This window comes from Acinonyx jubatus, chromosome C2, assembly GCF_027475565.1.
Source record: "Acinonyx jubatus isolate Ajub_Pintada_27869175 chromosome C2, VMU_Ajub_asm_v1.0, whole genome shotgun sequence".
NCBI lineage: Eukaryota > Metazoa > Chordata > Mammalia > Carnivora > Felidae > Acinonyx > Acinonyx jubatus.
Window position 1 is genome coordinate 15,821,625 of NC_069384.1, and position 144,179 is coordinate 15,965,803.

The 144,179-nt window shown below is 38.0% G+C and overlaps 2 protein-coding genes and 1 long non-coding RNA gene across 7 annotated transcripts; 2 read left to right on the forward strand and 1 right to left on the reverse strand.

Annotated features, from left to right (window-relative positions):
* Positions 1–6,408: 6,408 nt before the first annotated feature.
* On the forward strand, positions 6,409–80,065 carry LTN1 (listerin E3 ubiquitin protein ligase 1). Of its 2 annotated transcripts, XM_053220648.1 has the most exons (32): positions 6,415–6,668; positions 6,750–6,862; positions 11,703–11,906; positions 12,413–12,511; positions 13,019–13,249; positions 15,626–15,678; positions 16,392–16,572; positions 23,901–24,074; positions 24,644–24,834; positions 25,582–25,717; positions 26,790–27,599; positions 29,590–29,631; positions 32,139–32,328; positions 32,817–33,056; positions 33,866–34,019; positions 34,795–34,939; positions 35,435–35,621; positions 37,110–37,269; positions 38,136–38,240; positions 41,326–41,468; positions 53,522–53,657; positions 53,861–54,005; positions 54,870–55,083; positions 55,944–56,181; positions 56,517–56,591; positions 58,919–59,105; positions 62,280–62,451; positions 63,524–63,744; positions 65,117–65,311; positions 66,006–66,173; positions 66,669–72,549; positions 72,756–80,065. In XM_053220648.1, the coding sequence occupies exons 1-31, from the start codon at positions 6,635–6,637 to the stop codon at positions 66,729–66,731; spliced, it is 5,406 nt and encodes a 1,801-aa protein (XP_053076623.1). In that variant the 5' UTR covers positions 6,415–6,634; the 3' UTR covers positions 66,732–72,549; positions 72,756–80,065. The 2 variants fall into 2 exon arrangements, with proteins under 2 accessions (XP_053076624.1, XP_053076623.1); XM_053220649.1 differs by lacking the exons at positions 63,524–63,744; positions 66,006–66,173; positions 66,669–72,549; positions 72,756–80,065 and having other exon boundaries at positions 6,409–6,668; positions 65,117–65,255.
* A 15,843-nt stretch (positions 80,066–95,908) lies between these two features.
* On the reverse strand, positions 95,909–117,038 carry N6AMT1 (N-6 adenine-specific DNA methyltransferase 1). Of its 4 annotated transcripts, none has more exons than XM_027041760.2 (8): positions 116,867–117,038; positions 114,825–114,911; positions 113,242–113,332; positions 112,788–112,886; positions 109,151–109,234; positions 106,206–106,347; positions 105,035–105,155; positions 95,909–97,636 (listed from the first exon to the last, which is right to left on the reverse strand). In XM_027041760.2, the coding sequence occupies exons 1-7, from the start codon at positions 116,998–117,000 to the stop codon at positions 105,037–105,039; spliced, it is 756 nt and encodes a 251-aa protein (XP_026897561.1). In that variant the 5' UTR covers positions 117,001–117,038; the 3' UTR covers positions 95,909–97,636; positions 105,035–105,036. The 4 variants fall into 4 exon arrangements, with proteins under 4 accessions (XP_026897561.1, XP_053076629.1, XP_026897560.1 ...); XM_053220654.1 differs by lacking the exon at positions 95,909–97,636 and adding an exon at positions 98,029–99,020; XM_027041759.2 differs by lacking the exon at positions 95,909–97,636 and having other exon boundaries at positions 104,412–105,155.
* On the forward strand, positions 98,980–103,471 carry LOC128315126 (uncharacterized). Its single transcript, XR_008297573.1, has 2 exons — positions 98,980–101,990; positions 103,326–103,471. It is a non-coding gene; the product is annotated as an uncharacterized LOC128315126 (long non-coding RNA).
* Positions 117,039–144,179: the final 27,141 nt, after the last annotated feature.

Sequence of the window (144,179 nt, forward strand, 5' to 3'; positions counted from 1 at the left end):
GTCTTAACCTTTTTTGGTTTTTGTTTTATTTTTGTTTTCCAATCAACAAAGCTGTGGGCATCTATTTTCTCTTCGCCTTAGATTTCCAAAAGTGGAAATTCACTCTTAAGCCTTGGATTTGTCTTGTTAAATTGTACTTGTGAAAGATTAACAAATGAAAATTGCAATTGTTCTGAATTTTCCTTTTCTCTAGATTTTTGTCAACACTGATTATTATTATTTTATCAATTTTATAGATGAAAAATCTGCATTTTATGTTATTTTCATTTAACTCAGGGTGGGTCAATTATATATCTTTTGCAGTAAATGCCTGTTTATGTGTTACTTATTTTTACTTAACTGGGAAGCCTTAAAATACTTATTTGTAAGAATTTGTTTAACAGTAAGCATATTAGCCCCCAGTTAGTTTGCAGATTTCCTCATTAGTCTACTTGTTTTTTCTGACATGGGAAAAAAAAAAAACACTTTTTAATTTAATGTATTTAAATCATCAGTAGTTTTCTTTATGGTTTTCTTTCTTTGGGGTATCAACTGAGAAGGCTTTCTGTTGCTTCAAAACCTTGGGAGCTTTCCAGATGTAAACTCCCACTGGGGGGGCAGCGAGGGAAGGAAGAGACAGGTCACTCTAGGGTAGTAGGTGGTACCTGGTTTTTGTTCGTTTTGTTTGTTTTATGGGAGAATCATAGGGCATTTGTCTCACAGTCATCAGATTGAGTCTCCGGTCGGGCTTGGGATTCTCTCTCTCTCTGTCTCTGTCTGTCTGTCTCTCTCTCTCAAAATATATAAATAAACCTATTTTTTTAAAAATGCTTATCTGGCTTTGTGCCTTTCCAAGGACTGTCTCTTTACAGCAATCCTTTTGATAGATATAGTATATAGATGTAGTATTATCTCACTTCACAGGTGATAAAACTGAGGATCAGTGAGGTTAAGTAAGATGTACAAATTTGCACCGTTAGTAGGTAGAAGAGCTGGGCTAGAAAGTCAGCATGAACCCAGAACTTGTCTTTTCCCATTATTTCATTTTTCAGGCCAGAAAGAGATATCTTTCCAATTATATTTTATGCTCCTAAGTTTTCATGGTTTTCCCCCCACATAGGAAATACACATTTTATTATTTTATTCTTGTTTTTTTCTATTATATTTTCCATTATTATTAGTCAAATCAATACCTGTACTAATACTGGATATTTATTTGAGATCTGACTGCATTTGTAAAGTGTTTTTTGAGTACTTCTTTTATTAATAATCTTGTGTTTTTCAAATAGACAGACACAATTTGCCAACAATCCTCCAGTGGCGTATTTTCCAATATTTATACTACTTATTTGTTTTTGATATATTTTTGTGGTAGTTGGAACTACAGAATCAACAATCAAGTAATTGAGTGCTGTTTGTTTCCCCTAAGTTTATGTTAATACTTATTATTTATTCGATAACTGTTTATCCACTCTGGAATGGATAAAAGTGGACCCAGTCCTCATCAAGTTTGTATTCTGGTTTGAGAGTAAGGCATTTGACAACTATTGAGACTACTATTTCTTTCCATTTGATAAGTAGAGCAATCCATGAGAATGCATACAACAGAACCTGACCCGGCTGAACTTGGGAAGAGTGGGGGATTTTGGACAGAGGGAGTGGCAAAGAAACTTTCACCCCAAAAGAGTAGCCTTAGTGAAGACCCTGAAGATGGAAAGTCTGTGACATGCCTAAGAGATGAAGTAGGCTACTGGGGCTTGTGATTGACAAGTACTGAACAGAGTGGCATGACAAGTTGGAGGGGTGGGCTGGGGCCATGTAATGCATGATCTTATAGGCCATTTTTATTTAAAAAAAAAAAAATCCTTCTAGCTGCAGCATGCATCCTAGATTGAAGAGGGAAAATGCACGTTTATAAACCAGTTAGGAGACTATTGCCAAGGAATGATTCTTGGCTTAGACAGTAGAGATGGTGATGGAGTTTGAAATGCAGAAACATTTGGGAGGTATTTAGGAGGTTAAGTTGTTAGGATTCTGAGGGGTTATTGAACAGAGGGAAAAGGGAGAGAGGAATAGGAAGGTTTATTCCAAAAGTGTAGTTTGTGAAAGTGGATTTACTGTGGTGCATGTTACCAAGATAAACAATACAAGACACCCAAGTTTGGGGGTAAAATAATTCCACTTTGGGGAGCTTGAATTTGAGTGTCCAAAAGACTTCAAATTAAGCCCTTTTTTATTTTAATTCCTTAAAAAATTTTTAAACATTTATTTTTGGGGTGGGAGGGGCAGAAAGAGGGAGACAGAGGATCCAAAGCAGGCTCCACCTTGTGAGCACAGAGCCCAGTTTGAGGCTTGAACCCATGAACCATGAGATTATGATCTGAGCTAGAATCAATAGCCACCCAGGCACCCCTTAAAATGTTTTCTACTGTTTATTTTTGAGAGAGAGCACCCATGACCTGAACCGAAGTTGGTTGCTTAACCGACTGAGCCACCCAGGTGCCTAAGCCTTCCAATAGAAATTGCGTCTGTAGGTCTGGACTGGATATAAATTTGGGAGAAAAGTTGTGAATATGGATGAAATTTCTTAAGCAGAGACTATGGATGAAGAGAGCAAATGGCCTGAATGGAATCCTGAGGGACTCCAATATTCAATATTTGGAAGCTCCATAGAGGCAAATGAGTCATCAAAGGAAACCAAGGAAAGGAAGATTACGAGAAAAAGTCTGAAAATATGGTATCAGTAACCTAGAGAGTATTTTATAGATACACTCAAATTTCTCCTCCTACCCCTTACTCCACTGGACTTGTTGAAGCAAATCCCAGACATCATATCTTTTTATCTGTACGTTCCGATGTGTGTCTCTATAAAGATATATTTAAAATGTTTTTTAATGTTTATTTTTGAGAGAGAGAGCATGGCCGGGGGTTGGGGGCCAGAGAAAGAGGGAAACACAGAATCCAAAACAGGCTCCAGGCTCTCAGCTGTCATCTCAGAGTCCAACTGGGGGTTCAAACTCATGAACCGTGAGATCATGACCTAAACCAAAGTCGGATGCTTAACCTACTGAGACACAAAGGCACCCCTCTATTTTTAAGTTTTTGAGGAACCTGCATACTGTTTTCCAGAGGGCTACACCAGTTTATAGTCCCATGAACAGTGCAAAAGCGTTCCCCTTTCTCCACATCCTGGCCAACATCTGTTGTTGCCTGAGTTGTTAATTTTAGCCAATCTGACCAGTGTGAGGGGGTACCTCATTGTGGTTTTGATTTGTATTTCCCTGATGATGAGTGATGTTGAGCATCTTTTTATGTGTCTGTTAGCCAGCTGGATGTCTTCTTTGGGAAAGTGTCTATTCGTGTCCTCAGCCCATTTCTTCACTAGATTATTTGTTTTTTGGGTGTTGAGTTTGATAAGTTCTTTATAGATTTTGGGTACTAACTTTATCTGGTATGTCATTTGCAAATACCTTCTCCCATTCTGTCAGTTGTCTTTTAGTTTTGCTGATTGTTTCCTTCGCTGTGCAGAAGTTTTTTATTTTGATGATGTCTCAATAGTTCATTTTTGCTTTTATTTCCCTTGCCTCTGGAGGGAAATACCTGGTAAGAAGTTGTTGCGGCTGAGGTCAAAGACATTGTTGCCTATTTTCTCCTCTAAGATTTTGATGGCTTCCTGTCTTACGTTTAGGTCTTTCATCCATTTTGAGTTTATTTTTGTGTATGGGGTAAGAAAGTGGTCCAGGTTCATTCTTCTGCATGTCACTGTCCGGTTTTCCCAGCACCACTTGCTGAAAAGACTGTCTTTATTCCATTGGATATTCTGTCCTGCTTTGTCAAAGATTAGTTGGCCATATGCTTGTGAGTCCATTTCTGGGTTCTCTGTTCTGTACCATCAACCTATGTGTCTGTTCCTGTGCCAGTACCATACTGTCTTGATGATTACAGCTCTGTAATAGAGCTTGAAGTCTGGAATTGTGAGGCCTCCAGCTTCGGTTTTCTTTTTCGGGATTGCTTTGGCTATTTGTGGTCTTTTCTGGCTCCATATAAATGTTAGGAGTGTTCGTTCCTGCTCTGTGAAGAATGCTGATGTTATTTTGTTGGGATTGCTTTGAATATGTAGATTGCTTTGGGTAGTATTGACATTTTAGCAATATTTGTTCTTCCAATCCATGAGCATGGAATGTTTTTCCATTTTTTCATGACTTCTTCAATTTCTTTCATAAGCTTTCTATAGCTTTCAATGTATAGATTCTTCATCTCTTTCGTTAGTTTTATTCCTAGGTATTTTATGGCTTTTGATGCAATTGTAAATGGGATCGATTCCTTCATTTCTCTTCCTGCTACTTCGTTATTGGTGTATAGAAATGCAACCTATTTCTGTACATTGATTTTATATCCTGTGACTTTGTTGAATTCATGGATCAGTTCTAGAAGTTTTTTGGTGGAGTCTTTGGGTTTTCCACATAGAGTATCATGTCATCTACAAAGAGTGAAAGTTTGACTTCCTCTTTTCCAATTTGGATGCCTTTTATTTCTTTGTGCTGTCTGATTGCTTAGGCTAGAACTTCCAACACTAGGTTGAATAACAGTGGTGAGAGTGGAACATACTTGTTGTTTTCCTCACCTTAGGGAGAAAAACTCTCAGTTTTTCTCCATGGAGGATGATGTTGGCAGTGGGTCTTTTGTATATGGTATAAATTTTATTTCAAGCCTTGTTTTTCCATTTTTTAAATTTATTTTTTAAGTAACCTTTACACCCAACACAGGGCTTGAGCTCACAATTCCAAGATCAAGAGTTGCATGCTTGGGGTGCCTGGGTGGCTCAGTTGGCTGAGCTTCCTGTCTCTTGATTTTGGCTCAGGTCATGTGGGATTGAGCCCCATGTCAGGCTGAGTGCTAGACCTGGAGCCAGCTTAAGATTCTCTCTTTCCCTCTGCCCCTCTCCTCCTCCTCTCACACTCTGTCTAAGAAAAAGAAAAAGAAAAAAGAGTTGCCTGCTCTACTGACTGAGCAAGCCAGGCACCCCTATCTTAAGCCTTTTCATTTTATATTTGTATTTTTTTCTTAGTTCCCAATGGCATTAACATAATTACATATTTGCTTTTTTAAATCAGATAGGAATTTAGATGAAAACTCATCCTTTTCAAGTAGAATTCTATGAGTTTTGACAAATGCACATAGTTGTAACCATTACCTCAATCAAGATACAGAATATTTTCATCACTTTCCAGAATTCCGTGTATCTTTGTAATAATTGCTTATTTGATTTGATTTCACAATAATAGTACTGATACTATTATGCTATTATAATTACTGAAAATAGTTTAAGAATTTTTTAAGTGTTTTTGTCAGGTATATTCCATATAGATATATAGTCAAATAAATGTGCTCTAGAGTCCACTGAAATAATTCCTCTTTGTGTTACAAAGCCATCAACTTTGATATACAGGTGTATTTGTTTCACTTTGCTTTTTTTAGGGACAGTTTCTAAATTTTTTTACTTTTGTGCTAAAATCCTGTGAAATATTTACTTGATTCTGAATTCCAGTCTACAGAACAAGCTATATTTAGAGAAGTCTGGAGCTCAGAGGAAGTGTCCCACGGAACTAGGAATCAGACGTCTCAGGGGAAGGTTCCTGCCTGGCTGCCACTGCTGGTACTCCTGAGGTGCACAATAAGGGTGATAGATTCTTGGAAAAAAGAAGAAGATGCAGAGTGAAACCAACTGCCCCTAAATGAATTGATGCTGGTGGAGCAAAGCAGTGCTGCTGGCTTGTTGCTAACAGAACGGAGCAAGTCGCTTCTCCTCCTATCAGTATCATTCTAGTCCCCACTGTTGATGGAGTCTAACAGGAAGCCAGTTGAATAAAGGAGAAATAGTTTGTATAAAGGGGTGAATGTGTGGACATGAGATACAATAACTAGCAACATTGAAAAAGGAAAATCACTTCGTACAAGATCTGTACATTTCAAATTTTTATAGACTTCCAAAAACTGCACTTAACATTTTTGATATGAAAGGGGGGGATTTAGAGAATATTACCTGGAGCATAACTTCTCAAGTTTTGTTTTTTTTTTAACTTCTCAAACTTTAACAAGACCTGGGAATCAATCTGGGGGTGCCTGGGTGGCTGAGTCGGTTCAGCTCATGATCTCACGGTTTGCGGGTTCAAGCCTCGCTTGGGGCTCAGTGCTGACTGAGCTAGCTCCAAGCCTAGAGCCTGCTTCCATTCTGTGTCTCCCTCTCTCTCTCTGTCTCCCCTCCCCCCACTTGTGTTCTGTCTGTCTCTCTCTCTCCCCCAAAAATAAATAAACATTAAAAAATGCGAAATCTGATTCAATAGTCCTGAGGTGGATCTGACAGTTTGCATTTCTAATAAATGCCCAGGTGATGCTAATGACTGCATTTTAGGAGGTTTAACATTTTGCTATCTTTCCACAGCCACGACCATGCCATTCTTCTGCTACCATAGGAGAAAAATGCCCCGTTCGTGACTCACACCAGTTTCCTACCCACTAAATAAGGGACAAACCTAGCCCCCGGACAGCGCGAAAGACAGGATTTGGAGCATCGGTGCTCGGCTTGGCCTCTTATTGGGCATGGATGACGTCACTCGGCCAGGCGTGGCTCTAGTTGTGACGTTTCCCAAGGCGGATGGTCAAGGACGCGGCGGAAGGCGGGAGCGGAAGTGAGGAGGCTGGAGGGCGGGGTGGGTGGCGGAAGGGGAGGGCCGGGGAAGTCGCTCCAGTGGGTCCTTTTCCGGCGCTAGGGGCCGGAAGTTGTGGCCCGGCGGTGTCAACCTGGGAGCTGCAGGCTGGGAGTGTGGCTGAGACAGCGACCATGGGCGGGAAGAACAAGCAGCGGACCAAGGGGAACCTGAGGGTGAGTGCGAAGTGGCTCGGCCGACCGGGAGGAGTTCTTCTCTCGAAGCGGCTGGCTCCACCACGCGCGCGGCCGGAGGGCTTGTGGAGCGCGGTTGTGGGGAGGCGTGTGTTTGCGTGTCGAGTGTGACCTCCCGGTTGTGTGTGCGCCCCCACGAGCGGGATGGGTTGCCTACGAGGAGATTGGGGATTTGCGAGAGAAAAGATGGTCCATGCTAGAGCTGTCTCCACCTGAGCACAGACCCCAACAGTTTCCATTAAGAAATGGTTCAGTGTCTGTCTCAACTGGAAGGTTACCTGGCCGGGGTAGCAGGGGTTCGGGTGGGGGGAGTGGCGTTAGGAACAAGGGAGTTGGGTAGGAAGCATTTAAAGTGAGCCTGGTGTGCGGGGCATCTCGACTCATGTCGCCCATTTGCTCAAAAACCTGGGGCTCCCCACATTCCTCGGGGGTAAAGGCCGAATCCCCGACGATGGTATGTGGCCTGCCTTTGGCCCCTTCCTGTCTCTGGCACCATCTTCAACGTCCTCCTCCTCGCTCGCTCCCTCCATCCAGCCACACTGACCTCGTCACCGAGCCTTGACCTTGCCTGGCAGGCTCCCCAACGCTCTTTTGTTAGGTGGCTGCAAATATTGCCGGAGACACCCCATTGAGCTCTCTCATGATCGCCTGTTTTTAAAGTGTAGCCCTCCTCCCACTCCCTGTGCTCCTTTCCTGCTTATCTTACTCCTTTGCACTTAGGACTTCTCATATACCGTGTAATTTACTGTCTCCCTTTATGTACTGTCTTGCTTCCCTGGGATGTAAGTATTATGAAGTCAGGTGTTTTCATGAAGGCTGTTGTTATTCTAGGAGCGTAGGACAAGGATTGGCATAGAGTAGACGCTAGCTAAATACTGTTTGAAGAATACCCACAAGTGGATTAAACCTACATGATGAGGGATGTCATAATGTATTTTTATGGTACTAGGTTTGTTATGGCACAGTCCAATTTTATGGGAGTGCTTTTCCCCTGTTTCTGATCAAATTCTAGTGATATCAGTACAACATTGTCTTAGATCTGTCATTTAGTCTGTTTTTGGCAGATAGTACCAACAATAATAGTGACTTGCCTTGTGCGGGTACTGCGTTAAACACTTGCATTCTCATTGGATTTTAATTTTTTTATTTAAATAATTTTCTTTTTTTTTTTAAGTATTCCAAATATGAGGGAAAGTTGCAAAAATATTAGAGTGACAAGCCATATGTTCTTTACCTAGAATCACCAGTTGTTAATATTTGGTGACGCTTGTTTTCTCTCTCTAAATATATGTGTTTTGCTGAACCATATGAGAACTAGTTGCATACATCATGACACTTAGCTCCCAAGTACTTCAGCAGGTATATTCTAAACAAATGCCATTCTTCTACATAACCTTGAGCAATTACAACATGCGGAAAATTTAACTTCAGTAAAATACTATTATCTAATAACATAGAACACTATTTAGATTTCTGTAGTCATCTCAATAATGTTCTCTATAACTTGTTATGAGATACAGCATTTAAAAAAAACACTGAAGGTCCAATCAAGGATGGAGTGATTCCATTCAGTTATTTAGTTCTAGGTAGTTTTCCCGTGTTTTGTTTTGTTTTGTTTTCTTCTGCTGCTGCTTCTTTTTTGAGGGTAGTTCTTCTATAACAGGGACAGTCTGGAAAAGTCTAGGCCACTTGTTTTACTTAATTTAGAATTGTCTAATTGTTCCTTTGATTGGATTCAGGTTAAACAGTTTTTGATAGGAATGCTTCATAGGTGCTGTAGCATCATCAGTGGATCGGGTGCACATGATGCTTGCGTGTCTTATTAGTGATGTTATTTAATCACTTGGTTAATGTGATGTCCATTATAAGAGTATCTTTTTCTACTGGCTATTAGCAAATAACACTGGGAGTGGTATTTTGAGACTGAGAATAACCTGTTCTCTCACAAACTTTCACTTAATTGTTTTAGCATCCTTTGTTGATTTCTTGCTGCAATCAATTTAAATGGTTTAAAAACTATATTTAGTTTTGACAGTAACCCAAGTAACAGCTTAGTTGCTATTTTTTTTTTTTTCATTTTAAAGATAATGGTTCGGAGGCTTAGAGGAATTAATTTACCTACGTTCATTAGCCAGGAAGTTGCATAGTTGAGGTTTGAACCTCAGATGGCAGTCTTTCATTCAACAGAAGACTTTGAGTACTGAATGCCATGTGTTCAAAGATGATAGATGTTTCTTATTCTTGAACTGTTAGTCTGATGAGAGACATATAAGTAAGCAAATGATTATAGTATATTAAAGAACTATGATACAGGTGTGAGTAGAAAGAAAACAGTGGAACAGAAAAAGAATGGTACTTGACCTGCGGGAGACAAAGGTTGAAAACAAGAGTGTGTTTTGAAAGATGAGTAAGAGTTTGTCAGGCAATGGAAAGAAAGAAAAGGTTTTCAGGCAAAGAGAAGAGATTGCACAAACATCAGATTGTGAAGGACATAACCTATTCAGAGAACTGTGAATTCACTTTGGGACTGGAACATCAGTGGTGGCAGCAAAATTGGGAGAGGAGGGGAGGACCTGTGACAAGGGAAGGAAGAGTGTTGGGAGATACACCTTGGAGAAGTGGAGGCCAGATGCTGAAATATCTTGTAAATCTTCCAGAGTTTGGCCTTTAAACTGTAGAGTCAGGATTGCCACCTCAGATACCTCTAGAAGACAGGCACAAAGGAGTGAAGTAGGGGCGTGCCTGGGTGGCTTAGTCAGTTAAGTGTCCAGCCCAACTCTTGGTTCTGGCTCAGGTCATGATCTCACAGACGGTTGTGAGATCGAGCCCTGCGTCTGGCTCTCTGCTGACAGCGTGGAGCCTACTTGGAATTTTCTCTCTTCCTCTCTGCCCCTCCCCTGCTCATGTGCGCGCTCTCTCTCTCTCTCTCTCTCTCTCTCTCTCTGTAAAAAAAAAAAAAAGAAAGAAAAATGAAGCGCATGTAGTATAAGGAATAAAATCAAGGTTCTTAATTTTTGAACTGTGGGTATAAGCATTTAATATACAGTAGAGGAAGTAATAAGAAACAGTAACTATTTTAAGCTCAAAGTAAACATTGAATAAAAAGACACAATTAGCCTATTTTAAAAATAATTTGTTACTTTACCATTGGAAATTGGAAATCTCATACCTTTCTTCACTCAATTACCTCTAGCAGCTCTGGTATTTCAGGTCAGTTCAGAATTTAGCCTTGACTCCTTTAGCTTTTAGCATTAACTAGTTTTTTATACTAGTTCATTATTCTGTTTTATAATAAAACTTTACAAATGGTATTATAGATAAAATTCTGATGATGTCCCAGTGTCATCATACTTAGTTTTCAACATTGTATTATAATTCACTAAGTTCCTTTGTAGCTCTTTATTCATGTACCAGTATTGAGAAAGGCGAACTGAATAATGTTAGTTCATTTTAATGAAGTTCCAAAATAGAGAACTTTTTTTGAAATTAGTCTTAAATGCTACTATTTTGGAAAAAAATGTAATTCATGTTATCATTTTCATTTCTGGTCATTCAGTTTAGAAAGTAGCCGAGATTATTCCTTGACAAATGAGTTTCCCAAACACAATTTTGCTAGGTATGAGCAAATTGAATCACCTTTCAGCCATTCTTTTAGAGAGGTCAGGAACAGATGAATACGTGGGTTGTAACGTCGTCATGCTAGACATTGAACTGAGGCATTTTTCTATTAGCTAACAATGGATATGTTTGTTTCTTTAGCAGTTTAAATGTTTTCTTTACCGCAATCAACCTATTAACTTTTTGTACTAGGAAGCTACTATATTGTGTATCGAGTTAACAAACCACAGGCTATGGTTCAAAGGAATGTATCATATATCCTGACCATTGTATTGATTTTATGTCCATAGTAATATAATTTGTGACCATTATAGCTCAAAGAAGTTAGAGTAACTTTGGGTATGTAGAAATGAGTGTGTCTGCCCTCAAGGAACTCCTAGTCCTAGAAATAGCTATCCTTAGATTGGTCCCATGGTGATTGTTTAATAAATGTTTGTTGAATGGATGAAAAGATACAATTCATTTATGAATCAATTTTATATCATTACATAGTACACATTTGTGTGTATATACTCTTTATACAAATTTGGAAATTAATTTTATAAAGTAGTATTTATTCTTACTGTATGTGATGCATTCTGAGTTTTAACATTTTATTCTATTTTTTTGAAATGCTGTCTTGACCCATTAAGTTAATATCATGAGCCACTAATGGATTGTGTCCAGTTTAATAAACATTTTTCTGATGTTTAGCACACCAGAAAATAGTTCCTAGGATAATTATTAATAGATTCTTAGTGATGGGAACATTGCAGTGGATGAAATCTTAGGCTAGGAAATAAAAAGTTCTTGGGGCTCCTGGGTCACTCAGTCAGTTAAGCTTTCGCCTCTTGATTTCAGCTCAGGTCATGATCTCTTGATTCATGAGATCAAGCCCCATATTGGGCTCTGCACTGTCAGTATAGAGCCTGCCTGGGATTCTCTTTTTTCTGTGCCCCTCCCCTAGTCGTGTGTGTATGTGTGTGTGTGTGTGTGTGTGTGTGTGTGTGTGTGTGTGTACACTCATGCTCTCTCTCTCAAAATAAATAAATTTAAAAAAACATTTAAAAAGAGAGGCTTTATTAAAAAAAAAAAAACTAGCAAACAAAACTTCTCAAATAAAAGCTTGTTCCTCTCTGGGAATTGTGAAGGATAAGAACTCAAAATTAAATATTGAACTCTTCCTAGACTCTGAATCTCCCCCTGCCCCCCACTTTCTTATCAGCCTTCAAACAGTGGCCGAGCTGCAGAACTCCTTGCCAAAGAACAGGGAACAGTGCCTGGATTTATTGGTTTTGGAACGTCACAGAATGACCTCGGCTATGTTCCTGCTATTCAGGGAGCTGAAGAAATTGACAGTCTTGTAGATTCTGATTTCCGAATGGTGCTGCGGAAACTTTCTAAGAAAGATGTCACAACAAAGTTAAAAGTAAGTTTTATGTTGTTTTTTATAAAAATGATCAAGAAAATTCTTTAGTTAGAACAACGTGTCAATTGGTATATTTTATGTAAAGCAAAATGAGCAATCATTTATCACTAATAAGTTCTTTTACAATTGTCCTTTTTTCTGACACATAGACTTAAGCTTAGTTTACCATTTATCTTCTAGATTACAAATTTGTTTGTCATTCTGCACTTACTTGAACCATTTTGGAATTCTGGCTGTGCAGTTTTTCCCATTAGAGAATGGGAAATTTGACCTTATAATATTAAATTGAGTTTTTTGTTTGTGTATATTTTATTTTTTAAAAAAATTGAGAAGCTTCTATCATAGTATGCTGTGAAGGAACCCTTCAAATTAGTCCCATATGGCACAAACAGAAGCAGTGCATTCTCCCGTTACATAAAATAGACTGTTTCTAGCACAGAAAAGATCTAATGAGTAGCCAATATTATGGCGGTTGATTCTTAGTAATGTTGCTAATTTACTTTCAGGCTATGCAGGAATTTGGAACCATGTGTACAGAGAGAGACACAGAAGTCGTAAAAGGAGTTCTTCCATACTGGCCAAGAATTTTCTGCAAAATTTCACTTGTAAGTATTAAAAACTTACACTAGTTTATTTCGTTGTACAGTTTTTGATTGAAGTCATGAGAACTATTACACGTACATGATTCATTTTTGGTGAGGAGTATAAAATGTTATGTCAATATTACGCAATTTGGATCATGTTAAGTTGTATAAAGTGTATTTGAAGTCTGGGTTTTCAAAACTGATGTGATTACTAGAGGATTACCTAGATACTTTCTAGTTATAGTAAATTCTGACAGTTTAACTTCTTTGTATATTTGCTGGAAGAGAATGAGAGTGAATTGCTTAATATTGAAGGCCTAACCTTGAATAGTCTATCTTGAATAGTTTTTATCATTGCGAGAAGGGGAAAAGGGAAGATTAATCAGTTTTTTTCACATAATAATTAATTTTAGTTTAGCTCTGCACATAGGTGAATTCTTACTAATGGGTCATCATAGCATATCTGGAAATGTCTGTATATGTTTTTATGGGTTAGAGCTATTTTAAACCATATTATATTTTCAATAGGATCACGATCGCCGGGTTCGAGAAGCCACGCAGCAGGCTTTTGAAAAGCTTATCCTTAAAGTAAAGAAACACTTGGCTCCTTATTTAAAAAGTTTAATGGGCTATTGGTTAATGGCTCAGTGTGATACTTACACGCCAGCTGCATCTGCAGCAAAAGATGCCTTTGAAGCAGCTTTCCCTCCAAGCAAGCAACCTGAAGCCATAGCATTTTGTAAGGATGAAATTACAAGTGTAAGTTCTTGGAGTGATTCTGTATTTTTTTTCTCAAGTATTTAAGGGATATAGGCATATTATAACAACAGCTCTTTCGCCTGGCGTTATAAAGGAATGAGTAAGTGAAATATTTTTAATGGAAGTTTGCCTTTCAAAAATGGTGTTTAACAAAATTGACCATTTTTGATTTTTAACATAATTAGCATTTTGGATTGGATCTTTCTAAGTTATTTAAATTTTTCATCTTTAATTTATATAAATCCTAGTCATACTACCTAAAAATTCAGGTGTATACTTTATGATACATAATCTGAAAAAAGAGTACGTCTAAAAAAAATTTAAATTTAAATCCTAAAAATAAATGTAAATAAAAATAAATCTGTACCCTAAAAAATAAATCTAAATTTATTTTTCCCCATATTTCCATATCAATACAAGTATACAGATCTACTTCATTCTTTCTGTTGGTTTTCTGAAATTCCTTTGTATGGATGTACAACAGTTTATTTAACTCCTTTTATATTATGCATTTGGGTTTTCCCTGGTTTTTATTGTAACAAATACTGCGTCAGAGAACATTTTTGAATAGATTTCTTCATACTCTGTCGGAGTGATAGTAGAATTTCTAGTAATTCTAGAAATTCTAGAAATTGTTGGGTCAAAGGATGAGAACATTTAAAAATATTTTTATACTGATAAATTGTCCTTCAAAAGGCCATATATATTTATATTGTCATTAACAGATAGGAAAGTTTCTCCAACACTTGGCCAGGGTTCTTGCAACACTTTTGCAAGACTGATATCAGCCATAACTTTTGTGGCTTTCGGTTTGTATCTTATACTGTCCTTCATTTCTTCTCCCTTTATCTGCTATTCCTAATATGTGGGTCGGAAAAACCAGACAACTGAGTTCATTAGTATTCTCTCAAGAAATGAAAGTAGACGTACTATGAATGATGGGGAAATTGAGGATTTTAAAAAATTCATGCTGGCATTCATTCCTTTATTGAGTACTTCTGTGTTTCCATAGCACCCTGTGTCTTTGTTAAACACCATCCCTCATTTCAGTTAGTCAGCCTCTCTGTGGCTTCCTATTATACTTACATGTCCAGATTTCTTATCCTGGCCTATAGGGCTCTGCATGGTCTGGTCCCGGCTTACCTATCTGATCTTTTCACCTAACTCTTCCCCTGCACACACACACATGTGCATTCTAGTTCCCCATTTAAGTTCTTGGTTCTTCCACTTTTCATTTTTCAAGTTTACCAAGTTTGTTTTTCTAGGGAGAGGGTTTATAGCTTCAATCATATTCTCAAAGGGAGTTCTCAACCCAAGAATCATTGGTATATTTGAAATATCAAGTGATAAGTGTTGTGAGAGTGAAGTGTCATGAGTTTGGACACTAGGAATTTAAGAAAATGGATTTTGAGACAACCAATTTGGCTATTCATAGTTTTTTGTTTGGTTGGTTTTTTGTTTCTTGGCTTTGTTATGGATGGATAACTGATCATTGAATATGTGGATTAGTTCCTGCATTATTTTTCCATTAGTTGGTTATGTCACAGTTCCTTACAGATATTGGGCTTGAACTTTCCTAAGTTCAAAATCAGTTTTTTAGAGAGGGGTTAGGCCATTGAGACCAAAATGTCAAATTTACAGGCATTATGTCATACTGTCTATAAGAACATGGGCTCTGGGTTTCTGTCACATTCTGTCATTAGTTATGCATGACCTTGGGTAAGTTTCTGTGCCTCTATTTCTTTATCTATTAAAGTAGAAATTAACTTGTACTTCATTGAGCAGTTGTGAGGATTAATTTAGTTAATGGATGAAATGTGCTCAAAGCAATACCTGGCATATGGAAAAGTTAGCTGTTATAGTTGCTGATAAAAGCGATACTAGAATAGTGAGTTCTCTAGTACTGCATGCTGGAAGTAGGCAGACTTACCCACTTTGAATGGAACCTTAGACTTTCCTCCATGATGGAACAGAGCACAATGTGTGTTCTCCCTTATGCGCAGGGAGATGCTCAAAAAGAGAGGAGAGGAAAACAGCCTGAATTTCTCTTTCCAACTTACTAATCGGGAATTCTGCTTCACTGCTGTGTACAGGAGGAATGGAGAGACAAGAGACCAGGAGTATTTAGGGGAAGATTCTTGATGGGTACTGGAAATGTTCAGAAGTACCCTCTCTTTCTTACCCCAGTCAACCTTAGGGATTCATAGGGAAAGAAAAATAGGTAAAATTCAAACCTTTTAGTTTTGCTGCTTAGTTTTGCTAATTTTGCGGGGAAGGGGTAAGAGCGTTTAAGTAAGACGAGGTTTATGCTCTAACTGTTCACCATTGACAGTTCAATAAAATCTCAAGGCTCATGGGATTTTTCCTCCTGTGTAGGTGCTACAGGATCATCTTATAAAAGAAACACCCGATACACTCAGTGATCCACAGTAAGTTGTGTTATATCTATGTAACTCACGTTAAGGATTGGCTTCGCTCATCCGTAACAAGATGGTAATTTCAATGTGACATTTTTAAAAAAGAGATTCTTAAAGTAGAGATGAAAATACTTACTATAATGCTATATGCCAGGTGCTATTTTAAGTGTTTTTACTTGCAGTTATCTTGCTATTTAACTTGAATTATCTGGGCATTACACATTTGGTTGTTTAAAAAGAGATGTTTTTATATTTTTCCCACATTTACCTTTTGATTGTCCTAGCAGGAATCATTTTAAGGTCTGGTTGAACTAGTGGAAGAACTCTGAATAGTTCTGTTGAGAGTGGTAAAATCACCCATTTACTTTTGCGTACTAGTCAAACTATTAGGAGTCCCTAATGGCAAGTAATCCTAGATGCACTGATATCCATTCCCTAGACTCATCCTATTACTTGCTACTGAGAACAGTATATTGCCCACTTTTTTCAAGCCACGGCTTTTCATCTACTTTCCCCTTGTATTAGTTGAAAAATGTGTGATTCAAATTTTGTGTTTGTTTGTATTTTAAGGGAGGAGGGTTGGCACAGGACGAATAGAATGCAGAAATAAAAATAAAGCAACTTTGGTAGATATTTAATGATAAAACATTTAAAATAGAGGTGCCAAGTATGTAGTTTGGCTTATGCTCAATTCTTATATATGTTTATTTTCTTTTCACATCAAGAACGGTTCCAGAGGAAGAAAGAGAAGCTAAATTCTATCGGGTTGTAACTTGTTCCTTATTGGCATTAAAAAAATTGCTTTGCCTCTTACCTGATAATGAGCTTGATTCTCTGGAGGAAAAATTTAAGTCTCTTTTATCACAGAATAAGTTTTGGAAATATGGAAAACACAGTATACCTCAGGTATCTTAATCTTTTATTGTAAACATCTGTGACTCCTTTTTTCCACCCTGATCTTGTTAGTTTATGTTTGTGTTTTATGCTTATTGTTTAGGTTTAAAACTCTGCAAACACATCTTTGTGGTTGGACTGAATTGCCTCTTTTACTGCAATGTTATTGTATTTTCACTTTTTTATTTAGTTATTTAGACTTCAGAGTTGTATTATCACACTGTTCTGTTCATGGTACTTTAAAATTGTTGGTGTGCATGAAGGTCTTCTAATTTCATGCATTTTTTTTTCTCTTATGTCTCTGTCTCCTTCTCCATCCTCTGCTAGCTAACCATTCTAAATGTGCTTAGTGTATGTCCTTTTGTATGTATAGTTGATTCTTCTTATTCATGGTAATTAGCTTATATGAAGAACCCATGAATACTGATTAAGTGAATACTGCAGCATTACTCTTAGGGGAAATATAGGATTGGGTGCCTGTGAGTCTCTGGTCACAACATTTTTGTCCGTTGGTCAATAAGAAACCTTGTTTTATGTGTGTCTCTGTAAAGACATCTTATTAATAGATATTGTTGATTCATTAACATTGACAAAGACAACAGCACTAGAAGTCATGCCTGAATGAAGCTTCTGTAACACTTTCTCTATTGGGTATATCACCGCCTTTTGGAATGTATTTTTTACTTGTGCTTTTTAAGAACTAAGTACTTTTTAACTTTATTTTTTAAGTTGATTTATTTGGGTGGGGTGAGGGAAGAGAGAGAGAGAGAGAATGGGAATCCCTAGTAGGCTCCATGCTGTCAGCACCGAGCCTGATGCAGGACTCCATCTGCTGAACTGTGAGATTATGACCTAAGCCAAAATCAAGAGTTGGATACTTAACTGTCTGAGCCACCCAGGTGCCCCAAGTTCTCAGTACTTTTTTAGAAGTACAAAATACTTTAAATCTATCATGTCCTTATATGAGTATTTGATCAGGCCTTCTAAATACTATGTAGGATTAAGAAATTCGCATCCCTTCTATTTTACCTCTGCATTCCCTCAGTGATAGATGCACTGATTGCCTTCAACTCTCTGCTGTCACAGACAGTGCAGCAGTGAACATCTTCATTCATGTGCCTTCAAATCTGCAAGGATTTCTTTTTCGGAAATTCTCTTAGCTTTTGAATTGCTGAGTCAAAGAGGATATGCATACTTAATTTTCTGAGTGGTGCCAGATTGCTCTCTTGAATGGCTGCATTACTCTACACTCAACCATCATTGCCTGCTGAGCCCTGTGTATCCTTATATCCTAGCCAGGACTAGAATCCTTAGTTCCCTAATTTTTATCAGTCTAATAGGGTTTCAAAAAAATTTTTTTTCATTACTCTGCTAACTAGTGACTTTTAGGATCTTTCTATAAGCTTTTTGAATTTTGGTGTTTCTTCTATAAACTACTTGTTTATGTCTTTCTCCCCTTTCTTTTGAAGTTTTCTTTTTTTATTTTACTAGAGTTCTTTGTGTATCCTAAATACTTGTCCTTTTGTTGTTTTTAGGCATTGCAAATAATCTCCCACTTTGTTACCTTTCCTGTGTCCTCTTTAGAAAGACATTGTAATTTTCATGTAATCAAAATCACTGCTTTTGCCATATGAAGGCCTTTCCCACTTTTAAGCCAGAAAAACATTCTTGTATTTTTAATAGTTATGTCTTTTTTTAATACCTTTACTTTTCATGTGAAGTCTTTGTTTTTTTAATACATTTTTTTTAAGGTTTATTGATTTTGAGAGAGAGAGAGAACGCAAGCAGGGAAGGGGCAGAGAGAGAGGGAGTCACAGGATCTGAAGCAGGCTCCAGGCTCTGAACTGTCAGCACAGAGCCCAACACGGGGCTCAAACCCACAAAACACGAGATCATGACCTGAGCCGAAGTTGGACGCTCAACTGACCGAGCCGCCCAGGCGCCCCTGAAGTCTTTAATCCATCAATAAATCTACCTTTTTTTATACAGCATTAAGTAGATACCTAGTCACCTTTCTCTTCATGTGTAGTAAGTCAGTATTCCTAAAAATCACCTAGTGAACTATTCATTCTTTCCCTATTGATTTGTGGTCCTGCCATATGGTACATTAAATTTCCATATGTTCATAAGTTTGTCTCTAAACTCTGCCTTCTGGTCCATTGGTCTTTGTTTCTTCTTATGCCAGTACCAGAAGTTTGTATCCATTCCATTTTAATATCACATGTTAACGTGACATTATGATGTATCCTGATAACTGCTCAGGTGAATCACTTTTTTTGTCTTCAAGATTGACCAAATTGTTTTAGAACTTCATTCTTCTGGGCATCTGGCTGGCTCAATTCGTAGAATATGTGACTTTATTTTTCCCTATAAATTACAGTAAATTTATTGAATTCCTCAAAAAAGTGAATGATTTGGGGAAGCTTGCTCTCTTTATAAAGTTATTGAGCCTGATGTTATGATGAACCTGTCGTATCCCAGTGTATTCAGGTATATAAAAAATATCCTAGAATAATTTTTAAACCAACTTTATTGAGGTATAATTTACTCACAACAAAATGTAACCATTTTAGGCATAGAGTTTAACAAGTTTTGACCAATGTATTTACCCATCTACATGTACATACCCATGTAACCACTACAATCAAGATACTAAACATTTTTATCACCCAAAAATGGGTTCTTTGAGTCATCCTTCCCCTTACTGTAGGCAACCAGTGACCTGCTTTCTGTTGCTACCAACATACAGGTGTTCATATAAATGGAGCCAAACATTCTGTCTCTGGCTTCTTTTGCTCACTATAATGTTTTTAAGATTTATTCATTGTTGCATGTATCAGCAGTCCATCCCTTTTTATTGTTTAGTCTCTGTTATGGACATGGATTTTCATTTTTCTTGGGCAATTTCAGGGGAGGAAATTGATGGTTCATAGAGTACATATATGTTAAATTTGTAAGAAGGTGTCAAACTATTTACCAAAGTGGTTGTGTACTTTTGTCAGCGGTGTATGAGATTGATTTTGTATCAATTGTTTTCATTTAGGTCATCTTCATGGGTGTGGGATTCAGGGATCAGCAAACAATATATACAGCTTATGGGTCAAAATGTGGCACACCTGTTTTTGTAAATAGTTTTTTGTATTGTCTGTGGCTGCTTTCATGCTAATAAAGCAAAGCTAAGTAGTTGGAAGAGAGACCATATGGCTTACAAAGCCTAAACTATTTTACTGTCTGGCTCTTTAAAGAAAATGTTTACTGACCTCTGGGGTAGAGATTTTTCATTGTGATTTTAATTTGCATTTCCCTGATGGCTGATGATGTTGGACATATTTTAACGTGCTTCTTGGCCATTTGTATATCTTTTTGAGGTGTCCAAGTCTTTTGCTCACTTTTGAATTTAATATGTTTTTTTTATTTCTAAAGGTTCTACTTGGTTTTTTGTATTTTCTATTTCTTTGATGAATTTTCCTGTTATTTTTTTTTTAAAGACTTTTTTAAGAGCAGTTTTAGGTTCATAGCACAATTGAAGATGCAGATTTCCCATATATGCCCTCCCATCCCTTCCCCTCCCAGATGCCTAGCCTCCCCCATTATAAGCATCCCCTACCAGAATGCTACATTTGTAACAATTGATAAACCTACATTTTTTTAAGCAAGCTGTATGCCCAGTGTGGCGCTTGAACTCACAACCCGGACAGAAGTCACATGCTCTACGGACTGAAGCCAACCAGGCACCCCTGAACCTACATTGATAAATGATCAAGTCCAGAGTCCATAGTTTATTTACATTAAGGTTGATTCTTGGTGTTGTACATTCTATTTCTTATTTATTTATTTTTATTCATTGTTCTCTTTTCCTTTACCTCACGGATTGTAGTTTTAATAGCTGCTTTAGAGTTCATGTCTGATACTAACATCTGTTCTTCTTGGGATTGATCTCAGTTACTGTCTTAGGAAATGGGATCACGTTTTCCTGACTCTTCATATTTCAGTAATTTTAGATCGTATCCTGTTCATAGACACTTGGGCTGTACTCTGAAAGTTATGTTTTAGAGACTGAATTGTTTTATATTGCTCCCAAGGGTGTTGATATTTTTGTGTTGGTAGACCGTTAACTTGGATAGACTGTAACTGCAAACTGTCATGCCTGCTGCGGACAGCATCTCAGATCTCAGCTCAGTTCTTTCCGCCTTAGCTTCGAACAGCTTTCACTTTACCCTGTGCATGGTTCAAGAGTCAACTATGGTTGTTTTAGACCATAAACACAGAAATGTGGGGGTTCCCTTCGCTCCCTCCTAGAGTTCCTGCCACTCTCTTGCCGAGTTGGTTACCCTGGGCTCTTCTTTCTGGTTCTTCCAGTTCCTCCAACAAGGCTTTTTATTGGAGTTGTAGCTGTCCCTGTGCCTCTGCGGTGGTGACCGCAACCACCTTCCAGGCACAGCTGCACAGAATGCAAGCTCTGTTTGTGTGGATTGCTTACTCCATATTTTGATTTCCCATATTTTGATTTGTCTTCAGTTGTTTTCTACGTTTTATTCCCAGAATCTATGGTTGTTCTTGGTAAGATCAGTGTATCAGTCTTTTTACTCAATATTCTTTTGCTCACTTACCTATTTATTTATTTATCTCTTTTGCCCATTTTAAAATTGAGTTTTTGGTTTTTATTTTTGAGTTATGAATGTGCTTTACTTATTGTGGATATAAGTATTTTGTCAGATAAAGAATCATGAATGTTTTCTTTTAGTCTGTGGCTTAACTTTTCATTTTGTTAATGGTTTTTAGAGAGTAGGTTTTTAATCTTTATGAAGTCCGGTTTGTCAATTTTTTATGGTTCTTGCTTTTGATTTCTTATCTTTAATCTTTGCTTACCTCAAGTTTGCAAAGATTTTCTCTGTCCTAGAAGTTTTATAGTTTAGGTTCATTTAGAATTAATTTTTGTGTATGATGTAGTGGCAAGAGTCAAATTAATTTTTTTTTCATAGAAGTATCCCATTTGTTGAAAGATTGTCTTTTCCTTACTCTGGCACCTTTGTCAAAATTCAGTTGACCTTATATCTTGGATTTAAATTTTAGACTCTTTATTCTGTTCCATTTATTTATATGTTTATCCTTACACCAATACCATATTCTCTTAGTTATTATTTTTTTATAATAAGTCTAGAAACCATCCAGCATTGTTCTTCTTCCAAAATTTTTAGGCTGTGTTAGGCCCTTTTCATCTCAGAGTACTATTTTTATAATATGTTCCATCCTGAACGTGTTTATGGTTTTGTTGCTAGTGTGACAGTCACTATGTTTTTTAATTACGTTTTTTTGTTTCTACTGGTAGATGTATACTATGCTTTTGTATGTAAATTGTATATTCAGCAACTCTCCCAAACTCTTGTTCTGATAGTGTTTACATCTTTTTGAATATTTTTTATAGCCTGTTATTTTGCTATGATTATGCTACATGTTTGAGTTACTTTCCAATTCTTTTTATTTTTTCCTTATCTGTGTGTGAATTAGGTCCTTCACTACCATGTTGAGGGAGGTGGTGATAGCTGGCATCCTTTTCTTGTTCCTGACTTTAATGGAAATGGTTGTAAACTCTTATGTTTTGATTATGATGCTTGCTGTAGATTTCATAAAGTTTAAGATTGCTTTTCTATTTTTAGTTTGCTGAGTATTTTTGTCATAAAATAATGATGAAATTTTCTTGATTGCCTTTCTCATATGTTTAAATGATCATATTATTTTCCAGCCTAGTCATGCTATGTGTTTATCTTTTTAAATACACTGCTAACATCATTTGGTAATATTTTATATAAAATATGCAGAAATAAAGTACTTTGTGGGGTTAAATATATGTGTATGTGTATTTTTTTTAATCCCAGAAAACATTATTATTGTATTCTCAATCTTCATTTAGATTTATCTTCATATTTGTTGCTTTATTTGCTCATTATTCTTTTTTCCATCTCTTACCTTCCCTCTGGAATCATCTACTTTCAATACAGAAGGCGTCTTTGAATTTCTTTTTGTGTTGGTCTGCTGATGATTGTCTTTTTTTCTCTATCAGAAGATGTTTTTATTTCACTCTTTTTTTTTTTTTTTTAAGATTTTATTTTTTTTTTAAGTAATCTCTACATGCATCGTGGAGCTCAGACTACAACCCCGAGATCAAGGGTCTCATGCTCTGCTGACTTAGGCAGCCAGGCATTCCTTCACTCTCATTCTTGAAATAGATTTTTACTGGGTACAGGACTGAATATTGGCAGTTAATTTATTTTTGAAGATATTCCACTGTATTCTGATTTACATTGTTGTCGTTGAAGTCATCTTTCAGTCTTACTGTCCTTCCTTTGAAGGTAGTTTGTCTTTTTCTTCTGCTACTTTTATGGTTTACTCTTTGTTCTTGTGGGAGTTTTGTTGTTGTTGTGTTGTGTTGTTTTGTTTTGTTTTTTGCAGTTGCACCATTCTGTGTCTTAGTGTGGATTTCTTTTTATGTATCTTGCTTGGGATTTGTTGGAGTTCCTGAATTTGTAGAATGGTGTATTTCACTGGCTCTACAAAATGCTCAGCTATTAACCTTTTCAGATATTTCCTTTGCTTCGTTCTCTCTTCTCTCCCCTTGGGATTCTGTTTAAATATATGTTAAACCTTCTTTATCTTGTCTCTTACACTATCCTTGGTGTTTTTTACCTTTTTTTGTCTTTCTGTGCTTCTTGGTGGATAATTTCTTTTGTACTTTCAATTCACTTTCTCTGCTCTTAAACTAAAATTGAATTTTAATCTATCATCTGTCTTTCTGCCTATTTTTAGGAATAGGAATTGTGCTTCGTACTTTTTCACATCTGTGCTTGTTCTAAGATCCTTTTCCTTTCAGATTTCTATAAACTTGTATTTCTTTAAATATAATAAGAACTGTTGCTAAGGAATTTGTAACTGATAAATCTAAGATTTAAAGTCTCAGATCTCTGTCATCTTTTGTTTCTGCTGATAGTGACTCATGGTTTCTTAGTTTTTCTTTGGCTGTATTTAACTTGGTGTGGCCTAGTATATTAATAGGAATAATATGAGGCCCAGGTGAACGCCTTGGCCATTAGAGAGGATTTGTATTTGGCTTCAGCCAGAGAAATCGAAAGTTGAATTCTTTCTGCCTTCACTTTTATGTGGTAATTCCTAATGTCCTTTCAGCCATTTGATACTCGACGGAAGATTTAAAGATACTTTTTCTAGCCCTTTTAGTTTTACTAATGGGAGGATTAGTATGAATAACCTATCAGCTATTAAATTAAAAATCTTATCATAGCTCTACTAGGCTTTAATTTAATCCAGCTTTTCATTTTTCGTTTTAGATCCGCTCAGCTTATTTTGAGTTAGTTTCTGCTTTGTGCCAGCGTATTCCACAGTTGATGAAAGATGAAGCATCCAAAGTGAGCCCATCTGTTCTACTTAGCATTGATGACAGTGACCCCGTTGTATGCCCCGCTCTCTGGGAAGCTGTACTTTATACACTTACAACTATTGAGGTGTGTAAGAAAGGTAACATTTAGTACATTTGAGATACTTGTCTTAGTTTGTATTTTAGAAGCCTTAGATATGATGTGAGACAGAGCCTATCAGATGATAATACCTAAAACTTACTGGAAAATGCTTTCTTGGAAATAAAATACTTAATCCAAAACTTGGTATAAATCTTAAACTGACCATAAAATTAGCGTAGAGTTTTTGTTTTACTTTCAGTTTAGCCAGCCAGTATCAATTATTCTTTAAACTTTATGTAGTCCAGTGAAGTCAGTTTATCTGAATCTTATATTTAAGATTAGATATTAGTGTCCCTTTTGGAAAGCAGCTTTTATATAAATCTTTTAAGTTAAATAATTATTTCTGATCAATGTTGTCCTCACTATGTGGGGTACATGATTACTGTATGTAATAAGTTTCTTAAAATTTCCGAGTTTAGTTTTCAGTGGTGGTGAGAGATTTTATCCTCTTTAGGTAGAATACTTGATATTTACTTTTGACAGCCTGTGTGTGTCTAAATTGGGAGAAGTATTTTATGATCTCTAATTATTCTTACCATCTTTTCTTTGGTTAGGACTGTTGGCTTCATGTAAATGCAAAAAAAAGTGTGTTTCCAAAGCTGTCAGCTGTGGTTCGTGAAGGCGGTCGGGGTCTGGCTACCATCATATATCCTTATCTTTTGCCATTTATCAGCAAACTCCCTCAGTCCATTACAGATCCAAAGTTGGATTTCTTCAAAAATTTCCTCACCTCTGTAGTTGCAGGGTAAGGAGTTTCAATTCTTGATCTTTAGAGCAGAAGAGATTTTTCTTGGTTTCACAAATGGGTAAAATGACATACTCATTATGATCTTTCTTATTTAAATTTCTCCAAATTGTTTTGTTGTTCATTAAACACTTTTAATTAAACTTTTCATAGAATTTCAACTGAGATTTTTTTTCTTGGGTACTTTCAAGGCTTCAGTGGTCATGCACAACAGAAAGTGCAATGACTATTGTAAGGGCCTTAGATTGAAATAGACTTTTTTATATGAGCATTTTTTGGTATGTTGATAAATACAAATGTCCAAATGGTAAAAATGAACCAGGGAAGAGTTTAAAACTTCCATAAGCTTAAATATGATAGCTATTTAAAGTCACAATTAAAAAAAAAATTATTTCAGTGTATTTGTTGAACTTAATAAAAGACACTCGCTTTTATTAATGCTTACAGAACTGTTTTTTCCTACACTATTAGCTTTATTTGGTTAAGTCGTCTCTTTGAAATTTGCAGATGGACTTGTTCCTGACTGGAAAATAAATATGTATTATCTTTTTTTTGACACCTATTTGAAAATGTGCTTTTTTCCACACCTTTCCAAGTTCCTTTTGTTCTTAGTTTTTAGTTTAAGAATTTTGTTTTAAAAAATCCTCTTCTTTTGGTGTGATGCCTTTTCCATGTGTTTATTTTGGTGTTTCTGAGTTGCTTATTGTTTTGTGAAAGAGTAAGCTGTAGTTGTTTATTATTTCTTAGGCTGTCAACAGAGAGAATCAAAACCAGCTTTTCAGAGTGCTCAGCAGTAATATCAGCTTTTTTTGAATGCTTACGTTTTATAATGCAGCAAAACTTAGGTGAGGAAGAGATTGAAGAGATGCTCATCAGTGATCAGGTATTTATAATGTAGAAATCATCATGCCCTTGCACACTGACTGCAAAGTATCAAGCTCATTGTATCTTGTTGCCGTTTTTAAATTAGGCTTTATAAAAATTTCATTCTTATAATTTACAAATTGAGTAATGTGTACTTCTGACCATACAGATAAAAATTCTGTACTGTTGTTGCTAGAATAATACCATAATGCCTGAGTACTAACTAGTCTCTGGATGTGCAAGCCTTAACTTTTATAGAGTCGCAACACAAAACATAATTTTGAAGATGCTATTTGTGATCTTTTTTTGTTGTTGTCGTCGTTGTTTTTTTTTATTTTATTTATGAGAGAGACACAGCATGAGTGGGGGAGGGGCAGAGAGAGAGGGAAACACAGAATCCAAAGCAGGCTCCAGGCTCTGAGCTGTCAGCACAGAGCCTGACATGGGGCTTGCACCCACAAACCGTGAGGTCATGACCTGAGCCAAAGTCGGATGCTTAACCAACTGAGCCACCCAGGCACCCCATTTGTGATCTTTTATATTAAGTATAAATTACACAATAATCATCTTGTTACTTCTAAAATATTCAACTACATTTATTTTTTGTGTGTGATGAACAATTGTGCTTGGTGTTTAGAACCAGTGATGAGACCAGGTTCTGGAATATGGTTCCTTATGTTAGGAAATTAATGAAATTATATAAGCCTAGATCCTAGTTTATGTCTCAGTTAACTTATCTTTGTAATTTAAGGAAAAGAATTCCGAATTCTGTGGGTTCTTTCACATTGATTTAGAAAAAAGTAAAAAATTGGATTAAGTTCAGAAAATGCAAAGAAAACTGTATTATTTGTTAATGATCAATAATCTTGGTTAACTATATCATAAAAAGTAATTTAGGGGAATGCAGTGAAATCATTAACTTCTTTGTACGATACGAAAATGATCTTCAAGTTAACTCTTCAGAGTTTTGGGAGGGAACATCCATGTTTTTCAGTTATTAAATGTGGAACTTTATAATGTTTTACAAATACTTTGTTTAAATTTTATTTCCCCTGAAAACTGAACTTTTATATTTCTGCCTTCTCTTTTAGTTGATTCCTTTTATTGATGCAGTTCTCAAAGACCCAAGATTGCAAGATGGGCAGCTATTTAACCATTTAGCAGAAACCTTAAGTTCCTGGGAAGCCAAAGCAGATGTGGAAAAAGATGATAAAATAGCTCACAGTTTGGACAAAGTACTACTGAATTTTTGGGAAAGACTGTCAGAGATCTGTGTGGAGAAAATCAATGAGCCAGAAGCTGATGTGAAATCCGTGTCAGGTGTTTCTAACCTGTTACAGGTCCTTCAGAAGCCGAAGAGCTCACTGAAGTCAAATAAAAAAAAAGTTGGTAAGGTTAGATTTGCTGACGAGCTGCCTGAAAGTAATAAAGAGAACGAAAAATGTGTCTCCTCCGAAGGCGAAAACAGTGAAGGCTCTGAATTAATGACTGAACTTTCTCTCTCTCATAATTGTTCAGACCTTGTATCGCCACTAAGGAAGAAACCTTTGGAAGACTTGGTCTGTAAACTAGCAGCGATGAGTATTAATTATGTCAATGAGCAAAAGTCAGAGCAACATCTAAAGTTTCTTTCCACTCTGCTCAGCTCTTTCTCTTCAACCCAAGTATTTAAAATGCTACTAGGTGATGAGAAACAGAGTATTGTCAAAGCCAAACGTCTTGAAATAGCCAGACTTGTAGAAAAAAATCCTGCTGTACAGTTTTTATACCAGAAACTGATAGGTTGGCTAAATGAAGATCAAAGGAAGGATGCTGGTTTCTTGGTGGACATTTTGTACAGTGCCCTCTGTTGCTGTGACAATAATATGGAAAGAAAGTATGTCTTGGATGATCTCATTGAGGTATTATTGTCGTATATCTCTTTAAACTATAGTGGCTTACATCGCTACACTAATTATAAGGGAGTAGAATGAGACCTGCATGTAGGTTATTCTTGAGTCGTTTCTTGACTATTTAAAGAAGAGCAGCATATTCTTTCCAATTTTAGTCTGTGTGCTGACAAAGTAAGCACAGGCAAGCAGTATATTCTTGATTGTGATGGGGAAGTGTGTGAGGCTTCTGGGTATGTGTTGAGTAAGTATGGTGAGGTGACAAATGCTCGGCAATGAAAGGCTAAGTATTTTAGTCCATACTTTTTTTTTTTTTCAATTTACATCCAAGTTAATTAGCATATGGTGCAATAATGATTCAGGAGTAGATTCCAGTGATTCATCCCCTATGTATAATATCCATTGCTCATCCCAACAAGTGTCCTCCTTAATGCCCCTTACCCATTTAGCCCATCTCCCCACCTACCACCCCTCCAGCAACCTTCAGTTTGTTCTCTGTATTTAAGTCTCTTGTGTTTTGTCTCCCTCATTTAAAAAAAAAAAATTTTTTTTTTAGCATTTATTTATTATTGAGAGACAGAGAGACATAGAGCATGAGCACGGGAGGGGTGGAGAGAGGGGGAGACACAGAATCTGAAGTAGGCTCCAGGCTCTGAACGGTCAGCACAGAGCCCGATGCGGGGCTCGAACCCACAAACTGCCGATATCATGACCTGAAGTGAAGTTGGTCGCTTAACCAACTGAGCCACCCAGGCGCCCCTTCTCTCCCTCATTTTTATGTTATTTTTGCTTCCCTTCCCTTATGTTTATCTGTTTTGTATCTTGAATTCCTCATATGAGTGAGGTCACATATTTGTTTTTCTCCGACTGACTCATTTCACTTAGCATAATACCTTCTAGTTCCATCCACGTAGTTGCAAATGGCAACATTTCATTCTTCTTGATTGCCGAGTAATACTCCATTTTATTGTAATGTATATATACCCCCCCCCCCCCCACACACACACACACTGCGTCTTCTTCTTGTATTCATCCATTGATGGACATTTGGGCTCTTTCCATACTTTGGCTATTGTCGATAGTGCTGCTATAAACATTGGGGTGCATGTGTCCCTTCGAAACAGCACACCTGTATCCCGTGGATAAATACCTAGTGCAATTGCTGGATCATAGGGTAGTTCTATTTTTGATTTTTTTGAGGAACCTCCATACTGTTTTCCAGACTGGCTGTACCAGTTTGCACTCCCACCAGCAGTGCAAAAGAGATCCTCTTTCTCCGCATCTTTGCCAACATCTGTTGTTGCCCAACTTGTTAATTTTAGCCATTCTGACTGGTATGAGGTAGTATCTCATTGTGGTTTTAATTTATATTTCCTTGATGATGAGTAATATTGAGTATCTTTTCGTGTGTCTGTTAGTCATCTGGATGTCGTCCTTGAAGAAGTATCTATTCATGTCTTTTGCCCATTTCTTCACTGGATTGTTTTTTGGGTGTTGAGTTTGATAAGTTCTTTATACATTTTGAATAGTAACCCTTTATCAGATATGTCATTTGCAAATATCTTCTCCCATTCTGCCAGTTGCCTTTTAGTTTTGCTGATTGTTTCCTTTGCTGTGCAGAAGCTTTCTATTTTGATAAGGTCCCAATAGTTCATTTTAGTCTATACTTTAAAAAAAAAATTTTTTTTTAACGTTTATTTATTTTTGAGACAGAGACAGAGCATGAATGGGGGAGGGGCAGAGAGAGAGAGGGGAACACAGAATCGGAAGTAGGCTCCAGGCTCTGAGCCATCAGCCCAGAGCCCGACGCGGGGCTCTAACTTACGGACCGTGAGATCATGACCTGAGCTGAAGTCGGACGCTTAACCGACTGAGCCACCCAGGCGCCCTAGTCTATACTTTTAAGAGCTGGAGTAGCTAGAAATGTTTTAGCTTTTTTTATGATTACATAGTGACTTCATTCCTTCTAAAAATTTATTTCTAACTCTTTTTTCTCTTTCAGGGGAATCTGAAATGGAATTCTATTCTTCAGGTCATTGAAAAGGTATCTTAGGGATTTTTTTTTTCTTTTCCTCCTTTTTTTGCATTTATGAGTACAGAGAAGTTAAAACTAGTCATATTCACATGCTGGTATGTGGTCAAGTGTCTGTGTTAGAAAACTTCTTTATTATTGTAGCTTTCTTCCCATAACCTGGGAAGGCTTTAGGTTTAGGTGTTTACCTTTCTGTAGTATTATTTTTCTGGTTAGGAATATCAGCAAAGACTGAAAAGGCTCTGGTAAATCCAGTATCTTCCTGGGAAGATAACAAAGGGAGAACTAAATATTTGGTTATCTTTAAATTAAGACTACAGGTTTCTACTCTTATCCTAGTTATTTTTTCTTCTATAGAAGTAGATTGAGAGGTTTTAGCTTTGGCTCGAACACCTCAGAAATTAAATTTGTCCTGCTTTGGAATACTATACAGGCAAATTAAAATCTTTCAGACTTTGATTGCCACTTGACTAAATAAGAAAATTAGTGATGAAAATAATGAAAAGAAATCAAGGGACATAAGCAATTTAGAAGTTTTAAAGTATTTTTCCCCAATGAAGATGTAAGTGATGTAACACTTTTCAACCATAGAAATCGGGGGATTTTTTTGCACTGTTAAGTTACCTAAAATTCTTTTTTAGCATTTTTTATTATTTTTAAAATTCACGTACACAGATAACTCCTTAATTTACAAGTTTCTTTTTAAATTATGGTAAAAGCCCATAGCAAAATGTACCATCTTAACTCTTTCTGAGTTTATAGTTCAGTAGTGTTAAGTATATGCTCATTGTGAACCAGTCTCCAGAATTTATCTTGCAAAACTGAAACTCTGTGCCCGCTGAACAGTGACTCCCTATTTCCCTCAATAGTTTATTTTTACAAAATAAATACAGGATATTAATTTACTGTTTTTCAATGAGAAATAGAACATATGAAGTACAGCATTTATATTAGTTTACCCAGTACCTTCTCTCTCTATAGGCAGGTTACATGAAAAGCCAAATTATCAGAAATCTACTTGGTAAGTCTAGAATTAGAGCAAAGGGAGTTAGTAATTTGATAAGAGAAGACATACCCATTTGCAACTTAGGAATGTGCCTGCTGGTTAGCTCAAATACTCCTAACCTTTGGGAAGACTGTTTTCTTCCTGGGCAGTATTTAGAAGTTCATGGCCAGTGTTTGCCTCCTGTACTTCCATGACTAACTGATGTCTCCATCCCTTAAAGCTGGTGAGGTTCTTTCTATGGATATGTTAAAATGAGTATTGTACATCATATCTTTCTAATTTGAGAGACATTTTACTCAAAAGTTTATTTCCTAGATTCAATAAAATAAATGGGTTTTATTTAGTAAACTGTGTTAGGAAAACCAATATTATAGCCATCTAAACTCCAGATTTCTTTGTTTTTATGCAACTTTATACTTTATGATCAGAGTCATAAACTCAGCTTCTTTAAAAACAACCTGCATTTTGTAATCAGAAAAGGACGTTAGTGATTTTCTAGGTTAATCTTCATTTTTAAAATAGGAAATAGGCCCAAATTGGTTAAGAGATTTGTCCAGGATCATAAAGCCAGAAGATTGGCAAAGCTTGGGCTAAAATAAAAGCCCAGGTTACCTACAGTTTTTTAATAAAGAACAAACAGTTTTTAGGCACTACCCAATCCGCACTTGGTTTTTTGTTTTTTTTTCCAGATTGCTTTGAAATGAACCAAGTTGCAAATTCCTTTCTTATCAGCCCTTAAAGCAAAAGAAGCTCTGGGAACATGGATCAGCATGCTTTTGGGGGTGGATTTACAGTTTTTTGTGTGTGTGTTTTGTTTTTTTTTTCTTGCTTCCCCACCCCATGAAAATAAACCAGTTGCTGTTAGCTATCTGGCCCCAGTTACTATTGCAGAGAATTTGGGGAAATATGTCCCATTGTTCATATTGAAGTATTTACCACTATTAAGGATTAATTGTTCTTTAATTTTAGTAAAATTAATGAACAAAAATTTAATACATAGAGCATTTTAAAATCTGTCTTCAAAGTTCATCCGTTCGTTATTCATTGAACATATCTGCAGTGTTGATAGCAGGTATCAAAGAAGTTTAAGACAGTCTCTGCTCTCAAGGAACTTACAATCTCATTGGAAACAAGACATACACAGATGAAACATTATAAATAATAATAAAATCCAGTAAGTGCTTTAGAAATTCAGAGAAAAGCAGTTAGGAGTATGGGCTTGAGTGGATGGGGGAGCCTTCATAAAGCAGGTTGGCTTTGTAATGATTCTCAAAGAATGGATGGGATTTTGATAAAGAAGAGAGAGAATATTTATGGTTGGGAAAATAGCCTGAAAATGTATGTAAGCAAGGCTTAGTGGGGAACAGAGACGATATCAGCCGCCTTAGAACTTGAGGAGGAGTGGGGGCTAGTGTTGGGGTCATGATGACGAAGGGAGGTAATATGGTACAAGTAGTATAGGCAGATGTGCTTTTTGATCTTGAAAATTTTTGCTTTAATTTTATGGTTTTAGGCATGTTCTAGTTCAGATAAACATGCTTTAGTAACTCCTTGGCTAAAAGGAGATATCCTTGGAGAGAAATTGGTAACCCTGGCAGATCATCTTTGTCATAAGGACTTGGAATCCACAGTATCTTCTGATTCTTACTTCTCGGAGAGATGGGCTCTTCTAAGCTTGGTATTATCCCAACATGTTAAAAATGGTAAGCAGAAATAGGGCTTTTGTTTTTTAATAGGCAATAAAGTTTTCACTTTTGGAAGGGATTCCATGTTACAAAGTCTGTATGCTATTGGTTGAGAATAACAAGACTTAATTCATGCAGCTATTTTAATTTTGTAAGCACCCTAAATATTTAAGCCTTGTAGCATGACTTGGAAGACATTTTAATATTTTTTAAAAGTTTTACATTTTAAAGCGTTTTGAGTTTAGCAAAGTTATTCACTAATTGTATAGAGCATTGTGCTTTTTTTAATTATTTTTTTAACTTAATGTGAAACTGCTCTTTTACATGAGAGTTTTTATATGTGAGAGATCAGATTGATTTGTTGATACAATTTTCTTTTGTCTAATACATAATTTTTTTTTAAACACATGGAAAGACTTAAGTGGTTGTTAACCCAAAGTAAGATTTTAAAAAACACACTGTTAATATTTTTTAATTTTTTGTTTGTGTGAACTTTTTTTCTCTAGATTACTTGATTGGAGAAGTATATGTTGAAAGAATTATTGTTAAACTTCATGAAACTTTATCCAAAGTAAAGGAATTGTCAGAAGCTGAAAATAATGATTCATCAGTGTCTTTTATCTGTGATGTGGCCTATAACTATTTCAGCTCAGCAAAAGGATGCTTGCTAATGCCATCCTCTGAAGACTTATTATTAACTCTCTTTCAGTTATGTGCTCAGAACAAAGAAAAAACACATTTGCCAGGTAATAGCCTACTGCTCAAATGTTTTGTTGGGAATCTCCGGCTCTGACCTTCATAGTGTAAGTGCCCAGGCTTTATTAATTGAATCATAATGTACTTGAAAGTTGAAAGCATTTTGAGTAGAGGGCTACAAATCTTAAACACTTTCAGCTTTAGAAACCAAGTCAAAGGTATATGTAGACCTTATGTCTAAATTCTTTCTTGATATCAAAGAAACAGTTTTGGAAGGGGCTATGATAGATGAGTTAGAATCTTAGCCCTTTTACTTAGGAGCTGTTGTTTGGCAAGTTGTTTAATTTCTTGATGCTCCAGTTTCCACATTCATAAAGGAGGGTATATTAATATGTCCTTCTCTTATTCACTCTTGGTATATATCAAAATAAAACTGAAATTGCCTTTGTAAGGACTATATTGCCTTATATGTTGAGACTTAATTATGAAAGGCATTTTAAAAAACACTAGTATCGATAGAGAGCCCTCTTCCCCAACCCTTTCTTTCATACTACTCTGTTCGGAAAAGGTGTAATATTTTTCACATCTCCAAAAGGACAATGCTCTTGTAAATAAGAGTAGAAAAGAGCTAACTTTAAAAATCTTAACATGTTTACATTTATATGGCATGAGCTAGTTTGTATTATTGCATATTTATGACATAGTTATTTTGTTTTGGCAATTAAATGGTAATTTTATATTTTCCATTTTTAACGGTACCTTAAAAATCTCAGGTCTGCATTGAGCTATTTCATACATTTTGTACTGGTTATAGTTGCTTCGCAGGGATTACAAATTACTGTTGACATCTTGATTTTAGACTTTCTTGTCTGTAAACTGAAAAATACTTGGCTCTCTGGTGTGAATTTATTGACCCACCAAACTGGCAGTGCATGTAAACAGAGTACCTTCCTATGTTTGTCTGCTCTGTGGCTGAAGAACCAAGTTCAGTCTTCATCTTTGGATATCAAAAGGTAACTTTTTTTGTACTCATTTGCACAGTATCTCTTCAATACCTGATCACTGTCTTTAAATTACAGCCTGTCTATGAAAAATGACTTGTTATGTAAGAAATCTACGGGACTCTTAAGAGAAGACCCAGACAAAAATATTTTTCCAAAAGGAATTTGTTTTAATGATCATCAATTTAAACTCAATTCAAGAATGATTTGTTATATCTGCTGGACTCCTAATTTATGCTGGTGACGTGATCGTAGTGCTATCCTGTGTCTTGTGGGCTGGTATGGATTATAACCATAACCTCCCATGACTACCACACATCGTGGTTATTCTTCATTGTTTAATTTTGGGGCCCTGGTAGCCTCTGTTTTAAGATGTTGAATTGCAAATATATTTCACACCACATACCTAAATCCATTTATAGAAGTGAAAACGAAGAGAAGGCATCCAGAGACTTTTAGGGTTGGGTCATATCTTTTTCTGATCGTCATGGCTTCTCCCCCCATATAATGAGGTAGTTGTGTTTCTGAAATACCTTTTCCAAAATAGGTTAAGTTCCCTTCATTCTGATACAGAAGCAGCACTCAATTTCAAACTATAAATGTTGTATTAAATCCCCAATTTGATGGTGTGTATGTCAGATACAGGGTAAAGGACTTGCTTAGTTTCATTTTTACTGGTCTTTTTGTTCAGGTAAAGTGTTCCCTGCCATAGTATTTAGTGTGTACCAGAGTGCTCAAGTTAGTCATAGCATAACCATGATTGTCACATTGTTTGCATTATTTTCAGTCTTCAAGTCCTCTTGTGTGCTGTTGATGACTTGCTAAATATGCTTCTAGAAAGTGAAGATACTAATCTTCTGGGAGTTTATATTGGAAGTGTAATGCCAAGCAACAGTGAATGGGAAAAGATGAGACAGTCTCTTCCAATGCAGGTATGTTTGAGATTGGACAGTGCTTATCTCGTTCTGAAGTTTGGACTTCATGCAAGCTTAAACATTTTAATTTTATTCTGGAGAAGGGAAAAAATTGAACAAAATGAATATCTTTTGTTTTATCCTTGGGAGAAAAAAAGGTAAATGAAACGAGTATCTTGCTTTGCCTTTACGTCTCTGAATGCTCACATATTGGATGTTTGTTGTTTGTGAGACCCTGGCAGTTGCCACGGTACGAGGTGAATTAGATCTAGTTCTGTCCTGAAGGAGTCTTAAAGAAATACACATGTTGATAATTTCCTGAAGCAAAACCCAAACTTCTAGGCTTCTGTGATTTTATTGATAAACTAGTAATAACTTCATTTTTGAAGTTATTCTAATAACATTGTGAAGATTGATAAGCTCATTTTTGTTCCCTGTCTTACTTGCAGAGATAGTAAATAATTTAGAATATCTAATGATTTTTGTATATAATTGAATGTATTCTTTTTACAGTGGTTGCATAGACCTCTTTTAGAAGGAAGATTGAGTTTGAATTATGAGTGTTTCAAAACAGATTTTAAAGAACAAGATGCAAAGAAACTTCCCAGCCATTTGTGTACTTCAGCATTATTGAGCAAAATGATATTAGTTGCACTGAAAAAGGAAATAGTCCTAGAAAATAATGAGCTTGAGAAAATAAGTAAGTATATATGAGCATTCAGATATAATAGCATTGTTTTGGAATAATTTGTATTAAGTATAATTTTGAAATACTTTTGATTACTCTGCAATTTAAATCTTTAAAAAATCAAGAATCTTCCATTCCTATTAACTATTGTAGTGATGAGAAACTTGAGGTTACTTAAATGACGAATGGTAAATTGCAAATCGGATGAAAACATACTGAAATTTTCTATAATCTTGTTAGCTGTAGAGCAGAATTTGTTGCAAGATCAGTTACTTAAGCTGGCGAGGCATCAGTACTAGGTCCTATGGCGCATAATTCTAAAGAAAATGGTTGAGTTTAGTGTTTCATCATGGATTGTGATTTAAAACACTATACCTTCGTGTTGATAGGGATACATAGGTATGTATGTAGATATATATTTTTTTCCTGGCAAGTGGAGGTCCAAATGTTGAATCCCATGGGGATTTAGGACTTAAAATTCCCCCATTCCAGGAAATGGTGTAGAATTGTAAGTAGCAGTGTGACCTAAACAAAATGGTGTTAAAGGTAGAAGTTTTGCATAATTTCTCTGCCAGTCTTGTTTGTAAAACTTCAGCTGTAGCATAGTTACTAGAGGAAAATATATGCCCTGTGGAAGAAAGCTGGAATACTTCTTGATTTGCCAACTCCACATGCAGTAAAGGGCAAGGAGATTAGCCTGCAGTTGCAATAGTGTGTTTTTGTGGCGTGTGTTACTAATTACAAACTGACAACATTATGTATTTAAGCTTCTTATCAACCCTGTCAGATATTATTATTATGGTTTTTGTTACCTGGTTTTCTTAGCTTGACTTGATTAGAGGTACTTAGCTTGTAAGGGATAGGATTAGATTTTTAAACCAGGTCTCAAGTCTTCTGACTCCAAAGTCCATAAGTGGCTTTATAAAACAGACTTGTGATAATTGTGTGTTAAAACCTATGATGTGCTAGGTTTTGTGAGAGATTCTTGGTCATTTAATTCTCACAGCAGTCCCTGAGCTAGATTTTAGTATTCTAATTGCTAAACTATGCACACAGCTCAATTTGAGTCCAGACCAGTCTTTCACCGAGGTCCATGCCCTGTTTACTATATCATGGTGTTTCCCATTTCTTAACACATTGGCTTGAACTTCTCATCTCAGGTCTTGGGCCCCTTAGTTGTTTGTCCTGTGTGTAACTTGTTACCACCTGTGGCAAAAAGAGTAGGAAAATCTTCCATTATCTCTGGTAACTTAGGCCTGTCACATTGTTCACTGATTAGAAAAGGGACCAAATAAGATTTGGGAGAAGAGTGGCATTTTGTATCAGACAAATGATCTCAGTTTTCGTTATCACTGAACATCTCAAAGCAGATTTAGAAATCAGTTCACAGATATTTTGAGACTGGCAGGCGTAGCAGTATTTGAAAATGGGGCGGTGAAATGAAAATGATCAAAAGTTCCTTCACAGAGTCCACTTGATAATGTGTTGTCCATTCTGTAGTTGCAGAACTGCTCTATTCACTGCAGTGGTATGAAGAATTAGACAATCCCCCTATTTTTCTAACTGGATTTTGTGAAATGCTTCAAAAGATGAATATTACATATGATAACTTATGTGGACTTGGTAATACCTCTGGCCTTTTACAGCTGCTATTTAACAGGTAAGAATCCCTTTCAGCTTCCGTTTTTATATGATTGTTTTACTGGCTTTTGGCTTTGTTTCTATAAAATGTTAAGCTCACTTCATGCTAATCTTTCAGAGGGTTGATTTAAATTAAACCCAGTTCTTAATAATAAGTACTTCGTGGATTCTGAGTACTTGATTTATTCATCTAGGGAGATATTTGAACTTTGCCTGTGTTCTTAAATCCATAAATTACATTGAAGAATGGGGCAGATGACAATGAAAGACATAGAAGCCTTGTAGAAGTTGTTTTGTCATCTGTGGTCCATCCTTCCCGCTACTCTCAAACCTTATACTTTGCATGTTGTTACAGATATGTCTTAAGATTATAAACACAAAACCTTCCCCTTAATTGACGGGAGTTTATTGAAGTTACTGTGTTGAACTGCCTCTCTGTGTTTTTCACTTGCCTGTGATGTTTTGAATATGCTTTGCCTTATCAGAGGTCCCAGGCTGAGCTTTTCTCTGCAGTCTCCATCTACATACTCTAGGACACTCAGAACTTTCCCCCAGTAGATATGAATACCTCCTTGGTTCTTCAACATTAACCAGGCTTGGTGTCCTCTGGGATATGTCCTTTTTCCAGCTACCGTCTCTGATCCTCAAACCTGCTCTCCTCTATTAGGATTTGAAGGGCTTTGGAATGAGAGCTCAGTACCAGTTGTAAAGGAGTGTTGGAAAGCTAGGCTCCCAGTCTTTTCAGTAATGGCAGCTGTTCGGGGGCAAAAGCCCTGAGTGAATTGATACCCTCACAAGGTGATTGATTTAATTCCCTAAAAGGAATCCAGATAAATGGTAAAAATTGTAAACACTTTGAAAATGGATTTTTTTTTCTTTTTTTAGATCCATGGAAAATGGCACCCTTTGGTCTCTTATTATTGCTAAGTTGATCCTTTCCCGAAGTGTTTCATCTGATGAAGTAAAACGGCATTATAGGAGAAAAGAAGGGTATTCTGATTTAAAATGTTTATACTTTGTAATTTGCTGTATTTGGTCACTTTGGCAAGCCCAACTAATGAATAATCTCTATATCAGTCAAGGAAACAAGGTTTAAGAAATGCGGAAATTCAAGGAAATGAGATTAAAGACTTGAAAACAATTTAAATTATTTTAGGTTTGGGACACACCTTCTCATATAAGCATTTTAAACTTTATAATATTGTGTTGTGGAATTTTGTACTTGGTTTAAAAAGTTAGCATTTTGTTAACTTGCTCTCTTTTCCTCAGAAATCTTTTTGGTAGAAATCTTTCTTTTACCTCTCCCTAATATCCTTCTTCTGTTACTTTATTTGCTGTTTGGAAGTGATAGGGAAAGTTACTTATCCTTTGCTTTAGTAAGGATCATCCTATTGAAATATATTCTAGAAATGCAATAAATGTGTTCTTAAGACAAAGAAATAGATTGTGGGGTTGGGCATACTAGAGTTCTAGAGTTGGTCATATTAGAGAGGCTGAACCTCAAACATTTAGTTGAAATTTACCAAGAGGCATTTTGAATTTACTGGTTTACCAAGAAGAATTCTGAAATGATATGTATATGATCTTGTACACTAAAATCATGAAATAAATTTCAATTTTTTTTATTTAAAAATTTTTTAAACTTGTTATTTTAAGGTAGTTATAGATTTACAAGCAATTGTAAGAAATAATATAAAGGGATTCCATATACCCTTCATTGAGTTTCCCTCAGTGGTACTGTTTTGCATAACTTTAATACAGTTTTACAATAAGAAAATGACATCAATACAATCCACTGACCAAGTTTACATGTACTTGTTTGTGTGTGTGTTCTGTGTAGATCCCATGTGTGATGCCACCACAGACCAATAGACAGAACAGTGTTACCACAGGGACCTCTTGTGTTACCCTTTCACAGCCAGGCCACCTTTCTTTTTCCCATTCTCATCTTGGGCAACCAGTAATCTGTTATTTTTACCATTTAGTTAAGTTATATAAATGGAATCATGCAGCATATGATCTTTCGATATTAGCTTTTTTATTCAGCATAATTTAATTTTTCTGATTGTGAAAGTAACGGAATTAACTGGAGACGTATTAGAATTAATTACTAATATGGATATATATACTTGACAGAAAAATCAGAAACTTTCTTATTCAGTAGTAATAATTAAAAATGTCATGGGAAAAAAGATTCTATTCACAATGACAACAAAACTATACCTAGAAATAAATTTAACAACAAAAATGCAATTATGAAATTTTAGTAAAGATTACAAAAAAGGTAGGAAGCTAAATTGTAAAAATGGTTGTATCAATCTGTAATTGGAATGCAATCTCAATAAAAATTCCAGCAATATATTTTGAAAAACTTGACAAACTGCTCTAAACACAGTATGCATTTGAAGGAAAAAATGCTCAAGAATAGGTAGGAAATTTCTGAAAGATAAAAGTGAAAAGGAATTGTCTTACCAATACAATAATTAAGCAGTATTAAATTGGTGAATAGACAAATCAGTGGATCAAGACACAGAATCCAGAAACTGAACCATAGGTGGCCTTTCACATCAGTGAGGTGAGTGGGGTGCCTGAGTGGCTCAGTTGGTTAAGCATCCAACTTTGGCTCAAGTCATGATCTCACTGTTTGTGGCTTCAAGCCCCACGTCGGACTCTGTGCTGATAGCCCAGAGCCTGGAGCCTGCTTCGGATTCTGTGTCTTCTTCTCTCTCTGCCTGTCCCCCACTCGTGCTCTATCTCTGTCTCTCTCTGTCTCAAATAAATAAATAAATAAATCCCACAAATCGGTGAGGTGAGTGAATATTAGATGATGTTAGGAAAATTGGATGTGTTTGAAAAAAATAGTGAGGTGCCTCTCTCTTACATTATACACAAGACTGAAGTCCAAATGAAAGCTAAATGTAAAGAGCAGACCTATAAAAGTATTAAAGGAAATTAAGAAGCTCTGTATAATCTTGATATGGGGAAGATCTTAAGCAAAGCACAAAAACCCAGAATCTATAAAAGAAGTGATTTTGTAAAAGTGAAAACTTCTGGCAACCCATGAGCCCATCGACAGATGAATGGATAAACAAAAATATGGTATATACATACAATGGAATGTTATTTAGCCTTGAAAAGGAAGGAAATTCTGGCACATGATACAACATGGATAAACCATGAGGACATTATGCTAAATAGAATAAGCCAATCATAAATGACAGATATTATATGGTCCACTTCTGGGAGATACCTAAGGTAGTCAGATTCAGAGAGACAGAAAGTAGAATGGTGGTTGCCAGGGCCTGAGGTGAGAGGAAATGAGGAGTTCTTGTTTCATAGGTAGTTTTTTTTGTTTGTTGTTGTTGTTGTTGTTGTTGTTGTTGTTGTTGTTGTTGTTTTAAGATTTTATTTCTAAGCAATCTCAGAACCTGGTGTAGGGCTTGAACTTACAACCCCCAAGATCAAGAGTTGCATTTTGTATAGACTGAGCCAGCCAAGTGCCCCTCATGGGTAGAGTTTCAGTTTAGTGAAAGGAAGAGACTTCTGGAGATTGGTTGCACAGCAGGTGGAATGTACTTACCACTACTGAAGTGTACACTTAGAAATAGTTCATTTGGGGGGTTGCCTGGATGGCTTAGTCAGTTAAACGTCTGACTCTTAGTTTTAGCTCAGGTCATGATCTCACGGTTTGTGAATTGAGCTCTGCGTTGGCCTTTGTGCTGACAGCACAGAGCCTGCTTGGGATTCTCTCTCTCCCTCTTCTCTGCCCCTCCCCTGCTCATTTTCTCTCTCTCTCTCTCTCTCTCTTAAAATAAATGAACAGTAAAAAAAATTTTTTTAATAAATAAAAATTAGAAACATGTAAAAAAGAGAAGCAGTAAAAAATATCCGCAATCTCATCATTAAGAATCAGCAGCTGTCAATCTCTTCTCATAGTTTCTTTTTTTTTTCCTATACAGTTATTTTATATAGTGGAGTTATTAGTCTTCTTGAATATTTTGAAGGGCAGGAATTTTGTGAAATAACTGCATATTTAGGATAAATATAATTCATACTTTTCCTTTCCTTTAAACAGGTTTTTCCCACTAACGGAAGGCAATATGCATACCATTCAAAGTCTCTGTCCGTTTTTGTCAAAAGAAGACAAGAAAGAATTCATTGCTCAATGTATACCTCCCCTTTTGGCCTGGACTAAGGAAGATCTTTGCAGTACTAATGGTTAGTGCCTGATAATAAATATTTCTTTAATTATTGCTTAATATCTAAATCCAGATCTAGCAGAGGTAAATTGAATTATAGCTGATTTATTCCTACTTTATACTTTGCTACATAACACGTTGACAGTCAGTAGTATGGGTGTCTTTGGGGAGTGGCTGTTACCATTTTGCAGTACAGAAATGCTACAGTCTTAGGGAAGACGAAAACCACAGGTATCAACAAAAAAACCACCAATGTCCTCTAATTATTTCCACGTGTAGCATTTTTAGCTATGCTTAATTTCAATTTCTCCCTAGTCAACCACTGATTGAACATATAAAGGTAACAGAGAGAATAGCTTTCGTTGTATTTTAAACCTTTTTGGACACTCTGTACTCTATTAGTTAGTTTGTTTATTAATTTAATAAACATTTACTGAACATGGCTCTGTGGCAGTTCCTTTTGTGGAAAGGACAGACATAAAGTTATATCGTGGTAACCAATGTACCAGAAAAATGGCCTGTGTGTCAAAGCAGCAGAAAACAAGTTTCCCCGCTCTGCTTTGCAGCATCAGTGGCGATTTCACAAAGAGAAAAATTTAAGTGATGAAGGATAGTTTTCCATGTGGATATAATTGGGGATGGGCATTTCAGGTACACAGAAACAAAAAAGTGTTGAGAGTTCAGTTTGGCTGGCATTTCAGGAAGAAGGCTGGGGACAAAGGGTGTTAGGATGCACAAGAAGCTGAATTTTGAGAAAATAGTAAGGAAAAGGCCTAACATTGTAGGTTAAGGAGTTTGGACTTTAAGAGGTAGGCACTAAGGAGCTGTTGGCTCAAATTAGGTAGGAGAGTAGTAAGACTATCTCCTTAGAAAGATTATTGTAAGGGGCGCCTGGGTGGCTCAGTCAGTTAAGCATCTGACTTCAGCTCACGTCATGATCCTGTGGTTCATGGGTTCGAGCCCTGTGTTGGGCTCTGTGCTGACAGCTCAGAGCCTGGAGCCTGCTCCAGATTCTGTGATTCCCTCTCTCTCTGCCCCTCCCCCACTTGCACTCTGTCTCTCTCTCTCTCTCTCTCTCTCAAAAATAAACATTAAAAGAAAAGAAAATTATTTTGAGGGGCACCTGGGTGGCTCAGTTGGTTAAGCATTCAACTCTTGATATCGACTCAGGTGATGATCTCAGGGTCATGAGATTGAGCCCCATGTTGGACCCAGTACTGAGCATGGAGCCTGCTTAGGATTCTCTCTCTCTCTCTCTCTCTCTCTCTCTCTCTCTCTCTCTCATTCAAAAAAAATTATTTTGATAACTGTGAAAGGTGGATATGAGGGAAGTGAGATTTGGGTTATAAGACAGAAACTGTTGGAACAGACTTAATGAGAGATAAACAGTTTAAATCAACGTATAGATGGAAGAGAGGATTTGGAAATGAAAGAGATTAAGGAAATAGAATTGGCATGGCTCTGTGATTCTATATCTTAATTGGATAGAAGGAAATACCATTAGTCCTCACAGAAAACCTTTGTTGTTGTTGTTTTTTAAACCGTGCATGAGAGAACCTTTAAAGGAGACTTGAAGGTTGGGAGGAAGATAGGGCAGGGGTATACAGGGAGCCAGTGTTAAAATTTGAAAACATTAGATTACGGTGACTCTGGAATAATACTCAAATGGAGATTGTCTGTTGACTTGATGGAAATACTCCTTTCAAAGCCCACGTCATATAGGTGGTAGTCTAATTTATAAATAAGAATGAGCTTGTCTGGGGAGAGTGAAGAGTGAGAAGAATATCAAGGGAACACCAGTACGTAAATATAAGGGGTGTATGGGTGGATGGAGACTTAAGAATAAGGGCCACAGATAAAGAGAAGCAGAGAAGTTTTAGGTAGTATTCATCACCCGTGTTAAATGCCACAGAGGTTCAAATAAAATTCAGGACTGAAAAGTGTCCATTAGCTTTGGCATTACGGGAATGAAGAATGGTGAGAAAATAGAGCCAGATAGTTCTAAGTGTTCGGTGAAAAGGGATGTAGAAAGAAGGTGAGAACTGGAGGCGAATTCAAGGTCAGAGGGAAAACAGGTGTAGAGGAGGAGGAATAGAAAATAGAGACAGAGTCATTGATGATAGTTCCCACTGAGGAGATGAGAGGGATGGGATCTAGTTAGAAGATGCTGACCTTGTGTAGGTGGAGTGACTTTCTTCTGAGAGAAGTTAAGGAGAAATGTGGGGGCAGGGGGCAGATGTGAATAAAGAAAACATAGGGAACTTCATGTGTTCCTTACTTAGCTTTATGTCTCTTTGGGCTCAGTCATTTGATGAGTGGAAGCTGGATTGCAGATTTTAAGAAGGTAATGAAAGTTTGAAGTAGTGGATGAAGAATATGCCTATCGACAAACATTTGTCAAAAAGAATTACTTTATGGCACCTAGGGCTAGCTGATGTCAAAAACAAATTTTTAGGGCAGTAAGCTTTATAGTTGCATTCGCTTAAGGCTGGGATTTGCAGTCGTGGAACAGGGGATGCAGTTGGACAGGCTGTGTGGAGAGGAGAAGAATTACCTAATGGGAGTGTGGGTGGTTTCTCCCACACAGGTTATAACTAACTGAAGGATGGCAGAGGAAAAGCAGGGGCAGGAGACAGGGCTGAGTGTCACACAGACCACGAGGTGCCTAGCTGTGTGGAAGCCCTTGAGGAGGAGGAATGTTTTTGAGATTTGACAACTGGGTTTGCTCTTTCAGCCAAAGTAATGAAACAGAATTAGCTAATGTACTTTTCACTATTTAGTTATTAGAAAATCCATTGTTTCTGATTATACTTGAGCTGCCTATTCTCTTTTGCCAGGAAGATTAAAAAAAAAAAAATTCTTCCTCTGCCTTTAAAGGAGGATTAAATACATTATACATTTTTTCCCCCTTTTCTTCCTTGATTCCCTTTTACCTACAGGATAAAAACCTAAGTCCTTAGTTTGGCCTATGGAACATTTTACAGTCTTATGGCAACTGATCTCTCCAGTTTTACCTCTTTTTGCTTTCATCCTGGACCCTCGCCATGCTGAAAACTTGTGGTTTCTTTTAAAAAAAAATTTTTTTAACGTTTATTCATTTTTGAGAGACGGAGAGAGACAGAGCATGAGTGGGGAAGGGGCAGAGAGAGGGAGACACAGAATCTGAAACAGGCTCCAGGCTCTGAGCTGTCAGCACAGAGCCCAACGCGGGGCTCAAACTCACAAACTGCAAGATCATGACCTGAGCTGAAGTCAGACGCTCAACTGACTGAGCCACCCAGGTGTCCCAAAACTTGTGATTTTTTTTTTTTTTAACATTTTATACTTTTTTTTTCAGTTTTATTGAAAAATTATTGATGTACATAATTGTGTAAATTTAAGATGTACAACATGATGGTTTGATTTACATATATTGTGAAATGATTACCTTGGTAGGTTCAGGTCACATCCATCTTCTCAGATATAATAAAAAGAAAAGAAAGGAAAAGAATTTCCTTCTTGTGATGAGAACTCTTAGGATTAACTTTTACCAACTTGAAGTTTTTAACTCTACAACATTTTTCCTCCAAGTCCCCTCTCCTCTGATCTTCCACCTCTGGTAACCACAGTCTGATCTCTTTTTCTATGAGTTTGGGTTTGGTTTGATTCCACTTAGGAGTGAGATTATATAGTATTTGTCTTTGACTTATTTCACTTTAGCATAATGTCTTCAGGGTTCATTCATGTTGTCACAAATGGCAGGATGTCCTCTTTTTTTGTGACCGAATAGTTTTCCATTCTATATATATCTACCACAACTTCTTTTCCATTTCATCCATCGGTGGACACTTGGATTGTTTCCATGTCTTGGCTATTGTAAATAATACTGCTGTGAACATGGGGGTGCAGATATCTTTTGGAGTTAGCATTTTTGTTTCCTTTGGTTATGTGATGACCTTTGAATAATGTGGGTTTGAATTGTGTGGGTCCATTTATATACACGTTTTTTTCAATAAATACAATACTAGAAATGTATTTCCCTTATGCTTTTCTTGACATTTTCTTTTCTCTAGCCTTACCATAAGAATATAGTTAATACAAATAGCATGTAAGATATGTGTTAATTGTCAATGTTATTGGTAAGGCTTCCAGTCAACAGTAGTAAAGTTTTTGGGGAGTCAGCAGTTATATGCAGATTTTCAAGAGCATGGGGTGGGGAGATCAGTGCCCCTAATTCCCACCTTATTTGAGGTTTAACTATATTCCCAGAAATGGAATTACTAGATCATATGGTAGTTCTGTTTTTAATGTTTTGAGGATGCTGCCTATTGTTTTCCATAGTGGCTGTATCATTTTACAGTCCCACCAACAGTGCACAGAGTCCATTTTCTTCACAGCCATGCTAGCATTTGTTACCTATCTTTTTGATGATGGCCCTTCTAGTAAGTGTGAAGTAATATCTCATTGTAGCTTTAATGCATTTCCCTAATGACTAGTGATGTTGAGCATCCTTTCCTATATCTGCTGGCCTGAAATATATTTCTTTGTAGAAATGTCTGTTCAGGTCCTTTGTCCTTTTAAAATGGGCTGTTTTTTTGCTCTCAAGTTGTATGAGTTCTTTATATATTTTGGATATTAATCCCTTATTGGATATATGGCTTGCAAATATTTTTTCCCATTTGGTAGATTGTCTTTTCACTTTGTTGATGATTTCTTTTGCTGTGCAGAAACTTTTTAGTTTGATGTAGTCTTATTTGTCTGTTTTTTTATTTTGTTACTTGTGCTTTAGGAGTCCTATCCAAAAATTAATTACCAAGACCCATGTCAAGGGGCTTTATTCCCCTGTTTTCTTCTAGGAATTTCATAGTTTCAGGTCTTATATTTAAACCTTTAATTGATTTTGAGTTAGTTTTGCAAGTAATGTAAGATATGGGACCAGTTTTATTATTTTACATGTGAATAGCCTATCATCCCAGCACCATTTATTGAAGAGACGATCTTTTCTCCATTGAGTATTCTTGGATCTCTTGTCATTTATTAGTTAGTCATATGTACTTGGGTTAATTTTCACCTCTCAGTTCTGTTTCATTGGTATGTTTGTTTTTATGCCCTATTATACTGTGTTTCAGGAAATGTGATGCTTCCTGCATTGTTCTTTCACAGAATTTCTTTGGCTATTCTGGGTCTTTTGTGGTTTTGTATATATTTTAGGTGTGTTTTTTCACTAGTTATGTAAAAAAATGTCATTGGCGTCTTGAATAGGGATTGCATTGAATCTATAGATGGTTTTTGGTAGTATTGATAGTTTAATAATATTAATTCTTCTAATCCATGAACATGGGATACCTTTCCATTTATTTGTTTCTTTGATTTCTTTCATTAATATCCCATAGTTTTCAAAGTAGGACTTTCATTTTCTTAGTTAAATTTATTCCTAAATATTTGGTTTTTGATGCTGTTGTATATGGGATTGATTTACTTATTTCTTTTGCAGAAAATTTGTTGTTATGATATAGAAATGTTACTGGTTTTTGTATGTTAATTTTGTATCCTGCAACTTTACTGAATTCATTGATCTAACAGGTTTTTGGTTGAGTCTTTAGGATTTTCTATATATTAAATCATGTCATCTGTAGAGAGACAATTTTACTTCTTCCTTTCCAAGTCTGACCTTTTATTTCTCTTTCTTGCCTGGTTGCTTTAGCGAGGACCTCTAGTACTATGTAGAAAAGGAGTGAGAGCAGGCACTGTTGTCTTGTTCCTTATCTTAGAGGAAGAGCTTTCAGCCTTTCACCATTGAATATGATGTTAGCTGAAGCCTTGTCATATATATCCTTTACTATTGTGATATATGTTATTTCTGTGCCTAATTTGTTAAAAGTTTTTATTATGAATGGATGTTGAATTTTGTCAGATGCTTTTTTCTTTGTGTATTGCAATGATCATATGATTCTTTCATTTTATTACTGTGATATATATATTGATTTGCATATGTTGAAACATTTTTGCATTCCAGGGATAAATCCCACTTGGTCATGGTGAATGATCCTTTTAATGTGCTGCTGAATTCAGTTTGCTAGTATTTTACTGGAAATTTTTCATCTGTATTCATTAGGAGCATTTGCCTGTAGTTTTCTTTTCTAGTAGTATCCTTTCCTGATTTGGGTATCAGGATAATGCTGGCCTTATAAAAGGAATTTGGGAGTATTCCCTCCTCTTCCATTTTTTGGAAGAGTTTGAGAAGAATGAGTGTTGATTTTTCTTTAAATAGTTGGCAGAATTCATCAATCAAGCCATCTGGTCCTGGCCTTCTCTTCATTTTTGATTAGTGTTACTCAGATGTTCTGTTTCTTCCTGATTCAGCCTTGTTAAGTTGTATGTTTCTAAGAATTTTTCCATTTCTTCTAGGTTGTCCAATTTGTTGGCATGTATAGTGCATAGTAGCCTGTTATGATCCTTTGAATTACTGTGATATCAGTTGTAAGGTTTCCTTTTTCATTCGCAATTTTGTTGATGTGAGTCCTTTCTCTTTTTTATTCCCTTGGGTAGTCTCTCTAGGGGTTTGTCAGTTTTTTTTCTTTTCAAAAACTAACTCTTTGTTAATCTTTCCTATTATTTTTCTCTTCTCTCTTTTATTTCTGCTCTAATCTTTTTTTTTTTTTCTTCTGCTAACTTTGGGCTCAGTTTGTTCTTTTTCTAGTTCCTTAAGTCATAGAATTAGGTAGTTGATTTGGAGATCTTTTTTGCTTCTTAATGTAAGCATTTATTACTGTGAACTTCCTTGTTAGGACTGCATTTGCTGCATCCCACAAGTTCTGGTATGTTGTGTTTCCATTTTTGTTTATCTCAAAGTTTTAGTTCTGCTTTAATTTCTTCTTTGATCTATTGGTTGCTTAGGAAAGTGTTAATTTCTTTATGAATTTTCAAATTTTCTTCTTGTTACTGATTTCTAGTTTGATGCCATTGTGGTCAGAGAAAGTACTTGGTATGATTTCAGGGTTTTTTTTTAATTTGCTGAGACTTGTTTTGTGGTCCAGCCTATGGTCTGTCCTAGAAGAATGTGTATTCTGCTGTTGTTGGATAGAACAGAAGCATAAATGTTCTAAATAAATACATATATGTTAGGATATAGGAGTCTGTTTTCTTCTTTTTATGTGTGTTAGGTCCATTTGGTGTTGTTTAAGTCCACTGTTTACTTACTGATTCTTTGGATAACCTATCTTCATTGTTGAGAGTGCAGTATTAAAAGTCCCCAACTGTTACTGTATTACTCTATTTTTCCTTTAGCTCTGTTAGTTTTTGCTTTATATATGTAGGTATTCCAATGTTGGGTGCATAAATATTTAGTATTATACTATCTTCTTGAAAAATTGATGCTTTTATCATTATAATGTCTTCATCTCTTTTTATCATTTCCAGTCTGTTTTGTCTGATATAAAGTAAAGGCATACCTTGTTTTGTTGCACTTTGCTTTATTGCACTTGGCAGATACTGGGTTTTGTTTGTTTGTTTGTTTTTTGTTTTTTTGTAAATTGAAAGCTTATAGCAACCCTCATCAAGTCTATCAGTGCCATTTTTCCAACAGTATTTGCTCACTTCATGTTTATATGTTATATTTTGGTAATTCTTGCAGTATTTCAAGTTTTTTCATTATGCTTTTTTCTGGTGATCAGTGATCTTTGATGTTACTATTGTAATTATTTGGAGGTGCCATGTGCTATGCCCATGTAAGACATCTGACTTAATTGATGAGTGTTGTGGTGTGTTCTGACTGTTCCACCAACTGGCTATTCCCTGTCTCCCTCCTCCTCCTTCGGTTTGCCTGTTCCAGGCCAGTTAATAACCCTACAAGGACCTCTGCCTGTTCAAGTGAAAGGAGAGTCACGTGTCTCATTTTGAATCAAAAGCTAGAAATGACTAAAAAACAAAACAAAAAAAGCTAGAAATGATTAAGCTTAGTGAAGAAATCATGTTGAAAGCCAAGATAGCTTGAAAGCTAGGCCTCTTGCACTAAGCAGCTAAGTCGTGAGTGCAAAGGAAAAGTTCTTGAAGGAAATGAAAAGTGCTTCTCCATTGAACACATAAATGATAAGAAAGCAAACAGCCTTACTGCTGATGTGGAGAAGATTTAGTGGTTGGATAGAAGATCAAACCAGCTACAACATTCCCTTTAGGTCCTAACTTTCTGCAATTCTAAGAAGGCTAAATGAGGTCAAGAAGCTGCAGAAGAAAAGTTTGATGCTAGGAGAGGCTGGTTCATGAGATTTAAGAAAGAAGCCATTTTTATAATATAATCGTGCAAGGTGAAGCAGTAAATGTTGATATAGAAACTATAGCAAGTTATCCAGGAGATCTAGCTAAGATAATTAATGACAGTGACTATACTAATAATAGATTTTCAATGTAGACAAAACAGCCTTCTTTTGGAAGATGCCATTTAGGACTTTGATAGCTAGAGAGGAGAAGTCAATGGCTGGCTTCAAAGAACAGGCTGACACTCTTAGGGGCTAATGTAGCTGGTGACTTTAAATTAGAATCATTGCTAATTTACCATTGTTGTTACAGTTTGCAGTTTTTTTTATATTATATAATTGCTAGATTATTGTAGTTATGGTTATTTTTAATATATTTTATTTTATTTATTTTTAATGTTTATTTTTGAGAGAGACTGCACAGGGGAGGAGCAGAGAGAGAGGGAGACAGAGAATCCGATGTAGGGCTTGAACTCACAAACTGTGAGATCATTATCTGAGCAGAAGTAGGGCCTTTAACCAACCCTGAGCCACCCAGCTGCCCCATTTTTACTATATTAAAAAAGAAGAAACCTTTTAACTAGAGTTGTAAGTGAATTATGTACCACTGTTGTCATATTGTAGAATTCAACTCTGTTTATTTACCATTACCAGTGAGATTTATGCTACCTTTTTATGTTTTATGTTGCTAACCAGTGTACTTTTACTTCAACTCAAAGAACTCCTTTTAGCCTTTTTTGTAAGACAGATCTGATGGTATTGAACTCCTTTTGCTTTTGTTTTATCCAGGAAACTTTCTGTCTCTTCTTTATTTCTGAAGGACAGCTTTGCTGGGCATAGAATTCTTGGTTAGCATTCATTTTCTTTCAGTATTTTGAATGTCATCCCATTCTCTCCTGGCCTGAAAAGTTTCTTTTGAGCAAACCATTGATACTCTAATGGGAGTTCTCTTATATGAAATTTATCATTTGTGCTATTCTTAAAATTCTTTTGACTTTTGACAATTTAGTTATGATATGACTGAGGGTAACCCTATTCACATTCAATTTATTACCAAGTAATTATCCTCATGGATCTGGATGTGCATTTCTCTCTGCAGGTTCAGGAAGTTTCAGCCATTATTGCTTTAAATACACTTATTGTCCCTTTCTCTTCTCCTTCTGGAATTACCATGATGTGAATATTGTAGTTGTTTTCTTTTTTCATTGTGTCCCATAATTCCTATAGGCATTTTCTTTCTTCATCTTGCTTTTCTGACTACATAATTTCCCGTGTCCTATTCTCAAGGTGTCTGATCCTTTTGCATAGTTCAGTCAACTTTTGAAACTATTGAATTCATTTCATTTTACTGTACTTTTCAACTCCAGGATTTCTGGGGGGTGTTTTTGTTTGTTTTGTTTTTTATTATTTTTTTTAACATTTATTTATTATTGCGAGACAGAGACACAGAGCATGAGCAGGGGAGGGGTAGAGAGAGGAGGAGACACAGAATCTGAAGTAGGCTCCAGGCTCTGAGCTGTCAGCACAGAGCCCATCGCGGGGCTCGAACTCACGAACTGTGAGATCATGACCTGAGCTGAAGTCAGTTGCCTAACCAACTGAGCCACCCAGGCGCCCCTCTGTTTGTTTGCTTTGATGGTTGCTGTTTCCTTATCAAACTTCACATTTTGTTCATGCATTGTTTTTCTAACTTTGTTTAGTTGTCTTTTCTTGTAATTTGCTAAAAACCTTCTTAAGAGAATTATTCTGAATTCTTGGTCCGCCAGTTTAACTGATTTCCATTTCTTTAGGGTCATTTGCTAGAGCTTTAGTAGTTTCCTTTGATGGTGTCAGATTTATCTGATTATTTGTGATCCTTTTTTTCCTTACGGCGGTATCTGCACATTCAGTTGTGCTCCTCTTCCAAACGTTATGATTTGTAGGTTGGTTGTGGCAGAGATCGTTCTTTATCAGTCAGCTCAGTTTGGGTTTTCAGGTGTGTCTGCTGGCACCGTCCTTTTGTAAGTAGAGCCTGCTGTTAGTCTGCTTTTGGACAAGGCTGTTTGAGCTCTGAGGACAGGCTTGGGGAGAACAGTTGGACAGGACTGTGGCTTGGTTCCGTACCTGAGGCTGTAGGAGGGTGCTGTAGTTGCCTGGATTCTCTGGTCAGACTCACTAGATAGTTAGGACTGGGTACTGTATTCGTAGCAGATTGGGCTGTGAATTAGCTTTCCTGCCCTGGCAGGGCAGCAGGACAAAGTCCAGAGTCTGTGCAGCTCACCGCTGGGGGACCTGAATTGGCGAGAATGTGCACAGAATTCCCTTAGGAGGTGACACCCTGCAGATGGGGGAGGCCGCGGCTTCTGCTTTCTGTCCAGGTGTCACCTTTTGTAGCCCAGTGGACGGGTTATGGAGCTTCCCATGTGCTCTAGTTAGGTTCTCTGGTCATACTGGCCAAAGGCTGTATTTGGCAAAGCGTGGAGCTACATATGAAGATTTTCTGCCTGGGCACAGTGACAGAAGTAGCTCTGAAGCCAGTAAGGCTCTGATTGTCTTAACCCAAACAGAAGTACATCTCAAGTTCCCTGACTGAGCAGGGCCACTGGCTTTGCTCTGTAAACTATCAGCTCTGCTCGCCCGCCTCTCACTTGTAGTGCTGCTGTGCTGTACAGCTTTCGGGAATTTTTGCTAGCCCTCCGGTCAGATGGGGCCTAAAGACTCTCCACGTGTGGGGCTACGTCTCCACTCCCTTGCCTGGCTGGGACGGAGAGAGGCCGCTTTAGGCTACTCTTCAGTTTCCCAAACACGTTCTGTGATTCTGTGATTGGCAGGGGCCAGGGGCTACCCTCAGCCTGTCTGGGAATTAATCACTGTGCTTGTGTGTAGCAGGGGAAGCCTCAGGGCACAGTACTGCCTTTGCTCTGGGGCGATTAGCCCTGCTCAGCCCCCTCTTGGCTTGAGTGCCATTGGGCCACACAGCTTTCAGGAGTTGTCTCCGGCCCTTCTGGTCTGATGGGGCTGGAAGATGCTCCACGGTGGGTGGGGCTGTGACTCAGCTGCTTATTTGGGCGTGGGTAAACTGGGCTCTGGGGTGGGCAAAACTTCCAGGATCAGAATCAGGCAGATCTGTACCCCACTGTGTTCACTGGTCAGAGTGCACCCTTGTCCTGGTTCTACAGATAAAAAAGCCACTGGTGAGGATTACAACTGGGCAATGCAGCTGTGAACTTGGTCTGCCAAGATCTATGTGCTGGTTGTTACAGTCACCTCCCCATTCTTTGTCACAGACTCCCCACAGTCCCAGTGGGGCAAGATCAGAGTAGGGGCTCCCAGAAAGCAACTCAAAATAAATGAGGCGTGCTGGTTTTCCCCACTGGGTTCTCTTTTCCTACCGAAGGAGCCAGAGTCTCAGGGGAGACCGTGCCACACGGTGCTGCACTCTCCTGGGAAAGGGCAACGCAGTCAGGGTAGAGCTGCTTCTCTTCCCTTCCTAATGCATATTGTGTTGGCCTCAGAGGTGTAGGGGCGCTTCAGCCTCAAACCCATAGCAGTCTCTCAGTGATGCCTTGTTCTTGAATAGCTGTTAGCTGTTTTTCTTGTGAGGGGGAGCAAAGTCAGGAACAACCTATGTCACCATCCTCGGTGATGTCTCTCCTGTTCTATACTTTTTTACAACTTGGTGCCTTAGCAGGAGTGTCCTACTTGTTTATCCTTTGATAAGAGAGTGATCATCCCTAGTTTTTTTCAAACACCAGTTTTATCAGAGAAAGCAGTAATTTCTACATCTGTAAGACAAGACTTTTGTTTAAGGCAATATGTATAGATAGATGTGGGTTAATTTTCATTTTGAATTTTACTTTAGGAGGTTTTGGACATCTTGCCATTTTCAACTCTTGTCTGCAAACCAGAAGCATAGATGATGGGGAGCTGTTACATGGTATATTAAAAATTCTGATATCCTGGAAGAAAGATCATGAAGATGTTTTTCTTTTCAGTTGGTAGGTGATATTTTATACTGTGTTCCCCACCCCCTATTACAATGTGTATCTAGAATTGCGTATCTTATAATCACAGTTTTGTACAGTAACAAGATGGTAAACATTTAAACCAGACTTTTGTAAGTAAGGTTTAAGATAAAATAGTTTCTAATTGAATGTGCATATAATTCTTTTGTTTTGTTTTGCTTTTGTCTTTATCACAGTAATCTATCAGAAGTAAGTCCAGAGATACTAGGTGTGAATATAGAAATAATCCGGTTCCTTTCCTTGTTCCTGAAATACTGTTCATCTCCTTTGGCAGAGAGTGAATGGGACTTCATCATGTGCTCCATGTTGGCTTGGTTGGAGGTAAATTAACTCGATGTGTCATCACCTCTGTTGGGTCTTCATGCATATCTGTATACTAGAACCAATTACTAATCTTACTCTTCAAGTAATGATAGTAATTAGCTCTTTTGCAAACATTTAAACACTAAAGATGTATTTGTCACCACGTACCGTTTGATAGAACAGTAAAGTGATAGAGTTTTAATGTCTGCCAGTATCATTGAGTGACCGAATCCCCTGCTATTAAAGTGTTCTCTCCATCAGCTCATTTTAACGTAGTATTTGTAGTGCAGCCCTTGCAGGTTTTATCTTTCGTGACTATTCTTTTGATCTTTTTGACTCTTAAATTATTCATAAAATGTACTGTGTCAGTAATAAGTTAAAGATAAAGCAAATTCAGGGGAATTAGTGTTGTTTTTATGACACAAAGCAAGTGTGATGTTTATGGACACACAAAGCAATTCATCAGGGTTAGACTGTTCTGAATCTCCCCTGCGTTTGCTACTATGTGTGTGGCTTAGGGTGTTCAAATCTGACCTGCTTGAGCCTCAGTTTACTTGTTTTAAAGTAGACTTAATAATGCCCAATTAGTTAGGCTCCTGAGATTATAAATGTTTTTAATATATTTTACTTGGTAAATGTAATTGATATTTTCTTTCATAGTTTTAGAAATAAAAAAAGAGTGTTTCAGAATAAATTGATTCTGATTCTTAGTATTTAATTAAAAAAAACTATTTTGATGTAAAATGTGTGTCTCCAGAGACTCTACACTTCAGCTGCTTTTTATTTTAAAGTTTAGAGAAATGAAAGAGCCTTTTCTTTGTTGCCTTGATGTGTGGTGTTCTGGCAGATGCCTGCTTACCTATTATATTTTTGTTTCTTCAGACAACAAGGGAGAATCACACACTGTATTCTGTTCCACTTGTACAACTGTTTGCCTGTGTCAGCTGTGATTTGGCCTGTGAGCTCAGTGCTTTTTTTGATTCCACAACTCTGGACACCATTGGCAATCTCCCCGTGAATCTAATCAGTGAATGGAAAGAATTTTTTTCCCAAGGCATCCACAATTTGCTTTTACCTCTTTTGGTGACTGTTACAGGCAAGTGGAAGGGGAATCATAGTGAGATTCATTGCAAATGACTGGTTGAAAATTTCAAAACAAATACTTTGGATGTTTAAGTCAAACAGTACAGAATAGTTAAGAAAAGAGCCTGAGAAAAAGCTTGGCATCTAGAAGCATCACATATGCTTCTGCTTTACAGTCAAGAATTGAAAAATAACAAATTATCCAAAGTCTATTGCATTAAAATAATAGTAATTCGGATAACATGAATAGATTATTTATAACTCAAACTTCTCTTTTTTTTAATTGTTTTAAATTTACTTATTTAGCACAAGTGGGCTAGGGGCAGAAAGAGAGGGACAGAGAGAATCCCAAGCAGGCTCTGCACTGTCAGTGCAGAGCCCCATGTCGGGCTTGAACTCACTAACCATGAGATCATAACCTGACCTGAAATCAAGAGTTGGGACATTTAACCGACTGAGCCACTCAGGAGCCCCAAACTTCTCTCTTTTTTAATAGAAGTTATTAAACAGTTATGATCACCTGTTAAAGTGACAGTATCTAGCTAGGACAGTACTAATGTTTGTCAATTTTTAACTTCATTTTCTTAAATGACATTTGGGGGCGCCTGGGTGGCTTAGTCAGTTGAGAGTCTGACTTCAGCTCAGGTTATGAACTCGTGGTTCATGGGTTCAAGCCCTGCACTGGGCTTTGTGTTGTCAGCACAGAGTCCACTTTGGATCCTCTGTCCCCATGTCTCTCTGCCCCTTTCCCACTTACACTCTCCCAAAAATAAACATTTTTTAAATAATGACATCTGACATTCTGTGAATCAGTCAAGCTGTATTACTTACTTTGTGTTGGGATGTGCATATTTCTTTCCTTTTTGTCATCAGGAGAAAGCAAAGATACATCTGAAACATCCTTCCAGAATGCAGTGCTGAAGCCCATGTGTGAAACATTAACATATATCCCAAAGGACCAGCTATTGAGTCAAAAACTCCCTTCAAAATTGGTTGCTGGCCAAAAAACAAACTTACCAGAATATCTTCAGACTTTGCTAAATACTTTGGCCCCATTACTCCTCTACAGAGCTCGGCCTGTGCAAATTGCTGTTTACCATATGCTATACAAGTAAGAATTCTTCCAATTGAATTATTGTGGTGGTGGTATAAAAAATAGAATATATTAGTTCTCTTAGTCATTAAAAAGTCAAAGTAAAAAACCAAAAACAAAACACAAAACTTGATCATGCATTTTAATAACAGGGATGCCAAAGTTTTGATCATGTAGGTCACTATTCTCCATACACAGTTTTCCATTTAGATAGTCCTGGCCATTGTTGGTTATTTCAGAAAACAACCATTTAAAAATATCCTCATTACAAAGTAAGTATGGGTCTTTCTGCTCTTGAGCATGATTTAACAATGAACAATTTAATATAATATGAAATATATTCTGACCCGCAGATTGATGCCTGAATTACCACAATATGATCAGGATAATCTGAAGTCATATGGAGATGAAGAAGAAGAACCAGCCTTGTAAGTTTTTTAAATAATTTTTTTAATTCTTATAATCTACCTTGTAACTTCAGAAGATTGATAAATGCAAAAGCTCGAAATTTAGAGTATATATTCAATATATCTTTTAAAGTTCTCTGTAAGATATAAATGAAATCTAGAATTCAGCCAGAAAGATAGTTTCTCTCCTTAATTGTTCCTAAGTTATATTTTCAATTTGCTACATTTTAGCAAAACTTTCTTTGACCACATGATAGGTGTGGAAACTGTATCAATTCCAATATCTATTGAGCACCCGCTTTATGCAGAGTAGTAATTAAATGCTAACGGGAGACTATGGTGTTGAGTAATCCTTCTTGTCCTTAAGAAGCTTATAATCTGTTATAGACAGTATTCCTCTATGGTAGTAGCCAGTGTGTGGCAGGTGGAATGGAAGAGGATAGGCAGCAGGCTGTCAGAGAGACAGCTGCTGTGCACCAGCAGGGAAGACTTTTTCTGGAGGAGGAGACATTGATGCTGGATCTTTAAAGTTAGGTAGCACTTCAGCAGGGCGGGGAAGGCCATGTAAGTTAAGGGAATACCACGTGCAAAGGCATAAAGGCATGAATATTCAGGATATGCTTGGGGGTGTTGAGTAGTTGCCACTCAACACATTTTTTATTGTCCTCCACTGGTGGAGTAGAAGCTCTGTGAAGTCAGGAATTTTGTCTCTTGTTCCCGACTGTATTCATAGCACCCAGAATGGTTCCTGTCCTAAAGCAGACCCATAAATACCGATCATTTGCTGAATAAAAGGATAAGTGAGTGAATATGTGGAGTAGTCAGGGAAGGTATAGTGGAAAATAAAGCTGGAAGGGTACTTAAGGTAATAAAAGGGCCTTAAAAGTTACATTTTCTGGGGTTGGGGGCATATTTGGTAGAAGATGGGAACAGTACCAGCTGATTCTGGCTATAGTATGAATCAAATTATACAAAGAAGCAAGCAGACGTGGGGACCATCCTAGAAACAGTAACAGTACATGGAGGGCAGTGTGGAAAGTGGAGAGATATCTGAGTTGGTATTTGTCAAATCTAGTCACTGTCGGTGTGGAATAGAGAAGGGTTGGTACATGGGATGGTGGTGTTCAAGGTAAAAACCTAAGGGCAGAAGCTTGAAGAAGACCTGTGTTTATGGGCTGGGAAAAGGAGGCCACAAGGAAAGAAACATTACAGAGGTGAGAGAGAACTGAACTACAGTGTCAGAATTTGACAGGATATACATAAATATTTCACTTTTTGAGAATCTCCTAAGTTTATCCGAAAGTGTTAAAGAGTGCACTAGTTTAGGAAAGAAGAAAATTAACTTACATTGTCATGAGTTAATTTGAATATTGAATTTACTTTCCTGAAAAGACGTACACCGTCTTACGCTTTTATGCCTTTCTAGGGACCTGGTAGGAGTCGGTATCCCTCATCATTCCCCTTCCTATAGCTGACGGACTTAAGACCAATCATTTAGCCTTTGTGGCTGTGTGAATTTTTTTTTCCCCATCCATAAAACAGAAGGTTGAAATATATCTTTTCTAAAAGGGTCTTTCTTTTAAGTGCTAACTTCTAGAGCCTATATTTTATAGTATATTTCATATATTTTTAAAATATACAAATATGAAAAATATTTTACATGTTTATAAATACAAAACTTATGTTTTATGTTTATATTTTATGTATTTGAGGGGTGTCTGGGTGGCTCAGTTGGTTAAGCGTCTGACTCTTGATTTTGGCTCAAGTCATGATCTCTGGAGTCCTGCTTTGGGCTTTTTGCTGACAGCGCAGAACCTGCTTGGGATCCTCTCTCTCCCTCTCTCTCTGCCCCTCCCTTGTTCATGGTCTCTCTCTCTCTCAACAATAATATAGAAACTTTAAAATATATATATACATCCTATGTATGTGTTAAATAAATATGAAAAAGTATATATTTATGTATTTTATATACATTCATACATTTTATGTCTCCCAGATTCTGTAATTGCCATTATGCAAAATTAGAAGTTAAAACTGAATTATAAGGGGGACTTAAAAAAATTTTTTTTAAGTTTGTTTATTTTGAGAGAGAGAGTGTGAGTAAGCATGAGCAAGGGAGGGGCAGAAAGCGAGAGGGAGAGAGAATCCCAAGCAGGCTCCATGCTGTCAGTGCAGAGCCAGATGTGGGGCTTGAACTCATGAACTGTGAGATCATGACCTAAGCCGAAATCAAGAGTTGGAAGCTTAACTGAGTCACCCAGGAACCCAAAAATGGTTTGTGGGAAATCATCAGTTTTTTTAAAGACAAGTTACGGAGGAAATTGTGGTGTTTGACCATTGATTCTTAGGTCACCACCAGCAGCGCTGATGTCTCTTCTTAGCACTCAAGAGGACTTACTAGAAAATGTTTTGGGGTGTATTCCTGTTGGACAGATAGTTACTATTAAGCCACTGAGTGAAGACTTCTGCTATGTTCTGGGATATCTCCTCACTTGGAAATTAATACTTACTTTCTTCAAAGCTGCTTCATCTCAGGTAAATAAAGATACAATAACTTTTGACAGTTCTGTCTTCTATGTGTTTCTTTGTTACTGTCCTAAACCCTTTGTTTCCCCTCCTTTTGAAAAACAGGGGGAAATGCCTCACATTTTAATCTAATCTTATCTGGCTAACTTCAGATATTCCGCTAAATTTATTTCTGTCCCTTACTTCCTGATCTCCCCATCAACTCCCCCCCCCCCCCCCCCCGCCAACACACACAGTTTTTGCAAAAGTAATTAATCTCTGGAATGTGCTTGAATCAGTTTTTTTCTAACTGAATGTAGCCACCAAGTCCTTTTATTGCAGTGAACAAGAGTTATATAATTTAATTTTGTATTGCCATGGTAATAATTTCAAAAGAATTCTATCTTGCTGGTTTTTTTTTTTTGTTTGTTTGTTTTTTTTTTTTTTTTTTTTTGGTTAGCTTCTGACTCCTGTGGAGGTTCTAGTCAAAACATCATTGGGAATACACCTTATTTGAAAATCAGTGTTTAGAGAAAGATCTGTGAAATGTTACCTGTGTAATTCAAACTATTATTTCTCATTGGTGAAAATATCTGAGAACTCTTTTGCCCAAATTCTAGCAGCCACTAGATGTCTCTCTTGTCTCATGTTTAGGAAGTAAGACCTCATTGTCTAGGAGGGAAGCTGGAAAAATCTACTACAGTTTTGTGTGTGTGTGTGTGTGTGTGTGTGTGTGTGTGTGTGTGTGTGTGTGTGTGTGTTTTCCTTTTCACTCTTTAGGCAGTTCCCCATTTTAAAAGTTTTAATCAAATACTGATTGAGTCAGTTTAATAAACTTAGGACTTTTTAAATAGAAACAGTGGCTTTTTGACAGTACGAATAACCGACAGTTTATTACCTCATATTTAAGATGTGACTAAATATGGCATTCTTTTCCAATGTGATTTTTTTCAGATTTCTTAAGGTATAATTTAATTTGTTGCTGATAGCTCAGATCCTGATACAAATACATGAACAAATGCATCTTTTTATTTTTATATCTAAGGGGAAAGTCAAATCAGAGAAGCAACAGTGATCTAGATATTTAAATTGTTTTATTTTTCTGGGGTGCCTGGTGGCTCAGGAGGTTAAGCGTCTGACTCTAGGTTTCAGCTCAGATCATGATCTCGTCGTTCATGGGATCGAGCGCCATGTCTGGCTCTGCACTGACAGTGTGGAGCCTGCTTGGGATTCTCTCTCTCCCCTTCTCTCTGCCCTTCCTGCATGTTCTCTCTCTCTCTCAAAATAAATAAATAAACTTTAAAAAAATAGTTTTATTTTTCTTCAAGCCTGCCACTTAATGTTTGTGACTTGAGATAGTTTTATTTGCTGGTGATATAGTTCAAGAACTCCTTGTTGGGCTTTTACATTTGTTTCTTAAAATACTGTTGATCTCTAAAAAGTTGGAGGAAAGTGAGGCTTCCACGTGTAGGAATTTTGTTCTTATTGTCTTATATTCAGAAATTTAGAAAATGGCCATGCACAGGTGCCTGGGTGACTCAGTTGGTTAAGCATCTAACTCTTGATCTCAGCTCAGGTGATGATCTCACAGTTATGGGATCGAACCCATGGGATTCATTGGGATTCTCTCTTTCTCCCTCTCTGTCTGCCCCTCCTCTACTTGAGCGCTCTCTCTCTCTCTCTCAAAATAAATAGTAAACTTAAAAAAAAAAAAGAAAAGAACTAGGCATCACTTTTTTCATTAAACCATTGACCTACATGTTTAGGGAAAGCTCTACAAAGAATTGTAGAGCAGCACGTACTGAGCCTGGAATTTGAATTGAGCTGTAGATATTAAACCAGAATAACTGATGTTAATAGCACTAATTAGATAAATTCTAAAACAAGCTGAGGATTTTTTTTAAAAAACTTATCAGTCCTAAGTCTGGTTTTTTAAAAATTTTTTCTTACAAACAAAACTCCCAGTGAACCAGATTGAACTGGAACAAAGCTACGTGCATATGTGTGTTTCATGAGAGATGAAACTGAGTTTCATCATGTGTTACTGAGATGTATTTCACATACTATCAAATTTACTTACTTAAAGTGTACAGTTTGGTATTTCTGCTATATTCACAGAATTGTGTAAATATCACCACCATCTAATCTTAGACCATGTCAGCACCTGAATTAAGGAACCTTTACCCATTTGCAAACTGTGCCATTTCCTCTCAAACCCTCCAGCCAGCCCCTGGCAGCCACCAATCTATGTTGGATCTCTGTGGATTTGCCTATTGTGAACATTTCACATATGTGGTCTTTCATTGTGTCTGACTTATTTCACTTAGCATGATGTTTGCAAATTCATGCATGCTATGTATGGCATGTATCAGCACTACATTCCTTTTTTCAGTGTTTATGAGAGAGAGAGAGAGAGAGCGCGCGCGCGCGAGCACCAGTGGGGGAGGGGCAGAGAGAGGGAGATAGAGGATCCAAAGCAGGCTCTGTACTGCCAGCAGAGAGCCTGATAGGGGGCTCAAACTCACGGACGGTGAGATCATGACCTCAGACCAAGACGCTTAACTGACTGAGCCACCCAGGTGCCCCAGTACCACATTCCCTTTTATGACCGAATAGTATTCCATTGTATCAGTATACCACATTTTGTTTATTCATTTATCCACTGATGGACATTTAGATTGTTTCCACTTTTTGGTTATGGTGAATAAAGCTGGCGGAGTGATATGTTTGTTTGATATGTTTGTTTGATATGGTGTGAGGTCAGTCATAAAAATGGGAGTAGTTTTAAGCAGGATTTTGAAAGATAAAGGCCTATGGTGCAGAAGGGGTGTGTGGAAGACTTGGGAGGGAGAGGGAGAAAATCCCCTGGGGAGTGGGGAGTAGATTTTGAGAGACTCCAAGTAGAGGTGAACTTGCTAACAGGGAGATAGTTTGAGAAAGATGTTGGAAGCATATGTCTAATAATGAGGGGATAGTGAAAACTTCTGCTTGTTTGTGAAGAAAGGGAGCAGTGCCATCAAATGACATGTTTGGAAAGTACGAATGTGGCACATACTTTGTAGGACTCCTCCATGTAATTCTGAGTGTTCAAATTAATGCCTTTTTCATTGTGTTGTACAATCTATTCTATTTTGGTTTGTTCTTCTCTACTGCTTCTCTTGGTTTAATTGGGTTTACTAACAAAAATTCTTTACTCCCCACCAGCTTCGGGCACTGTATTCAATGTACCTTCGAAAAACAAAAAGTTTGAATAAATTGCTCTATCACCTGTTCAGACTGATGCCAGAAAATCCGACTTATGCAGAGACAGCTATTGAGCTCTCTAATAAGGAGCCTAAAACATTCTTTACAGAAGAGCTCCAGTTGAGTATTAGAGGTAAGACGTGTGTTTGTGTTTTTTTGTGGAGACTGCGTCCATATTGGGTTGTATTTATTATGCTTTATTCTTGCAAGTTTGGAGAATAACCCCAAATGTGAGTTGTGGCCACAAGAATGTTGAAGGACACAATTTTCCATATTCATTTAAGTAGGACATACACTTAGATCTTGTGGGTAAGGGTAAGAATTTACATTTTGAAGCCTAGTTTGTTGAGAGTGTTATCTTTTATTCTGTAAGCCAATGTTCTGTAAGCAACTATATGATAATGTTTTATAAAATAATAATGTATACTTATAAATGAGTAGTCTTATAGAGTTATAGTCTCAGATAAGTCTTATAGTCTTAAATAAGTCTGTGGTCTTATAAGTCTTTATAAGTAAATAGTCTATATTTATAAGCATAATATATACTTATGTATAAGTAGCCTTCAGTTGGGAAAACAAAGATGAACGAAATTTATTTCTTTCACTCCATGAGCTCAGATTTTAGCTGAGGGGATAGATATACATGCATCTAGTTGTACTATAGTGTTTTAAGTGGTTTCCTTGCAATTGGAATTTTTTAAATGCCTTGGAGATCTGAGGAGGGTACCATGTCTTACAAGTATTGAAGTGGATATGCTAGGATTTTTGTATAACACATCAGTGAGCTCTGGGGAAAGTGTAGGGGCCAAACTCCTTTTCATAATTTATAAGAAAGACAGTCTTTAAACTTTTCCTCCTTTTTATTTAATTTTTTTTCCACCCCGGGGGCAGGGGGTGGGGGTCCTCTTTTTTAAAATATGAATTTTCCTCTTCTTTTGTGATCTGTCATGTGGAATACAGAATGCTATTTCTAGGCAGAGTTTTCGTTGTCAGTTGGAATCTTCCTTCTTTTTGCTTCTTTTTTGCCATTCTAATGGTTCACTTTGAACATATGAGAGAAAGCTAATGCTCCAGAGTTCTGGTTTCTTTGGTATGTTTATTTTATGAGCTCTGGCTCTAGCGTTAAGGAATTAAAAATGATGTTCTAGTCTGTTGTTCTATGTAAGAAATACCTGTTACTAACTAAGACTTTGTTTTTTCCTCAGAAACAGCAACTCTTCCATACCATATCCCACACTTGGCTTGTTCAGTCTATCATATGACATTAAAAGACTTACCTGCCATGGTTAGGCTGTGGTGGAATAGTAGTGAGAAGCGTGTTTTCAATATTGTAGATAGATTTACAAGCAAGTATGTCAGCAGTGTTCTTTCTTTTCAAGAAATTTCTTCTGTACAAACAAGTACACAACTATTTAATGGCATGACGGTTAGTATTGTCTTGAATTTTTTTCCAGGAAAGCTGTTTGAATATTGATTATGTCTGCCATTTGTAGTGTATATCATCACAATATTAACCAGTGGTTCAGAATTATACAAATTGTCTACTTTGTTTTCTGATTCTTAGGTGTCAGATTTCATTGTCATTGTCATTGTCAAAAAGTGTTATGATTTCATATACCCCCATCAAAGTTTTTGAACATTCGTTAGTTCATTCAAAATATATATTGGAAAACCATTCCAGGCACTGTGTGTCAATCACTTGGGAAATGAATGGTTTAGTAGGCCAGATCCTTATTGTGTAATCACATATAATCTGATAAAGGGGAAAGCGTGATCCTGATAATCTTTTTTGCAACTGGAAACTAAAATGTGGCTCATTAAGAGGAAGAGTGCTCTGCGATCAGAGTGGGAAAGGTTCATCTGGCTGAAGAGATTGGATGCAACTTTATGGAGAAAGATTACTTTGAAGTGGGCAAGACAATGAGGGGAAAGGGATTGAATATAGAAGAAGCAGTATTGCAAAAGCAAAAAGTTTGGAGATGAGAATGTAATTTCTGTGACTGTAAGAAATGACGAATAAGCCGCTATTCATACGCAGTAGGATTCCTGAAAGTAAATAGAGAACCAGCTGCTTCCATGATGAATTAGGCCATATTAGGAAAGGCCTCAAATAATAGTCTAAAATAATTTGGTCCTATTTAGCCACTGAAAACTTTCCTTTGAGGCAAGTGACGCTGTCAGAGTTCTAATCTGTGAAATTGCTCTGACTGCAATGTATAGTACTGGCTGTTGGCATGGAGCTTGGGTTCAAATGCATAGCCAGGAGATACCACTGGTGTAGACATTACGAGTAACAAGGAGGACCTGAGTGAGGTAGTATCAATGGGACTGTTCCATAAAAGGAGAGGAATGTTAGAAATTTTGTGGTGATTTTTTGAACTTGTAGCTGGTTAGTAGGTGGAAATAGTCCAACAGTTGATGGTTGGCTTTAAAGCTCAAGAGAATGCGATGGCAGAGAAAGACTTGGGAGACTTCGAAATAGAAGTGATATTTGATACCCTGTGTGGAAGAAAAGGAATAATTAAAAACTCATTGTGTCATTGGTCTGTTCACAAACTTATGTGATAAGCCAAATATTATAAAACATACATTTTTATGAGCAGAATTTCTTTTGAAACTGACTTTGAATTTCATGAAAATCACTTTAAAGTATAAACCTATTTACTAAATACCTCTTGTCTAATAAACCAACGTGCTTACCTGTGTTGTCTTTGAATGAAGACTGACTATCCTATCAAGATGTTTTTTGAACAAAAGAAAGAAATTTGCAAGAAAGTATTACCTTTCCCATGTTGCAGGTTAAAGCTCGGGCTACTACTCGAGAAGTGATGGCTACTTACGCTATTGAGGACATAGTTATTGAGCTTATTATACAGCTGCCTTCAAATTACCCACTGGGCTCAATAACCGTGGAGAGTGGGAAGAGAGTGGGAGTGGCTGTTCAGCAGTGGCGGAACTGGATGCTGCAGTTGAGCACTTACCTCACCCATCAAGTAAGTGTCTGTGTCCACATTGACCTCCCAGATAGAGCACTGCTGACCTGCTTTTTGAAAGGGCAAACTTAAAATACATCCCTTCTGCTTGAGGCTGAAACCGATACACTGTATTTCCTTGGATCAGCACGCATATATGCCTAAATGACTTGAACCTGCCAAGCTGTTTTAATTTTTAAGATTCTACAATCTCTTTCCTGGTGTTTGAGAGGGATTGACTCTACTCCACTGGCATTGTGGATGACCTGGAACAATATGTAGTGTTACGGAAGTTGTTTGAGAGGGAGTCTTCTTGTAAGATACCAGACTGATGAATGTCTTTGGAGCTACTTTTAGTCTAAGATTTCACCTGTCCTTCTGTGATTAGGGAAATCCCACTACTCAAAGATCTTTGACTTTTAAAACAAATTATAGTTGTTTACATATTGATACTATAAAGCTTGATGTATTGGTGCAGAAGCCTTTCTTTCAAGTCTGTCTTTAGTGAAGAGAAATTATATCTGGTTCCTGAAACTTGGGAGGCCATTTTAAAAACCAGCATTCAGAAAACAGGAGGTGTGAAGATAGCCAAGCAGATTCTCTTCTCTCCTTTCCAAATTAAAATTTAATTTTAAAATTTATGAAATTGAATAAAAATAACTTTGGTGCACTTCAGGGCATGTTTACTCTCTTTTTCTTTTCTTGTTGTTAACAGAATGGAAGCATTATGGAAGGCCTAGCATTATGGAAAAATAATGTAGACAAACGTTTTGAGGGTGTTGAAGATTGCATGATCTGTTTCTCAGTCATTCATGGTTTCAACTATTCTCTTCCAAAAAAAGCCTGTAGAACATGCAAGAAGAAGTTCCATTCAGCCTGCTTGGTAAGTCCAGAGAGAAATTAGCTTATTTATATTTTTTGTATATTTTATATGTGTGATATCTAATTTTGGAAAAGAAAACAATGTTAAACTCTTAAATGTAGTTAATATTAAAATGATTTTTCAAAATCTGCAAAAGATAATTAGTAGTTCACTGAGACCAGTAGCGTAAATGAGACTGAAAAAATTGGAAGCAGGGGCCAGCTGGCATCAGAGCTCTTTGCTCTCTTTCTTTAATCATCAGCTGTGTACAGTTGCTTCATAAGGAGGTCTTGTCTTCCTCACATGTCTCCGTGGCTGTGTGTAGGTAGAAAGCATCATACTATATAGCCTTTGGAAGTAATACTGAGTTGTGTTGATCTTGGAGATGAATGGAGGAAGCTAAAATTTTGGTATTCTCCCTTTTCCACTTTATCATTGTTAAGCTTACTTTAGATGTATATGTAATACAACAGCTTTAAAAGGTTCTTTTGACATTCAAAACCTTTTCTTTTTCAGTACAAATGGTTTACGTCTAGCAACAAATCCACTTGTCCACTCTGTCGTGAGACCTTTTTCTGAAAATTTTTTTCCATTGGAAGTGATCCCTGAAGTAAATCAAGCAGAGTGTGGCTTTGGATCCACCTTGAAGTATTGATGTGAGGAGGCCAGTGAGCGTTCCTTTTAAATGAGACCTTCTCTGGAAAATTATTTTGGTTAATGTAATGATCCTAAATCAGGTTTACTTATCTTTAGATTGCTTTGTAAATGTTTGGAAACCTTTTCTTTTACATAAGAATATTACATATTTGAGAGAAAATATTTATATTAATAGTTTAATCTTTTTGTATATTTCAAAATAAATACGGAAAAACCCTAAAATTACAGAATTGGAATTTGTGAAAGCACTGTACAACTATATTATACTAAAAAACACAGTTTGTTCATCTATATTCTGAAAGTCCAACTGATGCAAATGAATGGAGAAGGTTGATTTCTATCTACAGATATTTTAAGACTTATTTATTAGTTATGACAACAAAATTAATTAGTATTCGGATATTTGTAGATTATTTTAATGATAAAATGAGGCTAAGCTATTAATATAGCTTATTATAAGCTATTGGAAGCATGCTTTGAAATCCTATAGCAAAGTGTAAACTGAACTTTAAGGTGTCTCCATTTATCAAGGGTTATGAAATTCAGAAAATTCATGGCACTGACCTTTTGCTGTGGAAGAATTTCCATGTATTAATGAAATTTGAATTGCAGATCTGTCAGTGACTTTATTATTACTCAGTTTGAGTGAGTCTCCAGAGGATATGAATTTGAGAGAAGCAAAAATTAGATTATTTCATTCAGGAAGCAGAGTGGTAGTTATCCCTCTATTGAGAGGGAAGAAATAAGTATTTCTGAAATTTAACATTGGTGGAAAAAAATGTTGCAGGAGGCTTTCAATTTTGTAAGCAAACTTTGCTATTCTTACTGGCCAAGATTACACTAAATTAGAGATTTGGGGGAGCTTATTTTTTCCAGCCTTTAGAAGTACAAGTTAATAATTTTAGTACTAACTAAAATTCAGTATAATGGGCTGAAATGAAGTAGGCGGAAACCTGCCTTTTGCCACAGCACTGTTACCCTTAAAAAATTGTGCCCAAGATATAAACATGTGGAAGTTTGGAACTTGGAATCATTTTATTGCAGTCTTCCATTACACGGAAAAAAATTTGCATATCTAGTAGCAAGTTTACTGGAAAGATCAGCTGATCATCTCTGTTGCAAATGTTTAATTGGCAAAAAGCAAGTCATGTTAAATAAAATCACTGCTTACCATCAACTGGGTAAAATGGTTATTATTGAACTAGAATGAATGTGGTCAGAGTATTGTAGTCGAGAGTGAAGTATTATGCGTGAGTTATAGACCCTCTTGAGTTGAATTTGTAGATGCAGTATCCTACCCAGTTTTATCTGTCTCTTGGATTTTTCTCTGTAGTGTTTATTATCTTATAGCCTTGAGACTCAAGGAGTCAGTAAGTGAAGAACAGGTAGCAAAATTCTACTACCTCTGCTTAACCCCTTTCTTAAAATATTCTTTTACGTCTCTCTCTGACATAGTAATCCCAAAGGATTGTGTTACTCCTCTGTGAAAGTTACACACTTTTCCTTTAAAAATGGTTTTATAATAAGACCTTGTTTATAACTTTTCCAGTATTGGTACTTCTTGGCTTCTGATCCAAACCTCAAGAAGAACACAAAAGGGAATAATGGAGCATTGTTTTCCACATTTGTATTTAGGGCATCAGGCTCTTGGTGAAACACTATAATAAAGTGGAATACCTACTCTTCATACTTAGGACTCTTAGTCTTTGAGAGTTGTAAATATATGTAAAGCTTGTTACTGTTTATATACTACAGAAAAGGCTTTCAAAAATAAGACTGAAATACAAAATATGATTGATTAAAGTTTTGTTTATATAGCTTTAACAACTCTGCAGAGCATCCGTAAAATTCTAGTGTAAGGACGTTAAAAAATTGCATGAGATTCAAAGCCCATTAGCAAAATTATTAATTTAAAACCCTAATGTAAATTGCAAATTTTAGAATTTATTTTTAACTCTTATCACATGCTCTAATGTATGTATATAAGTTTCTGTGGCTTAAATAATTAATGTTATTACTTGATAAGTTTTTGTGGTGTGAATGATTAATGTTATTATTTTATTGTTATACCATATGTGCCCATTAAGATTCTTTTTAATGATAAAATATTTCAAATATACAGAGTAATAATATAAATGCCCTTGTACTCTTCACAAACTATTTTGCCATATTTGCTTCTGATTTTTAAAGAAATAAAATATTCCTCTTTTGTACTCCTCCCCGATGCCATCTCCTCTTTCCCTCCCCAGAGCTAATCTGTTCTGAAGTTGGCGTGACCTTTCCTGTTTTAAGATTTTATACTTTACCATGTGTTTGCATCCATAAGTAATTATATAGCAGTTTTATTAATTTTTTTTTTTGCGAGAGCCTGTTGTACGTAATCTTTTGTAAGCTTTTTCACTCAACTGTTGTTTAGTATATTAGTTTACCTGCCAATTCCCCCAATGATGGTCATTTTAATTACAACTTTTTGCTTTTTAGAACCGTGCTGCATGTGTACATTCTTGATAACATTTGCTCATGCGGATGTGCTAGGTATTCCAGACATACGTCTCTCAAATGTATTTTTAGGTAGTAGATATGTATACTCTTTGACTTTAGATATTCTCAGATTGCTCTCCAAAGCGGTACGCAAGTTTGCACTCCCAGTGACAGTTTAAGAGAATTCTGGTTTTCTTGTCTTATCACCACTACCTAGTCTTACCAGATTTTTAAAATTTTCTAGTCAGAGCTGTGAGATAGTAGCTTTTTGTTTTAATTTCTGTTTCCCTGGCTACCAGGAACCTTAGCTTCATTTTATATATTTACTGGTCATTATTTTGTGAATTTATTATCTATATACCTGTTTTTCTCTATTACATGGCTGCTTTTAGTATGTGGCTTCATTTTAATGTGGTCTGTCGTTAATTATATAGAATTTTGCAGTTAGATTTAGTCAGATTTATCATCCTTTTCCTTTATGATTGAGCCTTTTTTGTGTTAGGTTTTAAACATTTATTCCTCTCGTGAGTTAAAAGAAAATTATATTTTGTTTCAAAAGATATAAATTTCAAAATATGCCTGATTCACCTGAAATTAAATTTTGTGATTGTTATAAGGCACAAATCCTATCCCATATTGATAACCAGTTCTCGTAGCATCCTTTATCAAATAGCATGCCTGTTCCCCATTAACTTTGTAGTGCCTCCTCTCTTATATTACCAAATACTCTTCCATGTGTGAATTGGTTTCTGGGTTCTGTATTCTGTTCCATTGGCCTACTTATCTGTGTTAATTCTACACAGATTCTTTGTTCTTGAAAAAATAGCTTTATAATTAATCTTGAAGAGTAGGTAAGAAGTCCTCTATTCTTGTTCTTTCAAGACTTTCCTTGGAGAGCCGTATTCTCTGCAGTTCAAGTACTCCCTTTCTCTTGCTTATTATTGTGGCTAGTTTGTCCTCACTGTAATAAGTTGATTTATGGAAGAATTTGACAAGTGCCCATCTTAAGTTTTATCTGTGTAACCAGGTGGCCCTTCTGGCCCTTTGCCAGATCTTATCCTTAAGGTCTTCCAACTCAATTATTCTCAGTTTGTTTGTTTCAAAATTTGAAGCAAAAAGTTTGTGTGTTTGTGGCAGAATGCTTGAACCTCTCCATGAATTTGTCTTTTTGTTTTATAAAAGTTCCTTGCAAAAAGACTTTGGGCTCAAAAAGACTTTGGGTGTTTAGCATGGAGGGCTGCTAATTCAATAGCTTTGATAATGTTTGTTGTTGTTGTTGTTGTTGTTTACTGTGGATTTCTTTTTTAAGGATAGCAACTTCTTTGAGGGGCACCGAAGCATCAAATAATGTGTATATTTTGTATCCAGATTTTATTAGGGGTATCCGGGGAAATTAAGAAACCTCTGTATCTGTGGCATTCTAAATTGATATGTTATTTCAAATATATACTGGCTATTGATTTCCTCTTTTATTTTTAACAGTGTGATGTGTCCTATAAAAGACTTACAAAAAGAGACCTTATAAAAGACCACAGGTTTGTTCACTTGAGCCTGTTTGGCTTCTGGTAAGTTACAGTATTCTAAAAGACCTTGGTGTATCGTGTATCCAGGTGGTAGTCTTCCTTTTCATTCTTTAAAACAAAACCCATTAACAAGCAGTATTTGTAAGAATTTACTAGTGCAGTATTCAGAATGTCTTTTCTGGGCATTGACCCTTCTCGAACTGCAGAACCAGGATCATGGGATTCTCTTTTCATTTCTGGGTTTGAGAAAGCTGAACCAGTGGATGGTAAAATGAGAAAGAGAAAGTGATAATATACTTTATGTGGTACCATCAGATTTAATTTGCATATTGATCTTCTACCATCCATCCTTGCTAAACTTATTTTCTCTAATAGGTTTGTGTGTATGTGTATGTGTGAATTTTATATGTAAGATCATGTCACTGGCAAATAGAGATAGTTTTACTTCTTTTCCAATCTGGATGCCTTTTCTTTCTTTTTCTTGCCTAATTGCCTTGGCTAGAACCTTCCAGTGTTGAAGTGTTGAGAGCAGATACCCTTGTCTGATTCTTGATCTTAAGGGGTAGGCTTTCAGCAAATTGTGATATGAGCTATGGTTGATAATCAGACTTAAAGGTGAACTTAGTACAAATGTGAAGATGTCTTCAACAACTTAATCTAGGCTGCAGTTTCTCTGATGTAAGAAAATAAGCTATTGGATCCAAGGATAAGCTACTAAGAGACAATGGTATTTATTTGTTTTTATGTATGCCATGCTGCTGAAGAACAAACAATTAGTTTCTCAACCTCAGTACTTTGGGCATTTTGAGGTGCATAATTCTTTGGGGGACTTCCCTGTGCATTGTAGGATGTTAAGCAGCATTCTTGGCCTCTGTCTACTAGATGCCAGTTCAGCATCTCAGCTGTAGCAACCAGAAATGTCCAGACATTGCCAGATGTGCCCTGGCTGGCAAAATGACCCCTAGTTGATTGCCTTAGAGCATGGACTGATCAAGCACTATCGAATAGAAATATAATGGGAGCCGTATTTGTTATTTTATATATTTTTTATTTAAATGTTTATTTTTGAGAGCGAGAAAGGCATGTGTGCAAGTGTGGGAAGGGCGGCGGTGGGGGGGTGGGGACAGAGGATCCAAAGCGGGCTCGTTGGGACAGCAGAGAGACCAGTGTGGGACTTGAACTCTTGAACTGCGAGATCATGACCTGAGCTGAAGTCGGATGCTTAACTGACTGAGCCACCCAGGCTCCCCTTTATATATGTTATTTTGAAGTTTGCTAGTAGCAGGGTACCTGGGTGGCTCAATCGGTTGAGCATCCAACTTTGGCTCGGGTCATGATCTCGCGTTTCACGAGTTCAAGCCCATGTCTGGCTGTGAACTTGACAGCACAGTGCCTGGAGCCTGCTTTGGATACTGTGTCTCCCTTCCTCTCTCCCCTTCCGCACTTGCGCTCTGTCTCTCTCTCTCAAAAATAAATAAAAATAATTTTAAAAATTAAAGTTAGCTAGTAGCTACATTAAAAAAATGTAAGAAGAAATAGGTGAAATTAATTTTTAATAGCACATTTTAACTCAGCATCCACAATACTATTTCAACATGTAATCCATATAAGAATTAGTTATTAAATTTTTGAGATCCGGTGTGTATTTTAAATTTACAGTACATTTCAATTCAGATGTGAAATTTTCATCAGAAATAATTGATCTGTATTTAGATTTCAGAAAATTTACAGTTAAAGTAAATTCACATACCTTAGTTTTTCCAAACCTACTTAAAAGTTTTCCAGTAACTGGATCACTTTCCATTTTGGAGTTTAAATTAATTGAAATTTAAAATTAAATTTAAATAAATTTTAAATTAGTTCCTCAGTCACACATGATGTATTTCAAGTCTTAGTAACCACGTGTGGCTAGTGGCTGTTGCATAGGACATTTGTAGTGCAGGCCTGGCTTTACATGTACATACAAAAAAGAAAGGTTTATGATAATCTAGGATGAATCAATCTGGACTTCTCCAAATACTTCACCTGTGTCTTTTTTTTTAATGTTTATTTTTGAGAGAGACAGAGTGTGAGTGGGGGAGGGGCAGAGAGAGGGGGAGACACAGAATCAGAAGCAGGCTCCAGTCTCTGAGCTATCAGCACAGAGTCCAACGTGGAGCTCGGACCCATGAACCGTGAGATCATGCCCTGAGCCAAAGTCAGACACTTAACCAACTGAGCCACCCAGGCTCGCCTTCACCTATGTCTTGAAAGTCTTTAGCCTGTAAGAATTCTGGGATCATAGCTTATCATTTGGTTATTTTTTGAATCACACGTACACAGTATGGTTATATGTCCAAATCAGCCATAATTTGATCATATATAAAAAATAATCCTGCTGCAAATTTTACCTGGCAGTTCCATTCATTAAATAGAACCTTTCCTATTACATGGTTGTGGCATGAAGAAAGTACTGTATCCTGATATTGGTCCCAGATTAACCATTATAGATTTAGACATTTCCACACTTTGGGTGGTTGTAGTACTCTTGAGGGATCTGGTGTTCTGTGGAATTATTAGTGGATAAAGTGACCCATATCTGCATTTTGTCGCCCACCTTTATTTGTAGACCTGTCTTCCTAGTTTAGAAGAAGGTCGGGAAAGTTTTAAGTGCTAATGTCTACTGGAGTGACATTACCAGAGAGAGTTTTTGGATAGTTGCCCTGTTTTTAGCTGCCATAGGACATTAATTTTTCCCATGGCCCTTCTGCTTATGGTATCCTTAATCATAGCTTTCTAATTCTTATAGAACACAGAACATCTTGAGGGCCAGAAATTTGTTTTGATTCTAGCTTTTTGAAATGTTAAGTGACATCTTTGAAATTGGCATTTTTAAATGCATTTTTGAAATTAAAAGGACAACCCCATCTGCCTTTACAAATTAGTTCTTGAGGATACCCCAGAATATTGGTTGGAATTTTTCCTGGGTCAGTTTTCGGAATCTGCTATTTAATTCATCTTGTTTGTTTATTTATAATTTTGAATTTTGTCCAATCCATCCATAAAGGAGAGGCTCTTGGGAATGGACTTAGGTAGTACATTTCCTATTTGCTTTCCCTTTCAAGGTCAGACCTTGAATTATGAAGAACTGGGTTATTTAAACCATCTCCTAGTTTTGGTATTTTTGTTGTTGGTTTTGCTGCCTTCTTTTTAATGTTTATTTTTGAGAGCGTGCACGCATACAAGTGGAGGAGGAGGGGGTTGCGGACAGAGGATTGAAGCAGGCTCTATGCTGACAGCAGAGAACCGAGTGCAGGGCTCAGATGCACAAACCGTGAGTCATGACCTGAGCCAAAGTCAGATACTTAACTGATTGAGCCACCCAGGCACCCTGGTTTTGCTGCTTTTAACTATTTTGTTCCCATCCGAGTGTCTAATAATTAAGTGAACTGGTTGGTACAGACTCCAGGACAATCAATATCTATAAAATTTTGAACTCTACAGCAGATTTGTCTTCTTAAGGTTAAGAAAATCCTTTATTTATTATAGCTCTCTACTTGATTCCAGGCTAAGGATCAAATATTAGTTTCTTTAGATCTGCATTCTGTCCCAGTAGTTTTGAAGGGCCATGATATGATGTAATTGATCTTCCCTAAAAAGAACCTTGAGCAAAAGATCACTTCTTTTGGAGGTAAAAAAAGGTGCAGAAGGATAGAAAGTTTGAATGGATGGTAAAGATAAAACTGGGTAGAAAAAAGGTGCCAGGAAGGCGGTCTCAGAACGTTTGAATGGCAGTGAGTCACTGTTTCATTTTGAGGCCTCCACATATCAGTCAAAAGTTGACTGTTGCATATTTTAGGCTTCCCCCCCCCCCCCCGATTTTTGTAGAGCTCCTTTGAATATATTAATTTTGATGAGAAGGTCCTTATAATGGCTATAAGTAATACGAGTCATTTTGTAGCAAACTTTTGCCAAGTTAAGCACAAGAGTTAGAATTGTAGTGTGAAGACTGTCAGGAGGAGGTTGTGTCTTTGCCATAGACAAATCAATGACAAGAAAAAGACAGTGCATTTATCAAAAGTGTGTTTGTTAATGGTAGATGGGGTTGCCCAGCTAAGCGGAGAATAGGGAGGAGCTGGTGATCAGTGACCCCAAACACTGATGATCCTGAGATACAGACTAAACAAAGTGAACTTGTTTTACAGATTGCCCGGCCTTGAGGAATACTCATGAAGATTTCACAGATGACCCAAGGCAAAATTTGACCAATCATTTTAGCAGCCAATTGTCATCAGTCTAATGGACCATTAGTCTTTAGGGTCAATTTATATTGATTTGGAGTCTTAGCCTATGCCTCCATCTGTTCCCTATGAAGCACTTCCTTATACATTCAACACACACAAGACAATAAGGGGCAAAACAACACATAATACAAAATTTTGTATAAATTTGTATGAATAGATGAACAAAAATGATGAAAACAAGCGGTGGGAGCATAGGTAGGTTAATGGCAAAAATCTTTACCAAATGGTTCACTTCTAAATCAGAAGGTCTGATTATCATGTGGACAAAACAAAGTATAATAAGTACCTTATCATATGAAGATCTATTTGTTTAGTAGAAGTCTTAGATGAAATAAATTCAGCAATAAGAACTCAATGAAACTGCCCAAAGTTCAGATTGTTTTTGAGAAACTCATCTGGCAACAGAATTGAGAACTATTGGGAGTGTGGGGCTCAAGAAGCCACTGATCTTTCCTGTTGGTCCAAGAATCCGTTGGAATACTGTCAAGTGAGGTATTGTAAGTAATCTTGTGAGAATTGTCCAAAGAAGAGATCAAGATTACCACCTGATAACTAAAGCAAGAACTGGGAAAGGGAGAATGATGCTGGTTAGACCTTTCATTTTGAGTACCAACTGCTAATTTCATATGAGGCTTTTGAGTCAGGGATTGTTGTGTTGGTTACAGAGGTGGAGAAAATTGATGTCAGCCTCACAAACATAGTTATTCTGACAAGACATGCCGGTCAGGTGGCTTTCAGCAGATTACTGATAAGTTTATTGTTGATTGGTTGACCTTCAAAGTATGAGACTGTCACTGAATGGCTTCTGATACAAGTTGTCAGTGATCAATTAAGATTAAACTGAGGCAAGTTATACATGATCAAACAGGTTTAAAACTGGTTCCGATTTACTTGTTACTGGCTGTAGAACAGTCTTTTATTCACTTTTACTAGGCTCTTTTATTCCTAATAGATTTGTCAGTTCTATAGAAGTTTTTGCTAGCCTTACTTTTTAAAAAATGAAGTGAAATTCACATGCATATAATTAACCATTTTTAAATGGCCGGTTTAGTAACATTTAATACATTAGCAGTTACTCCCCACCCTACCCTAACCACCAATGTACGTTCTGTCTCTACAGATTTACCTATTCCAGATATTTCATATAAATGTAATTGTACAACATGTGACCTTGTGTCTACTTTCTTTCACTTGGTATGTTTTCAAAGCTCATCCACATTGTCGCACAAATCGGTACTTCATTCCTTTTTTATGGCTGAATAGGATTCCATAGCATATGTATACCACAATTTGTTTATCCATTCTTCTCTTTTAAACAAAATATTTTTTTAACCTTTATTTATTATTGACAGACAGAGACAGAGCATGAGCAGGGGAGGGGCAGAGAGAGAGGGAGACACAGAATCCAAAGCAGGCTCCAGGCCCCGAGCTGTCAGCACAGAGCCCGACACGGGGCTTGAACTCACAAACCGCGAGATCACGACGTGAGCTGAAGTTGGACACCCAACCGACTGAGCCACCCAGGGACCCCTCTATTCTTCTCTTAATGGGCAATAAGAGTAGGTTTCTACCTTTTTGCTGATGTGAATAGTTCATCTATGAACATTCATGTACAAGTATTTTTATGAGTACATGTTTTCAATTCTTTGGGGTATATACCTAGGAGTAGAATTGCTGGTAGTCCTATGTTTCACTTTTTGAGGAAACACCAAACTGTTCTCCACATCAGCTGCCACATTTTATATTCTCAGCAGTGTATGAGGGTTCCAAAATCTTCCATCCTCACCAACACGTGCTGGTTTGCTTTTTTCCCCAGTCATAGCCATCCTAGTGGATGTGAAGTTGTGTCTCATTGTGGTTTTGATTTGAATTTCTCTGATGACCATTGGTGTTGAGCATCTTTTTGTATATTCATTGACCATTTGTGTATGTTCTTTGGAGAAATATCTATACAAATCGTTTGCTCGTTTTAAAAATGTTTTGTTGTTGTTGTTGAGTCGTAAGACCTTACATCCACACACAAGACTGGATACTAGAGCAAGATCTCCTTTTTATTTAAAAAAAATTTTTTTTTTTAATGTTTATTTTTGAGAGAGAGAGAGAGAGAGAGAGACGGAGCATGAGCAGGAGAGGGGCAGAGAGAGAGGGAGACACAGAATCCGAAGCAGGCTCCAGGCTCTGAGCTGTCAGCACAGAGCCCGACGCGGGGCTCGAACTCACGAACCGCGAGATCAAGACCTGAGCTGAAGTCAGACGCTTAACCGACTGAGCCACCCAGACACCCCAAGATCTGCTTTTTAGAGGGATATTGATGCTGTTTCATTTGCGGAGAAGTACTTGAGAACTCAATGAGGTTTGTCTCTGAATGACAAAAAATCTGAAGTAAATGTGCTTTAAACAAGAAATTTCTCTCCTTGTAAATGAAGTCCAGAAGTTAGCAGGTCAGGGCTGTTATAAAAAGCTCTATAATCATGCTGGGCCTAGGTTTCTTAGTTGCTGCTTCACCGTTCTCAAATTGTGGTTCCACTCCACGGTCCGGGTTGGCAGTGACACTGTGGCTAGTTTTGAGCACTTTACAGTCAGCGCGAAGGATAGGAGATGAATACGCATGAACTCTCCAATGGCACTTTTGCTCCGTTCTCTGTCTCCTGCCCTACTCAGTGAGGACTTTTCACCATGAAACATGTGTAACATTTGTGTCTTAGATCTTTCCCTGTTTTGTCGTTTTAGTCTTTGTTCTCTTCAAGTTTTTATCAGCTGTGCTCTAGTAGTTAGTTAATAACTTACAAAAAAGTTATTTTTAATACCTTTAGTCTGGTCACAGTTAATTTTTTAAATTTCAATTTACATTCATATGTTGTTACAGTATAGTATTATAGAGGGATAAATAAAAATATTTTAAGCACTGAAGTATACCATAATTCTGTGAGGAAAGTGGAATAAAAATCCTGACCCAATGAACGATGTTAATTAAACTTCTGACTGTTCAAGAGTTTGTTCTCATATTATTTTAGAGATGATAGTGGGAGGCCGGGGTGTGGAATCAGATTGCTATTGTGCTGATCAAATTGTTAGGGCAGCTATCTTATTTAAACTCATGATGGTACATGTTAGTTACAATTTAAGACTATGTGAAGCGGTACATACTTTCCCAAAATTTGTTCAGAGGTCTGCAAGCAATAAAGTTTGACGACACTGTTCTGGCAGGTGACAAGTGTAAGGTGGGCTGGCAGGTTCCCATACCAAACTCGACAGATCTGTGTCGATAGTTTTATAGAGATTGAAAAATATTTTTAACTTGAGATTTGGTGCTAGAGGATCTGTCACGAATAGCATGTCACACTGTCTGTCTTCTAGGTGAGCCAGTCAAGTTAGGGTGCTAGGAAATGTTGAATAAATTGCTTTACTACTTGGGCCAGATCTTCCAGAGGCTCTGTCGCTAGGATTCTAACCATTGCTGGAAAAGAGAGAAATGAAACAGAACTCTTTGTTGTCAGAGCTAAATTCTTCCCTAATGACAGAACTGAAAAGGTTATATTTTCTATCAACAGAAGAATATACATCTTGACATGTCTTACTAGCCGTGGTTTTGTGGTTGTCACAAGATTATAATTAATTAAATTTTTGGAAAGCGCTTTCCTTAATTTAACACCTCCTCACGCCTAATGTGGAGCTTTGTCATAGCCAACTTGCCAGTAGTTCTGAGGGCAGTGCCTCTAGAATTTCACATCTTGTCTCACTGTGCTGGCAGGACCTCTCAGTGAGCAATCTTCCTTGTTTCTTGATTAGCTTTATGACGGAATATTTCAAGTACTAACCACGATATACATGTATAGATTTGGGGTACGTACTGTGTGTTGGAAGGTTTCTTTCTGTTCTTTGCTTAGATTTTAAAGTCCTGAATGGATGATGAGTTTTATCAAATGCTTTTTCTACATCTGTTGAAATGCAAGGTTTTTTGTTTTTTGTTTTTGCCTTCCTCTGTCCTTGAGGTGGATTACATAAATAGATTTTCTAATGTTGAACAATTCTTGTGTTCTTGGGATAAAGCCTACTTGGTCTTGATCAATGTTATTATTACTAATGATATATTTGTGAGTTTTAAAAATATTTTTTCAAATTTTGCATCTTGGTTCACAAATAAAATCAACCCATGATCTTTCTTGTACTGTATTTATATTCATAAGTGAGATTAACCTATAATTTTCTTACATTGTTTCTGTTTGGTTTTGCTATCAATGATACACTAGAATCATAAAAACCCTAAAACATTAGGTTTCTTGAATGTTTGGTAAAACTCACCTATAAAATATCTGGTGCTTTTATGGAGTGAAAGGAGAATGGGCAGGTACTCAACTAGTTCAATGGCTTTAAATGTCAGAGACTCTTTAAGTGTTTGTTCTAGTTTTTCACACGTTTTATTTTTTTAGGAAGTTATCCATCTGTTTTCAAATTTGTTGCTATAAAGTTATTCATGGTATTTTCTTAAGGTTTTTAATATTTATACTCTATTTGCAAATATGATCTTTTCATCCCTAATATTTATTTGTGCCTCATTTCCTTTCTCTTGGTCTACTTTATTAGAGGTCTATCTAGTTAATCTTCCCAGAGAACACGTTTTTGTTTTAACTGCTCAGATTCTCTTATGTTTTATTAATTCTGTTATTTCTTTATACTTTCTGATAGTTTTTCCTTATACTCTTTGTAACCTGTTGAGTTGAATGTTTACTTATTACTTTTCTTTATTTTTCTTTCTAATAGATGCATCTGGGGGATGTGTTTCTATATACTTCTGGAACTATATTCCACAAGTGGTGATATGTGGTGCTTTTTCACCTTACAATTTTCAATATGATTGTTAATTTGGCCCAGTTATCTAAAAGTGAGGATTTTTTATTCTTTGTTTCAAAAATATAGGAAGCATTTTGGCTATTTTATTTTCACTTTTTGAAATAAATTTCTACATGGATTTCATTGTGGTTATGATTTCTACTTCACTGTGGTACTGTTTTTCCTCCGGCATACTGTCCTCCTAAGGCATGAATCACTAAGTCCAGCTCACGCTCAAGGGGGGCAGAAGTAGACTCCACCTTTTGAAGGGAGGAGTGGCAAAGAATTTGTGGACATAACGAAAAGCCCCACGGTGAAGAGAACGCACCTACAGATTTTGATGGAGCAGGGTTATGCCAAAAACAGTGTTCTTTTGAAGAAAGCTATGAAGCAGAAGTGAATTTAAGATTGGTTGAGGTGACTATGTAATTTAGGATTACATCCAGACTGTGCTGTGCCATCAAATAGCCTGTAGTTAATTTATACACACACACACTCTTTATACTAAATGATATAAACGCTCCAGCTGATATTAAACAATGTACTTCAGCAGAGCAGTGCGTTCCTTTTCTCTTTGCTGCTGTCATAAATTAGGCTTTAGATACTTTTGAGACTTTGAGCTGCTGTTGTAATTCACTGTGAATGTCCCCGAAAAGCATCAAACCTTTTCTAACAAGTCCTCTACATTTTGGTTGCATTTTACTTACACTCGGTCAGAAAACTAATGAAAGAAAATGGCATTTACCATACACCATAGGAGCCAGGGAGACAGCAGCACTTAGCAAATCACTAAATAGCACCATCTACTTCAAAACTATGATTATTTTAAGATGACTGCTCAAAGACAATGGTTTTATCGCATGGTACTGCAGAAAATACATTTATACATAACTTCGGGAAGCATGACTTTTCATTTGAGCAATTCAAGTGATTATTCCAAAATAATTTCATTTTCTGTTCTAGTTTTTCTGATTTCACATATGAAAAGCAAAGCTATAATCATGGATGTGTTTCATTCGTCAGCAGATCTTTGGAGTTAAACGGTGCCAGTTTTCTATTAATGTCATCAGATATGTCAAAAGAGATCAGTTAAATGAATGCCAAAATTGGTTCAAAATTTTAAAAATTCAGTTCAAGGAACTAGATAAACTTTCTGGAAATTCATTCTGTTGAAGATTCAACATCTGACAATATTGTGCAAGTTACAAATTAAGTTAAAAAGCTCAACACTGAATAGAAACCTGTTTGTTTTGATGGTTTTATTATCTATTACTATACCCCAAAACATAGCAGTTTTTAAAAATGTTTTATTTATTTCTCTAAAAATATGTTTTTAATGTTTATTTTTGAGAGAGAGAGAAAGCTAGCATGAGGGGGTAGGGGCAGAGAGAGAGGGAGACAGAATGCAAAGCAGGGTACAGGTTCCACACTTTCAGCACAGAGCCTGATGTGGGGCTCAAACTCACGAACTGTGAGTTAATGACCTGAGCTAAAGTCAGATGCTCAACCGACTGAGCCACGCAGGCGCCCCTATTTATTTCTGAGGTGGGGGTCGAGGGGCAGAGAGGGAAATAATTGGAATCAGGCTCCAGGCTCTGAGCTGTCAGCACAGAGCCTGACGAGGGGCTCAAACTCATGAACCACAAGATCATGACCTGATCTGAAGTCAGACGCTTAACTGACTGAGCCACCCAGGCGCCCCCAAACACAGAAGCAGTTAAAAACAACACACATGTGACACCTATGTATTGTCTAACAGTTTCTGTATCAGGAATTTGAGGATGGCTTATCTGGATAGTTCTGAATTGGACTCATGAAACTGAGGTCAGCTTGTGGCTGTACCTGTAGTCATCATGTGAAGGCGTGATTGGGGGTGGAGGGTCCTCTTCCAAATGATTCACTGACATGGCTGTGGGCAGGATGCTGCTCCCTCACCACATGGACATCTCCATGGGCCATTCGAGCGTCCTCACACTCTGGATTACTCTAGAGAAAGTGATCCAAGACAGTAAGGCAGAAGCTGTAATGCCTTTTATGATCAGCTCCCAAAAGTCTACATCCTCACTTTCAGATTCTTTATTACCAGCACTCCTAGCTGTGGCACACTTCACTAATGATTACTTGCACCTTAAATAGAATAGGTCCACCAGGTGCTCAAGGACTGACTTAGCCCATCAACACAGGCTATGCCTCCCTCCCGAGAGTATAGACTGCCACAAACTATCAATTCTGATTCCTATGGCAGTTACTGTGGTGAGATGCTCAGTTACAGAGCAAGGGATTTCATGGCCGTTGGTTCAGGCTCTCTTCTTGGATCCAATATATGTATCCTTGGGGCCAGTTTAGGGCTAGCCTAGTCCTTGACAGTGTAAAGTGTCCCCTTTTATTTTACTCTGAGACAGTGGAGTTGCCCAGACTTCTACAGCCATCGCTGCACCTGTGAAGGATATGGGCATCCCTTCCCAGAGCCTTTAATCCTGTGGTTATCAATCCTGGCTGCCTATTAGAGTCATATGGAGAGTTTTGGAAAGATACTAATTGTCAGTTCCCCAGGATACCGATTCAGTGGTCGTTCACTCCCAGAGCCTTATTATAGCTTGTTTGTGAAAGCACCCCTGTGGTTACCCACAGCAGCTGAGTGCTGTAGGTTTAGAAACAAGCAAGCCTCCCCAGTGACCACGGAGAGGGGTCATCTATGTCTCACTCCTTTCCCACTCTTTACTTGAAGTGTGAGGCTTTCTGGCCAATTCCACTGCCTGCACCAGTGAGCTAGGCCAATCTGGTTGGAGTGTAAAGATGTCTGAGGACAGTGGTAAAACTCAAGTTGTTTCTACTTCGCCATCTCAAGGAAAAATCAAATTCAGGTCATGCTCGGGAAACCATGGCCTGAAGCTAAAGGTATGACTATAATATTCTTTCCTAAGACCTCAGAAAGATCAAAGATGCTGCCTCAGAGCATGTTCAGTCAGAATGAAGGCCCTCTAAAGATTTTACAGATGTGCCTCATAGATGCAGATAATAGGGCCTCTAGGAAGCTTGAGGGCATTAACTTTAAGACATCGCAGCACAAGCCAAGGTTCTTAGTGGAGTTATCTTGAAAAGATTTCTGTGTGTGTTATATTCTAATGGAGCTAACCCCCAAAAGATTGTTGGAAGACCTTAAAATTTTAAAGAGGCCTATATCAGTGGAAATAGTTTGGACTGAAAAGGACGGAAGAACATACCAACAATGAAAAGAGGTTTTGGACCTCTAAACATCCCTAAAGCAGGAACCAGCCTGAGAAAACTACTCAGATGCTGTCACATGGTACCATTAATGACAAAGAAAAGAAATCAGAGGACAAACCAAGTGCTTAGATGGGTGGACCAGGAGCCATGGAGAGTCATATCTGGGCACTGAATCCAAATTGAGGATGTTCAAACATTTGCCCAGCTGAATTTCAGAACTGCTCTGGACCAGTGACACCATTGTGTCTCCCATTTTCTCTCCTTTTGACCAGTAATACTCACAGCACTTACTGTATGCTCGGTCCAGCATTGAATGCTGGGTGTGGGGGAGGCAGACAATTGGTCTCTTTAGTTGTACTGATCTACAGAGGAAGAGTTGTTGCCCTTGGTATAGTTGAGGAACCACACCTGAGGGGTCTCCTCCACTCCTAGTCCTGAGTTTTTAGCCCCACTCTACACTGGCGCTGTATTAAATGTGCCAGTCACCTCATCTTGGGTCCTCTGCTTGAGCATACTTATGATGACTTACACATACCTTAAATAGAATAGGGCCAGGGCACCTGGGTGGCTAGGTTGGTTAAGCGTCTGACTCTTGGTTTCGGCTCAAGTCATGCTCTCATGGCTTCACGGGTTTGAACCCTGCATGGGGCTCTGCACTGGCAGCATGGAGCCTGCTTGGGATTCTCTCTCTCTCCCTCTTCTCTGCCCCTCCCCCAGTCACACTGTCTCTCTCAAAATAAATAAACTTAAAAAAAAATAGAATAGGGCCATTAGGTGCTATAGGTTAGAAACAAGATAATGAGGTTCCAGATGCTGAGCTGATGTTGTAATGGGGTCTTTGGAGGGCTTCACATGATCAACAGAATGCAGCAGAGGTGATGTTATGTTACTTCTGAGATAAAGTTATGGAAGATCTCAGCTTCCATCTTGGTCTCTCACTCTCAGATTCTTTGCTCTGGGAGAATCCATGCTGTGAGCAGCCTTTGGAGAGGTCCAAAGCCAAGGAACTGAATTGTGCTAACAACCATATGAATGATTTCGGAAGTGGATCGTTGATGCCCATTTGAGTCTTCACATAACTGCAGCCTTAGCTGAACACTTTATTATAACCTCAGAGACCCTGAGCCTCAATCACCCAGCTAAATTGCTCTCAAATTTCTGACCCTCCAAAATAAGTATTCGTTGTTTTATGCTGCTATTTGGTGGTGGTCGTGGCACTTTGTTATGCAGGAATAAATAACTATAATGAAAACATGAACATTAATGTAGTCACCAGCCAGCTTAAAAAAAAAAAAATTAACAATGTTTGAAGCCTCATACCTCATGTGCGCATCTAATTCAATCTGCATCTCTCAGGCTGAGGCTGGAGCAAATTCTCTGCTTTCAAAGGCTCATGTGATTAGAGTCTGTCCACCCAGGTGACCTAAGATAGCCTCCCTATGTTAAGGTCCATATCTTTACAACTGTAAAGTCCCCATGTAATGTAATATCCATGGGTTCCAGGGAGTAGGGGGCATGGACACCATTCTGCCTACCATATGTATGTATATATCTCTAAGCAATACATAAATGAATTTTTTTACTATTAAATATCTTTTGATATATATTGCAACCTGAGTTTTCTGTTTAATATTTTGTGCAATTTATTTATGTTGATGAATAATTCACTCATTTTCACTTATATATTCCACTATTAATTTATCCATTTTTTGGACCAGTTAATTTGGTCAAGGTTGCTTCCAGCTTTTCCTATTATGGATAATGTTTTTGTATTTTGTTGTTGCTGTAAAATATTTTTGTATATGCCCACTGGTGTTCTAGTATCAATATCTAGAAGTGGAGTTTCTAGATAATACAGTATTATTATCTTTCACCCTACTTGATAATGCCAAATTGCTTTGCAGAAAATTTGAGCCAGTTTACATTCTAACAGCAGTAAGTGTTTCCTTGTCGCATATCTTCACTGATACTTGGGATTGTCAGACTTCTTAGTTTTCTAAAATGAGATCCCATTTGAGTTGTGATTTGCATTTTCCTAATAATATGGTAATATTATGGTAATTTTTCTCTATTGTCATTTAAGCATTTTTTTAATTAAAATTTTTTTAAGTTTTATTTATTTTTAGAGAGAGATAGAGAGCATGAGCAATGGAGGGGCAGAGAGAGGGAGGGAGAGAATCCCAAGCAGGGTCTGCACTGTCAGTGCAGAGTCCAATGTGGGGCTAGAACACATGAACCACAAGATGCTAACCTGAGCTGAAATCCAAGAGTTAGATACTTAACCACCTGAGCCACCCAGTCATCCCTCAAGTCTTCCTATTCTTGAACATTCTTGAGTAACCCCTCTAAGTCCTTAAAATGTCTTTTAATCAAATTTTTAAAATGTACGCATGCTAGTCTTGTGTGTACATTAGATTCACTTCACAGTGACTATTTTTTCATTGTAAATGGTTTTATTAAAACAAGTTTTCTTCTTTTGGTGAACTAGTGCATAGAAATACAAATAAGTTTTGAGTATTGATCTTATAGGCAACCACTTTCCTGAGCTCTTTACTATTTTTTTTTAATGTTTATTTTTGAGAGAGAGAGAGAAACAGAGCATTAGTGGGAGAGGGACAAAGAGAGAGAGAGACACAGAATCTGAAGCAGGCTCCAGGCCCTGAGCTGTCAGCACAGAGCTCGATGCGAGGCTCAAACTCACAAACTGTGAGATCAAGACCTGAGCCAAAGTTGGATGCTCAACCGAGCCACCCCACTAAGCTCTTTATTATTGCTAAAAGTTTCTCTGTAGCTTTTTGGGGGTTTGCTTGGTAACTGATCATATCACCTGCTAATAATCTCAATTTTGTTTCCTATCCTTTTTCATTTATTTTTCTTATTTTGCTGGCTGGAACTTCCAGTGGCAGTGTTGAATAGGAGTGGTGATAGGTGGCATCTTTGTCTTGTTCTTGATTTTTAAAGGGGATATTTCCAGAGTTTCTCCTCAAGAATATTTGTCGTAATTTTTGGTATAAAGGTCAAATCAGGTTAAGGAAGTTCTTACTTATCCTAGTTTTCTAAGAGTATTAAATTAAAAAAAAACTTTTTTCCACATCTGTTGAGGTGATAATGTGGTGGGGGATTTGGGGTCTTTCATCTATTAGAATGATAAATGGAATTTATAGATTTTTCTATTAAACCATGCCTACACTCCTGGGATAAACTCAACTTGGTCATGGTGTATCATCTGTTTTATATATACTGCTAGACTTAGTTTGTTGAAGTTTTATTTTTTTTTATACGATCCTTATCTGGTTTTATTATTAAGGTTATACTTGCCTCATACAATTAGTTGGGAAAGAATCATCTCTTCTTCTTGGGCATACGCTCTTGGTAACAATCTGACTGAAAACTGGCCAATGGAATGTGAAGTGAGTTAAGCTGTTTCCAGTTCTGGTTCATAAGAATCTCCCATGCATAATCTACCATTCTTTTCTTTCCCTAACCATGTTTACTTAAAAGCTGAATGTGATAGTGGTACAAAATAGAAGAACCCTGAGTGTCTGAGTGGAACAGAGCACTCTCCACCCCCTAGACAAACATGTTACACTATAAAATGAACAAGCAATAAAAAACTTGTATTGTGTGTCACTAATAAAGAACTTGGTACATTGAAGTGGACTGCCATTTTGATAAAATCCTAAGAGATGTCATATTGGGTTAGTCATTTTGGGGTTAGGGAAAGGTGAAGAAACGATAACAGAAACCGAATAGATGGTAACCTATGTTATACTTTGGCAAAATAATGGATAAAACTGTGATTGACAACATTTAAGTACCAGCTGAGCTTTAGGAGAAGAGGTTGGTAAACTGTGACCGTAGTGTATGTTGATCGTTGACTACATTTGGCAGTGTTATAGGAAAAAACACACTGGTTTACAGGAAATAATGGAAGTCTAAAAATGCAAGGTACTGAATGATTGAAAAGCCTCTAGATCTCAAATAGTAAGTAATAACACAGTCTTATTAAGACTGGATCAAGAGTGCTATCTTCCCATCCAGTTTCCACCACTTAATTGAGAGAAAGGCACAGGTGTAAAGTTAAGTTACAAAGCAGGCTTGAGAACTATGCCTAGGAACAAATAAGTTGGATGTGGTGTTTGGCACAAGGGACTGTCAGCAAATGGATCAGAAACCTATTGTTTGAGGAAATCTATTGTCAAAGAAACCCAGTGTCCCCTCCCCCCTCCTCTCCCTCCCTCCACCTCTGCAAAAACAAAACAGAACCCCTGTGACTCTTGAATGTGCCTTAGAACAGCCCTGGGTGGGTAGAGAGCCGATGGCAAAAATTTCTTGGCCCCTAAGATGTTCTAACTATTGGAGTGTGAACAGAAGGGATGTACGCTATACCCATAAAAATCTCCCATGGGTCATCCTCCATTCTCTATTCCTTCTTCATGGTGACTTAGAGGTTATGTGCTGTATGTGACAGTGGCACCAGGTAACACCTATGTCAAATGTGGCCAAGGGGAAGCACAGACAAGGCAGGACTGAGTCACAACAACACAGGAGACTTCTCCCCAGAGACACAGCTGCTAGCTACTGCTCTACCACACCCTTCCATCTCCTCTCCTTCTTGAGATGGCTAAATTAATTTTGCGGACCTTGGCAATTAGGCTGGGGTCATGTTAGTGTTCTGGCCATGTCATTAAGGATGAAGTGAGGGAAGTCACTTAGAAAACCAGCCCATAAAAACCTCCCACAGGTCATCCCCCATCCTTGGAAGTTCACGTTGGAGACGGCGGTGTCACAGGAGGGGCAATTCTGGGCTCCTGCATAATTGCCTGCAGCAGAGCTCTGCTGTCCCCCTCCCCCCAACCTTTCTGGACCGTGACCTGAGCAAGCAATCACTTTTATTTCATTAAGCCATACAGATTTGGAGATTGCTACAGCGTTAGCTTACCCTTGCTACTACAGGCGCTCTTTCTTGATTCTCTAGAAGAAATTGTATAAAACTGAAATAATCTTTTCTTTGGAAATTTTGAAAAACTCACCTGTAAAACCATCTGTGCCTGAACTTTTAAACTTTTTTGAGGGGGTGTTCATAATAAGCATGTAATTATTCAGGCTTCTTAGTTCTCATTAGTTTTCCTCCAAGACCAGTAGCATCAATGTCATTTGGTATGTCATTTCTTGTGGCTGCTGTAACAAATTATGATAAATGTGGTGGCTTCCCCCAATTTATATTCCCTCATAGTTCTGGAGCCCCGGAGTCTGAAATCAGTTTCAAATCTGAGCCAAAATCAAGGTGACAACATGGCCATGCTTTCTCCAGAGGCCTTAGGGGAGGATCTGTTCTCACCTCTTCCAGACAAGGTTGCTGCTGGCATCCCAGGCACTCTGATCTCTGCCTCCATGGTCACAGAACCTTCTCCTCTCTGGTCGTATCTTCCTTTTCCTCTTGTATGGATACTTGGGACTGCATTTAGGGCCCACACGGATAATCCAGGAGTCTCCCCATCTCAAGATCCTTTAAATACATCTTTAGCCTTATAAAGTAACATTCACCCTTCCATCTAGGTACTAATTTACAGGTTCCAGGGATTACAGCCTGATATCTTTGGGGACAATTTAAATCTACCACACCTGGGAACTTGTTAGGATACAACTCTCAAATCGTGGTGAATAAGAAACTCCAACGGTGTTTTAACAGGAATCTTGTGGTTTAACAAGGCTCCCAGGTGATTCCAGGTGAGCGCTGAAGTTTGAGAACCATTGCTCTAGGATGTTGTCCATTTCATCTCCATTTAAAAATTATTGGCATCAGGGCACCTGGGTGGCTCAGTAGGTTGAGCATCCGACTTCGGCTCAAGTCATGATCTCACAGTTCACAAGTTTGAGCCTGGCGTCGGGCCCTGTGCTGACAGCTCAGAGTCTAGAGCCTGCTTCGGATTCTGTGTCTCCCTCTCTCTCTGCCCCTCCCCTGCCTCACACTATGTCTCTCAAAAAACAAATAATGAAAGAAAAACTTACTGGCATCAAAGTGTTCATAATATCATCTTCTCATTTGTGCCTTTTCTTTGTATCAATATAAACAGATTTTCATCTGTTCAAATTTCACCTTTTGACATTTGTTGTCTATTAAAATTGATTTTTGTACTTATCTTTATTATAGTTCCCATTTTCTACCTGAACTTATTCTAAATTATCAAACTGGATACTTAGTATATTAATTCTGAGTGTTTCTTTCTCTTTCTTTCTTTCTTTCTCTCTCGGTCTCTTTTTTCTTTTCCTTTCCTCTCCTCTCCTCTTTTCTTTTTTCTTTTCTCTTTCCTTTCCTTCCCTCCCCTCCCCTCCTTTTTTCTTCCCTTCCCTCCCCTCCCCTCCTCTTTTCTTTTCTTTTAAATAAGCACTTAATGGGGAGCCTTGGTGGCTCAGTTGGTTGAGCATCTGACCTCAGCTCAGGTCATGATCTCACAGTTTGTAGGTTCAAGCCTGCGTCAGGCTCTGTGCTGACAGCGGGGAGTCTGGAGCCTGCCTGGGATTCTGTGTCTGCCACTCTCCCCCTTGCACTCTTTCTCTCAAAAATAAATGAACATTAAAATAAATTTTCTTAATAAGCACTTAAGGCTGTAAATTTCCTTCTCAGTTTTACTTCCACTGCATTCCCTAAATTCTGATACTGAAATTTTCTTATCATTCAGTAATTTAAAAAGTGCCCATTATTATTGTTTGACCTATGAATTTTTCAGAAGCAGATTTTAAATTTTGCAAATGTATGAAGTTTTATATCATTTACTTAAACATTTTAAAATGTCTATTCATTTTTGAGAGAGGGACAGAGTGCAAGAGGGGGAGGGGCAGAGACAGAGGGAGACACAGAATCCGAAGCAGGCTCCAGAGCAGCTGTAACAAAGCACCACAAAGCAGGTGCCCTGGAGCAACAGGAACGTATCCTCTCAGACTCCTGTTGGGCAAGAGATCCAAGTGAAGGTGTCAGCAGGGCCATGCTCTCTGTGAAGCCTCTAGGGAAGAATCCATTCATTTTTATTTTTTTAATGTTTATTTATTGAGAGAGAGAGAGAGAGAGAGAGAGAGAGAGAGACAGAGAGAGAGAAAGAGAGAGAACATGAGTGGGGGAGGGGCAGGGACACAGAGGGAGAGAGAGAATCCCAAGCAGGTTCCACGCTGTCAGCGCAGAGCCCAACTCGGGGCTCAATCTCACCATGAGATCATGACCTGAGCCAAAACAAGAATTGGCCACTCAACCAACTCAGACATCCAGGTGCCCCAGGAAGAATCCTTTCTTGCTTGTAGCTTCTGGTGGTTGCTGGCAATCCTTGGCACTGCTGGGTTTGGGGACTCATCACTCCTAATTTCCACCTCATCTTCACATGGCATTTTCCATAGCTGCGTCTCTACATCCAAATTTCCCTCTTCTTACAAGCACACCAGTCATATTGGACTTAGGGCCCAATCTAACCCAGTATGATGTCCTCTTAACTTTTTTTTAATTAATTAATGAAATTTTTTGTCAAATTGGTTTCCATAATAACACCCAGTGCTCATCCCAACAGATGCCCTCCTCAGTGCCCATCACCCACTTTCCCCTCCCCTCCACCCCCATCAACCCTCAGTTTATTCTCAGTATTTGAGAGTCTCTTATGGTTTGCCTCCTTCCCTCTCTGTAACTTTTTTTTCCCCCTTCTCCTCCCCCTTGGTCTTCTGTTGAGTGTCTCAGGACCCACATATGAGTGAAAACATATGGTATCTGTCTTTCTCTGCCTGATTTATTTCACTTAGCATAACACTCTCCAGTTCCATCCAAGTTGCTACAAATGGCCAGATTTCATTCTTTCTCATTGCCAAGTAGTATTCCATTGTATATATAAACCACATCTTCTTTATCCATTCATCAGTTGATGGACATTTAGGCTCTTTCCATAATTTGGGTATTGTTGAAAGTGCTGCTATAAACATTGGGGTACAAGTGCCCCTATGCATCAGAAATCCTGTATCCCTTGGGTAAATTCCTAGCAGTGCTATTGCTGGGTCATAGTGTAGAACTATTTTTAATTTTTTGAGGAACCTCCACACTGTTTTCCAGAGTGGCTGCACCAGTTTGCATTCCCACCAACAGTGCAAGAGGGTTCCTGTTTCTCCACATCCTCTTCAGCATCTATAGTCTCCTGATTTGTTCATTTTGGCCACTCTGACTGGTGTGAGGTGATATCTGAGTGTGGTTTTGATTTGTATTTCCCTGATGAGGAGCAATGTTGAGCATCTTTTCATGTGCCTGTTGGCCATCTGGATGTCTTCTTTAGAGAAGTGTCTATTCATGTTTTCTGCCCATTTCTTCACTGGATTATTTGTTTTTTCGGGTGTGGAGTTTGGTGAGCTCTTTATAGATTTTGGATACTAGCCCTTTGTCCAATATGTCATTTGCAAATATCTTTTCCCATTCTGTTGGTTGCCTTTTAGTTTTGTTGATTGTTTCCTTTGCAATGCAGAAGCTTTTTATCTTCATGAGGTCCCAATAGTTCATTTTTGCTGTTGTTTCCCTTTCCTCTGGAGACATGTCAAGTAAGAGTTTGCTGTGTCAGAGGTCAAAGAGGTTTTTGCCTGTTTTTCCTCTAGGATTTTGATGGTTTCCTGTCTCACATTCAGGTCTTCATCCATTTTAAGTTTATCTTTGGGAATGGTATCAGAAAGTGGTCTAGTTTCATTCTTCTGCATGTTGCTGTCCAGTTCTTCCAGCACCATTTGTTAAAGAGACTGTCTTTTTTCCATTGGATATTCTTTCCTGCTTTGTCAAAGATTAGTTGGCTATAAATTTGTGGGTCAAATTCTGGACTCTATATTCTATTCCAATGGTCTATGTGTCTGTTTTTGTGCCAGTACCAGACTGTCGTGATGATGACAGCTTTGTGGTAGAGGCTAAAGTCGGGGATTGTGATGCCTCCCGCTTGGGTTTTCTTCTTCAATATTACTTTGGCTATTCGGGATCTTTTGTGGTTCCATACAAATCTTAGGATTGCTTGTTCTAGCTTTGAGAAGAATGCTGGTGCAATTTTGATTGGGATTGCATTGAATGTGTATATTGCTTTGGGTAGTATTGACATTTTAACAATATTTATTCTTCCAATCCATGAGCATGGAATGTTTTTCCATTTCTTTGTATCTTCTTCAATTTCCTTCATAAGCTTTCTATAGTTTTCAGCATAGAGATCTTTTACATCTTTGGTTAGATTTATTCCTAGGTATTTTATTATTCTTGGTGCAATTGTGAATGGGATCAGTTTCTTTATTTGTCTTTCTGTTGCTTCATTATTAGTGTATAAGAATGCAACTGATTTCTGTACATTAATTTTGTATCCTGAGACTTTGCTGAATTCATGCATCAGTTCTAGCAGACTTTTGATGGAGTCAATCGGGTTTTCCATGTCATCTGCAAAAAGTGAAAGCTTGACTTCATCTTCACCAATTTTGATGCCTTTGATTTCCTTTTGTTGTCTGATTGCTCGTGCTAGAACTTCCAACACTATGTTAAACAACAGCAGTGAGAGTGGACATCCCTGTTGTGTTCCTGATTGCAGGGATAAAGCTCTCAGGCTTTCCCTATTAAGGATGATATTAGCTGTGGGCTTTTCATAAATGGCTTTTATGATGTTTAAGTATGTTCCTTCTATCCCGACTTTCTTGAGGGATTTTATTAAGAAAGGATGGTTTATTTTGTCAAATGCTATTTCTGCATCGATTGACAGGATCATATGGTTCTTATCTTTCATTAATGTGATGTATCACACTGATTGATTTGCGAACACTGAACCAGTCCTGCAGCCCAGGAATAAATCCCACTTGATCATGGTGAATAATTCTTTTTATATGCTGTTGAATTCAATTTGGTAGTATCTTGTTGAGAATTTTTGCATCCATATTCATCAGGGATATTGGCCTGTAGTTCTCTTTTTTTTGGGTCTCTGTCTGGTTTGGGAATCAAAGTAATGCTGGCTTCATAGAATGAGTCTGGAAGTTTTCCTTCCCTTTCTATTTTTTTGGAACATCTTGAGAAGGATAGGTATTATCTCTGCTTTAAATGTCTGGTAGAATTCCCCAGGAAAGCCATCTGGTCTTGGACTCTTATTTGTTGGGAGATTTTTGATAACTGATTCAATTTCTTCACTGGTTATGGGTCTGTTCAAATTTTCTATTTCTTCCTGTTGGAGTTTTAGAAGTGAGTGGGTGCTTAGGAATTTGTCCATTTCTTCCAGGTATTCCAGTTTGTGACATATAATTTTTCATAGTATTTCCTGATAATTTCTTGTATTTCTGAGGGATTGGTTGTATTAATTCCATTTTCATTCATGATTTTATCTATTTGGGTCCTCTCCCTTTTCTTTTTGAGAAGCCTGTCTAGAGGTTTATCAATTTTGTTTATTTTTTCAACAAACCAACTCTTGGTTTCATTGATCTGCTCTACAGTTTTTCCAGATTCTATATTGTTTATTCCTGCTCTGATCTTTATTATTTCTCTTCTTCTGCTGGGTTTGGGGTGTCTTTGCTGTTCTGCTTCTATTTCCTTTAGGTGTGCTATTAGATTTTGTATTTGGGATTTTTCATGTTTTTTGAGATAGGCCTGGATTGCAATGTATTTTCCTCTCAGGAATGCCTTCGCTGCATCCCAAAGCGTTTGGATTGTTGTATTTTCATTTTCATTTGTTTGCATATATTTTTAAATTTCTTCTCTAATTGCCTGGTTGACCCATTCATTCGTTAGTAGGATGTTCTTTAATCTCCGTGCTTTTGGAGGTTTTCCAGACTTTTTCCTGTGGTTGATTTCAATTTTCATAGTATTGTGATCTGAAAGTGTGCATGGTATGATCTCAATTCTTTTATACTTATGAAGGGCTGTTTTGTGACCCAGTAAGTGATCTATCTTGGAGAATGTTCCATGTGCACTCAAGAAGAAAGTATATTCCGTTGCTTTGGGATGCAGCATTCTAAATATATCTGTCAAGTCCATCTGATCCAATGTATCATTCAGGGCCCTTGTTTCTTTATTCTCTGTCTAGATGTTCTATCCATTGTTGTAAGTGGAATATTAAAGTCCCCTGCAATTACTACATTCTTATCAATAAGGTTGCTTATGTTTATGATTAATTGTTTTATATATTTGTGTGTTTCTGAATTTGGTGTATAGACATTTTATAATTGTTAGCACTTCCTGATGGATAGACCCTGTAATTATTATATAATGCCCTTCTTCATCTCTTGTTACAGTCTTTAATTTAAAGTCTAGTTTGTCTGATATAAGTATGGCTACTCCAGCTTTCTTTTGACTTTCACTAGCATGATAGATAGTTCTCCATCCCCTCACTTTCAATCTGAAGGTGTCCTCAGGTCTAAAATGAGTCTTTTGTAGACAGCAAATAGATGGGTCTTGGTGTTTTTTTTATCCATTTGGATACCTATGTCTTTTGGTTGGAGCATTTAGTCCATTTACATTCAGTGTTATTATTGAAAGATATGGGTTTAGGGTCATTGTGTTGTCTGTAGGTTTCATCCTTGTAGAGATGTCTCTGGTCCTTTGCGGTCCTTGCAACATTTCACTCACAGAGTCCCCCTTAGGATCTCTTGTAGGGCTGGTTTAGTGGTGATGAATTCCTTCAGTTTTTGTTTGTTTGGGAAAACCTTTATCTCTCCTTCTATCCTGAATGACAGACTTGCTGGGTAAAGGATTCTTGGCTGCATGTTTTTCTCTGTTCATCACATTGAAGATTTCCTGCCTTTCCTTTCTGGCCTGCCAAGTTTCAGTAGATAGGTCTGCTACTACCCTTATGTGTCTACCTTTGTATGTTAAGACCTGTTTATTCCTAGCTGCTTTCAGAATTCTATCTTTATCCTTGTATTTTGCCAGTTTCACTATGATATGTTGTGCAGATCGATTCAAGTGACATCTGAAGGGAGTTCTCTGTGCCTCTTGGATTTCAATGCCTGTTTCCTTCCCCAGATCAGGGAAATTCTCAGCTATGATTTGTTCGAGTACACGTTCAACCCCTTTCTCTCTCTCTTCTTTTTCTTCTGGAATTCCTATGATATGCATATTGTTCCGTTTGATTGCATCACTTAGTTCTCTAATTCTCCTCTCATACTCCTGGATTTTTTTCTCTTTTTCTCAGCTTCCTCTTTTTCCATAATTTTATCTTCTAATTCACCTCTTCTCCCCTCTGCCTCTTCAATCCATGCTGTGGCTGCCTCCATTTTATTTTGTACCTCATTGATAGCATTTTTAATTCACCATGACTATTTTTTAGTCCCTTGATCTCTGTAGCAATAAATTCTCGGCAGTCCTCTATGCTTTTTTCAAGCCCAGCAATTCATTTTGTGACTATTACTCTAAATTCTTGTTCTGTTATATTGCTTAAATCGGTTTTGATCAATTTATTAGCTCTCACTACTTCCTGGAATTTCTTTTGAGGAGAATTCTTCCATTTTGTCATTTTGGCTAGTTTTCTGTCCCTTACACGTTTTAAAAGCTTGTTGTGTGCTCTGCACCTGTGAGCACTGCTATATTAAAGGAAGGTCATACACTGTCCTGGGCCTGGCCCTTCAGGAGGTGTTTTCTCGGGGATTGTTACTTGCTCTCTGTTGTGACTTTGGTTATTTTATTACCCTACTCGTAGTGATATTTTGGGCCCTCCACCGGATGTGCTTTGATTTGTTCCTTGGAGTATCCCTGTAAAGGAAAACAGATAGACAAATAGGAGACAAAAACATGCAAACACACAAACAAATAACACAAACAAACAAATAAACAAAAACAAAAACCTAAAGACTAAAAACAAAAAACCCCCAAACACCGACTACAAGTAAAGAAGAGGGTGGAGGCGGTGCTGATGGAAGAGAACATACAAAGAGAGAAATGACAGGAGCGGGGGACAAAAGAAAAAATAAACATTGACTAGGCAGAGAGACTAAAAGGCTTAATCCAGAGAGAGAGAAAGGAAAATAAAGAAGGAGGCGGGGAAAACGAAACGAAGATACAGTTACCCAGACGGAGAAACTCTACCGCTTGATTATTCCAGAGAGAAAGGCGCGTAAAGAAGGAGGTGTAGAACATGTGTCAAGACAACGGATTAAATATGTCTGTTTAGACAGACCAATAACCAGAGTAACCAGCCTAGGGGAGGGAAGAGGTAAGGAGGAGAAATGGGCGGGTGGGTGGGGGAGAATATATCTGTATATCCAGAAGTGACCTAGAGTTAATCCAGGCAATGCTGCATGGCTGGTCTGGTCGGGAGGAGGTGTCCGCAGTGTCGGTGCCCCTCGGGTGGGTAAGCAGTTACCCAGTGCAAGGCGGCGTGGTTTGGCGTATTCTGAACCCACCGCTACTGTGGGTCCGGGAGTGATCCCTGAGGCCCCGCCTTGGTCGTGGTGGGGGGTGGGGTGGGGGTGGGGTGGGGAATGGAATGGTGATCCCCAGTCTCTTCTCCGTGGAGCCCACCCGGTGGACTCCGTTTGACTCATCCTCACTGTGCGGCGGGCACAGACGGGGAGGTCCTTCTCGCTTGGCCGACTCCCCTGACCCCGCACTTGGCTACGATTCAAAGTCCCGCTCCGTGCGCTCTGACGCTGGGAAAGCGCCTCTCAGTGCAGCGATGTGTGGCCCCGGCTGGCTTTGTCTGTGCCGCCACACTTCTGGGAGGACCGATTTCTCCTACTGCGGACTCAGAGCCGCTGCCCCCGTGAGCCCCCAGGGTGGCAGACGCAGGCAGTTCTGTGCTATCGCGCAGCCCTCCAGGGAGGGAACCGCTTTCTCCAGCTGCGGACTGAGCCCCTGACCTACCACCGCACCCAGGCCCGGCTCCCCTCCTCCCCAGGTGCGTGAACAGGGAGCCGGCCCCAGTCCGAAGAAAGCCCCCCAGTTAGAGATGGGATCCCTCTCAGCCTCAGTCCGAGGTCTCTCTCCTGGCCAGATAGGGTCCTGCACTTTCCCAGCCACTGTTTCTCTTCTTCCCTTTGTCTCTCTGCAAAGGGGGTCCCTCCGCTCCATGCCCACGCAGCCTTTTTTATCTCCCCCGGTTCGCAGTTACCCACCTAAACTTTTTTCCAGCTTCCCCATTTTCTTCCTAGTAGATTCAGTCTCTTTTCCTCCCAGACTCTGGTGTTCAGAGTCCTTTGGCTTCTACACTTCTTTGTTTGAGAACATAGGAAGCATGGATTTCCCCTACTTCTCCACCATGTTGGCCCCTCCTTACCTTAATGTCCTCTTAACTGGATTACATCTGCAGAGTCCCTCTTTCCAAATAAGATCGCACTGATAGGTTCTGGTTGGACATGAATTGGGAGCGGGGCGGGGGTGAGGGGTGGTGAGAACTATCCAACCCAGTACAGTGAACTATTAATGTAGCTATCTCACCTTGTGGGTTTGTCTGATGTATCTTCCTCCATCCCTCTATTTCCAGTCTTAAAATGTACTTACACTTCAAGTCTTTTATCATCACTATAATTGAAATTAAAAAAAAATCAATCATAATATCTATTTATATAGCTTACTTCCATTATTTGGATAATGGAGGTATTCTAAATTATATCACTTTATCTTTTTTTTTTCTTTAAAGATTTTATTTTCAAGTAATCTCTGCACCCAAGATGGGGCTCGAACTCACAACCCTGAGATCAAGAGTTGCATGCTGTACTGCCTGAGCCAGCCAGGCACCCCCTATCACTTTACCTTTGGATTTGCCCCCTTTTCTAATTTGTTTTAATTAGGCTTTTTGCTTTCTAATTTGCTGCTTACCTGTCCTGTTTCTACTATTTTCATAGTTGCCCTTGAACTCTGACCATACTATATTGGTTTCCTAGGGTTACTGGAACAAATTACCACAACTTCAGTGATTTAGAACAACAGATATTTACTCTCTCACATTTCTGGAGGCCAGAAGTCTGAAATGGGTTTCTCTGGTCCAAGACCAAGGTGTCAGCAGGGCCTGACTCCCTTGGGAGGCTCTAGGGGAGAATCATTTCCTTGCCTTTTTTAGCTTCTAGAGCTCATTCCTTGCATTCCTTGGCTTGTGGTCCCTTGCTCCTTCTTCAAAGTCAGCAGCATGATCATAATACCCTCTCCTCTTTTGATTTAAAACCTCCCTCTTCCTGTCTTTTATAAGACACTTGTGATTCTACTCAGGGCCCATCTGGATAATCTAGGGTAATCTCCCCATCTCAAAATCCTTAATCATATCTGTGAAGTTCCTTTTGCCATATAAGGTAACATTCACAGGGCTCTAGGGATTAGAACATGGATATCTTGGGGGCTATTATTCAGCCTACCACACATGCATATCAAAATTAAGTCATATCTTTACCTCCTGAACAATAATACAAAGAGGACTTAGAATACTTTCACCCTTAACAAATGCCCTAGTTAATTTATATGCAACTGTTTTCAGTATTTTAGTTATTATTTTCAAACCACAGAAACCACACTATAATTATTAGTAGTATTTTATATAATGTTTGTTTGCATTTATATACATATTTTCCATTTTATTTGTCATCAGTAATTCTTCCATTTGAGACTTTTGGGATGTTTTTCCTTTCTCCTGATATACGTCTTTTAAAAGTTTCTTTATTGTAGATCTCTTGTTAGTAAACTCTGTCATTTTTATCTGTAAATATTACTTTTAAAAACCATTCATTTGTGGGGCACTTGGGTGGCTCAGTCAGTTAAGTGTCTGACTCTTAGTTCTGGTTCAGGTCATGACCCCAGAGTCGTGGGATCCAGCCCCCCCCCCCCAACCCCCCATTGGGTTTTGTGATGACAGCACCAGCCTGCTTGAGATTCTCTCTCTCCTTCAGTCTCTCTCCCCCGCTTGTGTGTACTCTCTCTAAAAACAAAACAAAAAACAGCAACAACAAAACTAAACCTTCATTTATGCAAGTTTTGTTGGAACAAAATAGATAGACTGTTAGTCCCAACACTTTGAGGATGTTATCCCACTAGCCTCCGGCTTTCATTTGTTGTGAGGATGTTCAAGAGATCTGTTGTTACTTTATAGTTTCTTTGTAGCAGTGTTGGCAAACATATTAAAGGGACACATAGTAAATACTTTGTGGTTTGTGGGCCATATGGTTTCTGGGGTCTAAGCTGTAAATACTCAATTCTGTCACTAGAGGCCAAAGCAGCCCCACCCAACACATAAGTGAACTGGCATGGCTGTGTTCTAACATCTTAGTGATGAAAACGTTTGCCAGCCCCTGCTGGAGAGTGAGTTATACCTTTCCTTTGATTAAAGCCTTTTTTTTTAATGTTAATTTTTTATTTTTGAGAGAGAGAAACAGAGAGAGAGAGAGAGAAACAGCATGCAAGCAGGGGAGGGGCAAGGAGAGACGGAGACACAGAATCTGAAGCAGTCTCCAGGCTCTGAGCTGTCAGCACAGAGCCCAACTCAGGGCTCGAACTCATGAACCACGAGATTATGACCTAAGCCGAAATCGGACACTTTACCAACTGAGCTATCCAGGCATCCATCCCTCCTTGATTGCCTTTTAAGAGCTCTTTGCCTTTGATGTTTTGAAATGTCACTGCTATATGTCTAGCATATTTTCTTTTTGTTTGTGCTTCTAGAATCTATCTTCTTTTTTAAAAGTCAATTCTGGAAAAATATTACCCATGATCTTTCCAAATATTGCCTTTCTTACATACTTTTCAGGACTCTTGTTTTGCCAGACCTTTTCATTCTATCCTTCATAATCATTATTGCTCCTTCATATTTTCCTTTGGTCTCTGTGGGTGGCACTATATGAATTTTTCTCCAGTTCACTAATTCTATTTTTAGCTATTTATCCCTATTTATCCTGTCCATGGTGGGTTTTGATTTTAGGAATTCTGCTTCTCATTTTTAGAAAGTAACTTCTGGAAAAACTGTTCTTATTTAAGATAAGATAAACTTGTTGGTATATATTTATCAGAAAATGCAAACACATGTGTACTGGAAGATACAAATGTGGTCACAACAGAAAAAAAGTAGAAGGAATCCAAATGTTCAACAGTAGAATAAATTTTGATATAGTCATATGATAGAAATAATAAGGATGAATATACAAAAAAATGAAAATGAACAAATCATTGCCATAGACAACTGCATAGAAGAATCTCATAAAAACACTATTGAGTGAAAGAATTCATGACTCATGGACATAGGTTCAAAGGAGGAAGACCTAATCTATAGTATAAGGAACGTAACAGAATTCTAAGATGGCCTGCAAGGTTCACTCCCACTGCTGTACATGCACTGTGTTATCCCCACGCTCTGACTGTGGGTAGGACTTGTGGATACGACTTGATTTCTCCCGTCATTACATTACATTAAATGGCAATGGCAAAAAATTTTTGCAGTTGTAATTAAGGTCCCTCAACAGTGGAGTCTGAATTAATTAATTAAAAGGAACATTGGAGTGCCTGGGTGGCTCAGTCGGTTAAGCATCTGACTTCAGCTCAGGTCATGATCTTGCGGTTCGTGGGTTTAAGCCCCACGTGCGGCTCTGTGCTGACAGCTCAGAGCCTGGAGCCTAATTCAGATTCTCTGTCTCCCTATCTCCCTGCCCTTCCTCCACTCATGCTCTGTCTCTTGCTCTCTTAAAAATAAACATAAAAAAAAATAAAAGGGGGGTGCCTGGGTGGCTCAGTCAGTTGAATGTCCGACTCTGGCTCAGATCGTGATCTCACAGTTCATGAGTTTGAGCTCCGCATCGGGCTCTGTGCTGATAGCTCAGAGCCTGGAGCCTGTTTTGGATTCTGTGCCTCCCTCTCTGCACCCACCCACTGCCCTCCATGCTCTTTCTCAAAATTAAATAAACATAAAAAATTTTTAAAAAAATAAAAGGAAGATTATATTGGGTGAACTTGTCCTATCCAGGTGAGCCCTTTAAAAGGGCCTCTAGGCCCTCATGTAGTTTTGAAGGTAGAGAAATTCTACTGCTGGCCGTAAAGAAGTAGCCATTTTGTGAACTGTGGAGGTGATTATGGTACAAAGATCTGAGAGAAGCCTGTAGGTGAGAATTGTCCCTAGCAGACAGCCAGAAAACAGCAGCTTTAGTCCTATAACCACCTGAAAAAGGACCTTGAGCCCTGGATGAGATCATAGCCAGGACCAACACCTTTACTACAGCCTGGAGAGATTCTAAGCAGTGAATCCGGCTCACTATACCCACAGCCCTGACCCAAAGATACTGGGAGACAACACATTTGTGTTGTTTGACACCAACACCGGTAAAGTTACAGTCGTCAGCTACGCAGAAATAAACTAACACAAGAAGCCAGACGATGGTTTCCCTTGGGGAAATCTCCCATTCATGACTGGGAATGAAATCTGCTGTAGCTTCTGGAATGCTGGTGATGTTCTGTTTCTTGATTTGGGTGTAGTATGAGTGGATGTTGACTCTATAAAAATCCATCGAACTAGACACAACATATACAGTCCATAAGGTGTGGTCCACCTCAATACAAAGTTTACATAAAAAGAAAAATGAAAACAGATGGACATAGACATTGGTATGTTTTGTGTTATTTTATATGTAAAGTAATTTTAGTGCATGTATGAATCAACTACACATAGGATGATTTACATTTATTCATAAGGGTTCCTAACATGGCTGTATTTCTCTTCATCTGTTCCTGAGTCATTTCAGTCCTGTCCTAATTTTTCTCTTTTTTCAGTCCTGTCTCAATTTGTATTTCTTTTTCTCCCCAGAAAAAGGAATGAGGGAAAGTATGAGGGAAAAAGAAAAAAAAAAAGAACTACAACTAAATTTTGGAATGGAATATTAACAGTTTTAAGATACACTGTGTATTTTTGGTGAGTGTAAATTAACGCTAATGCACTTCCATGTCTCTATTTCTCATTTTTGAAAGTTGACTTCAATTTGTTCTTTCCAAACAGTCTCTTCTTGTGAGCTTTTCTTTGATTATGTTAACTCTTTGAACACGTCAAACATTCCACAATCTGAACGTAACAATTCCACTGTTTATATGCCTTAGGTGTCCAATTCTATTAATTTTTCCTTCTGTTCTCATTGATTGTAGCTTCTCCATGATCAACAGTTTAGATCATTTTAGTTTTTTCACGTTAATGTTGCTGCCTCATATATAGATATGAATTAAATCCTACAGCAGAGGGTAGCACAGACCCAGGGTCTGATTTCTCATAGATTATTACTGTTTTTCTTTTCATTCAAGGTACTAAGTTTTTTTTTGTTGCTTCCCTTGGGCCAAATGATGCGGTTTTACAGGTCCTCTTTTTTCCTGTATTTAACAGCTCTTTTTAACACAAAAAGAGCTGGATTTGCAACTCTCCTCCTGAAGGCTCAGGGCCATGGTTCTTACTGACCACCAGGACGTAGCATCCACTTTTCACACTAGTATTGCTTTCTCTTGTTTGTAGAAATGCAGGTATTTCCCTGTCTTTAATTATTGTATTAGTCTCCTAGTCACCATGACCCTAGGAGAAATGTATTTTCTCACAGTTCTGGAGCCTGGAAGTCCCAGAGCAAAGCACCGGCAGGTTGGGTTTCTTCCGCAGTCTTTCTCCTCAGCTTGCAGACAGCTACCTTCTCACTGCATCTTGTAGGGTTTTGTTCTGTGTCCAAGCACCAACCACCGCCCACCCCGGTGTCTCCATGTCCCTACCGGCCCCCACCCCCTGCCCTGGTGTCTCCATGTCCGGATTTCCTCTTCTTGTAGGAACCCCAGCCAGACTGGATCAGGGCCCATCCTAACAGCCTCATTTAACCGTAATCACCTCTTTAAGGCCCCGTCTCCAAACACAGTCACATTCTGAAGTACTGGGGCCTAGAATGTCAACATGTGAATTTTGGGGAGACACAATTTACTCCATAACAACTATACAAGTGAGGTTTTGGAGTTTTTGAAGTTATTTCTGTGTTTCTAATTTAAGCTGACAGAAGTCCTCTATGCTAATTTTAAAGTATTTCAAACATTATCTGAAAATATTCAAGACCCCACTCCCCAAGCTCACAATAAAGTTCTAAGCTTTTCATAACCTTTTTTTTTTCCCCTGGGATACAAGAGATTGGCTGTAAGATTTCAGATGGCACTATTTCTGGGAAGGAGAACAGATTTTCAGATATTAGATTTAAGTAAATACTAATTTTGGCATCTTTGCTGCTTTCAGCACAAGCAAATGGAAAGAAAGCATCTGGGAATCTGACCTGTGTCTAAGTGCTGCCATACTGGCCTGACCCTTCACTACTGAGCTTCTTTGAACAAGTTATTTAATCTTTCTGAACATCAAAGGTAATTTCACTCCTTCTGTGGATTGTCCTAAGGATTAAATAAGAATGCTATTTAAAACAATAGTTCTAAAATTTGGTGGGCTACCTTAAGTAACAGGGGAAAGCACATTTTAAATGGTACAGGTTTTGGGTCTGCTCAGCAGAGGGTTCCACGGGTCTGTGGTGGGGTTTAGGAATTTATAATCTTAAAAAGCTTCTCCAAGTGATGCTAAACGTAGCCGAATTAAAAATTAATTCTAGATTCTGCTCACTCAGATCCTATAGTCCTGTTCTTTGATTTTGATAAATATTATTTTAAATGGTATAGAAGTTATGGAAGAAGAGGTTCCTAAACTTAGTAAAGGTAATTTGACATTTCCTAAAAGATGCATGTCAGTTTTTAAATTTTGTTTTCATGTTTTTATTTATTTTTGAGAGGCAGAGCCTGAGCAGGGGAGGGGCAGACAGAGAAAAAGAGAGAGAGAGAGAGAGAGAGAGAGACAGAATCCGAAGCAGGCTCCAGGCTCTGAGCTGTCAGCAGAGAGCCCGACGTGGGGCTCGGACACAGGGGCCGTGAGATCATGACCTGAGCCGAAGTCGGGCGCTTATCCGGCTGAGCCACCCAGGCACCCCTTTGTCAGCTTTTAAAAGTGTGATTAACCTAAGAGTTGTGAGTTTGTTTATATACAGCTCTCCTTGATCTAAGAAAAAATGTATAGCAGTTTGCAAGATATATGCAAGAAGAAGATAGAAGTATATGACAAAAGCATAAAAGGTAGGAAAAATCTGACCAGTGAGAAACATGGAGGCTGGAGGCATTCTAAATAATAGAAATAGAATGGAGACAATGAGCAAGTGAAAGTAAATTAAAAAAATTTTTAATAATGAAAACCTTCTTAAAATTATACAAGTAACTGGGGCTGTGCAAATAACCCATAAAAGAGTGAAAGTCCCTCTGTTCCTTCCTGCCATTTCCCTTCTGAGACTTCTTTTTTTTTTTTAAAGAGCATGTGAGCAGGGGGGAAGGGTAGAGGGAGGCAAGAGAATCTCAAGCAGGCTCCAGGCTCAGCATAGAACTCAACATGGGGCTCAACCCCACGACGCTGGGATCATGACCTGAGCCAAAATCAAGAACCAGACTCTCAACCAGCTGAGCCACCCAGGCTCCCCGTGAGACTTACTTATATAGACATATAGACATGCCCTCTCTGTTGGTTTTTTAAAATTATACATACAGGATAATCCTGTTTTGTAATTTGCTCTTTTTCACTTGATGGTACATTATGAACCCCTTCACGTTCAGTGCACACAAACCTAACTCATGTTTAGTGGCTGGATAGGTGACTCACATTCAGGTTTTATATGTAAAATACACATAATATATCTTGGATACGCATTTACTTGCACTTATGCAAAAATTTCCATAGACTTGATACCTGGGTAAAAGGGAATGCTATATCCTTCTACCTTCTTCTATATAACCTGACAATTCTATACTTGTTAACCAAGAAATGACTTCAGTTTCACAACATGCTGAATATATTCCGCTTCTCTCTCTCCATATATTCATACATACATTCAACATCATCAATATTATCAATATACGCACATTCAGCACAATACACGGCACTTGGTGAACTTCAGGACTGAGAGGGCTTCTCGGCCTGCTTGCCTGGAAAGTGCCACAGTCCCTTGTAGACCCTTTGTTGTCATTGTTTTCAAAATTTCTTCTAAAATGAAAATTAAAACAAAAGGTAAAATCCAATTAAAACCATCTGGTGAAGACGGTATGATCACTAAACAGTTTAATAAGATGATAAAGACAGACAATGATTTACAAGGTCTACTCATCTGCGAAAACAATGTATTCCAAGTAAATTTCTATTAAAATGGACTTGAGTCAGATGGGAGCACTCTGTATTTTCAAGGTGTCACTGAGAGTCTCAATCAGACTGAAAGGCCCTGCCCTGCCGTGGAAGCTACTCCGAACTCAACAGAAATATGAACTACACTTGTCATTACAGCAAGTGATTTGTTCAGCTGCTTGGCTCCAATCTTGGCCTCACACGCTTCCTCTGGGATGAAAAAAGTCAGTGAAGGTGGGCAAATGTATAGTGACAGTACACAGTGGAAGGAAGTAGCTTATATCTTTTGGGCACATTGAAAAAAGCAACATCTTCCCTTTTGTAAATAAATAATACTAAAGACTGAGTTAAGAAAATGGAGCTACAAACAAACTGAAACAAAACTTAGTCATCATGATGTGATTTAAGGGGCTGAGAACATAAGGTAAAGATAAACTTGTGTACAGAAAGAGAAGAAGGACTCAGGTCAGTTTACTTACACAGTAATCTAACCAAGATCTCAACATCCATACCATGAGATAGCTTTCATGATGGAACTTCACCTGAACTGAACATTATGTAGCTAGCGCAACTTGTCAAGGGCATGAAGATTACAAGGGGGAGACAAAATTCAAAATATTCAGGATGAGGTGTTAAAAGAAGAAATTACAGATTTTGTGTCTGAATATTAATTTATTAATTGGGGGGAAAATGGCGCCCCCCCTTAAAAAAAAACAACAGTACTTTCTAAAACCAAGAAAAACTATGTCTTAAAAATCTCTCTCTTCTTTCAAGAGGAATGTTATGTTTGTATGAGCTGTTGTCAGTGATTATATCGACAATATTTCAGGCTACTTTATAAATTATACTCTTTAACATGATTAAATTACGATTTCAGCAAAGTCAGTGGTTAAAAGATAAATTGGTCTGTATTACCTGGATTGTTTTCTTTAATGGTAACTAAATAGAATAATCCTCTTGGTGACAGAAGATCTGCAGCCAGTGGGAAGAACCTGTCCATGACTTCTCGACCATTTCTGCCACCGGCCCAAGCAGCCTCGACTCCGTGACTTCCCACCTGTGGGCATTTAAAAAAGACTTTTGTATCTATTCATTTAGAATCATTTAGAGTCACAAACAGTTACATTTAGAATCACAAACAGAATCTTTTTGACAAGGAACATTTACCAAACAAGCACTGTATACACTTTGTATTTTACTGCTGTCCAGGAGGCAGTAAAGTTGAATCTGAGCCCCACCATTTCCTAGCCATGTGATCTTATGTGAATCTGTAATTTTTATGAGTTTCCTCCCTTATCTATAAAACCAGGAAAACAATAGTTTCAACAGTAAAATTATAAAAATTATTTTTTTTCCATTTTTAGGAATAACTGAAGAAATATATTTAAAGTTTGAAAACAGGGCCCTGTACATATCAAGTGCTTAGTAATAGCTGTTACTATTTCTGCAATGCTTATGTTGATAGACATAGGTAATTCTTGTACTTAACATAGAACAATCAGGAAGAAACTAAAAGAGAGATCCTATATTATAAAATATCTACTTTGCAGGAAGTTAGTTTCAAAATGCCCCACTGCATCTGGCTCTTTTCTAGATTAAAGTATGAATCGTATAGACCTTTTTTAAGGAATCCATTTGATATATAAAGGCTCACCAAAGCATTTTCTTCCTGTAACAATCTAATTCTACTGTAGAAGCAAAACCCGTGAGAGCTCATACAGTATTAAAAATCTTTAGATTCTTATTGTATATGGTTTCAAAACTAAAGAATTCAAAAAATATTTTAACCCTATTATTTTCTTTCCATATCTATAGTTTAAATTAATTGTATAAATCATGCCTGTTGCTTTTATTCATATAAAATGGCATGTTTCTCCATTAAAATAAATTTCTTTATGCCTGTAACTATATACATATATTATTTTGTAAATAAGGGAAATATGTTCATACACCTGCCTTAGAAAGAACTGCACTTTCCCCTTTTACTGTTTTGCTGGTCTGTTCCTCCCTCATCTTATACACACACATTTTTCCTTTTTGTCCATGTTTTACAAAGACAGGATTATGTTCTACATTCTTGCACCATATCTTGCTTTTGTCAATCATCAACACTTTATGGAGAGCTCTTCATGTGATCAGGTATGGTTCTAATTTACTCTTTTAATGGCTGTCTATGATTTTATAATGGAAAAGTTACCATATCTTAATGTAGCTATTGATGGGCAGCCAAAGTGTTCATTTACTGACTTTTTTTTGTATCTAATTTAAATTATTCCCATATCTACCATACACTTCTCAATACAATTTCCACAAAGTTAATCATATTGGGAAATTTATCAGTTCCTTCCTCCTGGAGATGTCCCCTTCCTGGCATTCCTAGAATCACCTCTTTTTCTGGGGCTCGTGTGTTCCTCTTCCTTGGTTTACCCCCTTATTTTGGTGGAGCCCATTCCCTGGACGTTTTATCAGGTAAAGTGGTCTGTGGACAGAGTGCATGGTGAATGACAGGTTGTGCCAAGCCTGTCTCCTGTCATTCTCTTCCAGAATGGACCAGGATCTCTCTGTGCTAGACCCTGTTCATACGCCTCCCCAGGATGCTCAGCCAGGTGTATCTGCTTGCATTAGAAATGCTCCTACAGGAAGGTCTCCTGGCACCAGGCACATTCTTAAGGCCACAAAGGGAGGGTTTCCACCTTTACAAGGAGGAGTCATGTTTGGTGGTCTGCTGTTTGCCTGCTACATGAGCCTTGCCAGACCTGCTCCTGTTCCTTCAGAGCTCACAGGTACAAGCCAGAGGTTCCTAACCTCGTGTCTCTAGATATACTATTAAGCATAGCCAAAATTTTTTATAGACACAAACTTAACTATTATTTTTATACCTCCTGGATCTAACCTCTAAGTCTCTTATCTTTTACTTTCATGATTTCCTTCTTTTTATCTTCATGCTCTATGTACTTAAATCTTTCATCTGGTTTCCAGAACACTAATTCAGGTCTTCACGGAGACCATATTCTCTTTTAATTCCTTTCCTAAGGTTTTATTTTGTAAAATATGTTTTTAGGCTCCAGGAGATCTTCATTGTGCTGCACTGTGATTCTGCTCCCCAGCTAACAGCTCAGCTCATGGGAATTATGACACTAGCTCTCTCTGTTGGGACTGCAAAATAGCCCAAGGTGCTGTCTACACTCGATTATCTGTATGTCCCAGCAGCTGTAAGGCTCAGGAGAAGCAAGTACGTAGCTCAGTCATGGGAATGTGGAAGAAAGGAAGCCTGTTTGCATCCCCATGTTTCCAGAATCTCCTCTGCATTCACAGTCCTGCCAGAAATTTGTAGACCATGATTTAGTTAAGCTAGCCTTAGTCCAATACTAAACTTTGTCTGCCTTGACCATTCGCTCTTTAAATTGGGAAATGGTTGATTTACCTCTTCATTATTGAAGATTTTCCAAATCATCTGTTCCAAGATGATTTCTTTTCCCTACCTGAAATAAGAATCCTCCCCCACCACCTGTGAAAGGAGGAAAACTGAGACTTTCAGCAATAATTACTATATGAATTTAAGGATGATTAGAAATGCTCTTTTGCAAATTTGCCATTTGTGATAAAAGACACACATGAGCAAATTTAAACACACGGCCTGATTTCAATGGGAATTTTAAGGATGAATATGGGTCACTATATTTCATTAGTTCTAGATTCCTTTCCTACGTCTCCCGACATACTCAATTATTGACAATTGTGAGTAATATCAGAGCAGTCTGTGTTAATCAGCAGTTGACTAATGTCATAATGAAGTTCATTTGATTTTATAAAGAAAATAGCTGAAAACATTAATAATTAAATTTTGTTCCACGTCTTACCTCTTCAGGTGGAGTCACTACATAGGGGGGATTAAACACCAGAAGATCAACTTTTTCCTTCAATCTTGGTAGCAAGCCTTTGACCTAAATGTTCAATAGTCAGAATGTTAAGCTGGACTCGGAATTAAAACAGATAAATAAATGTATCTTTAAAAATACTCTCCTCCCATGTAGAGAAAAATGTGTGAGAGGGCCAAAAATGTAGACAGAGATAGAGATAAATATTTTTACATTTTCATTCAGGCATATAAAGATTATATGCATTTACCTAAAAATATGAAATTAAACTATTTATCAGAATGAACAGAAAATGTTCAAGAAAGCCTGTTTTTCAACAGCTAATGCTTACACACTGGGTTCACTTTTAGAAGATTAAATAAGAAAGCGAGCATTCCTATGTTCTACATAGATATGCACACACTTTAAGGCTATAGCTGTAACTTAAACATTTTCTATCATCGAGGTCTAATGTATTATACATACATATATATGTGTGTGTGTGTATATATATATATATATATATATATATATATATATATATATATTTACTTTCTACTTCTTTAATGACTCATAAATGTATTGGCTGGAACAATTAGAGACCAAAGAAAGGACTGAAAAGAGTGGAAGAGACACTGAAAACATTAATTGTTTGGCATTTTGTAAATCTTTAAACTGGGTTCCAATTTTCTGTGAAACCACAATAAAAATGTCTTTTTTTTTTTTTAAATAAAAATGTCTTTTTAGGGTATTTTTCAGGGTAAGATGTGATTTAAAGTCTTCTTCCTTTGATTCCTCTGATGATTGAATTAAGTAAGTATTTTAAAAAAATCATGTCTGGTCATGTCACCCTGCACCTTCACAGGCACAGTAAAGTGAAAACATGGTATCTGGGTGGGTTCTCACCTCTAAAGCCATTTCCTTCAATTATCACTTTGTACAGACTCTCACCCCTGACTTCTGAGGTTGTTTCTTGAGATGGAATAGCTGAGGTACTTCACAGCAGTGTCCAAAGTGTTAGCTCTCTTATTAACATTCTTGCAATTTCCCCATTTATGCACACGCACTTACCATTTTTTACTATTTTTCTTTAAATGGGCTTTTTTTTGTTGTTAAATAAATTTGCTGTAAAGGGAAATCACTATTACTTTCTGGAAATAGAAATGACTACAAGGATAAATGAGATAAGAATTAAAAAAAAAGTTACAGTTAATCATTACTGTTGCCAGGCTGAGAGTGACCCAAGCCATCTGTCTCTATTAGAGAGACATCTGTAAGTGTTTAAAAGGTGTTAAATAACAACAACAAACTGAGACCTTCTCCTGGATGTAATCACAATGGCTGAAAGAGAATTAAAGAGGAAACAGCTTTGACATTATATGATTCACAGTTATTTAAAACTCAGCCATTCCTTCTAATGTTGGGCACATCACTGGCCTATTATTTACATACATTATGAAACACTGCCTTAGAGCTTCCATTTTACCCTGTTTCTAAAAGAAATACTACTTTTATCATTTTTAAGCCTGTTAACTATGTAGTTCAAAGAGAATACTGGAACACTGTCTTTGAGGAGATGTTGTAAGGTAACTTTTTTTTCTCTATTCTTTTCAAAAGAGAAAAGTGCCATTTTTGAGGAAAGTAATGAAGATGCATCCTTGTCTGCAAGTAGAAGATGACTAAGGTTAATCTGCTGTTCCCTTTAGGAGCAACACTGGAGAGTGAGGAAATACAGCTGAAACAGCCGAGAGCTTTATTTTCAATTCCATAAAGAAATTAAGCTTCTCACATTGTAAAAAGAAGTCCGGAAGGTAATTTTCCAGAAATGTTCAGTAAGGAAACTAGAAAAGAATTTGCTTTGCAATTGTTTACAATGGCCCTGAGGTACTATATACTAATAATCATTGCAGTACTGGATTTTAAATAAAGGAAAAAACTGATGGATTTAAATAAAGGAAACAACATGGAAAATAATGTAGTTTAAAAGAAAATGGATTTAAATGAGAAAATTACTGATGTAAAGTCTAATCACAGGCATCCCTCACGCACTTATATTCAGCTTTTGTGTGGTCTCAGAGCATTAGAACAGATCCAAGAACTGGGAAGTAAGTAAAGAGGCCTCTGACAAGAAGTTTTAAATCCGTATAGCAAAACATGTGGTATTTATTCATGAGAGGTACTTGTTCAGAGCCCCTGAACTCTTAGTTTAAATACAAGTCTAACTAAATCACTTGTTTGGTATTCTAGCACAGAGCACATGAAGAGAGAGAGGAAATGCCACTAACAGGTAGCAGTAAAATAAGACAGCATAAAGCAGGTAAAAGGAGAAGATAAGGAGGAGAGGAAATAAGAACTCAAATCTCTGCAGGCTATAGCCCCTCAGCGTGAAGGCAGAAACACCTGAATAAGCCTCTTTATCACAGCACAGGATGATAAATGATGTGCATATTAACGGCCCTGAGTCAGTAAAAGGTAGTTATGTTTAGTTTGTTTTAGGAATGTAAGGAAAGGCATATGATGTATTTGAAAAAGTCTTTCTTCTAAAACTAAAAAAAGAAACAAAGCAAAAGTACTACTTTGTAAACAGGTAAGCTTAGTTACCCAAAACAATGATTTTATTGTGATAATCTATGCCTAGTGTTCTGAATATAAACAAACGTAGAGTTTTGTATATTGATCATAATACCTATGTTCATGCTCACCTCTTCTTTCTTTGCCACACGTCAGCATGAAGAGCTGACTCCGAAATGGGCTACCACGAGCCATGTCCTGAAAGTTGTGAGACACCTACATTTAGATTCCCAAGATCTGGATTTAAATTCTGGATTTATCGGGGTGCCTGGGTGGCTCAGTCGGTTGAGCATCCAACTTCAGCTCAGGTCATGATCTCGCGGTCTGTGAGTTCGAGCCCGGCATCAGTCTCTGTGCTGACGGCCCAGAGCCTGGAGCCTACTTCGGATTCTGTGTCTCCCTCTCTCTCTGCTCTTCCCCAACTCATGCTCTCTCTCTCTCAAAAATAAATAAAGCTTAAAAAAAAAAACACTTTTGGAGCACCTGGGTGGCTCAGTCGGTTAAGCGTCCGACTTCGGCTCAGGTCATGATCTCACAGTCCGTGAGTTCAAGCCCCGCGTCGGGCTCTGTGCTGACAGCTCAAAGCCTGGAGCCTGCTTCAGATTCTGTGTCTCCCTCTCTCTCTGACCCTCCCCCATTCATGCTCTGTCTCTCTCTGTCTCAAAAATAAATAAAACATTAAAAAAAAAAAATTAAAAAAAACACTTTTTTTAAAAATTCTGGATTTATCACTTTATTAGTTATGTGACTTTAAAAAATGAATCTCACCTCAGTTTCTACCTCTGTTTAAAAAAAAAGATATTCTGAATTTCTTGTATCTCTAAAGTTTTATTATTATATCAAAAACATATTTAATTATGGACACATTAAAGAAACAAGTTAAAATTTTAAAGGGCAAAACCACCTCAGTGATCCCATGCAAATCACTGGGCCTAAACCAGTCGTCTCCACATTTCAATCCTTCTTGGCCATAGTGAGAGATTGAGAGATGGCATATGACCCAAGTTGATCCAAGCAATACTCATTCTGGGGCTTTTGTCAGACTAACTGAATAGAAAGAGCTTCTTACCATGAGGGGGGTTGGGGGTGGGTGGTGGTGAAGAAGCTGTTTGCTGAGGAATAAGATACAGACACACAAGTATCCTGTTACCATGAAATTAAAGACTACCTAGAAATAGAACCAATAGAGAGAGAAGGTCAGAGCTAAGAAAAAGATGCCTGTCTTATCATTTGAGTTCCTGGAGCCAGCTGTGCCTGAAGCCACCCACTCTTTTTACTTAAGTTTGTACTGGATTCTCTGTCACTTCTATCCAAAAGATGACTGATCCATACAAACCAGTAGAAATTCCCTTTGAACTGTGGACAAGATGGACTGCATCAATCAAGAATTTACTTTGAAAATGATGGGGTATACTATTTAGTGGATTAGAAGTTAATTATGACTCAAGCTTCTTTGACCTAAATCATCTTAACATTATTTGAAAAGGAAATGAACTATTATTAGACAAGGATTAACAGCTTACCAAGTCTGTAATCACTGGCTGAATGTGGACTTTGTTACAGTGTGCTGTTTCCAGAGTACAAGCTGCTGCCTCAGGGTTGATATCAGTGCACCTATAAACAGAAAAGAAAGAAAACTGTATCTTACATCCCGGAGGTACATCTATTACTGAAAAATTTAAAAATGTTCCACTGCTTTTACATAAAGCACATTTAGAAAAAAATGAAAATGATTTAATAATGGTGAATGAAAAGAACAAAGCCTTGTCATATTAATGAAAAAGATTGTTATATTGACATAAATGTGCAAGAGTAGAAAAATACACATGCATACACATCTGAAGGATTATTAAGTTATGAATCCAGGAGCGTCTGTGTGGCTCAGTTGGTTAAGTGTCTGATTTTTTTTTTTTTTTTAATGTTTTATTTATTCTTGAGGGAGAGAGAGACAGAGCATGAGCGGGGATGGGGCACAGAGAGAGGGAGACACAGAATCTGAAGCAGGCTCCAGGCTCTGAGCTGTCAGCACAGAGCCCGACGCGGGGCTCGAACCCACGAACCGTGAGATCATGACCTGAGCCGAAGTCGGATGCTCAGCCGACTGAGCCACCCAGGCGCCCCAAGTGTCTGATTCTTGATACTGGTTCAGGTCATGATCTCATAGTTCGTGAGTTCAAGCCCTATGTCAGGCTCTGCACTGGTAGTGTGGATCCTACTTGAGATTCTCTCTCTCTCTCTCTCTCTCTCTTTCTCTCTCGCTCTGCCCCTCCCCTGCTCTTTCTCTCTCTCAAAATAAGTAAATAAACTTTAATAAATAAAACATCGAGATTGACGATGTAAAAATAAATAAATTATGAATCCAATGAATACTATGCAGCCACCAAAAACGAAATATTTCTTAAGATTAAAAAAGTTTATCTATTTATTTTGAGAGAGCGTGAGAGAGAGAGAGAAAGAGAGAGAGAGAGAGAGAGAGAGAGAAGACAGCAGAGGGGCAGAGAGAGAGGGAGAGAGGGGATCCCAAGCAGGCTCCATGCTTAACCTGACTTGGGGCTCGATCCCATGACCGTGAGATCAGGACCTGAGCTGAAATCAAGAGATGGATGTTCAATCAACTGAGTCACCCAGGTACCCCCCACAAAATGAAATTTAAAAGAAATTTTTGAAAAACATTCATGATACAATATTAAATGAAAAACAGAGAAAATGAGGAAAAAAGAAGGAAACACATTTGGACCATGATAAAATTTTGAAGTAATTTTTATTTTCTTCTTTATAGTTTCCATAGTCTCAAATTTTCTTTAAAAATTTAAGTAGCTTTCATTTTTTTCCAGTAATCAGACTGTTTACCTAAAAAAAATTTCAAATTTAGAAATGACCTAAAATTGTTTTGTTGCTTCTACAATTATGTAGCATGATGGAACAGTTTTGAACATGTAGTTATAATTTTTAGGGAAGAAGAATTTACGATGAGTCCTTACTATACTTAAATAGACCCTTTCAGATATATATTATTTATTTACAAAAATGATTCCATTCAAGTAGTCACACCCCTAGTGAATTTCTTAGCGGAGGATGTGGATAAATTTGATATACTTACACTTACATGTACAAGGCCTGAGGACCTATCAGAGAGGCTAGGAATGCAGATACCACTCCAGACCCTGACCCTACTTCAAGGCATATTTCCACTCTAAAAAAAGCAAAATAAAATAAATATTAGTGTAGTAAGATTAAAATACACATTACAGGAAATTACTCTCATCCTACTTTTAATGTGTATTTCTCCAGCATCATCAGTTGTCTGCAAATATATGGAAATATAAAAAAAAAAAGATAAACATGCTAATTTCTGACAACTGCTTTCTGCATGTTTAGTACTATTTAACTCAAAATTGGGGTGTGTAATTTGAGTTCATAATATAGATGGCTTTCAATTAATTTCTACAAAACATTACATAAAAACTGTGCAATAAAACTGAGGATTGAAAATATTAACATGAAAGACATCAGCCCTTCCCACAAGGAGCTTCTGGTTTAGTATTTCCTAAAATGACAGGGTCAGTTTTATTACAATATTTATTTATGAAAGAGGTTTTCTCTATCATTTAAAAGTACCTAACATTCATAAAATGATCAGCATATCCTAGGGAAAAAAAGTTCCCCCTTTCTACTAACAGATTTAGAGCAGCAAAGAAATTCCATATTTGCACAGCTGTATGCTGAACTGGGAAAATACCAGAGTATCTGGTTTTAGAATATTAACAATAATCTTTAAAATGCTTTTGAATAAATTGTTATATTTTATCCTTCAATTGAATTTATTTCCCTATGATCTTATATATGCATCAAAAGCACCAATTATCTCCATCACAGAAATGGGTTTGATTAGACTTAGGGAGCCTTTCTAGCACCTAACTCCTCAAGTATCCAACAAAAAATGCTAGCTGCTTCTAACTTTTGGAACCGTCCACATCATCTGACAAACCTTTATTATTCTGTGGGAAGGTCTGTTGAATCTTACCAGGCGGCTTTTATTTGAAAATAACTATCATGGTTTCATAAACAATTAGAATTCCAAGACCAGAAGTAATCCCACTTTATAACAAAATCAACTTCTTTCACAGCATACTTTGCAATGCAATTTGTGCTTGTAAATCTTTCTGGGATATCTTGAGACTAAAAGACAAGTTATAAAAACAGTACTTTTCCGTTCTATATTCCAGTAAATCCAAAAGTTCCATCGTTTACAATGAAAAGCTAGTTTAATAAGAGTTGGGACATTTTATATCTGACCAGATTTAAGACAGATAAATAAACACAATATAAATCTTTAAAGCCTAACAGCTGTTTCATCTTGATAAAACCAATTTCAAGTCTTGATCTTTACATAAATCTAATTACTCAAATACCTTTCATTTAAAAAATTACAATATAGGTATTCATTTTTTAATGTTACTTAAAATTTACGGGGGCACTGCAACAAGCCAATTTTAATATTTATAAAGTGCTCTAGGAAAAATTCTATAGGCTGCTAGCTATGTAGCTATTTACATTTCCAACAATTAAATGAAAAATTAAGTTCTGCAGTCCCACTCGCCACATTTCAGGTGTTCGGTAGCCACACGTGGCTAAGAGGCAACTGCTACAGAGCATGCTCTTCAATGCGTTTAAAAATACTTCCCCAAGCCAGTATCTCACTTCATTTCATTTTTGTGCTCTTCCATTGCTCGAGGGTGCTTCTGTGTATTGAGTAAATTAAGTGCCGCACGGCTTTTAACATTTACTAAAAAATGTAGTATTAAGCAATGTTGGTTTTTGGACGTGTTATAATATCGCTGCGCTCGGGGGCTTTGTGTTCTGCATAGTAACAGCTGGCAGGAAAAGATCCATCTTAGCGTGGTAGGGAGCTATGGAGCTCCTGAGACCAAAACAAATGGCAAAAGTAGTCAGATCCCTGGCACGCTCATTACATGTATCTACAGGCAAATCCTTAATAACGGCGTTCTGGTCTCAGTGTTCGCCAAGTGGGCTGACACTGTCTCCTCTCCCGGCAGACAGCGTTGGTCCTTTCCTTGGCCCTCCTTCGCTACCGCCTCTCCAGGACGCCCGAGCCCTCTCCCGCTGGGACCCTCGCCCTCCTCGCACCCCATGAGCTCGGCCGCTGCCGCCTCGAGCGCGTCCAGCAGCAGGAACGTATCCTCCGCCGGCTCGTACACATTGCTGAAGGCGCCCCGGCCCACATGTCCGTGCAGCGGCGTCGGGAGACCCGGCGCCGCCATCTCGCTTCTCTCTCCGTCCCACGCGCATGAGCCAAAATTGCGCGTGCGCAAGCTCGGCAGTGGGGGGAGGGGCTTCGGTGGCGGAGAAGCAAATCGGGGCTTCTTTCTAGCAGTCTCTGTAAATGCTTTTGGAATTTGTAAGTGAACAGTTATATAATCTGCAACTGCTGATATTTGCTTTCTTATTTCGAGTATTTAAATTTGTTTCATTTTATGGATTAGCAGTTGATGCAGGGCATCCTCGATTGTTTTTGACTAAGGGGGGTGGTTTTTTTCTTTTTTCTACATTTGAAAGTTTTCTTCTGTTCTTGTTTGCAAAGAATTAAAAAAAGACATAATGGTTACTAAATTTTACCTTTGTTACATCAACTGAACACTTAAGCTTTTTTTCTCATTTAATTTTTTTACTGTTGTATATTATAAAAATGACCTTCCTGATGTTAAATCATACATGCACTCTTTTTATAAACCTCACTGAGGCAAGATGATTTTTCTTTTAATACCCTGCTGAATTTGGAATGCTTATAATCTAGCTCTGTTTTGATTATGCTATCCTCACGGGATGAGTTAGGACATTGTTTCTGGAACATTTGGTAGAACTCATCCATAAAATTGGCTGGGCTTAGTGTTTTTATTAGTGGGTGGTTCTCTGATGTTTTGGATCATCTATAGGTTATTAGACTATTCAGGCATTTACATTCTTTTTGAGTCAATTTTTGAAATTTCCCAATGAAACATTTTTACATCTGGTTTTTAAAATTTGCATAATAAATATACAGAAAAATATAGTTTACATTTTTAAAAACCCTAAGTACCTACCACCTGGAATTTACAATTAATAGTACTTTTTCATGTTTCCTTAAAAGTTTTTATTTTACCTTTTTAAGTACATATTATATCATACTATATGTTATTATTTAATATGTGTGTTAAATATAATATTTATTATAGGGAATTAGCTCACACAGTTATGGAGACTGGAAAATCAAAATCTGCAGAGCCGATTTCCCATCCTTAAAAGAGTTTTTAAGAGTGTTACTGTTTTTGTTTTTGGTTTTTTTTAATGTTTATTTATTTTTGAGAGAGAGAGTGTGATACGGAGATGGGCAGAGAGAAGAAGACAGAATCCCAATTGGGCTCCACGCTGACTAGGGAGCCTGACGTGGGGCTGGAACTCAGGAACTGTGAGCTCATGACCTGAGCCGAAGTCCGACGCTTAACTGACTGAGCCACCTAGGCGCCCCAAAAGAGTTTTTAAATATAAGAACTAAAATATTACAGCTGAAGTGGATGTTCGCCTTCAGTTCCATTTTGTAATCCTTCCTCCAAAGTAACTGCTGTCATGAATTTAGCAAGTATCTCTCTAGTCAATGTTTTTATGCTTTTACATTCAGATAATCATGAGCAGCATATGGTTTGTGTGTTACCAGATTTGTTTCACTGGTAATGGGTTGGACATACGGTTCTTCACATTTTTTTTCACTCAAAATTTTCACTCTATGTTTTCATATATATAAAGTTAGTTTATTCCTTTTAATTGCCAGAGAGATTATTACATGAAAATATAAATATCCTATCTGGAATGGATAAATATCTATTGGTAAACATTTAATCCTTTCCAGATTTTCACTATTATAAACAACACTGTAATTAACTTTCTCAAACATGGTTTTTTTCTGGGCCTGTACGAAAGTTTCCTAGGATTGAAGCCAGAGTGGATCAATCGTGTTGTTATACACATTGTCAATTTTACTAAACATTTTCAAGTTTCCAGATTTCTCTCCAAACTAATTGTGCTTAGTTGGTGGCAGATTTAGTATTTGATTTAATATTATTAGACTTACTTATTTATTTATTTTAAATGGAAATGGTCTAATTGCTAATTAAGTTTAGGCATGTGTTCTATATGTTGTTCATTTGAGTTTCTTTCTGAATTGTCTGTTCATTTTTGCTTATTTTTCCTTCTTAATTTTGTTTTTATTTTCATCAAAGTTGATACATGTGTAATTTAATAGGCCAAATAATTCTACATGATTTCTTACAAAAACCAGTCCACTCTCGTACACCAGTATCCAGTTTCTCACGTGTCTTGCTCCAGTGGTGACCATTTTCAACTTTTAGCTCTTTCTTTGGCTATTTATCCATGTCTCTGCATACCAAGCTTATAATGATATTACTTCATTTCTCAATTTTTGCATTATCTGTTGAGTTCCCATGATAGAAGGTAAAGTTTGCATGATAGAAGGCAAACATTTGATTCTCCTGCCTCCAGTAAACAAATGTAATTGCCAGGTCCCCTCTCCCTATCTGCCCAATAAGTTTATATCATGATTTATTTATTTGTTTGTTTGTTTATTTATTTTTACATTATTCTGTCTGTAGAAATGCTCCCTGGAACAGAAATGCTCTCTGGAACTGATATCTGTATGACACCAGTTACTTTTGTCCTTGCGCAACTTTTTGCTTTCCTTAAGACTAATAATCATCTGGTATATGAATCTCCATGGTCTGCCATAACAAATGACCACAAACTGGATGGCTTAAAACAACAGAAATTTATTCTCTCACTTCTGGAGGACAGAAGTCTGAAATCATGGTGGTGGGAGGGCCATACTCCCTATGAAGGCTCTAGGGAAGAATCCTTCCTTGCCTCTTCTCTCTTCGGGTGGTTGGCTGTAATCCTTGGCATTTCGTGGCTTGAGGCATTTTTGCCCTGGTCTTCAAGTAGACTTTTTTATTGTATGTCTGTCTGTCTCCAAGCCTCTTTCTTTATAAGAGACACCAGTCATTGGATTTAGGACCCACCTCATTTTAACTTGATTACGTCTGCCAAGATGCTACTTGCAAATAAGACACATGTATGTATATAGGGGTAGGGTGGGGGAGAGTTTAGGATTTCATCATATCTTTTTGAGGAATGTGACTTAACCCGCAACACCTAGTAGTAACTATGCTGTCATTTGCGTAGGTTTTTCTAATTGATCACCCCCTGTCTGCCCTCTACCCCATCCCAATACATTTAAAGATGTTGAGGGGAACCTGGGCGCTCAGTCTGTTGAGCGTCCGACTTCAGCTCAGGTCATGATCTCACCGTTCATGGATTTGAGCCCCACATTGGGCTCTGAGCTGACAGCTTGGAGTCTGCTTGGGATTCTCTCTCTCCCTCTCTTTCTGCCCCTGCCCAGTTCGTGAGTGCTCTCTCTCTCTCAAAATAAATAAACACTTTTTTAAAAAAGAAAAGTTTACTGGACTTTGGGAATGACTCAAAATTCTTAAGGACATAACCCTGGGCAAAGTAGCTCTCTTTCCCAAGGGCAATTCCTGGAGAGAGACTTGCCTGTGAGCTGCCAGCAGCCAACAGGTGGCAGCACTGGTGCCTTGGCCCCCAGGGGGAGTCTGGGTAGTGCACCCCAGTACCCATTATACCATTCTGCCATTTTGAGAGAAATTCAGGCTTCCAACTAGCATATCCTCTCTTCAGTTGAATATATTCTGCTTTTTGGCTTATCTATTGAGATTTTTATTTGGTAAGCATTTTTTTTTCTAATATGGGTTTTGTTTTGTTTTGTTTTAAGTAGGCTTCACATCCTGTGCAGAGCCCAACACAGGGCTTGAATTCATGACCCTGAGATCAAGACCTGAGCTAAGATCAAGAATCGGATGCCCAACCGGCTGAGCCACCCAGGCGCCCCTCTAATTTCTTACAATTAATCTTTTGTTTTATGAATGCAGCATCAATTCTCCTCCCTCTGAGGTTTTCAGTTACACCCTTTTCAAAGTTTCCATGTGTTTGCTGTATAAATTCTAATCTGGTGCCCTTTCCTTTGTTCCTTAGCTTGCATGTTACTCTTTCATGGGTATTTGCTTACTTTAGATGTGTACTTTCTGGTTGCGTGCCCATCTTTGTAGTTGAGATTGGGTTAGCCTATGCGTGAAGGTGGTATGTGCACCACAGCCAGCCACAGGGATTGTACAAGAGGGCGCGTTTAGCTGCCACATAGTGCTATACGGTAGCTTCTCTTTGGAAACTGGAGCTCTCCCCTCCTCCGGAGCTTGGCCCAGCCCAACATTCACACCCAGTGCTCCAGTCTCTGCTCTGGTTGTGGGTTGATGAAATCAGCCCCCCTAGTAGTTACTCCAGCATTCCTTCCAATAACTTGCGTCCACAGCCTCTACACGTGGAGCTCTTCTGGAATCCCTCCCAGCTTTCCTTTGACAATCACATGCCTTGTACTCTCTTTGCAAGATAGACGGGACACTGTGTCTCCTCACTGAATATCCTTTCCATCTTTCTTTTAGTATGCCTTCCTGAAATACTGAGGCCGGAACCTTCAGAACTACATTTTTTAGATTTCCTTGAAGCTCTAGTTTTGGATGTGATTTAGGTCCCACTAATCATTTACAACATAGGAGTTTTAGATTTTATTTATTTATTTTGAGAGAGAGAGATTGAGAGAGAGAGAATGCATGCATGCACTAGTGGGTGAGGGGCAGAGAGAGGGGGAGACAGAAGAACTGAAGCAGGCTCTTTGGACATCAGAGTCCAACACGGGGCTCGAACCTATGAACTGTGAGAGCATGACCTGGGCCAAAGTCAAGAGCCGGACACTTAACCAACTGGGTTTTAAGCATTGCGTGAGTTTTAGAAGGCACACAGGCAACACGCTGAGGTAGAGGTTGACTTCTGTTGCCTCTGTTATTTCAACTGGCAAGACAGGTTGTAGAGGAGCTTGATTTTCCTGCAATGACTGTGTCAGGGCTCTCAAAGCTCTAGCTTCATAGGTGAGAGGCAGGGCATAGCTTCTTTATTTTGATGCCGTGGATGGTGTCATGGGTGGCCTGGGTCTGGAGCCAACAGCTGCAGCAGCCAATTGCTTCTGGCAGGGCCACAAGCTCAGTTCTATAACGTGGCTTTAAGAGGTATTCCCTGAAGCTCAGCTGAGAGCTGATCTTCTTCAGACCTCCCAATGACTAGGATACCCATTAGATATCCTGTAATAAATTCCTTTGAGCTTAACCAAACTGGAGTGGATTTTGTATGCAATAAAACCCTCACTGATACATGAGGATTCGTGGCATTTTCTGGTATATTACAGTACTGCTTTCTTATTTCAGAGATGTTTTAGATTTTAGGGGCATTGCTAGTGGTTTTGGCGGTGTGGTATTAGGATCATATGTTTAGGCATTTTGATTTCATCTTCCTAGTGAGGATTCACTTTACTCCGAGACAACAGAGTTTAATAGCATATTGTAACAAGAGATGTTTACTCTTAAAAAGATTTTGGTCCAAGCCTCTTGCAGTATAAAAGGTAATATCTTTCTTCTCCCCCTCCTCCTCCTCCTCCTCCTCCCCCCCTCCTCCTCCTCCTCCTCCTCCTCCTCCTCCTTCTTCTTCTTCTTCTTCTTCTTCTTCTTCTTCTTCTTCTTCCTCTTCTTTCCCTTCCCCTTCCCCTTCTCCCTTTTTTTGGCAAGAGTTATTTAGCAGGTTCTTATCACACCTAAGCCTGGCTTGCATTTTTAAAAATTTTAGAGAGAGTGTGTGAATGGGGGAGAGGGGCAGAGAGAGAGAGAGAGAGAGAGAGAGAGAGAGAGAATCTTAAGCAGGCTCCATGCTCAATGCAGAGACCAATGTGGGGCTTGATCCCACAACCCTGGGATCATGACCTGAGTTGAAATCAAGAGTCAGATACTCAACCGACCGAGCAACCCAAGCATCCCGTGGCTTGTGTTTTAGTAGAAACCACAAGTTGCAGCTGGAACTCTCCATGAATCCAAGAGTGGCCCAAATCTTAATTTGATTACAAGTCTCCTCTTGATATAAGGGGACTTTGTAGGGGGTGTTAGTTAATTCTACCATAGTCTAGTGGTTAGTGAAATAATTCATGAGCCTAAAGTAGCTAATATTAAGTACATCTTTTAAAAATTATTCTAAATTTTTACAACCAAAGAATTCTTTCTAAATTTTTTTTTAATTTCCATAAAGCATCAATCCTTCAAGGTTGATCATTACACTTACAAAATACTATTAACACAGGAGTGCCTGGGTAGCTCAGTTGGTTGAGCATCTGACTCTTGATTTTGGTTCAGGTCATGATCCCAAGGTTGTGAGAGCAAGCCCTGCTTTGGGTTCCATGCTGAGTGTGAAACCTACTTAAGATACTCTCTCTCTTTCCCACTGCACCTCTCTCCCACTTGTGCTTTCTCTCTAAAAACAAAAAAGCAAACAAACAAAAAAACCAAAAACACACTATGAGACAAATTGGGAGAAAATATTTGCAAAAGACCCAACTGATAAAGGATTCTTACCCAACATATACAGAGAATATGAAAACTCAACAATAAGAAAAAAAAACATATTAAGAAGAAGGGCAAAAGATCTGAACAGACACCTCACCAGAGAAATTATACAGATCCCAAATAAGCATATGAAGCTATGTTCAACATTATATGTTATTAGGAAATCTCAAGTTAACAATGGGAGCAGTAGGAACTCTCATAGACTGCTGGTGGAAATGCAAAATGGCAGTCACTTTGGAAGACAGTTTTGTGGTTTTTTACAAAATTAAACATACTCTTACCATACAATCCAGTAATTACACTCCTTGGTATTTATTTACCCAACTGAGTGGAAAACTTCTGTCTACACAACAACCTGCACACCGATGTTTATAGCAGCTTTGTTCATAATGCCCGAACTTGGAAGCAACTAAGATTATTTGGTCCTTCAGTAGATAAATGGATGCGTAAAACAGTGATACATCCAGACAATAGACTCTTTTTTAGCCCTAAAAAGAAGTGAACTATCGAGCCAAGAAAAGATATGGAGAAAACTTAGATGTGTATTAATAAGTACAAGAAGCCAATCTGAAAAGGTTATATATATCATATGATTCTAATTGTATGACATTCCAGAAAAGGCAAAACTATAGAGACAGTACAAAGATCAGTAGTTGCTACAGGTTAATGAGGAGAAAGGGATGAAGGTGAGGCACAGAAGATTTTTAAGGCTGTGAAATTATCCTGTATGATACTATAATGGTGAAACATACATACATTTGATAAAACCTTTAGAATGTACACCAAGTGTGAGCCTTAATGTAACCGATGGACTTCAGGTGATAACAATGTATCAGTGTGAGTTCACTGATGGTAACAAATGTTTCGCGCGCGCATGCGCGTGCGTGCGTGCCTGCATGCGTGTGTGTGTGTGTAGGAGGTATATGAGAACTCTTTATTTTACAGTCAATTTTGCTGTAAATCTAAAACTGCTTTAAAATATAAAGTCTATTTAAAGGAAACATTAGGACAAATTAAAAATATATTTTTTAGGGGCACCTGACTGGCACAGTTGGTACAGCATGCATCCATTTGTGGGTTTGGCTTTTGGCTTTGTCCAGCAGACAGCAGAAGAGATTACTCAAGACTCCATGCAAGTTAAGCGAGGTGAGAGGGAGGCTAAGGGAGGTCTCCCCCAGCTGCTCTCAAGCTCCCTTATTTATTAAGCATACATTCAGGGAAACAATGTGCAGTAGGTCAGTGGGCTATGTGCCAGAAAGAGTATTGAAAACGTGCAGAAAAACAAGTTAAGACAGGATAAAATATTCCATGCGATAACGTGGTCTAAGGAATTTATGAGCACAAGCAGTACCTAACCCCTAGATATATATTAACTAGATAAGTGAAACATGACCCACTGTTTTCAGCAAGGCCAGAAAGCAGTATTCTGCTTTGCAATGTGTTCCCTATAATCTCCTAACCCAGGACATAGCTTTTTGATTTTCCACAACTATTGATCTTGGGGTTATGAATTTGAGCCCCTTGTTGGGTGTAGAGGTTTCTTTTAAAAAAATATTAAAAAAAATTTTTTTTTAATTTTTTTTTTTTTTTACATTTTATTCTTATTTATTTTTGAGACAGAGAGAGACAGAGCATGAATGGGGGAGGGTCAGAGAGAGAGGGAGACACAGAATCTGAAACAGGCTCCAGGCTCTGAGCTGTCAGCACAGAGCCCAATGCGGGACTTGAACTCACAGACTGCAAGATCATGACCTGAGCCAAAGTCGGACGCCCAACCGACTGAGCCACCCAGGGGGCCCAAGAAAATTTTTTTTAAAGTTTATTTATTTATTTTGAGAGAGAGAGAGAGCAGGGCAGGGGCAGAGAGAGAGGGAGAGAGAGAATCCCAAGCAGGCTCCATGCTGTCAGTGCAGAGCCCGATGTGGGGCTCGAATTCACAAGCTATGAGACCATGACCTGAACTGAAATCAAGAGGTGGATGCTTAACCGACTGAGGCACCCAGGTGCCCCCAAAATAAAATCTTTAGCATATATAACATATATTGTTGTTTGTTTTTGTTATATGGTTAGACTTACAGGGTAATTTTAAGCATTTTTATTCAAATTATACTTAAAGGTAGAGTTAAAAGATAAGCATGTTAGTTGATAAAATGCCTCTTACTATCACTATTATCATAATAGTTATTATTTTACTTAAAAAATCATCAATAGGCTTTAGAAATTTAGAGATCAGTGATGTTCATGTTGAGAAAAAACATATCTATACTTGAAAACATTGCTTTTTGTCTTCTGATGTTGCTATTATTAATATTTTCATGCTATAATGACCTCAGTTAAAAGTGTGGAAAAGAATCCCTCTAATACAGCATTGGCCAGTACAGTAAAGCTGTATTTACAGCCAGTCGAATTGTCAAGAGGGTTACTCATCCACTGGGTAATTTCACAACCCTCTTCTTAAATTTGGTTGCTTTGGACACATCTTGTCCTGGAAACAAAATCTAGGCTCCATAATACATTCAGAAATAGTGGATTCATGTCTTTTTTCCAGCTGGTCCTGGTAGGGTTTACACATTTACTCCTACACCATAGGAACAGCTGTTCGAAGAGCTGAAGGGTGCATTCAATTCCATTACTTTGGCACAATAGAAGGTCACATAAAAGAGAGACTCTCTCAGCCTGTCCATAGTTGGAAAATTAATTCTTTTAAGTGCTTTTAAAAAATCTCTACAGGTGGTCAGATCTTATGAACTTAGGACCAGCAATGACCTCATCACCTTCAGCTGGTCTAAAAGTTATCTTTGGCTGCTGAGTACTTTATGAAATCTTGTTAATTATGATTGTTTTTCCTAGTTATAAGTCCTTCTGGATAAATTTTTATAAAACATTTATTTTTATTGCTTACATAACTACATAAAATATTTTCATTGGTGTCAAAATGTCATGTTATTGCCAAACAGATTCCATTTCAATTTCTAGAAATTATTGGAAAGTTAATATTCACATTTTAATGGCACCCTTGCTATAGTATTAAATCATGCTTTACTGAAATTTACAACAGAAGTCATAATTACATTGTGTTTATACAGAATAAAGCACAGAATAGACAACCATTCCAGTTAATCTCTATGGTTAATAATTATATTTTCCTTTCTCTTAAAGATAAATCATGAATGAAATTCAGTGTCTTTTTGAAACTGAGTTTTCACGGAAATGATTTTCGTGGACACTCATCCTTCACTTCTCTTTACAGCACAGTGGTGTTTTAGTTTAGGAATCATAAATTAAATCTTTCTCCTGGTTTGGGAAACCGTACCCTATCCATTTCTATGTCAAGAAAAGAGAAAATATTTTTTTTAACGTTTATTTATTTTTGAGACAGAGAGAGACAGAGCATGAACAGGGGAGGGGCAGAGAGAGAGGGAGACACAGAATCTGAAACAGGCTCCAGGCTCTGAGCTGTCAGCACAGAGCCTGACGCGGGGCTCGAACTCACAGACTGTGAGATCATGACCTGAGCTGAAGTCAGACGGTTAACCGACCAAGCCACCCAGGCGCCCCGAAAAGAGAAAATATTTTAAAGAGTAAGATTAGGTAGGAAAGTCATAGTGCTACCTAGGCATTTGGTTTCTCCTTAGAGATGTCATTTCAAGAAAACTCAACCTCCATATAGACATCATTTCAGGATGTAACAGTTTGGTTTTTTTTAACGTTTATTTTTGAGAGGGAGAGTGAGCACGAGTGGAGGAGGGGCAGAAAGAAAAGGGGACAGAGGATCCAAAGAGGGCTCTGCACTGACTGCCTGAGGTGGGGCTTGAACTCGCCAACTATGAGACCGTGACCGGAGGTCGGATGCTTAACCGACTGAGCCACCCAGGCACCCCCAGGATGTAACTGTTCAAGTGCAGAGCTACACTTTTGGGTGGAAACGTCCTTTGGAGTTACACATTGAGGCTCATTTAGTCATCCTGACTAATGAGCTTTCAGCAGTAATCATGTTCACTCTTGGTTCCCAGTCTGGGGGAATCCCCAGGACAGCTGGAGAATAACTAAAGGGCGGACTTGAATCAGGTCTGCCGGAGCACCTGCCATCATTCTGCAGGTCTTCTTTGCCTGGATCTTGTGTCTCTTCTCCTGTGGACTGAATTGTGCAACCTCCCTGCTTCCCCCTTCATTTGTTGAAAACCTAAACCCCAATGTGATGGCGTTTGGAGGTGTGGCTTTTGGGAGATAAGTAGGTGTATATTATGTCACAAGAGGGCATGCCTTCATGATGGGATTAGTGTCTTGTAAGAGGCGACTTCAGAGAGCCTGCTGCTTCTCTCTCTCTCTGCCATGTGAGCACACAGTGAGAGGTCAGCCGTCTGCAAGCCAAGAGGGAAGCTCTCAACAGAACTCAACCATGCCAGTCCCCTGATCTTGGGTTTCCAGGCTCCAGAACTGTGAGAAACAAATGTCTGCTGTTTAAGCCACCCAGTCTACCATGTTTTGTTATGGAAGCGGCTGACTAATCCATCCTCCAAAGACAGGAGATTTGAAGCCTGAGTACACGGGAAAGGTGCAGTGGGGAATTCAGATGGTGGTCTATGCAGTTCAGGAACACAATGTTTTAAAAGTTTAGCTATTGGTTCAGTATTCTCTTCTAGTGTGTCAATAGAACCACAGAAGAAGATTCAGTTGAAGAGATGGCATTAGAAGGACAGCATTCTGGTGGGATCAATTAAGAGTTTGTAAGTCAATTACCTTTCTGCCTGTACTGATTTTTGATAATGAAAGGAAATTTAAAAAGTAGACGTTATTTATGGGGTACCTGGGGGCTCAGTCGGTTGAGTTTCCGACTCTTGATTTCAGCTCAGGTCATGATGTCACAGTTCATGACATTCAGCCCCTGACAGCACAGAGCCTGCTTGGGATTCTCTCTCCCTTTCTCCCTCTGCTCCCCCAACCCGGCGGCTCATGCTCTCTCTCAGTTGGTGAAGTGACCGACTTCAGCCACAGTCTCCCGGTTCATGAGTTTGAGCCCCGCATTAGGCTCACCACTGTCAGCACAGCCTGCTTCAGGCTATGTCTTGATATCTCAGAGCCTGGAGCCTGTTTCAGATTGTGTCTCCTCCTCTCTCTGCCCCTCCTCCACTCACACTCTCTCTCTCCCTCTCAAAAATAAATAAACCTTAAAAAAATTTGAAGAAAGTTGAATTTATAGGTTAAGTTATGGAATATTCTGAACTGGATACCATGCCTTCCTGATAATATTTAATTATCCTGATTAAATATTTGTTGATTTGACATAAATATTTGTTGATCTACTTTATGGCATAAATTTAGCAAAGAATAGGAATCCGATCAAAATCTTTATTACATTTTTGTGGGAAAGTATACCTTTATGGCTCACTCATACTAGATGTGACACTAATTACTTGGGAGTGAGAGTGAAGATTTGCCCTGGCAAATTTGGAAACACAGCTTAAAAGTAGGTAATACACACCTGGAGACCCTTTCTCTCCAGCCTTGACTCAGGTACCTATTATCTTGACTTTCCCTAAGTCATCAGAGCGTATATTTAGTTTGCTTCTCCCCCCTCCCCTTTTTGAGATTTAATTGCCATATAACCCTGCAGTGATCACCATGTTGTTAGTGAATGTCCATCACCTCACATAGTCACAATTTTTTTTTTCTTGTGAGAAGAACTTTTAAAATCTACCCTTGTAGCAACTTCTAAATATACACGTCAGTATTATTAACTATAATCATTATGTTGTATGTTACATTCCCAGAACATATTTATCTTACAAATAAAAGTTTGTATCCTTTGACATTTTTGCATCTTTTGAATTGGGTGAGGCCGGCCAAAGGTACAAACTTCCAGCTTAAATTGCTTCTAGAAAATGCCAAATCCTACTGAATAAAAACAAATGCATATGTTTAATATTTGTCATACTACATTTTTATTTTTATGGAATATTGCTTCAAATAAGCAGGGATTCATCTAGGACATAGCTCTTTTTTTTTTTTTTTTTTTTGGTCACATGCAGATCTGTGTTGTAACTAAATGTTACTAAATGTGACAGAATTCTGCCTATAGACCTGAGTAGGACATATTCCATTGTGATAGATAGAATAAAGGTCCCCAAAGATATCCACATCCTAATCCCCAGAATGGGTGACTATGTTACCTTATCTGGCAAAAGGGACTTTGCATATGTGATTAAATTAATAATTTTGACAGGGGAAGATTATGCTGGATTCTCCAGGTGGGTTCAATATCATCATAAGTTTCCTAAGAGAGAAGAAGCAGAGTCAGAGAGTAGAAGATGTGATGAAAACAGAAGTCAGAGAGGGAGAGAGAGAAAAAGAGAGAAGGGGGGAGAGAAACAAGATATTGAGATAAAAAATGTTTATTTTTTTATTTTATTTTATTTTTTAAATATCTTTTTAATGTTTGTTTATTTCTGAGACAGAGAGCATGAGTGGGGGAGGGGCAGAGAGAGAGGGAGACACAGAATCGGAAGCAGGCTCCAGGCTCCGAGCTGTCAACACAGAGCCCAACGCGGGGCTTGAACCCACAGACCGCGAGATAGTGACCTGAGCCGAAGTTGGTCGCTCAACCATCTGAGCCACCCAGGTGCCCCCAAAAATGCTTATTTTTGAGAGACAGAGTGCACACACGTGTGAGCTGGGAACTGACCCTGCTGACAGTAGTGAGTCGATACGATGCGGGGCTCAAAAGTCACAAACTGTGAGATCATGACCTGAGCCAAAGTCAGATGCTTAACTAACAGAGCCACCCAGGCTCCCAAAGATGTTGAGATTTGAAAATGCTAGGCTGCTGGTTTTGAAGCTGGGGGAAGAGGACAAGTTAAAGAATGTAGGAGACTTTAGAAGCTGGAAAAGGCAAAGAAATGGATTCTTCCCTGGGGCCTCCAGAAGGAACACAGCCTTGCCAACTCATTTTAGACTTCTGACTTCCTGAATTAGCAGAAAATAAATGTGAGGGGTTTTTGTTTTCAAGTAATCTCAACACCCAACATTGGGCTTGAACTCACAGCCCTGAGATCAAGAGTCACATGCTGTGTGGTCTAAGCCAGTCAGGCACTCCTGTTTTGTTTCAAGCCACTAAGTTTGTAATCTGTGACAGCAGCAATAGGGAAATAGTGCATCAATCACCACTGATTTCATTTTCTTCACATGGTACAGCTAACACCAATTAAAAGCAATTTACACGTTAGACACTAGTTTTAAAGTCTCTAAAGAAACAGGCATGCTGGACATAAGACTGGCTAATTTACCCTTCTGACATGTACTCGAACATCGAAAGCTGGGAGAGCTGGTAGTGAGCACACAGTACCTGTCCATTACTGCTCAACACGCTTCAGAGTCACACTGTTCACCCACCTGGGGCTACTGAGTGCTGGAAATGTGGCCAGTGTGAAAGGAGATTTGTGCTGCACGCCTAAAATACACCATGGATTTTATGAAGAGGAATGTAAAATAGCTCACTAATAATTTTTTAATATTGACCACATTATCATTGAAATGATACTGTTTTGGATAAATTGGGTTAAATAAAATACATTACTAAATTAAATTTCAATTTCTTTTTACTTTTTGAATGTGAAATGAAAACATTTAAATTACACCTGTGGGTTGCATTATGTTTCTATTGGACAGTGCTGCTCTAAACAGGTAATTCTAGGGGCGCCTGGGTGGCTCAGTTCATTGAGTGTCTGACTCTTGATTTTGGCTCAGGTCATGATCCCAGGGTCATGGGATGGAGCCCTGCATTGGGTTTCACGCTGAGCATAGAGCCTGCTTAAGATTCTCTCTCTCTCTCTCTCTCTCTCTCTCTCTCTCTCTTTCTCTCTCTCTCTCTGTTTCTCTCTCTCCCTTTCCATTCATCATGCTCTCTCTGTCTAAAAAAAAAAAAATTAGGCAGATAATTCTATGTAGTGATGTAATTAACATAATATAGATTATTTACCATGTTGATTAATATATTATTGAATAATGGGGCACCTGGGTGGCTCAGTTGGTTAAGCATCTGACTTCAGCTCAGGTCATGATCCTGAGGTTCATGGGTTAGAACCTCGAGTCAGGCTTTGGGCTGACAGCTCAGAGCCTGGAGCCTGCTTTGGATTCTGTGTCTCCCTCTCTCTCTCTGCCCCTCCCCCTGCTCATGCTCTTTCTCTCTGTCTCTCCCTCCCTCTCTCTAAAAAATAAATAAACATTAAAAAATTAAAAAAAATGTATATTATTGAGTAATGAGTATAACAATGCAGCTGAGTTAATGGATTTATTTTCATACATTTTACACATTTTAAAACTAATTATCTACATTTTTTATAGTCCCATCCTCCTAGAATCTGATCTCCACAATCTCAAGTTAAATTGTGGTGAGTTAAGTCAGACTTTAAAGAGAATCTAGACGGAGAACCTGAGGAATGTGGGAAATACTATGAGCAGTTCAAAGGTAGCATTTTTTGCATGAGGAAAGGCATTATTTTCTGTGGTGGATGAAAGTGATCTTTGCACGTGTTTTGTTGTTGTTGTTTTTCCAAGAAAGGAAAGGTGTGTGTTAAATTGAAGACATTGTTACTAGGAAAGCCTCAATTTTAGGTGATGTTTCTTGTCACAGCTGAAACATGTTTTTCCTCTGATATAGGAATACTCACAGCGAAGGCTTAGAATTAAAAAGAAGAGGCAGGGTGCCTGGATAAAATAATCCAATTGAAGCCATTCAGCAAAAGCTAAATCCTCTGGGCTCAGGAACACAGACGTGTCTGGATGAAAACAGAACAGGCTGTCAAATGAGTGATTAGGTTAGAGATGCCTAGACCATTGGTTGATTTCTATATAGTTTAGGAATATGGAGAAAGCCAGTATAACAGCTTCAACATTTGGGATACATATGCCTTTTTACCTGCAGATAGTATGAGTATTTCTGTCTTCATGGACATCACATCTTTCTCTTCCAGAAGAAATACAATTTCTTTTGAAATCCAGTTAATGTTTCATGAAGGCATCTAGCCAGTGTAATTTCCTGGAACAGATTAATGTTTGTAAGATCAAGAAATCTTAGGAAACTAGACAGAATCTGTAAGCAATTATATTTGGGGTGATGATTACCTTAGAGTTCAGAGAGGAAAAAACTATATATGTGTATTAGGAATATATATATATATATATATATATATATATATATGGAATATATATGCTTGTATATATAGAATATGTGTATGTTTTAGAATTAAATATACATATATATCAATGCATATATATCATGTATATGTACAATATATGGGTATGCGTATGTATATGCGCACTTCCATATGTATATGTATATATATAATATATATGTTCCTAACACATACATATATACGGTTATATAAGTTCAAAAGCAAAGTAATGAACATTTGGTAAAAGACAAAGACAGATTTTGCCTCCTGGGTCCTTCGTGCCATATTCAGAATGCCAAATATCATGTAGGATATGAGGATCATGCTTTGACCTTCAGCATGAGCAAATTGATATATTAAATTATTCCAACTTTAAAATTTCAATAAGTGAGTAAATGTTATAAGTCATTCTCAATGGGAGGATTTCTCTGTAATTTCTTGGATCAACCTCCCTCATCCCCATTTCACTGCCTTATTGTGTAAGGGCTGCCTCACCCAGTATCTCCCATGTGGTGTAGGTATCGACCATCTCAAGTGGCCTATTATGAAGCGGTAGCCTTGGAAAAGCTTTCCCTACTTCCTGATAATATCCCTGTGTATATATGTCATTGTGATACATGTACAGGAAAATTATCAGGGAATAGGAAAAGCTTTCCCAAAGACTACTGGCATTGGATGGAAGTCAGCTAACAGAGGCTTATATCCAAGCGGACTTCCATCGGCAAATGTCCTTGTTTTTTCCCTCGTTGGGAGTGGAGTGTAAATTTCCTGGCTTGCCAAGGATATTAAAACAGCCCATTCATTAAAATAACTTAGTTTTCAGACTTGAAAGAAATAATTTTTCTGATTTCTTAGATAAGATACCAACTAGATATAAATGCCCTTAGGCAGGACCTCTTGCCAGTTGTTATGCCAAATCCGGAACTGTTTATGTTTGCAAAGCAGGCACTTCAAAACCTGAGTACTCTTGGTTAAAATTGTCAAGTTATGAGGCTGAGTGAGGACATACCAGATTTACCTGCCTTGGGGCCCTACTAAGACTGGTTGGCTCTCTCTGAGCCATAAAACTTTTTATTATTTTTTCTGCATATATTATGCCATGGAACCGTGTAGCCTTCTGGGACTTCTGCTGCTTGTAAAATGGCCCAACATTTTTGTTGGCTCAAGTGCAGGGTGAGAATTGCTCATCACCCTTGCAGAGCAACTGGAGACCTCTTTCGGAGTTCATTGGTTAACCTGCACTGGAGAGCAGTTAATAAGCCAGGGAAGGAAATGTTAACATTAAATTAAAATATGTGAAGGAGGATCCCTGTAAGCATCAGATAGGCTAGATGCAGTAGGTGCACTGAAAGTCAGAATTCAGGGAAAGAACCAAGTGCTTTGTTCTTTTTTTTTTTTTAATGTTTTTATTTATTTTTGAAGGAGAGAGAGAGAGAGAGAGAGAGAGCATGAGCGGGGGAGGAGCAGAGAGAGAGGGAGACACAGAATCAGAAGCAGGCTCCAGGCTCTAAGCTGTCAGCACAGAGCCCGATGTGGGGCTCGAACCCACAAACTGTGAGATCATGACCTGAGCCGAAGCCGGATGCTCAACCGACTGAGCCACCCAGGTGCCCCCCAAGTGCTTTGTTCTTTTCCAAGGCATGCAGAAGTCATTATTGTTGATGGAAATGAAATCCACAAGGCTGAGTGCCTCAAGTAAGTCAGGGGTTGGAAATCTTTGGCTCAACTTTTTTGGCCAAAGAGTTTCTCTAAGGAGAAGCTTGCTTACCCTACTGCGAGAACATTCATTATAAATCATATATAAATAATTAATATTTAATAAATATTATTATAATTATTTCATAAACAATCACCACACATCTTTCTATATATGGTTTTATCACATTTTTCCAAATCTGGCTTCTTAATGGTGAAAGTATGGATGGATTAAAACCAAATGCTTCAAACTTACTCCCAGAGAATATGGAATTGGTCTTAGAAGGAAGTAATCTTTGGGCTGATAGGTAAGTCATGGACTAGACGTCTCCTCTTGGTAGAGCCTATTGAATTCTTAAGATTCTCAATGGTTATAATTGAGCCAGTTGGAGTAGCCAAAAGGGTGACAGAAAGTATAATATAGCAATGATGAATCAGGCCTTGTAATCTGCAGACCATGTGCCAAATCCCCATTAACTTCAGTCTTATTTGAAAAATAAAATTTAGTGGTATATAGTATAACAAAATGATTGTGCAGAGTTTTATTTAGCTGTTTGTGTTGTAAAGACTAGAGTCACGTATTCCAAAAATTTTTTAAAGGTTTAATGTAGCAGTAGCCATATATTGCTTGGGAAGATAGTGTCTCAGAAACCCAAGAACAGGGTTCAGAGTAGAACAATCCCTGTGGAAAATGGAACAGGAACTAGAAAATGCTTTGGGATCAAAGACAAGTCTGAGGTTCTCAAAAATAGGAGCCTATTAATTTCACTCTGGATGTCCAACTTTAAGGTGAAGTCATTATGCATCCAGTGTCTTCTCTATGACTACCAAATGGCTGGCCTTTTCTGTATATTACTATTCTGATTCCTGCAAGAGGCATTCTGGTCTGTTTGGGTAAGCATTTATGGGCAAGGCCAATAAGTCTGCTAGTCCCCGGGAATTTGTTGTGGTTGGGTTTGATCTATATGCCCAACATTGATCTAAATGTTGTGATTACATTTCTCCACAATCACTGAGGCACAGGTAGAAAAAAGACAAAGACCCTCTTTATTGGAGAGCACATCTTTTGAATGTCTGTGAATGTCAGTGAAACTCAAGATGCCTTCTCTAGGTCAGACTCAACCTATTAACCTGTCTACCTCACAGTTGAAAACCATAGATTTCCTACAGATAAGTGGCAGAGCAGAGCCAATCTTAGGCAAAGGGTCAAGTAGGCAATGAAGTTTTGTTGTCAGGGTCATTCTTCTCAAACCCAGAGCCACTTTGTATCCTAGTAAATTAAAGGCAGCTGTAGTTTTCTAGGAAGAGGATGTGACTTAGTGTCAGGAGATACCCTTACACCACACCTTTGCCCATATTCAGTAGCCTTGGGTAAATCAACAAGCTTCTCTGAGCCTTAGTTTCCTCATTGTAAAATGTAACTATCATATAAAGTTGTTTTAAATAATGTATGGAAGAGATGGGGACATGGTAGATCATTATTTAATATCTACTTAAAAAAAAACAGAGGTGGAAGGAGTACCTCATGCTCCATCTTCCAGATGTGGAAAGTGGGGCCCAGATTTCACTTAAGTCAACACTAAAACCCAAATCTCTTGACTTCTGCAAGTTCCCTCTAGGTTTTTACGTAATTCTCAAAACTTGCTCTTTAGAAAGTACGTGTGTATGTGTGTCAAGTTAAAGCTTTCAGTTTCTTGCAATGAATAAGACATATTTTTTTAAAAGGACATCATCCCTTTTTTTTTATGTTTATTTATTTATTCAGAGAGAGACAGATAGAGACTGAGTGGGGGAGGGGCAGAGACAGAGGTAGACAGAGGATCCCAAGCAGGCTCCATGCTGTCAGTGCAGAGGCTGACTTGGGGCTCAAACTTATGAACCGTGAGATCACGCCGTGAGCCCAAACCAAGAGTCAGATGCTCAACCAAGCCACCCAGGCTCCCCAAGACATATTTTTGTAATTAGACTAAGAATTCCTAAAGTTCTTTTTTTTTTTTTAAAGAAAGAAAATATCTGATTCTTATTTGCTGTGAAGAGGGAATGAAAATTAAATTGGCTACATTACTAACTGTCCTTGAGGAACATGTGTAATTCAAATCTTAAAGGAGTGTAACTCTTCAGCTAGGTGTCTCTGGGCCTCCCGCAGTCACTCTGGCCACATTTTTGCCTCCTGTGGCTCTAAGGTCGAGAGCAAAGCTGAGCCTCCTAACTGGCAGTCAGATGATACAGACTGAATGGCCATGAAACCCAAGGTGATCTGGGCTCACCTGGCTGAACCCCACAATCCAGAAGTATGCTCCCTGCCACACATTCCTCTGCCTTGTGAGCAAAACATGGCATGGTGCACTGGAAACTTTGTGTAATCCATTCAAATACCAAGCAGTTGACTTTTAAGAAATGTGAAAACATTAGATTCCAGATCTCCTTAGCAGAATACCATTGGTTTGTCCACATAATTACTTAATTTGCCCAGGGGTGAAGCAAGATTGTCGAAGCATGTCTTCCTTCTTCCACTCATTAGGATTCCTTTACAAATACCTATTGTCTCTTTTGTGCAAAGCACCCTGGGAGATACAAAATGGTATCTGGTGCACTCTTTCCTAGCGGAACCCATTTTCTTATTGAGATGAGAGTGGAGGCTCCTTGAGGTCTGGAAACTTGTCGATCTTATTCACTGTTAGGGTACAGAGTCTAGAATGGTATCTGACACAGACTAGGCACTCAGGAAATACTTGAGGAATGCAGTAATAGATATACCTATATGAGACATTAATCATAGCTAACATTCATGCTCAATAGTTTTCTCAGTGCTGCCTCATTGATCCTCACAACTCTGTGAGGTAGGAAGTATTAACATTCCCATTTTGGAGATGGGGAAACCAAGGCTTAGGGAATTGAGTGACTTTCCCAATGGTGACCTGGAGCTTTGTACCAAAGTCATCTGGCTCTGAAGTCCATGCTCTTAGCCACTAGGCTCTGTTGCCTTGTGTGTTATGCTGCCATTTTGCTCGGGGCAAAAGGGACTCATTCCATGGTTTTAGAACTAAAATCAAGGAATGTTTACAACGGAATCACATTTGTGGTATAAACAACAAGAAAGTTAGAAAGTTTTGTAGAGTCTGAAACAGATGTGGGACCAAAACTGCCCGGGAGGGATAGGAAGGACTTAAAAGGTGAAAAGTAGAGTTCATCTCCATTTGGTTTCTAGGAGATGACCTTGAAAATCCTCTTTGTAATATGATTATATTATAAATGTATACAACATTATGATATTATTTTTTCTTCTTTAACCCCATTTCATCATCTTAAAAAATTTGTGTGGGAGAGAATCCAGTCTTGTTTATACTTCTATTCACCCTCAGTACGTGCATGGCACCTATCCATTGATTTGAAAGGAACTGAATTATCACTAGGATGGTGAGCTTGATGGACTGGGGAAGGCTAATTACACCAAAATATCCTAGCCAAATTTGAATTCTGATAAGCTTGCCTCTTTCATGCATTTCTCCAATTTATCCCCTTCTTTTCAAGAAGTCCCAAAGAAGAAGAAGAAAAAACCCCACAATTATTCATATGAAATCATTTTTGACGTTTTCAGTGATTTCTCTAGGTTCTGGTCCAAGCCAGACTATTGTTCAATTCTACCTACATTCTTCCTACACTTGAGAGATTTCAAAAAATGTACTTAATGATTTGGACTTGTTTTAATTTTCTCTAAGTTATTTGTTTTCTCTTGGGGTTAAGAACATTTTGTAAATTTGCAAATACCAAAAGTATTTTGCACACAACGAATAGGCTTAAAAAAAACAATCGGATCAGATTCAGAATATTTCCCCATGGAAAGGAAGTGCACAAAATAGGCAAATGATTAATTGAAAAACAAAGCAAAGGAACTAAAATATCTCCCTGAACTAGTTCCTAAGGTATGCTCTTTTTCCATTATGAAACACTAACTAGTCTGCACTGTTTGTTTTTTGAAGTAAAACTTTGATGGAAAAATTAATAACTGAATCCACTGTGTATTTCACACTAACATTAACATTCTTTTTCTTGCCAAACATTTTGCTATGAGCTCAGGCATTTGTGCTCGATACGTTTTCCAGCCTGTTCAGGTGTTCATCTTTCTTGTTCCCATAAATACTCTACTAAATTTTCAAGTGAAGCTCCTTGAAAGTTAGAACACTACCGTATTTTTGTAGAGATTGATAATAAAGGCAGATTTTCTTTTGCTGTCCACAAAAAATAGCAAACTCCTGATTTGAGTTTCATTCCATTAAGTAGGGTCTCCACAGTATGAAGATCTGATGTTGATAAACAAATCATTTTTGGAAATGCTTGGTATCCGGAGAAGAGTGACAAACTAGGCATGATTTAATTGATAAGTTGATAAATTGATTAAAATTGCTAAACTGACAAGATGACTAAAGTTGATAAATGTTTCTTGAGCACTATCTGCAAAGCCAACTTCAAATTTTTCTTTTTTAATGTTTATTTATTTTTGAGAGAGAGAAAGAGAGAGATAGAGAGAGGCAGAGTGCAAGAGGGGGAGAGGCAGAGAGAGAAGGAGACATAGAATCCAAAGCAGGCTCCAGGCTCTGAGCTGTCAGCACACAGCCCAATACGGGGCTCAAACCCATGAACTGTGAGATCATGACCTGAGCCAAGGTCTGACACTCAACCAACTGAGCCACCCAGGCGCCCCTGCAAAGCCAACTTCAAATTGAGATTTGCTATTTATTAAAAGAGGTGAGGATGGAGGGTCTTGAGATACAGACCTAGTTAGGGATGTGCTTCCTGGTAACTTGCCAGCAAATTATGGACAAGAACCAGCTCTTCGTAGCTTGTTGTTCTTTCTAACTTACAATGACTGGGCAAGAATTTGACTTTCACACCCAAATCAGTTCCTCAGTGTAACTGACACCTTCGAATGGCAAGCAGTGCCACCATAGAATATTACTCTTGGCTTATGTTGGAGTTAACACAAACTTTTCTTTCTCTGGATCTCATCTTGCTAGGGAAACATTCCCCATGCCTGAAAGATCTAATTATGTCTATTTGCATAAGTTAAACTCAAACATGTTAATAGACTTATTATGAGTCCCTTATGTCAGGGACTCAGGAGACTGTAAGAGATACGACCAACATTCGCAGAAGCAGCAGTAACAATAGTAGTAAAAGTATTAAGAATGATGAAAGTGCTAGTCAGTATTTGCTGAATGCCTTCTCCCTGGGCACTGCAGTAAGCACTTTACATGCAATAAGGGCTTCATTTTCTAGAACAAACCAAAACTCAGAGAGGTGAAATAACCTGCCCCCAAACTCACACAGTCCTGGGGTGGACCTGAGAAATGATTTTTCCATGAAGTTGAGCAGAACTTATCATGTGGGAATTTTTTTTTAAGAGGGGAAGTCTATCATTTCAATATCCCACTTTTTATTGGATAGATTTTCTTCTCTGGGTTTAAAAGCTATACACTCTAGGGCACCTGGGTGGCTCGGCTGGTTAAGCGTCCAGCTTGAGCTCAGGTCATGATCTTGTGGTCCGTGAGTTCGAGCCCTGTGTCAGGTTCTGTGCTGACAGCTCAGAGCCTGGAGCCTGTTTCAGATTCTGCGTCCCCCACCTCTCTGCCCCTCCCCCACTCATGCTCTGTCTCGCTCTCTCTCTTTCAAAAATAAATAAACATTAAAAAAAATAAAAGCTATACAATCTATTTTTTATTTTTACTGTGGTTGCTCTTCACTGAAACCCATTGTCATATTTATTTTTCTATTGAGTTCTGAAATTCTTTAATGTCCATATTCTCCCTGAACCAGATAAGTAATTCAGTATATTCTCCCGTAACTTTGTTTTCTTTCCCCACCATTACCCCACATCTTATGCTGATATTTTCTAGAATAATTCTGGGTCACTGAGGGCATATATTATCTTTTTCTTTGCTTTTGTCCTACCTTTTTGAAAACCACTTTCATGATGTTTAAATCCTCTACACCTTTATTGATTTGCTTTTGTCATTTTGCTCTATCATACAGAAAGAGATGTGCTAAAGTCTCCCACTAGGATTGTGAATATTCTGGGTTTTTTCTTTCAAATTTTTTCATTTTTGCATTATAGATTTTGAACCTCTGTAAACAGAGGATCACATTTGCAAATAAATATGTATTTCCAGTGAGTTGAATCTTTATCATTGTGAAAGGTTTCTTTTAGTAATGCTTCATTTTTTAAAGACTTCTAACAATATTTATTTATTTTTGAGGGAGAGAGAGAGAGAGAGAGAGAGAGCAAGCAGGGGAGGGGTAGAGAGAGAGGGAGACACAGAATATGAAGCAGGCTCCAGGCTCTGAGCTGTCAGCACAGAGCCCGGCATGGGGCTTGAACTCACAGACCACGAGATCATGACCTGAGCTGAAGTTGGATGCTTGTTCTGTGTGATATTAGTATAGCTAAACTAGGTTTTGTTTGATTGATGTGTAGCATGTTTTGGCTTTGTCCATCATTTCACTTTGAATTTTTTTGTATTTTTTTTTTAGCTTAGGTATATGTTATAGACTGAATGTTTCTGTCCCCCACCAAATACATATATTGAAGTCTTAACCCCCAGTGTGGCTGTATCTGGAGATAAGGCCTCTAAGGAAGTAATTAAGGTTATATGAGGTCATAAGGGCGGGGGTCTGATCTGATAGGATAAGTGTCCTTATAAGAGACACACTTTTTGCTTGTTTATCTATTTATTTTGAGTGCACAAGAGAGACAGAGTATCTGAGCAGGGGAGGAGCAGAGAGAGAAGGAGAGAGAGAATCCCAAGAAGAATCCCCACTGTCAGTGCAGAGCCCAACATAGGGCTGATTCCACAAACCACAAGATCATGACCTGAGCCGAAGCCAGAAGTTGTCCACTTAACCCACTGACCCACCCAGGTGCCCCATGTTCCAGTGTCCTGGGGAAGGTAGAACTTGTGAGCAATGAAATTGGATATTTAGCGGAGGAGATGTCTAAGCAAAGTGTTGGAAGAACAGCTTGGTTTCTCTTTACTGCCAATAGTAAAAAAAAAAAAAAAAAAAAAAAAAATAGAGAGCAGAGAGATACATTGAAGGAACTGTTAAGCAAAATAGAACTAGAACTTGGGTCACCTGGGTGGCTCAGTTGGTTAGGTGTCCAACTCACGAGTTTTCTTTAAGTCATGATCTCACCATTTGTGAGTTCAAGGCTGACATCAGACTCTGCACTGACAGTGTGGCGCCTGCTCAGGATTCTCTCTCTCTCTCTCTCTCTCTCAAAATAAATAAACAAACAAACAAAAAAAACAGAACTAGAACTAGAAAATTTGAAAAGTTTTTAGCCTATCCATACTGCAAAAAGTGAGGAAGTGTGTACTAAAAGAACAATAAGGGTGTAGCTGAACAACCATTTAATAAAGAGATTATGTGTGCTTCGTGGATTTAATCAACCATCCCTGGAGAAGCCAGGGATAAACATGGGATTATACCAGTCAGACACAGCCAGTTCGAACTAGAGGGGACAGAGAGAGTGGAAAGGAATATAGGAAGGCTGCCAGAACTTCTGGAATTCTACAAGCTGGGGAGATAGAACTCTTCAGCTGCAAAGACAGTTTATTCTTCAAGAAAGGTGAAGTGTAATCCTGAAGGCTATTCAGAGAACTCAGGGCTGCTACTCCACCACAAACCCTGGGGTAATACTGCTTCCTCCTTGACTTCAGAGAGTTTGGCCCCTTGCTCAGTTTTGGCAGGCCAGTTGTGTGAGCCTTAAATTCAAACACAAGTGTTCTTAAATAGTGAGGCACCAAAGATTACTCATGGAGACACAGAGGAGAAGGCAAAGTAGCTACAGCAGCAGATGTTAGACTGATGCGGCCATGAGCCAAGGAAAGTCTGGAGCGTCCAGAAGCTGGAAGAGGCAAAGAATGGATTCTCCACTAGAACCCTCAGAGGGAGCATGGCCCTACTGATACCTTGATTTTCAACTTCTGGCTTCTAGAATTGTGAGACAGTAAGTTCTGTTTTTTAATGACACCAGGAATTTGGCAATTTGTTGTTATCCCACCACAAGAAACTAATATGCCCCACAACCCTTCCTGAAGTGATTCTCCCCTCTCCCCTAGCCATCTTGTGATTCCATTATCTTTTTTTCCCCACTAATTTTTGCATGTACTTGTTTTATTTTATTTTATTTTTTTTCATTGCAATAAATGTGCTGTCTTTAATCCCCATCTCCTGCTCAACAAACCCCCCACCCCATCCCTCTGGTAACCATCAGTTTGTTCTTTATAGTTAAGAGTCCGCTCCTTGGTTTGTCTCTTTTTTCCCTTTCCTTGTTTGTTTTGTTTCTTAGGTTCCACATATGAGTGAGATCATATGGTATTTGTCTTTCTCAGACTGACTTATTTCGCATAGCATAATACTCTCTAGTACCATCCATGTTGATGCAAACTCGTTATCTTGTTTATCTCACCTTGAACATGACTTCTCTGGATCTTAGCTTCCTCCTTTATAAAGTGAGGTGGTTGACTTAGATGTAGTGCAGTAGGAATTTGCCTGTTAGAAGGCATAAGCCCAAATAAATGACCTCTTCAAACTGTTTCTATTTTATCAGAGTATTCTACCCCCAAATTCAAACAACCTTACAAAAAGCCCATTAATTTCACATGAAGCAGTTCTTTTGTTTTTATTTTTAATTTTTTAAAGTTTATTTATTCACTTATTTTGAGAGAGAGAGAGAGAGAGAGGAGGGGCATAAAGAGAGAGAGAGAGAGGGAGAGAGGGAGAGAAGGAGAGAGGGAGAGAATCCCAAGCAGGATCTGCGCCATCAGCACAGAGACTGAGGCAGGGCTTGAACTCATGGACCATAAGATCATGACCTGAGCTGACATTAAGAGTTGGATGCTTAACTGACTGAGCCACCCAGGTGCCCCAGGTTTTTTTGTTTTTAATTTATACTTTTCATATGAAAGAAAGTGCAGGTGATCCTTGAATAATGTGTCAGGGGCATTGACCCCCCTGCACAGCTGAAGAGTTGCATACAACTTTTGATTCCCCAATAACTTAATTAGTAATAGCCTACTGTCAACTGGAAGCCTTATCCATAACATAAACTGTAGATTAACACATGTTTTGTATGTTATGTTATATATTGTATTCTTACAATAAGATAAGCTAGAGAAAAGGTTACTAAACAATAATGAGAAAATACATGTACAGGATTGTACTGTATTTATTGAAAAAAAGATCTGCAAATAAGTGGACCTATGCCATTCAAATCTTTGTTGTTCAAGGGTCTGTTGTAGTAGGAAAAACAGTTCTGTGTTCTCAGCTTCTGTTTTTGGTCTCCAGTTTTTGGCTCAAGGACCATCAGCCTCTAAAGCCCCAAGGATCACCTTTTAGGAGTTTTTTGGTATTGCTAAATTCTCCTGGTGAGCTTATTGTACAGACCAGGATAATGGGAGAAAATTTGGGAAAATAGGAATTGGCAAAAGGAAGGAATAATTCATAAAAGAGATAAAGGAGAGAGAAGTAAAAGAAGCCAGAATAGGGAGGAGAAAGAGATTGGAAAGTAGTATTTTATGAAAAGAAACATGTGACGACCCTACTTCAGGTGTGTGGATTACCCCATTAAAAACAGCACCATTGTATTAAATTATGTTATGAAAAAAGGGCATTTCAGGAACATCAGGTTGTTGAATCATGAGAGGTACAACTGGCTTAACTCTTAAGGGGCATGGGTTGTGTGAAAATCTGCTTCTTCCTGGCTCTGTAACCTTAACTTCTTTAAACCGTCATTTCCTCGTCTGTAAAATGAGCACCTTAATAGAGGCCACCTCATAAAGTAGTTCTGAAGATTAAATACAATATTCACAGCTGAGATTTTGGCACATTGTAAGTCCTCAGGAAGTGTTACCTGCTTTCAATGTTGTTATTGTTATAACTATTATTGTTGACATACTAGGTCAGCAACACAAAGTTACAGGCCTGTTTTAATTCAGCCCTAACTAGAGATTATAACGC

Excerpts from the sequence above, each read along its gene's own strand:
- LTN1 (XM_053220648.1), top strand. The coding sequence starts at position 6,635 with ATGGTCAAGGACGCGGCGGAAGGCGGGAGCGGAA. Across the intron at positions 54,006-54,869 it reads CCATGTTGGCTTGGTTGGAG|ACAACAAGGGAGAATCACAC; the intron begins GTAAATTAACTC and ends TTGTTTCTTCAG. Across the intron at positions 66,174-66,668 it reads AGTTCCATTCAGCCTGCTTG|TACAAATGGTTTACGTCTAG; the intron begins GTAAGTCCAGAG and ends TTTCTTTTTCAG.
- N6AMT1 (XM_027041760.2), bottom strand. The coding sequence starts at position 117,000 with ATGGCGGCGCCGGGTCTCCCGACGCCGCTGCACGGACATGTGGGCCGG. Across the intron at positions 113,333-114,824 it reads GGTCCTCAGGCCTTGTACAT|GTGCACTGATATCAACCCTG; the intron begins GTAAGTGTAAGT and ends TTCTGTTTATAG. Across the intron at positions 112,887-113,241 it reads AGCCAGTGATTACAGACTTG|GTAGTCTTTAATTTCATGGT; the intron begins GTAAGCTGTTAA and ends TTCTATTTCTAG.